The sequence below is a fragment of the Dromiciops gliroides genome, chromosome 1 (assembly GCF_019393635.1).
Source record: "Dromiciops gliroides isolate mDroGli1 chromosome 1, mDroGli1.pri, whole genome shotgun sequence".
NCBI lineage: Eukaryota > Metazoa > Chordata > Mammalia > Microbiotheria > Microbiotheriidae > Dromiciops > Dromiciops gliroides.
The window spans coordinates 760841277-760980870 of record NC_057861.1 but is presented as its reverse complement, the minus strand read 5'-3'; the positions used below and the strand labels follow the sequence as shown (position 1 = coordinate 760980870).

The following is a 139594-nucleotide window of genomic DNA, read 5'->3' as shown; positions in this document are numbered from 1 at the left end:
CTTCAGTGTCCCGTTGCACCGAGCCTCTCATGTGGGGTGGTTTGGACTGATGGCTCATCCATCCTTTATGGAGAGTGTGTGGACGTTGATGGCCCGGTATGGCTCTTCTAAGATACAGGCCTCCGCCCTCATCCGGCAGCCGCACCCATACGGAAATCATCCCTCATGGCATCTTCACCCTGTGAACTGAGAAGGTGGTGAGAGGCTCTGAGGAGAGAAAGTGGAGGTTGCCAGGTTGGCCCCTGTGACAGACCCTCAGGCCTCTGTTTTGTTAGCGTGGGCAAAGCCATTCTTAGAGGAGTGAGTCAGCCCGGCTCTGAGTCTCAGGCCCGCCTGTTTGGCTGGGTGGGGCCGGGCAAGTCACATCCCTTCTGGGAGTTGGCATCCCCACGTGTAAGGCGGGCACTCCTAAGATCGGGAGGCTCCAGGGAAATGGTGTTTGTAGCCAGCTCCACAGACGTCAGCCGCCGTGAGCCATCTGTCGGGAGTATGCTCAGGAGCTCCTTTCCACAGGCTGGCGTTGTGAAAACCAGGCAGGGACAAGTGGTCAAGGAGCCCAGATGCCTGCCGGAGATGCCCATGTTAATTATGGGACATCAGGAGAGTGGCGGCAGCCTTTGTTTCCTGAGGCAGGGAGGAGTATGATAAATTTCATAATGTTTTGTTATGAAACATTTAAAAGAAAACAACTTTAATTTTTTGGAAGAGCATTTTCCCCGAGGACCACAGATTCCTGGAGCATTATTCCTGACGTCATTCTGTGTACTTGGCCATCACGCTAAGTATTTTCTGTGCTCGTTTGGAAAAAAATCCAGTAAAAAAGAGAGCGCTGAGTTTGCAGTCCTTTTCCAGGGGGTCTCTCCCTTTTGTTTCTTCATTTCAGGATGTCCAGGATCCCTCGGTCTTTGTCACTTTCCCTTTGGAGGACGATGAAGCTGTGTCTTTGGTTGCGTGGACCACCACGCCCTGGACTCTGCCCAGTAACTTGGCCCTCTGCGTGAATCCGGATCTGCAGTACGTGAAGATTCAAGGCAAGTGCAGCCGAGATGAGAGGGGGCCTCTGGGTACAGGGCCGCAGCTTCGCCTGACGACGAGTGGGCCGCCTCTCGGGCCCTGCTCCTGGTAGAGGCTGGGCCTCGAAGGCCAGTGCCAGTGGGCTGGCCAGATGAGCTCGTGGTCAGTAAGAACCGTGGGTCGTTATCAGGGCTTTGCCAAACTCTTTGCCCAAAGCACTTCTGGCCTTGGTCCGGTGTGTGTTGTAATTGTTTAGGGAAGAGGAGGCTGGGTTCAGACGGGGGGCTTGCTCTCTGTCCTAAGGTTTATGATTGGGAAAGCTGCCCTCGGGGTCATTGGAGCAATCCATCCACTAGCGTTTATTATGCACCTTCTGTGTGCTAGAGAGTGAGAAGGATGCAGTCCCTAGTGGCCAGAGCTTCCCCTCTGGGGTGAGCCCCCAACCCAGGCCTCCCCAGGGGCCGTGTTCTGTGATTCAGATGGCTGGTGAACGTGAGAAGAACACAAAGGGAATAGAGATGCCCGTGGCTCTGGTCACTCCCACCTGAGCCAGCTGGCCTACCCCGGTGTGTTCTCTGTCTCCTGCTCTGTGGCAGCACGGTCCCCCTGGGCCCAGGCTGGAGCCAAGCCTGCCACCTCCCCTGGGCCCATTTGTGTGTCCCTGGGATGCGCTTTTTTCCATTCACCCTTCGGACTCTTCCCCCCGGTGACCTCTGCTGGCTGCCTGGCCACTCTGGGTCGCTGAAGCAGCCCTCCTGCCCCCATCCCCGGTTTTTGAGGCCAGCACCAGCCAACGCCTCTTTTTTTCCTGAGGCATTGACCCCTGGTGAAGGAAGGGATGGGGCCCCTGCAGGCAGGCCCTTGCTCAGAGCTGGTCGCATAGATCTGTGTGTGTGCAGGTGTGTGTCTGTGTGCGTGTGTGGAGACCCGAGTGCCTTTGGGCCCGACCGACTCGGGCCTTTTGTCCTCTGATGACACAGGCTAGAAGGCAGCAGCCTTCTGATGACTCCAATTGTCTTCTGGGGGTGACCCTGGGTTTTGATGGTTCCTCTTTGGGACCTGCCTGGCTGGCACCTGTGCCAGTAACTGACCCCTGCTTCCCGTGCCTGGTTTCCCAGATGCCGCTACAGGAAAGATCCTGATCTTGATGGAAGCCAGGTTGGTGGCCCTGTACAAGTCAGAGAGCGACTATGTGATCCTCGAGAGGTGAGTGCGGATCTGCCAGCCACGTCCGTCAGGGGTTAGCGGCACCAGTGGGTACGGGAGAGTCGCGATGCCTGCCGCCTCTCAGTGTCACCATCAGAAACCTCAAAGGAGGACTGCGCCTGTTCTCATTTTCATCGAAAACCCCCCTTCTCTCCTAGGTTTCCTGGTGTTTCTCTGAAAGGCAAGCGCTACAAGCCCATGTTTGAGTATTTCGTGAAGGTGAGGTGGTATCTGGTTTCTCTTCTCTTCCCCCCCAGCCCCCAAGTCCACCCCATCTCACAGGCAGGAGGGGGAGGAAGAGCCAGCCTGGCCTGAGCCACCGGTCCTGTTGCTAGCCCAAGGAAACTTGGACCGAGATCATAAAGCTCTTAGCACGCTGCCTGGCACATAGCAGGGACCTCCTCCCTTTCCTTCCTCTTCCTCCCCTCCCCCCCCCATCTCCCTCCTGCTTTGAGGACATTCATCTTGAAGCCAAGAAGAGCAGGGTCCAGTGCCACCTGTGACCCCCTGACTCTGCGGCCGTGACAGGTGTTCTCTGGGCCACTCTCTGAGGTCCAGGTGCGTGTCGCTCACATCCCAGGTCTGGGCGCCATCCCCGAGCCTTGTCTCATTGGAGCCTCGGGCCGGCCCGACAGAGGAGCAGAGCCTCCTTCCTAGAGTGGGGCCGGTCCCCCTCCCTCGGGGCATGGTTCTGCACAGGCTGGTCGATGCCGCTGACACTGGACTCGGGGTCTCGGCTGACTGGGGGACAGTGCTGCTTATTTGATCGGGCCTCACAAGGCTGCTTGATGCCCTGACCGTGGCCGCCTCGTCTTCCCCACAGTGTAAAGAAAATGGTGCCTTCACCGTGCTTGTGGATCACTACGTGAAGGAGGAGGAGGGCACTGGCGTTGTGCACCAGGCGCCATACTTCGGGGCTGTGAGTATGAGGTGGGAGGGGAGGGGCGAAGGGTGACCCTGAGACCCTGAGGAGGCGTCACGGGTGGGGGAGGAAGGAGTGGGAGATGCCCTCCCCTTTGTCCTGCACGTCTCCTCTGTGCTCCCCTGTGAGACTGTGAGCTCCTTGAGGTCAGGGACTGTACCCCCGGAGCTTAGTCCAGCTGAGGTCCCCGATCAGGCTTGTTGACTGACTGACTGACTGACTGACTGACTGACTGACTGACACCAGAGACTGTAGAGGAGGAGATGAAGGCTGAGATCCAAGGCCCCCCAACATCTGGGTGCAGAGTGCCCAGCAGTGGGCAGCTAGCAGGGCCCCTTGCCCCCGGGGGTTCTGCTGAGACCCACTGCTGGTCGTGGGGTCTCCGAGGGTATCCTTCACTCCATGGGCTCAGACACTGAGAAAGGCAGGAGCCTAGGAGTAAGGGAAGGGGCGGCATTCTAGCGCCCAGGACCCTCATCTCAGGACAGATGCTGGGGTGTTGGCAGGAGTGAGTTGGGAACACACAGAGAAGCTATTTCAGGGGAAAGGAAAGGGCTGACGTGTCCCAAGACACCTGGACAGGCTTCAGAAGGCAGAAAACCAGGGCAGGTGGCCAAGCCCGCTGACCAGGGGTTGTAGGGAAAAGGTCAGGACAGCCTCGTGAGGCAGGGTATTGCAGGGGGTGTGCTGAAGATGGCGAGAGGGGACTGGGAGCATCGCTGGCCCAGGCTGCAGGGCTGCTGCCCAGGAACCTGGGAGGGGTCCTGTGACTGCCCTTGGGGCCCAGGGGCCTTCCTGCACCTCGGAGCCCACCCCCTGCGGACAAACCCCTCTCCCAAAAAGCTGAAAGCCCACCCCTCAGTGTGGGAGAAGCCAAGTCGGCTTCCTCCCAGGCTGGTGGGAGCCAGCCTTCCCAAGGGGGGGCCATCCCACAGCGTGACTGGCCATCTGTGAGGGGGGTGGGCCGTGCAGGGTGAGCGCCAGGCTGAAGCCCCTGTGTGCGCACCTCACCGGGCCCCCTCTCCTCCTTCCCACTTGATGGAGTCAACACCTTTTTCAGGATGATTACCGGGTCTGCATGGACTCCAACATCATCCGGAAAGATTCTGTCCCCGTGTGTCCTGTTGATGCCTCTGGCTGCTTCACGTCCGAGGTCACCGCCTTTGCCGGGCAGTACGTGAAGGTATGGCTTCCAGGAAAACCTGGCGGCTGTAGGGCTAGGGCTGATGACTTTGCCTTCAAGCATCTGCGCTTATTTCTCTTTTTTTTTTTTTTTTTTTTTTTGGTGAGGCAATTGGGGTTAAGTGACTTGCCCAGGGTCACACAGCTAGTAAGTGTCAAGTGTCTGAGGCTGGATTTGAACTCAGGTCCTCCTGAATCCAAGACCAGTGCTTTATCCACTGTGCCACCTAGCTGCCCCCGCTTATTTCTTTCTTAATCGGGAGGAGGGTGAGCCTGTCATGTCCCAGGCTGGGGGGCTGTGCTCCCCTTGACGCCACTTGCCTCTGAGGTGGGGCACAAGCCTGCAGTGGAAGCCGGGGCTCCCCTGAACAGCCAGCCATCTCCCCATGTGCCCCAGCGACAAGTGCCCCATCTGGTCAGAGATGGTCAGGGCAAGAGCCCCAGGTGTGGGCTAGGAGCCATCCCTGGCACCCCGTCCCTCTGTCGGTGTCCCTGGGCCCTGCCCAAACTCCCTCCTCCCCACAGCCTGCGGGCACACCAGCCTTACATCTCCCCAAACAGACATCCAGGGTGCAGACACTTGGGCTTAGCTGCAAAGAGCCAGGTGTGATTAAGAGTACCGCTGTTGAGATCAAACACTGTCTGGGCCCAAGGTGCCACGGGCATGTTGGGGGTAAGAGTGGGGCTCAGGCCTGGGGGCAGTGGCCGGCCCCTCACAAGGCCATGCAGGCTGGCTCTGCCTACGGGAGGGATGGAGGTGGTGCGAGGTGGCGGGCAGCTGGACTGGCTGTGCCCCCCCATGCCGGGCGGCGAGATGGGCACAAGGGATGGAGAGACGTGGGGCCCTGGGGAGGAAGGCGGGGCACAGCAGGGCGGGGCCAGCGGCTCAGGCAGGAGCAGCAGGCAGACAACCTCCCAGCCCACCATCTCACGCCCCGCCCCTGCCTCCCTGTCTTTTCCAGTCCTGTGACCAGACCCCCCACCTTACCTTGACCACCTCTCTGGTCGTTAATCACCTCCTCGTCCTGGCTGTGGCTCATCGGACTGGGAGCCCCTCGGGGCAGGCACTGCCCTTTGCCCTTCTGCCTCCCCAGCTCTTAGCCCAGTGCCTGGCACACAGGAGGGGCCTAATCAGTGTTTGTTGACTGGCTGGCTGGTGTGGGATGAGCATTCAAGTGAGAACCGCGCCATTCCCTCCGTGTGAGGTGAGCGCTGGGCACATGGACACCGTGTCCCTCTGCCCCTTCCCTCCTCGGGGCTGGCTCTGTTTCCCAGGATCCCTCTTGGGTCTTGTCTTTTCACCCAGGACGCTGACAAGAACATCATCCGGGCCATCAAGGAGCAAGGCCGACTGCTCCTCGTGGGCACTTTCAGTCATAACTACCCCTTCTGCTGGAGGTGAGCTGGGCGGGGTTGGGGGGTTCCTCCCCCAGGCTCCTGGCTCTTAGCATACGGGGCATTTGGGGACTTGGACTGAGAACCCAGGGTCGTCCGTCCGTTCCCCACCCCGTGACCAACACAGCCCAGGCACGTTGTCAGTGCAGGTGTCATTAGACAGGGGACTTTGGGAGGCGCAGGGGGACCGTGGTCCTGGGGCTCTGCCAGGGCGGGTCAGCTCCTCTGTCTTAGCCCCAAGAGCCGCCCTGACCAGGCAGAATTGGCAGAAAGTTGAGCTGGGCATCTCTGACCTCGCTCTGTCCTGCCTTGCACACAGTAAGCACCTAATAAATCGGCCGGTTGGGAGTCTTGACTTAGGGATTGCTGCGTCCTAGAGGAAGGGTCACGACGGGGGACAGTATGAGCTGATTGTGCCCCCTTCAGGCAGCGGCAGGAGCCATTTGGACCCTTTTCCTTGGTCCAGGCCTCGGGATCCCTGGTGCCCCTCCCTGCTGGAGCTGAGACCTTGGGAAGCGGAGGGCTCCCTGGACCCCCTGCCCCAGCAGGCGCCTGTAACATCTCCTCTGCTCCTTGGCACTCGTTAGCAGCCCTGCCTTCCCCAAGGCAGAGAGGGCAGGGGTGCTCTGGCCAAGCACCTGAGGAAGACCTCCCAGAACCAGAAAGAGCCGCGCCCCCCCCCCCCCCCCATTTCCAGGCCAAGGCGGATCCTGACTGTTGGCCGCCCCCTTGTGCCCTCAGGTCTGACACGCCACTGATTTACAAAGCCGTTCCGAGCTGGTTTGTCAGAGTGGAGCACATGGTGGACGGGCTTCTGAAGAACAATGACCAGTGTTATTGGTGAGCCTCGACCCTGCCTCCCCTGGGCCCCCCAAGGAAGGCAGCAGATAGAGGGGGAAGCCAGGCAGATGGGAAAGCTGGGCGGAGTGGGGAGCCAGGCGGAGGGGTCTGGCCAAGTGTGCTGGAGAAGGTGGGCCAGGGGTGTCCGTGCCCTCACAGCCTGGTTTTCCCACAGGGTTCCTGAGTTTGTGAGGGAAAAGCGCTTTGGCAATTGGCTCAGGGATGCCCGGGACTGGGCCGTCTCCAGGAACAGATACTGGGGCACCCCGATCCCGCTGTGGGTCAGTGACGACTTTGAAGAGGTGAGGGTGTGGCGAGGAGCCTCCCATCCGGGGCCGCAGGGAGGAAAGTGGGAGCAGCCATGGCCAGGGCCAGGGCCGGGGCCGGGGCTGGCCCTTGTCTTGCCTGATGGAGGGGAGAAGCTTTGCCTACTCACAGGGATGAAGTGCCTTGCTGGCATCCTTTGGCCTTGGGCACTCTTGAGGCTGGCTCTAGCCACTGGGCGCACTGCCCGGCACTGAGGAACATGCCACGGCCCGGCCGACTCCCAGCGGGGCTGTGGGTCACGATCCTTTGTACAAGTATCTGCTTCCTTCATGAGAACTTGTGGTTGGTGTTGGGATTTGCCGGCCATGTCCCACTCGTGATTTCTGACCCAGCTCCTCACGGTCTTGGGCAGGTGGTCTGCGTTGGGTCTGTGGCAGAGCTGGAAGAGTTGACGGGAGTGAAGGTCTCAGATCTGCACAGGGAGAGGTCAGTTTGGGGCCTGGGTGGGCTCTGAGTTGGGACAGGTGGGCAGTCTCTCCTCTCAATCTTGGCTGTGAGCCCACTGACGGTACACACTTGCGCCCTCTCTTCCACAGCATCGATCACCTGACGATCCCTTCCCGCCTGGGGAAGGGTGCCTTGCGCCGTGTGCCCGAGGTCTTCGACTGCTGGTTCGAGAGTGGGAGCATGCCCTATGCTCAGGTCCACTACCCCTTTGAGAACAGGAGGGAGTTTGAGGAAGCCTTCCCCGCAGACTTCATTGCGGAGGGCATCGATCAGACGCGCGGATGGTGAGTAAGAGGCGAGGTGGGGGCCGGCACCTTCCCCGACCCCCCACGGCGGGGAGTGCACGCTGATGTGCCCAAGTGGGCATCCAGCTGGGCTGGAGACTTTCATCAGCCCCACACCTGCCAAAGGCTCACTTAAGGGAGACCCTGAGCCTGCCTGCGGAGCCCCCCCGAGGGTAGGGCCCAATTCAGGTCTGTCCTCGGCATCCCCCGAGGCTGATCAGGGCCTGGCACGTGGGGGAACGCTCTCATCGGCCAGTTTTGGACACGTCTTGGCTAGGGAGTGGTGGTGGATGAGAAGGAAGAACATGAGACATGTGTAGGCTGGGCACGTGTAGGGAAGGGCGCAGGGAAGGTGGCTGCCCGCGGGAGCTGATGCCACTGTCCCTTCTCAGGTTTTACACTCTGCTGGTGCTGGCCACTGCACTCTTTGGGAAGCCGCCCTTCAAGAACGTGATCGTAAACGGGCTGATCCTGGCCAGGTACAGAGCCCTTCCTGTCGGAAGGACGGGGGCCAGACATAGAGGTGGGGCTGGTCCTGTGCCGAGGGACCGGGGAACAAGGGGGAGGCTGCCTGCCCATCTGCACGGGAGCTCGTGGGCTCCCATCACAGGACGGGCCCACACGGCTGAGCTGCCATCTGCCCCCCTCAGAGGGGGTGCCGACTCCCTGCTTCAGTCTGCACTTAGTGAATTCTGGTTGGGCCTCCCTGCTTTTGTCCCCCCACTGTGCTCTGACTGCTCTGGACGGATGGACGGACGGACGGATGGATGGATGAACGGACGGATGGATGGATGGACAGACGGATGGATGGATGGACGGACGGACGCCTGAACGGATGGATGGATGGATTGGATGGATGGATGGGTGGACGGATAGATGGACGGATGGATGGACAGATGGATGGATGGATGGACGGATGGATGGATGGATGGACGGATGGACTGGATGGACGGATGGATGGACGGATGGACTGGATGGACGGATGGACTGGATGGATGGATGGATTGGATGGATGGACTGGATGGACGGATGGACTGGATGGATGGACGGACAGATGGATGGACGGACGGATGGATGGACGGATTGGATGGATGGATGGATGGATGGACGGATGGACTGGATGGACGGATGGACTGGATGGATGGATGGACGGATGGGTGGACAGATGGATGGGTAGACAGACAGACGGGCCTATCATGGACAAATGAACAACCCCTGAGGTGTTTGAGCAGTATTCCCTCCACTGGGCCGGGCCCTGGGCTCATTGCGGGGTGGGGGGAGCCGCGCTAAGCGGGGCAGAGAAGGGTTCTGACTGTTTTCACGGTCGGGGTTCTCTGGGGTCCTTGCTTGACTCCACATGGGTCTGTGGGCAGCTCCCCATGATTGTTGCAGGGCCTGTGCCCAGTCACTGGGCATCCCTGGGGCTGAGGACCTCTAGACCTTCCTGCAGTCTCTGAGCACGGGAGGGTCAGAGAGGGGCCGGCCTCCTAGGGGACATTTAGGAGCTTGTAAGATAACCCTCGGTCGCCCTTTGACCGGGTTACAAGCAGACGTTTGAGCCCGTTTGACCCCTTGGAGATGGGCTTGGGCCAGCTCCAGCCCCATGGGGAGGAGGCCCAGTTTGCCCTTGGGCTGTGACCGGCCTTTGCTTTTCAGCGATGGTCAGAAAATGAGCAAGCGGAAGAAGAACTACCCTGACCCAACGTCCATCATCGACAAATATGGAGCCGACGCCCTGCGGTGAGAGGGCTGGGGAGGGGTCTGAGCTCACAGAGTAGAGGGAAGGTGGTTTGGCCTCTGGGCCTCCCAGAGGCTGGGGTGAGAGTGGAGGATTCCAGGCTGGGGCAGGGCCAGGACAAAAGTGCCGGGGTGGGGGATGTCCTGTAAGACGTGGGGGGCAGAGCGTGAGGGGTCCCACTGCACGCAGATGGCTCAGAGGATGGTCCTGGAAGCAATAGAAATGACCCGATGTGTCTGCTCATTAAAGAGTGGGGCAGTGAGTGTGAGCCACTGAGGGTGTGGACCCAGATGCCTGGGAGGAAGGGAGGGCCCCGGAACAGAGGTTGGGGGCAGAGATGCTCGCGGTGCCCACAGGTGAGCGCTCGGGGAGTGCTTGGCAATTAGCCGGTGGTGCAGCTCTGGTGCGAGGGACCGGCATCAGGGTGCTCTGATGAGGTCACCCAGCGAGAGGAGAGGGGAAGAGAAGAGGCCATAGGACAGACCCACAATCACGGGCCTGGGGCAGGTGGGCCGGGTGGGAGAGAAGCAGGACAGCAGGACCGGGAAAGTATAGGGAGGAGAGGGTGACCAGGGGCGTCCGGGGCTGCTGAGAGGTGACCGGGCCCTCTGCAGAGGGTGGTCTCTGTTGAATGAGGTTGGGAGGGTCTTTTAAGGTGGGGAGCAGCGGCAGAGGCGAGGGCCCCACGAGGGGCCTGTCCCACCAAAGTGAAGGGTCTGTGGTCCTCCTCCATTCTATAAAACTACATGGCTGAGCGATGGCGGGGGCACAGGGGGACGAGGGAACGGATCCGGGCGTAGACTTGGCTGGTTCACAGGAGGCCGACAGAGGACAGAGAGAGGGTTAGGGGGAGCGGAGTGATCCAAGGTGGGGGTCCTCCTCTGGTGCCGCCAAGCTGACGGCAAGCTCCGTGTCCGCTCTGCCTCATGCTGGACAGCTCTCCTCGACTCTATTTACCCATCAGTATCTGAATGTTTGAGCCCATCCGTCTTTTGGAGCCTGGCGCCATCTGGTACCCCCAGGCCCAGCGCAGGTCCTGGGGCACAGCCCTGGAGGCCAGCTGTTCTCACACTATTAGTGATGACTCTGGGTCCCCGTCCTCCGTCAGAAGCAGAAGTGAGGTGGGTCCAGGATGGCCGTCCCTCCGTGGAAAGTCCTTCTGCTGATGCTGATGGAAGCCCTTCCAAACCCGGTCTTGGGTCCATAGCCGAGCTTGCCTAATGACTGCATGCAGGGGCGTTCTAGGGTGGGTGGGGGCTCCTGCAGACCCCTGACCAGCCTGTCCGGGTGGTGACAACTTTGTTCCATCGTTGCAGGCTGTACCTCATTAACTCCCCGGTGGTCCGAGCAGAGAACCTGCGATTTAAAGAGGAAGGGGTCCGAGACGTCCTCAAAGACGTCCTCCTCCCGTGGTATAACGCCTACCGCTTCCTCGTTCAGAACATCCTTCGTCTGCACAAGGTACGGGCTGGGTGGGCCCTGAGGGCCGGAGCAGCCGCCACCGGCCAGGGCCGCCGAGGGTGGGGCCGGAACCAGGCAGTGGCAGCCCAGGGCTCTGAGCACCCCCAACAGGGTTTCTAGCCCCGCTCCTGAATCTGGGCGACGGAGGGCAGGTCACCAGCCCCTCCCCCTTGGCCTTTCACCCCAGCAGGAGCTTGGGGGACCGGGAAGGCCTTGCTAGGGCGAGTCTCGGAGGAAGTGGCATTCTGCTGGGCGGGGGGAGGGGGAAGATAGAGCGTGTCCGCACCTGAGTGGACGCCCGTGACCGGAGGAAGATGAGAACACCTGCGGTGGGAGGAGGTGGCCCAGGCCCTGAACCACCTTGAGGGAAGCTCAGAACCCATGAGGCGGGGGTGGGCAGGCACTCCAGGTCAGGGCTTCCCCCTGTGCAGAGGCCCAGAGGGGGGGTGGCGAAGTGCTTCCGGCCTTCCCGAAGCCCCCACTGGCCTTGTCCAGGCTGACAGGACAGCCCCGCCCGAGTCCTGTCCCCTGCCTGCAGCTGGGCTCCTGAAGGTCCTTTCTCTTAGAGCCTCCCTCGGAGGCTGGTGCCCTCGGGGGCTCCTTCCAGGGCTCACTCATGCCCACCTCCCTAGCTCTGCTGTGGTCAGCAGGCCTGCCAGGGAGGCCCAGCTCCCTTCCATAGGCTGCTGCTGGACACAGTTACCGTGGGAGGTGGGGGGCGGATTTCTCCCTATGGTCTGGGGGCCTGCTTGGCCTCTCCCTCTGCAGGCTTCAGCCAGGCCTGGAGGCCAGGTACTGTTCTTTCAGCGCCTGTTTCTTGCTCAGGGCACGGCTAGCAGCCACCTCGGCTGCATGTCCCCTCCTCAGGCTGCTCTGGGGAGTGTGCCCTCTGCCCTGGGGCACAGGCCTGGCCCCGCCTTGGTCCTTGGGTGGTGGGGTGCTCCGTGCTCTTGCAGTCAGACGCCGTCGTTGGATCCTGCTCTGTCTCTCCCATGTTCTCTTGTCTCTTGCTGTGTCTCCTTGGTCCCTGAACGAGCTGCTCCCCCTCCTCTGACACTGCAGCCCTGCTCGTGGTTATCAGCTATCGCGGCTCCTTCCCAGGGGCCCTGCAGACCCCAGTGGCCCTGCGTCCCAGGGAGGCTGCTTGTTTAGCCAGCTCCCCCTTCCCTTCTCTCATCATTAGCGTGACCTTGACCCGCAGCGAGGCCTTAGGAAGTGCTGGCAGTCCAGCCCCTGCCCTCGGGCACCTTATACTCCAAGGGGGGGGGATGAACCCAGGAAAGGTCTGCCTGGTGGTGGAAGGAAGCGTGGGGCCTGCCTGGAGGGCCCGGGCGTCTTCCACATGGACCTTCTGCCAGGTCCCCAAGGGCAGCTTGTTGGATATTATGGAGGTGGGCTCGGCCTCTAGTCTAGGGCCAGCACTGCCCTGGAATCCGGTATGGGCCCTGTCTTCAGGACCCTCAGAGCCAGAGTTTATGGAGGGTTACTGACCTTCCACAATCGCCTACTGTGCGCCATGCATTGGGCTAAGTGTTGTACCCGTCTGACCCTGTCACTTTCCTGCTCAAATATTCAGTGCTTCCGGTGCCTCTAGGAACCATCTTGCCTGGCATTCGAGGCCCTGCCCAGGCTGCCTCCAGCCTCCCTCTCTAGACCTCTTCCTTGCCTGAGCCCCGTGGACTGCAGCCTGTCTTCATTCCGTGGCTCTGCCATCCCTTTCTCTTTCAGAGCCTGCTTCCGTGCCTCATTGCCCCCACGCAAGCTCAGTGTCGTTGCCACCCCCTGAAGTGCCATCCCTTTGACCTAGTGTCGTGCTACTTTGTGTGTTTCCTTGAGATCCTCAGAGATGGCTTTATTTCATCCCTGGGTTCTGTTGCCTAGCACAGTCTCACTTGAATAGATGTGGCCCTATTTGGATTTTTGAGGTCCGGTTAGAAGAATATGGAGGATGGAGGTAGGAGAGGTCAGGCACAGGGAAGAGATCAGGGACCTTCTGCAACAAGGGGCTGGCAGAGCTTGACCTGAAGGAAGAGACTGGAGGGCAGGGTTGGAGCCAGGTTCAGGAAGGCCTCGAATGCCGTGTTGGGAGAATGAGGCAGTAGCCTGTGTGGATGAGCCCTGGGAGACCAGGAGGGATGGCGGCAAAGCTACCATTTGGGAAGGTGAGCTGGGCTGGCGTGCAGAGGCGCTGAAGGGCCGGGCCCCCGGCTCGGGGCTGGCGTGCAGAGGCGCTGAAGGGCCGGGCCCCCGGCTCGGGGCTGGCGTGCAGAGGCGCTGAAGGGCCGGGCCCCCGGCTCGGGGCTGGCGTGCAGAGGCGCTGAAGGGCCGGGCCCCCGGCTCGGGGCTGGCGTGCAGAGGCGCTGAAGGGCCGGCCCCCGGCTCGGGGCTGGTGTGCAGAGGCGCTGAAGGGCCGGGCCCCCGGCTCGGGGCTGGCGTGCAGAGGCGCTGAAGGGCCGGGCCCCCGGCTCGGGGCTGGCGTGCAGAGGCGCTGAAGGGCCGGGCCCCCGGCTCGGGGCTGGCGTGCAGAGGCGCTGAAGGGCCGGGCCCCCGGCTCGGGGCTGGCGTGCAGAGGCGCTGAAGGGCCGGCCCCCGGCTCGGGGCCGGCCCCGGGGCCCCTCGCTAAGGCCTCCTTCCTGTGACTGTTTCTGTGGTGGGAGTCTTGGCTGGGTCGAGTGTAACGATCCCCTCCCCCTTTCCTGGCCAGGAATCGGAGGTAGAATTCCTCTATAATGAGAACGCCGTGAAGGAGAGTGCCAACATCACTGACCGTTGGGTCCTGTCCTTCATGCAGTCCCTCATCGCCTTCTTTGAGGTCGAGATGGCCGGTGAGGATGCGGGGCGGGCAAACAAAGAGAAGGAAGTGCAGGGCCTTCCCTCCAGGGGTGAGCACAGACATGCAGGGATGGAGAGAAGACCCCCAGTAGAGCCAGGTCACTGGGCGCAGCTGGTGCTTGATGGGTGTGCCCTTGACCCTCAGATCACGGCTGGCCCCCAGGAAGGCAGAGCCATCAGGAGAAAGCCTGAGGCCTGGGGAAGCAGGGAGGCCCGGGGGCAGATCTCCCCTCCCCCTCGGCGCCAATGTCTGTAAGCAGGGAGCGATGATAGTGCCTGCACCCCAGGATAAGGGGGAGTCCGGTGAGCTCCCGTGGGGGCTGGCACTGTGCAGACGAGCCAGTGGTAGTTGTTGACCTGATTCTTCCCTCCTGGGCTGTGTCAGCTTACCGACTATATACAGTGGTGCCCCGACTGGTCAAGTTTGTGGATGTGCTGACCAACTGGTATGTCCGAATGAACCGCCGGCGGCTCAAGGTGAGTATCCCCTGACGTGGCTCGAGGGCTGGGCCTGACCCCAGGCGCTGGGAGGCCGGAGCAGGGGCACAGGCGCCATCGCCTCGCCTCAGGACGCTGCAGGGTCTGTGGTCAGCTGTGGCGTCAGGGTGGTGGAGGAGGATGCTGTCTCCTCAGCAACAGGACACGAGCCTCAGCAGCCCCGGCAGCTCAGGCTAAAACGGCATGTGTCCCCAGGAACTCAGCAGGCCTGGGGTCCGAGACCCCCCACAGAGGCCTGTGGCCTTCCATTCTAAGGGCTGCTCTGTGGTGTCTTCTTACCTTTCATTTCCTAATGCCCCCCCACCACAGACCCCCCCCCCCAGAACCCTTTAGGACACAGAGGAGGGTCAAGCCAGCCAGGACATCAGGGTTGGGCACTGCCCACACCCCCAGGGAGCAGGGGAGGGACCCATATGTCCCAGGGTCCAGAGAGGTTAACTTGGAGTCAGCTCTGAGAGGGGGTCTTGCTGGCGTTTGCACTTCCCTCCAGGAGGGGGGTCAGCACCCAGATGTTTGCACACAGAGAAGGAAGGACTCTGGGGGAGGTGGCTCTGGCTTCAGCCCTGATCTGGCTCCCCCATCCCAGGACCCCTAGATTTTAAGGACAAACTTCACCATTCAGTGTTTTCGCTGGATAGAAGTAAGGTGGTCTCTTCTGGTCTTTGTTCTTTAGGGTGAAAATGGGACTAACGATTGTGTCACCGCCCTAGAGACCTTATTTAGCATTCTCTTCTCCCTGTGCAAGCTCATGGTAAGTGCCCCCCGTCCCCACGAAGCCCCTGGGTTCTCCAGGCGTGATGAAAGGGCCTGCACACCAGGTGCAGGCATTGGCGTTGGCTCAGTGGCGGCCGGTCCTCTAAAGGGAAGCCCACGTGCCTGACCCGCGGGATGTGAGTGGCTGTCGCTAAGGGCATCCTCTTTAATAACTTGGCCGATGCCAGGGCAGGATGGGGCGGGGCAAGGCCTTCAGACAGTTGCTGGGCACACTCCGCCAAGTCATGTCCAATCTCCCCCTCCCCACCGGCCTGGCCATTCCAGGTCTTAGCTCTAAGTGGGGATATTAGGTGCTAGGAGCCACACGCACACATCATGTCCACCTGGTTTTTGTACAGCGGAAAGCCTCAGGGTCCCCATAAACTGTCTCCTGCCCCCCCCCCCGAGGCTCATATGCCCCAGCTCAGGGTACAGTGCAGCCGCTTCTGTAGCCCTGCCCCAACTGAGTGGGCATCTCAGGGCAGGGTCGTTAGTCCCTTGAGTGTGCGTGACCTGCTGTTGGAACGCGCTGCCCCATGGCATCAGTGGGTGTACCAGGAGGGCGCCTTCTCTCCTTTACACAGGCTCCCTACACGCCTTTCCTCACTGAGCTGATTTACCAGAATCTGAAGACCCTCATTGACCCGGCCTCGGTCCGGGAGAAGGACACACTGAGCATTCACTACCTCATGCTTCCTCATGTCCGGTAAGCACCGGCACGTGCCCCTTGGGTCTTCCCTGCGAATCCCAGCTGCTCTCTTTTGGTGGCCTGTCCGTTGTAGGGATGGGCAACTAAGGCCCCTCCCCATTTCCCTTCCATACCAGGCCCCATCCTCATGCTCTCTCGCTATGGGGGTGCTGCTTGGCTGGGAGGAAAGATGCTCTTTGACCTCAGGACTTTGGAAAGGAAGAGCCCTGAGGCCCTCCCTGGGGAGGCCCACCCCGTATGTGAAACACATTCGAGGTGTGACTCCCCTGCTCCCAGCAGAGCAGATAGTGGAGAGGCGGGGAGTGGCACAGGGCAGGACCCACTGTTCGACTTTCAGATGGGCTCCTGCCCTGGTGGGCGGCTTTGAGTGGGCACATGCGGGCTCCCCAAGAGGCTCGAGGGGGTGGGAAGCACCGTCAGCCACTTAGGGGCTTTCCTCCCACCCCAGAGAGGATCTGATTGACAAGAAGACCGAGAACGCCGTTTCCAGGATGCAGTCGGTCATCGAGCTGGGCCGAGTCATCCGGGACAGGAAGACGATTCCAATCAAGGTGAGACGGGGTGGAGCCCTCAGCAGCGCCCCCTCCTCGTGGGGTCCCCAGGGCGGGGAATTGGTCCTCCTTGCTCTCTGGTCCCTGGAGAGATTCACTGAAGCGGGGTGAGTGTGGGTGTCAGTGATGGGGGGATGCACACTGTGCCCTTTCTTTTTCCTCAGTATCCTCTGAAGGAGATTGTGGTCATCCATCAGGACCCTGAAGCCCTAGATGCCATCAGGTCTTTGGAGAAGTATATCCTTGAGGTGAGGCCTGTGTGGACCTCTTGGGGGTGGGGGCGGGGGCCTCGGACACCCCATCAAAGGGGAGTTTTCTCTGCAGGGACCGCCACTTAGGAGGCTCTTGGAGCAGTGCTAATGAAATGTTTCCCAGGGACAGGTGGGCCAGTGCGGCAGCCCGGTGCCTGCTGCCGTCTGGCAAACAGCGCGCGGTTTCCTCCTACGTGGGCAGCTTTGGGCCTGCCCCAGCCCACAGGGCACCCCCAGTGTCCCAGCACCACTGACCGATGTTTGTTCATTTCTTTAAAATAACATAGGAGCTGAATGTCCGGCAGGTGACCTTGTCCACAGATAAAAAAAAGTACGGCATCCGGCTAAGAGCAGAGCCCGACCACATGGTTCTGGGCAAGCGCCTGAAAGGGGCTTTCAAGGCTGTGATGGCGTCCATCAAGGAGCTGCCCAGTGAGCAGCTGGAGCACCTACAGCAGACAGGTACATGGCGGCCTCCCCCTTCTCCCCTCCACCCCAGCTGGCGCATTCTGCTTACGCCCACCCTCTCAAGCGACAGCAGCATGCTGGCCGTGACTCTTTAGGGCTCAGCTTTGCATCTGGTGATGGGCCGTAGGAGACTCCAGAAACCGGAGACTGAGAGGAGTGATAGACGGCTCCTGGGAAAAAGGACCAGCGGGCCCGAGCTGGACATGTCCTCCACGCAGGAGGATAGAAAAGTGGCCCAGCTGCCCAAAGGCACCTGCAGCCCCAGGAAGCAGCCTGCTGCCAGCCAGGCCCGCCAGGCCCGCGGGGTGGTTAGCAGCTTTGTCCAGATGACTCCCAGAATGGAGTCTGGACGTGGGAGGCCAGGTCAGGGCTGGTCAGACGCACCACCGTCCCCCAGGGAAGAGACCAAAAGGTGCCCATGTCGATGTTCTTTCACTTCCGCCCCCAAAATCTGCTTTCATGGGAACGTTCACTCTTTCCCTGCTCAAGCAATTTTACTCAGATTGGTGGTTTTGCCCCCAGAAAAAAGGACTGTTGCCAAAGAGAAACACGACGAGCTATCGGGAGGCAGTGGGAACTGGGCGAGCCTCATGGGTGGTCCCTGGGCAGGGCCACAGGATAATAGCAAGGACAGGGAGAGGCTGGAGCTGGGGCCCCTCACTTGGCTCCCTCCTGCCTGGCCTGGAAGTGGCATCACGGTGCTCGATGCCTTCCAGGGAGAGCCCTGCGCTCAGCCCTGTTGTGTCTCCAATAGGTTCCCTTGTCGTGGACGGGCACGAGCTTCACAGAGAAGACGTCCGCCTCCTGTACACCTTTGACCAGGCCAAGGGGAGCACGTCTCACTACGAAGCGCACTCAGATGCTCAGGTACTGCCCACGCTGCCCTGGGGTCTCAAGGGCAAGACTTCATGTTGGCACACGGGAGGTGGCGTTCTTTCATTTTCTCACTCGGTAACTCAGTTCTTTTTGTGGTCAGAGGGAGAAGGGGCTCTGCCTTCAAGGAGAGCAGCAAGGAATGAGCCTAGATTAAGCACCTACTGTGTGCCGGGCACTCTGCTGAGCATTTTTCAATTATTATCTCGGACCCCCCCACAGCCTTCTGGAGCGCTTTACTGTTGAAGAAACTGAGGCAGGCAGTGTTCATTACTCGGCTTGCCCAGGACAACCCAGCTAATGTCTGAGGTTGGATTTGAACCCGGGTCTTCTTGACTCCAGGCCCAGCACTGTGTGGCACCCCATCAGCCTCACTAGCTGACATTGTCCTGGGGAGGAAAGGTGCCATCCTCTGTCAGGAGGGAAACAATGGAGTCCAAGAAGAAGCTCGGATCCCGTACTCTAAGAGAAGTGTGGGGAGGGGAGAAGGGGTTCTGGTGAAGAGACGGGCAGGGGCAGGAACAGGAACAGGAACAGAGAGGAGGCCTCGCAGCCTTCCCTGCCCCGGCTGGGGGAAAGGGAGTGGGAGCCTCTGAAGGCTCTTGAGCAGATGGAGGCCAGGGGCCCTCGGAAGATGCTCCGGCTCCTGGAGGGAAGGTTGAAAGGGCAGGGAAGCCAGTTGGGATTGACCTGAGGGCGTCCCGGGTAGGGAAGAGGTTGCTTCTGTGGAGCAGGCACGGTCTGGGGATTCCCCCCAACAGCCTCTGCTCCTCGTGTGTGTGTGTGTGTGTGTGTGTGCAGGGCTGGACTGCCCTCTTTGTCGCTTGTTTGGGCCCAGTGACAGCTGCGGGGGGGGGGGTCCGCCTGCCTCCCCACCTTCCCTTCACCCACCCTCCCCCAAGGCAGCCCCGTGAGAGGTGAGGGGTCAGCCCCAACCCCCCAAGGGGTCCTTCTAGGAGCTGCTCCTTAGCTTGACGTTCCAGGCTTTCCACTGTCTTTGCCCGTGGACAATGACCCCTCGGTGTTCCCCCCTCCCCCCTGCCCTGATGGCTTGGGTGCTGCCGGCGCCTTCTGCCTTGTGTCATGGTACCATCTGGGTCTGGCCTCTTTTCCCAGCCAGATTGAGTGCTTGTGGACAGAGCCTTGTTAGCGCACGTGTGCTTGCATGCGTGTGTGTGCGGGGGGTATGTGCACATGTGTGTGTGTGTGTGTGCGTCCACACACACACACACACCCTGCACCCCTCACATGCACCTGCTGATGACCCACCTGGGCTGGGCCGGGCCAGGCCGGGCCACTTGGACTGCAGGGTTACCTTTGTCCGCCTGGTCCTCCTGCTGCCGGTGCCAGGCCTTGGCGTGACATGAGACTTTTTTTTGCACTGGCATCTGCACACGTACGTCCGTGTGTCGGAGTGCCCCTCACGCCCGTGCACGTCCCTTTGATTTTATACCCTAGGTTCTGGTGCTGCTCGATGTCACCCCTGATCAGAGCATGGTCGACGAAGGCGTGGCCCGGGAGGTCATCAACCGCATTCAGAAACTGCGCAAGAAGGTGAGGGAGCCTGGTGGAGAAGGAGGGGTGGGGGAGGAAGGGCAGGGGTGAGTGGCAAGGCGGGAGCCACCAGCTCGGTGGCCGTGTCCATGCACCTTCCGTTCCCGGCTGACGCCCCCGTTCTGGTTTTCGGTTTCTGGTTCAAAGTGCAATCTGGTCCCCACGGATGACATCACCGTGTACTACCAGTCGCCCTCGAAAGGAGACTACCTGGACACCGTCATTCAGAGTCACACGGACTTCATCTTGGCTACCATCAAGGCCCCCCTCCAGCCCTACCCGGTGCCCCCGGCGGGCAGAGTGCTCATTCGAGAAGTGACCCAGGTGAGCGAGTGGGTCTTCTCATCCCAGAGGCTGCCGACTGGCTGGTCTTTGGAGGGCCCCCATCAGGGATGACCGTCAGGCCAAGCATGACGGTCCCTCTGGACTGGGACAGCAGCCCCAAGGTCATGCGGGCCAACAAGGGAGCCCTGGCCAGGCCAGCCTGGGGGGACGTCTCTGTAGAGTTCCCTGTCCATCTCTCTTCTTGGCTCTTTGCTGCTTCATCTAAAAAGGGAAATGACCCCCAGTGGGTGGAGCGAGCCTGCTGGCCGGCAGCACCAGGACCCGCCACGGGGTCTGGGGAACGATACCAAGGCCTGACCTTGGACTCCGCCTCTGGGGAGGCCTGTCATCTGCCGATGCTGAGGCAGCTGGGGCCTGGGAGGCAGCAGCCAGAAGAGGCAGAAATCAGGAGGAGGCCAAGGGCCCCCGGGTGCCTCGGCCTTTTCCTTGGTGATCTGGTCCTGAGATGTGTGACCAGAAGAATGAGGAGGGGTTTGAGTGCAGCCCATTGGAAACAGGTTGAAGGAAGCTTAGGTTGGGGAGAGCCCGGCTCCAGACAGCCGTGTGTCCTTGAGAGGGACTGGACTTGGTCCGCTTGACCCGGGCACTGCAGGGCGGCCGGAAGGGCTAAAGAGGACAGGGAACATTGCATGTCAGCAGGAGCTTGCTGGCGGGCAGAGCTGGCCCAGGGTGGTAGTGGGCTGCTGACGTCTTTTGGCAGGTGCCCTGGCAGGGATCCCCATTAAGTCACGGTTCAAGCCAGTGAAGCCGTCGTGGCCTCTACTCTCTGCCCTCTAGTGTCTGTGCCGGGACACGAGGATTTATGATGTGCTTCCTTTGTGCTGGGCACCGTGCCAAGGGCTAGAGATCCAGAAAGACATTCCCTGCCCTCAGGAAGCTCCCAGTCTAATGGGGGAAGGGGGCCTGGTGGCCACGTTCTCCCCACAGGGGCAGCCCCATGAGAGCCCCACCAGTGGGAGAAGGGAGCAGCGGCAGGGGGATGCCCCAGAGGACCATTCAGGTGCCCACCACAGCCCCTGCAGACCCCCAAGGGCTCCCACGTAGGGGCCAAGACACTAAGCTCCCTGCTGTCTTCAGCTGAAGGGCTCTGACCTGGAAATCACCCTCACGAGAGGCTCATCGCCCCCTGCCCCGGCCTGCGCTTACGTCAACGTGAACGTCTGTGTCAACGGCAAAGAGCGAGGTAAGAGGGAGGGCCAGAGGGCGCAGAACCAAATGCTCGTATTGGGAGACACATGTACCTGTTTCCTTGGGCACTTCTCCTCAGCCCCGCTGCCCACCATGTCAGCCTAACAGGTAGAGCAAAGGAAGCAGCCCTATCTCATCGAGAGGGGGCTTGGGGCTGGGTCAGCCCAACCCCCCCCCGGGCCCTCCCACTCTGTCCTGCTCAGACCTGGCTCAGCGACCTTGGGCAAGCTTTGCTGTCCCCTTCCGTGAGATGAGGAGGGTGGCATCAGCCACCCTGGGCTCCTTCCACCCCAGAAGCCAGACTCTGTGATTTTCCCGAAAGACCCCTCGTCTCCCTTCCTTGCTCACAAGCTTTGTTCCCATCAGGGCTGGCCACGATCCCTGGTCCTCAGGACAGGGCCTCAGTTTGGGCCGACCTTCCCTCCTTGTCCAGCATGGCCCCCAAGTTCCCTCCCAGGGGGCAGCAGGCCCTTCTCTCAGATTTCTCTTTCCCCCGTTTTAGTGATTAGCGTGGTAGGCACTCAGACTGGCGCGTCTGTCTGCAGCCCTCCATCTGTGTCCCCTTTCAGCTGTCTGCCCCTCACGCCACGTGATGAGAAATTCAAGGGGGCGTGGTTCCAACCGTCCGGTTTGGTTTTCCCCTTAGGTGGAGTCCTGCTCCTGGAGAATCCAAAAGGAGATCACCGGCTAGACCTTGCCAAACTCAAGGGCGCCATAGGCAGCATCTTTGACCTTCGCGCCCCAGAGCTGGCCGTTTTCCATGGAAAAACAGGTTTGTGGCTGCAGGTGACGGAGCTCTTGCGGATATTCAGGGCTAACGGGTGGCAGCGAGTCTTTTTAGAGCAGCCCACGTGGCCTGTCTCTCACGGATCGGCTCCCGCGCATCCTGGCGGCCCCCAGACCTGTCCACCAAATGACCATCCGAGCTCCTCCCTCTCACGGTGGGTGCCCCAGAGGCCGGGGCCCTTCCTTTGGATGGAGACCCAGGTCCCCTGTGCCGGGGCCAGTGGCTTTTTAGTCAAGCCAGGCCGAGGCTCCTCTGTGGTTCTTCTCCCTGGGGCAGAGTGAGCCCCCGGGGGCAAGACAGGGAGGGCATTGAAGGAAGAGATGAGCTCCTGGAGAATCCGACTTCCTGATCACAGACAGCTGAATGTCCCAGGACTGGGCACACAGGGGACTGAAGGGGAGCTCCCTGTGCCCCGGTGGACCTTTGTCCCCCTGCTCTCTGGGCCTCAGAGGCCCGTGGCCATCTGAGCCCGGCTTGAAATCCCCACCAAAGCAGCGTGAGGGGAAGGCTCAGGTGGGGGCCTCTTTCTGCAGTCTCTGTTGGCCAGGACAGTCAGGTTCCATCACTGCCTTGGCTGCAGCGTGGAGTCGGGGGTTGCTTCTGAGCCCCCCGGCTCCACTCCCCTGCCAGGGCCCCCCCAGGCCCCCAGAGTGGAGCTGTGCCGTTGGCCGGGCCCGCACGGTGACCCTATGAGTGGGCTGGCTGGGAACCCTCGGAGGCTGAAGGCGACTTTGGGGGCAGATCACCGCGCCCTTCCTCGGTTCCTCAGAAGCTCATCCCCCTCATGCTCCCCTCCCGTGGCCGCAATCATAAAACCTCATCCCTCTTTCCCCTCATTCACTGCAGGCAGGCTGTGTCTTAGGGCACTCTAGTCTGTTGGCATTTACCCACCACCTAAGGGTTCTTGTAAAATGGGAGGATTGGGGGGCCGTCCTCGGCCCTCCGTATGAGGGAGTGGGGGGGGTCACGGGTGCTGTTTGCTCAGCCTACCGGGGCTTGTGCTTCTCAGCTCCTCCGCCCCGCCCTTGGGAGGCCTGCCTTGGCCTTGCCTCAGTCTGGGGCTCATTCGTGCCCTCCTTTGGTCTGTGGGTGTCACCGTGAGTCCTGAGTATCCTTTGCTTTCACCCCATGAAGTACATGTCTCTTACCACTGTGGGCCTGCACTTACTTCCTTTCCTTGGGCCCTGCTCGGGCAGAGCTAATGGGGCCGGGGCTGACCCGGGCCGCCCGCCTGGCTCAGGCCTCTCCCTTCCCCTTTCAGAAGTCGCCAACAAAACGGACTTGTTGAGCCTCAGTGGGAAGACCCTGTGTGTGACGGCGGGATCCCCGCCAGAGGCGGCCCAGAACGCGGCCGTTCTCTGCGGGTTCCTCAATCTGCAGCTCCTGAATGCCAAGCCACAAGGTGTGCGGGAGGGGCGGGGGAGAGGGGTGGTGATGAGCTCTTGCTGGGGGGAGGGAGTGGGCAGCAGTGGGGGGGGGGGGGGGCGGGTGCTGGGCTTGACACCAGGGCCCACAGAGACAGGAGGCAGGGAATGCGAGGGCAGGTCTGGCCCCTCCAGCGTGGCCGGGCTGACGGCGTGGCTTCTTCCCTAGAGTGTCTGGTGGGACAGGTGGGGACGCTGCTCTTGGAGAACCCACTGGGCCAGAAGCCCCTGACTTACCAGGGCCTGCTCCATGAGACGGCCAAGGTGTTTGGCCTGCGCAGCCGGCGGCTCCGGCTCTTTCTGAACGAGTCCCAGACCCAGGGTGAGGACACGCTTTCTCTGACCACCTCTGCTAGGCGGGGTGGGGGTGGGGGGGCACATTACGGGCCACATCGGGCAGCATCTCCTGTGTGGGGGAGAGTTGTCACCCTATTCAGCAGCATAGACGTGTACCCTCACTTGTGAGGGAGGGTCCCTGCTCATTATACTTGTGCCACTGACAAATCACCACGGGCTGTACACGAGCCGCCCCACGTTGGAGCTGGTCACTAGTGGCCCCCTGGCCTAGGAAGGTGGGGGGGCCTTGACCAGGGGTCGCCACTGAACACAGAGTCAGGAAGATCTGAGGTCCGATCCTGGCTCAGACACTCACTAGCTGTGTGACTCTGGGCAGGTCACGACCCCTGCCTCAGTTTCCAAAGCTGTAAGATGGGGGGCCCTCCCAGGGCTGTAAGGATCCCATATTCACAGAGCGCTTGGTAAATTCGTGCTGTCCCTCCCTCAAGATGGTTCCGGGCTGGCTGGCCTCCGAGAACAGAGGCCTTGGGTGGCAGGCCCACGGGTCAACGGGCCACACAAGAAGGGGCCTGTAGCCCAGGCCTGGCAAGGGAAGCTTGCGGCAGCCTAGAAGGACAGGGTTGGGGAGGCCTGAGGAGAGCCAGGAAATCCTGTCGCGGGGACCAGGAGGTGGGGAGACAGGCCTGGAGGAGAGAAGGGACGTCAGAAGTCCTGGGACAGCGAAGGACCCCCGAGCCTGGTTTTACAGAGCGCTGAACTGAGGCCCTTTGAACCCAGGTCTCCTGAGTCCAGAGCCGGTGCCATCTGCCATGCTGCACTCGCCTCTCTGTCTCTTCACTCCTGCAGCATCTGGGAAACACCTGCTGTTTGTGGCGTCGTCCAGGGCGCCGGCAGCCCTTCTGTAGGGAGGGGGCCAGCTGACTGTTCTCTCTCCCCCAGAAATCACGGAAGACATCTCTATGAAGTCGCTCAACATGCAGACGGTGTACGTGGACGTGTTACCTACCACCGCAGACTGCTGACCGCCCCCTTCTGGGTATGGCTCCTGCCCATGGTCACCGGCCAGCCTGAGTGCAAGGACTTGGGCCCCAAACACAGCCTTCCCTCCCCCTCCTGCCGAGCTCACCTCTGACACCTTACCTCCAGCCTCCTGTCGGGCGGTCTGGGGGTGGCCGTCAGCATCCCTGGGGCTGTCACAAGGCAGTTTGGCCAATAAATGTGAAAACCACCCCCGCCCCAAGAAGTCAACCTTGTGTCTTTGGTGATGCTGTGGTTCGGTCAGCCAGTGTGGGTGCTGGGAGAATGAGGGGCCCCAGGAAATGCGGGGCAGGGGCTCTGGAGCCTGCTATGGTACAGAGAGTGGTGGGGCCGGGTCACACCAGGAGGCTGTGGAGCAGGCTGCCCAGCAGGGGTGGGAGCCACCTTCCAAGGCCTTCGAGGCCTGACTGTTCATTGAGAATTGGGGGGGTGGCTGCCTGTCCCCCAAAGCCTTTGAGCTGATGTCCACTGGTTAGGGCAGCTGCAGGGGGGCAAGTGCCCATTCAGGCACAGGTTGGCCAGGGTGCCACCCCCTGTGCCACGCCTTCCGTCTGGCACCCCTGCGGAGCAGGCATCATGGGCCTTGCGCTCAGGTTGGGGATCCCAGTGCCTGCCTTCAGAGAGCTAGGCTAAGAGGAGAGGCCACCAACAGAAATGGGAGGGCTGGGATTCCTGAGGGGGCAGAGCCGGGCATGGTCTACCGCCTTCCCTGCCCCACCATGAAAGGAAGGCCCCAGAGGACCTCACCCAGGGTGAGGCAACAGCTCAAGTTTGGTTCTGAAGTCTGGGAAGGCGGGAGCATACCGAGAGGGAAGTTTCCATTTTACAGACAAGGAAACTGAGGCAAATAGGGTGGAGTGACTTGCCCAGGGTCACACAGCTAGGAAGTGTCTGAGGTGAGATTTGAGCTCACAAGAAGAGTCCTGACTCCAGGCCCTGCGCTCTGCTTTTTGGCACCATCTGGCACGCCAGCACTCCCACCCCGGCCACCTGGAGACTCTCGAACCTGCCCCCGCTTCAATAGGAAACCAATGGGGAATTCCAGTAGAAATCAGTCAGACTAGCTTTTGCGGAGCCTGGGGCGGGAACCTAAGAACAAAAACCTGCTTTTTTTTCACCAAGAAAACTTTATTTGGCCCCAGACTCCCCGGGTGAGGCCCTTGTGCCCCTCAGGGCTCCCGGCTCTAGGTGGGCTACTCTGAAAAGCCCGCAGAGCCCCGCGGCCCTCCTTTAGAGACCTTCCTGTCCCCTCCCCCTCTCCGGGCCTGTGTGCTTGTCTGTGACTCTGACATCCTGGCCAGAGGAGGGATGAGGAATGAGACAGACGGATGGCCAGACAGTGCTTCCTCACAGCCAGAGCCGTCCTGGAGAGTTGGTCTCAGGGGCTGGGGAGCCCCCAGCCCCTTGTCAGGGAGGCCACAGAGAGGATTCTTGGTCAGGCCTCTCCAGCCCCAACAGCCTGGGTGCTGTGGGATCCCCTCATCCTTAGACCCCACCCTGTGGGGGGCTTCAGGTGGGCCTGTAGAGTCCTAGTCTCCTGGCAGCCTCGGACACCCGGGGGGCTTTTCTCTTTGGGAAAGGGTAGTAGTCCCCGCCCCGGGGACCCACAGGGGCTGGGGTGACCGCGGGTCGAGAAGGCTCTTGGGGGTCCTGACTGGGCGGCACCTGCCCGTTGGTGCCTTCCTGCGTGGGCATTCGTGGGTCCGAGGCAGGCTGCCCAGCCTTTGGAAGAGACGGCGCCGCCCAGCAGGTGGAGTGGCGCAGACGGTGGATGGCCAGGTGGGTCCGCCAGGGGTCCTGGATGCTCTCCCTGCCCACCATGTCCAGCCTCACACTGGCCTCCAGGCCTCTCTGTGAGGGGGCTTGCCTTTCCTGCTGGTTACTGCCCCCAGCACGGGCCCCGGACTCCCCTGCGGCACAGCTGTTCTCATCTGGGGAAGGAACAAGAAACTGGGTTAATTTGGGGAGCCCCCTCACAGGACCTGAGCAAAAGGAACCTCACATCACATGGTCCAGCCTTCTTTACAGAGGAGGAAACAGGCTGAATCACTCACCTGATGTCACATGGGCACTAACCTTCCAAGGGAGATTTGAACCCAGGTCCCTCAGACCCCAGAGTCGGGACTCATCCCACTGGATTATCCGAGGGTCTTCCTTGGTATCTCAGGGGTGTGTGTTTTGGGGAGGGGTTCTGAGCTCGGGACCCCCATGTCAAGGTATCGCGCTGGGGCCGTTTCTTCTCACCCCGCCAGTGAGCCTTTCCCCAGAGCGCCCGGGGGCTCCAGGCCTTGGCCTCAGCCCCACTGGTCAGTTCCAGCCTCCCTGGGGCCCATTGTGGGCTCTAGGGCCCACGGGCTGAGGTGTCTGAGGTCTCTCTGGTGGCCTCTAAGAGCCTGCGATGATCCCCTGCCTCCCCGGGAGGAGGAATGCCTCTCACCTGGGGGCGGAGGGGGGGGGGGGGCTTCCCAGCTGCCTGGTCTGGCTAGAATTGACTTGGCCAGGTTTGGAGAGGCCGCCAGCCCCGAGCCTTGCCACACACGCAGGTGTCAGGTCGCGGAAAGAGCACTGGCTTCAGATCCCGGAGCTGAGTTAGAATCCTGCATGACACTTGTGGCTTTTATGGCTTTAGGTGAGGCAAGGGATCTCTCATCTGTAAAAGGAGAGGGCTGGGCTCAGTGCCCTCTGGGGTCCTTCCTGCTTCTTAGTCTGTGCTGCTCCGATTCATTTTCTGCTGGGAGGGGACAAGTCCCGGTGCACAGGGCCTGGGCATCTGCCGCTGCCAACTCTCCCCGTCATAATGCCCCTGGACATGCTGGGAGTGATCCAGTCCATGCACACTTAAGCACTGACTGCGTGTGCGAGGTGCTGGTGGGACAGGAGGGGAGTGGCCAGCAGGCCCCGCCCCTCTCAGGGCTTGCTCTCTGCTAGCCTCAGAGGCTCCTGGCCTGGGGAGAGCCCTGGACCCCTCCTCCTTCCTGAATTCCCAGACAAAAGAGCTGGTGGCTTCCTGCAGCCCCTTGGACCCTGGGAGGAGCCCTCCCCATGCCCAGCCCGGTTGGACCGGCTTAGCCTCCGTGGGCTAAGGGTCCACCCGCTCCTGCCGCCATCGGACCCAGAGATGCCTGGGTCAGAGGCCTCTCTCAGGCCAGGCTGGCCAGGGCGCTGACCGGAAGCCCATAGTTGTCTGCACTGCGCCAGGCTGTGAGTACCCTCCAGCCTCCTTTTCTCAGCGATGGAAACCACCTGGTGGATAAGCATTGATAGAGCACCTGCTGTATGCCAGGCACCAGGCTAAGCACCTTCCCAGCATCTCATTCGAGATACACAGAAGGTAAATGGGAGGTAACCTGGGAGGCGAGGGAGGTGTTAAGGGAATGAGGAACGACTCTGACTCTAAAGAGCTTCCACTGGACCATAAAAATGTAACTGTCGTGTCTTAAACTGCCTGTCCTGAAATCGTGGCTTATTGTCTGCCAGTGGAAGACAGGGCACGCCCTAAAATGATCATGAGAAGTGCTCAGGAGCCGATGAAAGATCTTTGTACAAAATGACCACGGAAGGGGAGCAGTTAGGTGGCGCAGTGGATAGAGCACCGGCCCTGGATTCAGGAGGACCTGAGTTCAAATCCAGCCTCAGACACTTGACATTTACTAGCTGTGTGACCCTGGGCAAGTCACTTAACCCTCATTGCCCTGCAAACCCCCGCCCAAAACAAAAAATAAAATAAAATGAGCCGGAAGGTTATTTTGGCAAACCTGTTTTCATTTACATGAAAGAGCACATTCCTGTCTTAGCAGCCCTCACCAGGCTGGCATCTGTGCATTCAGGTAGACGGGTATTTGGGGGTGTAGCTGGGAGGGCAGGCTATGCAGTCACACCAGTGATAGAGATGCTGGGAGTCAAAGGCAGCTCATGGGGCCCTCACTGCTGCTCTCAATCTCAGCATCCCTCATCGGCCCCCTCTTCTGCTTTTCCAAACTTCCCCCCTGCCCCCCACCTTCCTCATTACTGTCGAAGGTACCCCCAGCCTCCCAGGCCCTTGGGGTCACCACCTAGGGGTCACCCTGGGCTCTTCACTATTTCTCACTCCGTCTCTAAGGTTCCAAGGCCTGCAAATTTCTCCAGTGATATCTTCTGAACGCACCCCCCTCCTACCCTCTGACTGCCCCACCCTGCTGCAGGACCTCAGCCCCCCTTCTTGGGTCATAGCAGTTGGGGGTCTGCCTGCCTCCAGCTTTGCCCCACTCCAGCTTATCCTCCACTCACACTGAAGGCATTATCCTAAAGCTCAGGTTCAACCAGGTCACCCCCTCTACTCAGAACGGGGCTCCCCACCGCCTCCCTCAATAATAACGGGGCTCCCTAGTCCTCCAGGGTCACATGCAAAGCCCCCACCTCAGCCTTGCGCCTCTCTCCCCAGCAGATGCTCCTCCGTCCAGGGACGAGCGAGACAAGATGCCACCTCCTGACTGGGGGAATTTTCTCTGGCTTCCTACTGACCTCCCGGGCTTCCCGCAGGCCCCAAGAGAGTCCCGTCTTTTGCTGCTCAGTCATTGAAATAGAGTTCGGCTCTCTGTGGCCCCATTTGGGGTTTTCTCGGCAGAAATACCGGAGCGGTTTGGCCATTTCCTTCTCCAGCTCATTTTACAGATGAGGGAACTGAGGCAAACAGGGTCAAGTGACTTGCCCAGGGTCACCAGCTAGGAAGTGTCTAAGGCTAGATTTGCACTCAGGTCTTCTTGACTCCAGGCCCAGCGTTCTATCCAGCATCCCCAGCTGCCCCATGTAAATGCATGCTATAATAATAATTATCGTCATTATTATTCAGTATCTACTACCTCTGGCTGCTGGGTGCATCGTCCCCCTGGCTCAGGCCCTGAGGCCCCAGGTGCGGAGGTGCCAGTTGTCCAATTGTTTCTGGCCCGCCAGTGCCCCCGCATTGCCCACCGTCCCTGGCTGTGATCAGAGACAAGGCAGAAACACCCAGGGCACTGGGGATGGGGGTGGGGGAACCTTCTCCTTCTGGGTCCCAGGCCATCTTCAGGCCATGGCCCGGCCTGCCTGGGACGTGGCTAGCTTCTCATCCACGCTATGGTGCACGCCTCTTGTGCCCTAACCAAGAGCAGCCCAGTCCTGGAGGCAGCGTGCCCGTGCCTGACCGGCCTGGCCAGAGATGCCTGCTAGACCAAGCCAGCTCTCAGCAAGTCCTCCATGGGCCTGCCGTGGGCTCCAAGGTATGCAGCTGAACAGATGCCAGCCTGGAACTCCGGGGAGCAAACTCCCAACATCTGCTCTGCCCTAACAAAGCAGCGGATGCCAGGGGCGGAGGAGAGCCCGGATCTAGACTGGGGGGAGGGCAGTTCCCTCCGCGTGGCCCCCCTGCTGAGCCCGGCCCCTCTGCCACTTCAGATCTGACCTTGGACCCTGAGTGCCAACAAGGAGACCCCATCAACCAGCCCTGCGACCCCCTCTTCCCCCATGGGGGCCATGGCCTCCCCCAGGGAGCAGGGACTCTCCCCCTCTCCTGGCCGGGTTGTACCTGATGTGGAGAGGCTGGTGGAGGGGGACCGCAGCCTCTGCTTCTGTGCCAACCTCTGGTGCCCCTGAAGAAAGCCCCTGCTCATGCTCCCTGAGGGCCGAGGGAGCAGCCACTTCCAGGTGCAGCGGGAGGGGGGGGGGCGGAGCCTGGGTGTGTCCCTTCATTGTTTGCCAAGAGAAAAACAAACCCAGGTGGGGCCAGGGAGCCTGGTAGTCCTACCTGGGGGGCGGGGGCGCCATTCACAAGCCGCTCCCCAGGGGCCCTGGATGGGGCCTGTACTGCAGGCTCACGTCCTGGAAAAGGGGCCAAGAGAGCAATAGCCCTGCCAGGTGAGACCCAGGGGCTGGGGGCTGGTCCTCCCAGGTGTTTTCAAGGGACAGAACACCGAACAGGGAGCCCTGGGATGAGCCCTTTCCTTATTACAGAGGACAGCTCTTGGGGGTTGGAGATGAGAGCTGCCGGGTTTGCAGCTAATAGGTTAGGGTGTGTGTCCGGGCAGAGCCCCAAGCAAGGAGGCCACAGACCTGTGCTGGACGTCTGATTCCAGCCCAACGTCTGTCCTTGCTCCCTCCCTCCCACCCTCCCTCCCTCCTCCCTCCTTCCTTCCTTCCTTCCTTCCTTCCTTCCTTCCTTCCTTCCTTCCTTCCTTCCTTCCTTCCTTCCTTCCTTCCTTCCTTCCTTCCTTCCTTCCTCCTTCCTTCCTCCCTCCTTTCCTTCCTCCCTCCCTCCCTCCCTCCCTTCCTCCCTCCCTTCCTTCCTCCTTCCTTCCTTCCTTCCTTCCTTCCTTCCTTCCTTCCTTCCTTCCTTCCTTCCTTCCTTCCTTCCTTCCTTCCTTCCTTCCTTCCTTCCTTCCTTCCTTCCTTCCTTCCTTCCTTCCTTCCTTCCTTCCTTCCCTCCCTCCCTCCCTCCCTCCTCCCTCCCTGTCTCCCTCCTCCCTCCCTCTCTCCCCTCTGGACTTCAGTGTCCTCAGGTGTACAATGAGCAGGTTGGACTAGGTGGCCTGGAGCAGGGGTGGGAGTCATTCCCTTCCAGCCTTAGACCCTTTGTCCTTGGTGGGGGATGGGTCACTTGAGCTGTCCATCCCCTTTCTGAAGAAGAAGAAGGTTCTGGAAGCTCTAGGCCTTTTTTTTGGGGGGGGGTTGTTGTTGTTTTGTTTTTCTGAGGGGCAATGAGGGTTAAGTGACTTGCCCAGGGTCACACAGCTAGTAAGTGTCAAGTGTCTGAGGTCAAATTTGAACTCAGGTCCTGAATCCAGGGCCGGGGCTTTATCCACTGCGCCACCTAGCTGTCCCCCTTTAGGCCTCTTTGCACATGTGTGCAGTGGAGATCTCTCAGCTCTGGAATTTTCTCAGGCTCACTGTTTGTGCTAGACCCCAGCTGGGGAGAGCTTGGTGGAGAGTGAGCACCAGAGCCCCCCCTTCCCCCCGCCCCAGGAATCCTGCCTGGGTCCTGCATAAGCCTGGGCACCAAGAATCCCAGGGCCCAGCTGGAAGGGCCTGAGGGAGGAGGGAGGAAGGGGAGGAGGCAGGGAAAGAGCCCATTGAGATGTCGGGGACCGTGGGAGGAGGAGGAGGCCCAGACCAAGGTAGAGGAACTTCTGCCCCAGTCCCCCGAACCCCAACCCCATCCAGCCCTTCTGAGGGCCTCGGGGAGGTTCTCACACTACAGTCTCAGGGCCCAGATCGGCTTCCTCGGGGGCACAAGCAGGACTTCCCGCTCCTCCAAGTAGACACCTAGTGAGTGGAATGCTGTCGAGCCCCACCTGCTCCCACCTCTGCCGGCCACACCCTTCCCCATAGTTGGGCCAGGCCAGAGAAGCCTCCTGTTTTCTGCTCCTGGTGAGGGGAAGAGTGAGCCCCTTTGGCTTTCTCCTCCAGCCCTGCTCCGAGAGGCAGAAAGCACAGGAGAATGGCCAGTGGTCTCCCAGCTCCTTCCAGAGGTTCCTGGAGCCTCAGTCATCCTCAGGCTAAGCCCCTGCCAGCGGACACAGATGGATGCGCCAGTCCATGCCCTTCATCAGTGTCTCCACCGCGCTGTTGGGGACGGGCTTGCCTACACTGGTCAGAGCCTCCCTTGCTCAATTCCCGGGTGGAAAACCTTTGCTGAATTGTCTGTGCCCCCGGGGAGGAGGTTCTTTGTTTCTCTCCCCCTTCCCAGCCCATACTTGACCCTGCTACATTAATTCAGGCCCCCATCAATGCTTGTAATCAGCCCCTTCCTCTGGGCCCGTGCTCTAGGCTGGCCAGCTCATGAGAGCAGACCCCAAAGGATGGGGGTCAGGGTCACAGCTTGATCCCAGCCCAGGGACACACCCACCCCACACCCTTAAGAACCCCTCGCCCAGGAGGCTAGGAGGGACTCAGCAGAGAGGAAGGGGGGTGAGCCACCAGAATCCTTTTCTGGCTCACACCAGAATTGTCCCAGTCACCCCCACTGGGCTGACCCAGATGCAGGGGTGCTGCCGAGTAGGCACACTGCAGTGAATGCTTAGTAACAAGAGTCAGGAGAAGATGAGAGCCTGCTGCATGGGGCACCTGCCTAGAGCTGACCCTGCATTCCTGGGGGCTAAGGGGTTAACTGGGCTAGGAAGACTGGCTGGGAATCAGGGCCATCAGCCTTGGCCAGGAAGAGCTGCCAGTCTTGTCCTCTGGGACAAGGAGTGAGCACCAGCAGGACCGGGGCCCAGCCCTCCTGGGGCAGCTGCCCTATGGTCAGTAGCCACGGGAGCTGGCCAAGGTGGCTCACTTGCCCATCTGAAGGTGGCCCTCTCTTGTGGGCAGCAGCCCCAGATCCTGGGATCAAAGAGGCTTTTGGCCTCTCCCTCTCCATCACCATCATGCCTGTGGTCCTGGCTCTTCTACTCTCTTCCTTATTGGAATTACAACCTCAGGAATGGATTGGGGGTCCCATACGGTTCCCTCCAGCACCCAACAAAACACCCTCTGACAGAGGATTCCCCTTCCACTCCCAGCCTGACCCTGTCTTTCTACAGTCTTTTGTGCACTTTGGGAGGTCAATCTCTAGCTACGTAAATATGTTTAGTTATTTGGAATGAGATTTTTTTTTGGTCCCTTGGATTCCATTATTATTATAAAGAAATGAAGTTGATTTTTGAAGTTTGTTTTGTAGCCTGTAATTTAGCTGAAGCCACTGTCTTGATTAGTGTTTTTCCTGATTCCCTCAGATTTTCCAAGGGTCAGAAAATAGGGATATTTGATCTCCACTTTACCTAATTTCTTTTTTCTTGTCTTATTGCTGTTGCCAGCATTTCCAGAACTATATCAAATAATAGCAGGGAGAGTAGACACCCTTGCTTTCCTCCTGTATTTATGGAAAAGGTTATAATGTGTTTCCATTGTGTATGATGCTTGCTTTTGTCTTTGGGCAGGTGCTTTTTTATGATATTGAAAAGGGTTCCCTTCGTGCCTACATTTTGTAACCTAGATTTTTAGCATAAATGGATGCTGTACTTTGTTCAAGGCCTTTTCTGCATCTGTTCAGACAATTGTGTGTTTGGGGATATTTTTGTTTTTAAATATGATTAATTATGCTGCTTGTTTACCTCATGTTGAACAACCCTTGTATCTCTGGTATAAATCCTATTTGATCATAATGAATGATTCCTTGGATAAATCACTCAAGGCTGTTTGACAGAATTTTATTTAAATTTTTTGAATTGATATTCATTAGTGATATCAGTCTATAATTCTCCCATTTTTAGAAATCTTTCCCTCATTCAGGTAGCAGGTCTATATTTGTCTCATAAAAGGATTTTGGTGCCTTTCCCCCTCATTTTCTAAAGATAATCTAGTTCTTTCAAACTAGGATAGATTCTCTGAGGAATCCATCAAGACCAGAAGTTCTTCCACCAGCACATTTAGTATTTCCTTTACATCTGGATCTATTTCCTTTTCTGTGATGAGATAAATAAAATAAAAAGATCTCTGTTTGGTCTTCCCTTGGTTTGACTATTTTGCATTTTTGGAGGTATTATCCCATTTCTTCTATGTTCTCAGTTTTGTTAGCACAAACTGTGTAGACTAGGTTCTGAATATGCTTTTTGCTTCTGGTTTTGTTGTGATTTTGCCTTTGCTAGTTTATTGATTTGATATCCTGACCTTCTTTTTAAACAGATTGGCTAAAGGCTTATTGATTTTATTAGTCTTTTCAAAGAACCAGCTTTTAATTTTATTTATTATTTTTACAGGGTTGGGTATTTTTTGTTTCCAGTTTATTTCTCCCCTAATTTTTTATTATCTTCTCTTTAGCTGCATCCTAGAAATGCTGGTGTTGTTTCATACCTACAATTTTCTTTTTCACATAATTATTCATTGTTTTTATGATTTATTCTTTGACCTATTCATTATTGAGGATTTTATCACTAAATCTCCATCTTTGGGTCTTTGTGTGCACTTCCTGAACCAATGTCTGTTTTTATTGTGTCGTGGTCTGTAATGAATCTATTTACTTGCTTATTTGTCCTTTTTGCATTTGTTTACATCATCTCTAAACCTAATATACGGTCAGTGTTTGTAAAAATTTTTGTGCTGAGAAATACACATCTTCTCTTGCAGTTCCGTTTAGAGATGCCCACAAGTAGTTCAGCTCTAGTTTCTCCACCAGTTTGTTCCCTCCTCTGCTCTGACCACTGATCTCCCAATTAAAATCCCACCTGCTACAGGAGCCTCCCCCCAACCCTTGCTAATCCCAGTGTCTTCCCTCTGCTAATCATTTCCTTCTCAGCCTGTCCATAAGTTGTTTTGTACAGATTTCTTTGCACATCGTCTGCCCCATTAGATTGTAAGCTCCTTGAAGGCAGGGACTGTCTTTTGCCACTTTTGGTATCCCCAGAACTTAGCATAATGCCTGGCATATACTAGGTGCCTAATATGAGTTTGTTGCCCAACTCAACAAACCGTCATGAGATTCCTCCTGTGTTTGAAAGGCTCCCTCAGCCCTCTCCCGAGGACCCCTAGATCTGCTGCAGGAGCCGGGAGCCGGGAGCCAGGTCAAAACAAGAAGACGTTTATTGAACCATCTACAGAAGCAGGACACCAGAGAGCCCCGCAACACTGCGGGTGAGCAGAGCTCATCCAGGACGTTGTAGCGGAACCCAAGACTTTGACATCAACACAGACAAGGGACCCCACCCCCACCCAGGCCCCCCAGCCAGGGGACCAAAGCTGGATCCCCAAAATGACCCTGACCCTCATGGAAATCCAAACACAGCAAGACAGATATCCACTGGACAGGACGGACAGACATTGCAGGAGCTCTGATACATGGGGGATGCAGGGGTAGGGAAAGAGAGTGAGGCAAGGGGTCCCCCCACAGGCCCTATGACATTCCCCAGAAGGTACCTTCTCACCCCGGCTATGGTCTGGGGTGACTGCAGGAGTGTCCTCATCCTTCCCCTGGGGGAGCCCCTCATGGGGGTGGGCTGTGGGAATGTCCTCCCCCTCCCCCAGATATAGAAGTAAGAAGTTATTCACAAAGATCAGCATGGAGAGCTTACCCCAAGAATCTCCACCCAGGCCCCCACACTCCTTCTGCCCTCCCAATTGCCTCTCCCCAGTCAGCCTGGGGTTCCATGGCTGAGGCACTTCCCCATGATAGATCCTTCCAGACCTCAGCCATGGATGGTGGGGGTGCGGAAGGCTGGTCCTGGGCTCTTAAAGATGCCACCCCGCCCCCAGGCCCAGCAAAAGACTAAAGTTAGGCTGGAGTGAGGAGCACAATGTTCTGGCCCCCGACTGCTCGGCATTTAGTTCCCTGGGTCCTCGAACAAGCCCGTGAGCTATCAGGGTGGGTTTTTCTCCAAGTCCATTTTACAGATAAGAAGACTGAAGCTCAGAGAGCTTGGTTAAGTGACTCATTCAAAGTCCAGCTGGTTGGTTAGTGGTGGAGGCAGATCCAGACAGCCCACGGCCTCTTGTTCATCATGGCTAAGGCCGAGGAGCTGGGGCTCCGAGGAACCAGGTTCCATTCTGAGGATGAGCACAAGCTGGTGGGTGGCAGCGGGGCAGGGCCCCCAGAAGAAGGGAGCTGATGCTCCAGTCCTGGCTGGTCCTACTGTGTGCTGGACCACTCTCTTCCCAGCCCCCTCCAGCTCCTTTCTCATCCTCAAGATCAAGCCTGCTGGTGCCCATGGGAGTCATACAGGGTCCTGAGGTGATCCCCTGCAAAAAATGGGGCCAGGCATTATCCTAGTGAGGAAACAGTCTGTGCCATCCAGGGGTTGGGATTCTCCTTGGCAATGCAGGTCAGAGGCAGTGCTCTGAGGCTCAGAAAGGTTGGGTGACTTCTCCAGGACCACACAGCAGCCAAGGATCAGAGGTGAGATCTGAACATGAATTTTCTTTTTTTGTTTTGTTTTTCTGGGGGGCAATGAGGGTTAAGTGACTTGCCCAGGGTCACACAACAGTTAGTCAGTGTCAAGTGTCTGAGGCCGGATTTGAACTCAGGTCCTCCTGAATCCAGGGTGGGTGCTTTATCCACTATGCCACCTAGCTGCCCCCATGAATTTTCTTGACTGCAGGCCCAGTGCTTTCTCTGCATGCTAGACTTCTAGGTATCACTACCTGTTTTGTAGGGCCCCAGAGTTAGGGATAGGGTCCTGTCCCCTGCTCAGGCTGCCTCCCATCAGCTTGTGGGGGCGATGGAGTGAGGTCCTCAACAGACTAGGAGGGGCTTCAGGAGCACCTACACACACCAACCTGAGTCCCCCGGCAGACAAAGCCCCCAGAGATGGGAGACATCTGTGGCTTTATGTTTGGGGAGCCACTGCTGACTCCAGGTTTCAGGGGTCTGGAGCTAGGGCTGGGTTTTTCTGCCATGTTTCCCACCAATGTAGATTCTCCACTGGGACTTTGAGGCAGTTGTCCAGAAGTGGTTCATTGGACCTGCTCCAAAGGGCATTTCCACAGTGATATGGACCCCTCGGTGACAGCCCCAGCACCCGGGGATCAGGCCACAGCCAGGTCTCCTGCCTTTGGGGTCCCAGTGCTTCGGATGGGGGGTGCTGCTCCAACACCTTTCCCTGGGAGGCAGGGGCTTCAGGACCGTGGCCAGGGGTGGGGTCTGGGATGGCAGCCCCCGTTGTCCTTGGAGTCCGGGCCGATTTCCCTGAACAGAAGGCTCCTATGATCTCCCTCCTACAACATACGACGTCCAGTCATAGATGCTGCCTAAGAGAGCCCAGCATGTTGGAAGGAGGAGCAGGAGCCAGAGGCACAATGGAGTGCCCCCCTCTCACTGTACAGAGAGGAGGACCCAGAGGCCCGGCAGCCAGGGGCAGAGCATGGCTGTGGACCAGTCCTCTTGACTCTCCTATTTGCCCCCAACCCTTCCCCTCCACTCCTCCCCACTAGGCTTGTGTTGCCTGTAGGGTCTGAGAAGGGAAGGGGAAGGTAGATTAGAATGGTGGGAGAAGGCTGGGGAGAGGCAAATCCCTGGGCTCAGTGGTCCTGTCCTGGGGCTGGCCCTGCCCACAGGGGATCGCCTCTTGGCTAGGCTGCCTGCCAAGCTCAGCAAGAAGACTGGGGGCCCTCCCACGTGGGTCCTCGCAGCCTGAGGGCTAGGCCCATCTGAACAGCCAGCCTGGCCTTGGGTACCTCCAGGGAGCTTTCTCTTTGACAAACGGGGCAGCCGAGCCCAGAGGGCACATGACTTGCCCAGGATCCTACAGGTGAGAGGTGTCAGAGGAATTCCACCTCAGGCTTTTATCTCTATGGGCTGTCCTCTGTTCACGACCTCATGATGTTGGACTCCCATCCTCCTCCTTCTCTCTCTTGGTTCTGTCCAAGAACTTTTGTTCTGGGCACCTCAGAAAAGCTGGCAGAGGGGCACCAGGTGGGGCTGGGAGCCCTTCTAAGCCAAAGTCTTGGGGTGGCTTTCCTGGCTGTTGGTATGTCTTGCTCCCCCTCCAGATCCTAGATGGGCTCCCAAAGTGTCCCTGCAGTTCCTGGTTCCATGAGAAGCCCTCCCCTTTTCAAGGCAGAAAGATGCCTCTGGACCCTGAAGAAAACCATCAGATAATGACCACCAAGCCTTCTTTCCGCTGGTCCCCAAGGACAGTATGCAGACCCAACCTGGCACCTTTCAGTTCCTGCCCAGAGCTGGGAGGGACCCGGCTGGACTGGGAAGAGCTGAGGGTGGTGTGGGGGTCCCGGCCGCTCTGTTCTCTGAATGGGCACAACGAGATGTGGCTCCATTTCCAGGCAGGAGGAGGGGGGAGGGTCCTTGGGAAAGGCCTGCTCCAGGTCACCCATTCACATGGGGGCTGGGCACCAGCTCCAGAGTCTCCTGTCATTCCTATCCAGAGGCCAGGGCTTCAGAGAACTGTCCATGGTAGCCAGGGCTCCCCTGTAGGGGCCCAGGGCTCTCCCTCAGGTTCAGCTGCTGCTGGCCAGAGAAGGTCCCCGGGGGATGGCTGGACACCATGAAAAAGGGGGCAGGCCAACTGGCCACACCGTAGACTAACAGGGCAGGGGCTCCTTTGCAGGGCATTGGGCATGGCTCAGAAACGGGAATAGATGGCAACTTTGTACTAATGAGTCCAAGAATAGCCGGGGGGGGGCGAGATCCATGTGGACGCTCCAGGGCGCCCCCACATTCCCTCATGCTCAGGATTTGGCTGGGGTAGAGTTGGGAGTTGGGGCATGGACTCTTGGAGGCTCCCCCTAGAACTGCCTCTGCCCCCAGGGGGCGCACAAAGCCCTCCCCTCACCTCCCTTGCTGGCTTCCCAGTGCACCCTACCCCCAACAGGAAACAAGGATCGGCCACCACTCTCCCCAGCCTAAGAGCCCATTCATGGCAAAGTTTGAAGAGGGGTCGAGTTCAACTCAGGAATCTGAGCACTTGGCCCGAGAGGTGGGGGTTAGGTTGAGGTCGGCTGGAGGAAGCCCTGCCCAGCCTGTGGGTCCTCTCAGCTCTCGCCCTGGTCCAGGGACCCATGATGAGGCAGAGAGGATGGGTGAGTGTTTCCTGGCCCCAGGATGCTGCATGGAATGAGGGAGGCCATGGTTACAATGGGCAGGGATGCTCTCAGAGTTGGGAGGGGGGCACCTGCCTTCCCAACTTTGCAATTCTATCTACAAGGTATTAGGGAAAGGAACGATGGAAAAACCAAAAAGCTTTAAAAATGACAACCGCTGCACCCTCCTCTTTGAAGACTCGGGGCTCCCAGGTCCATGCTTCCAGACACACAATATTCATTCAAGAAAAAAAAAAAGACACACGCTCGAGCACACACACACACACACACACACACACACACACACACACACACACCCACCCCTGCCACACACACACACACACACACACAGACACCCCCACCCCTGCCACACACCCCCCACACCCCCCCCCACACACAGACACCCCCACCCCTGCCACACACCCACACACACACTCACAAACACACTCATGCACCCTGCACACACACTCAAACATCTGTAGGAGCCCCGGCCTCTCCTACCAACTCCCCTCCCAGTCCCAATCCCACAAAACAACTCCTTTTTATAAAGGGACAGGAGGGTGGCCGTGGCCATGGCCGCCGTCTTGACTGCTGCTCATGTGGCCAGGTTCTCAGCATTGATGCTGGACATCCGGATCTGTGAGCTGCTCTTGCTCAGGATGGACAGCTGCGTGCCCCCGTTCACTCCACTGCTGGCCAGTGATGGATGCCGGTGCTTGAAATCCACAGCAAAGTACCGGTTGACTTTCCAGCTCCGCCATTTTCTCTTTATTTCTGACTGCACCTTTAGGGAGAAACTTCACAAGGTCATTTCTTTATGGACCTTGTTGCTCACCGCCATGCCGAAAGCCAAGCCTGGAGACACCTGGCTCAGCTCCAAGAGCAGAAAGGAGGCCCCGGAGCAGGAGGAGAGCAAACGGCTTCCTTCCTGTCCCTTGGAAACCAGGACTTCAGGCACTAGCAAAAGTTTTCACAGCACAGACCTCCCCTTGAACCCCTCTGATAGCTCCTCTGTGTTTTCAAGGCTCTCTGCCTAGCATCTGAAGCTCAGGTGGAAGAGAAAGGGCAGAGCCTGTCTAGAAACCCTCCTGCTCCTTCCAGTTTCCTTCTTTAGCGTTATTCAACAGCCTTTCCTTGGAATATCATGCCATCTGACTGAACCACCCTCTCCCAGATGACCTTGTCACTATTATTTGTCCACCTCTTGACCATCCCCACTTTTCTCCATGACTATGGTCCTTGGATCAAGGTCCTCTCCACATCTCAGCCTTGGAAAAGTCAGTGTCCAATTTGGTGCCCCTCCTAAAGCTTAAAACCTCAGGATTCCTTGAACTTCCATATCTCCCATGACCAACACTTCCCATGACCTGTATCTTACTTTAATGAGTTAAATGAAAATTCAATGAAATGTTTATAGGATAGAAAATAAATTTACATGAATCATTCTTGTACATTGCCAACAAAACCCAAGAGGAAGAGGATGGGCAATTCCATTCAAAATCATGGAAAAGGTTTAAAATACTTAGGAATCTGTCTGCCAAGACACTGCCAGGAGTTATGTGAATGGCCCATGTGTTCATTCTCTCCACCCTGCTCCAGGAGATTCGTATTCCAGACCTCACCAGCTCTTGGAATTGCTTTTCTTTCTAAGACCTTGAATTCTCAGGATCTGCCATCCTGCCAACTCTCCTCCACTCTCATTCCTACCATCCTCGTACCATCAGGAACCTTGGTGCCTCCTTCCTCCCGTACTAAGGAGTCTGTTCTGGATCCCTTTTCTTCCTCCCATCTTGACCCCATGACACTCTTTAAGCCCTGGCCTCTGACCTTACTCGACCCTGGGCCACGCCACACGCCTTCTCTGTCCCTCCTGCCGGCTGACCGGCTGAAGACTGCTTGGAGGGACTCAGGAACTTGTGCTGGAGAAGCCCATGGGGGAGGCTGTTCTGCTTCTCTCCCACAGTGCCAGGCCAGGCCCAGCCATGCTAGGAGATTCAGAAAAAGTTTGGTGGGTGAGTGATCAAGCAGAGAATGAGTCACTGCTTTTCTGGTTTAGATGCTGACTTTGTGTGGTGGGGTGGGGGGGAGGGCACTCAACCTGGAGCCTTGCCCACCCCCACCTTCCTGTTCCCCTCTGCAGTTTCTTGAGGCACTCAGCCCTTCTATCTCGTACTTCTTTCCCAGAAAGTAGGAAACTGAGGCCAAAGAAAAAGGAGACCTGGGGCTTGACCCTGCGGCAGGGAGCCCTGGCTGGCCTTGTGCCCAGGGCTGAGGAGAGGCCATGGATGGTGCCTCTAACTGAGGGCCCCATAGGCCACTCCTGTTCCTCATTTCACCTAATCCACAGGCCCCTCCCACCAGTGGGGCTGCTTGCTGGGAAGTTTCCTTGGGCACTGGGTTAATGGGCTTCTCATGAGCTGCAGGGTCCACTTCTCCACGTGTAGTTTTGTTGGCACAAGTTTTAGTCCCATTCTCCTCTTAATTTGTTTCCACTTAACTAGCTTTCTGCTTTCTTCCTCTCAGGGACCAAACACACTTGCTGGAGCAGAGGATAAGGTTCAGGCCCAAAGAAAGAGCATCTAAGGGCAGCACTTCAGCAAGTGCAGCTGCTTTAGTGGGCGAGAAAGCTGCCTTAGGAGTAGGGTCAGCTGCAGGGACCCTGCCCCCCCCCAACCGTGGCAAGACCAATGAGGGGTCAGAAAGCCAGAACTCACCTCCCCATTCAGGAAGCAGTAGAGGACAGCCACCACGAACCCCTGGGCAGAGAGAAGAGACAGAGAGGAGAGGGAGTGGGAAGGCAGGAGAGAGGAAGAAAGGGAAGAGGATAAGGAAAGAGGGAGGGGAAGGAGGGAGGGAAGGAGGGAAAGAGGAAAGTAGAGAGGGAAAGGAAGGAGGAAATGAAGAAGGGAAGGAAGGAAGGAAAGGGAGGCGAGTGAAGAGAAGAGAGGAGAGAAGAGAAACATCACTCAAATACGGTGTGAGTAGAAACAGACCCTTCCCCAGACATCAGACACAGGAGGGTTCAGAAGGCCCAGAAATGCTTGCTCCCTATGATATGACTCTCCTGTGTCTAATCTGTGAATGTTTCCATCATTTCCTTGTTTCTCATTCCCATTTTTCACGCTAGCCCTTACCCTTCTGCTCTGCTCTCCATGTATAGATCTCAGCTTTGCAGAGAGATTGATTCTGACTCCTCTTTCCCCATGGACTGGTTCTCATCATCACAACAGGATCCAGCCTTCTTTCTGGAAAGATGGCTCTGTCCTCTTCTCTTGAGCCCCTTGCCCCCTTCCTGCATTCTTGATTGTATCCCATCACGCTGCCATCTTGGATCCCTCCCACCACCCTCTGCCTTGACCCAGTGCAGCTGACTGAGGTTAGAGAAGACCATCCTGGTTGTCTCTTCTACAAATTTGTATTATAGAACCTCAGTTGGGCCAATCCTTGCACAGCTTCTTCCTAATGATTCCCTTTCCCAGTCTCCACTGAGGCTCTTCCAAACCTTTCCATCTCTCATCAAACTTCCCATGACTCTTCTTTCCCTTCTCCTCTCAGTGGAGAACCTTGCCTCATATTCACTGAAAAAAAGGAGACCTGGAGCAGCTAGGTGGCACAGCGGATAGAGCACCAGCCCTGGATTCAGTAGGACCTGAGTTCAAATCTGGCCTCAGACACTTACCACTTACTAGCTGTGTGACCCTGGGCAAGTCACTTAACCCCAATTGCCCAGCAAAAAAAAAAGAAAGAAAGAAAAAAAGAGAAAAAGGAGACCATTTACCAAGGGATCCTGTTTCTCCTAATCTCACTTCACCTCAATGCCTTCTGCCATTATCTTCTCCTTTACTTCTTTCTCTGACAAAGAAGAGGCCAAGACCTGCATTTAAATCCAGCCTCAGACACTTACTATCTGTGTGACCCTGGGTAAGTCACTTAACCTCTGTTTGCTTCAATTTCCACATCTGTGAAACGGGGATCATAACAGCACCTACCTCAAAGGGTGACTGTGAGGATCAAATGAGGTAATAATTGTAAGGGTCTTAGCACAGTGTCTGGCACATAGTAGGTGATATAGAAATGTTAGCTTGTCATAATTATTATTAATTAGGCCAATTCCTCTCTATGTTGACCCCATTCGACCCTGTCTTTTCTAGCAGAAGGCCCCCTCCTATTATCCCAACTCTCTAACTTATCTTCAATCTCTCCTTCTATACTGGCTGCTTCCCTCCTGCTTACAAACACTGCCACGTTTCTCTCAGCCTCAAAACCCTCCATTTGACCCATCCATCCCCACTAGTTCTGTTCTCATCTCTCTCTCCTCTTGTGGCTGTGCTTTGGAAGTGTCGCCACACCCTTTCTTCTCACTCTCCTACTTCCACAATCACTTCCGACTTTATCGCTGAACTGAAATGCTCGCAGCTCCCACTGATTCCTTAGCGTCCAAATCCAATGGCTTCACACAGTCACCCTTTTCCTTGACCTCTCTGCAGCCTGAGCCACCGCACATCTTCTCCTCAATAACTCTTCTCTCTAGGTTTCCTTAACACTGCCTCACCTGGGCCTCCTCCAGACCATGCCCTCTAACCATGGGGGTCCCTCAGGGCCCTGGCCTGGGTCCCCTTCTCTGTCCTACCTCACTGGTGATCTCATCAACAGCCATGGATTCAGTGACCAGCTCTATGCTTAGGATTCCCAGTTGCTATTGTCTACCTCTAACTTGTTTGTTTATATCTAATCTTGCATCTCCAACTGGACATCCCATAGACATCTTACATGCAGTGTATCCCTAAACCCTCCCCACCTTCTACCTTCCCTATTACTGTCAAGGGCACCACCATCCTCTGAGTCCCTGAGACTCCCAACCTAGGGGACATCCTGGACTCCTCACTTTCTCTTATCCCCCATATCCAATATGGTGCCCGAGGCTTGTCTATTTCACTTCAGTAGCATCTCTGGTTGATTTCACCTCTGCAGCCTCTCATGTTGATTTCACCTCTGGTCAATTTCACCTCTGCAGCATCATCTCTCCAAGATGCCCTCCCCTCTCCTCATCCCCTCCTGTCTGGACCATGGCAGTAGCTGCTTGCTGGGTCAGCCTGCCTCCAGGCTCTCTCTGCTTCTGGGCATAATGCAGGAGACTTCTCGGAAGATGCTGCTGCTTCCAAGCCACACATACATACAGAGCTCAACAAGGAACTCCAAACCCAAAGTCCCTACTGCTATTCTGCAGATGTGGGCAGAGGAGGAGAGGCTGGAGACCATGGTCCAGCACCAAAGGTGGAAGTGTCCAGAGGTTTGCAGAGCACCGCCACACACACACACACACAAGGAGGGGAAGATACTGTCAGAAAAGCGATGGCTAAGAAGATGGGAGCTTCCCCTTTGGGGGCAATCTCCGTCCTCCTTCTCTGATGGCAGGAGAGACCATCTGTTTGATGCTCAGGATCTCCGCCTAAGGATCTCTTCTCTAAGATCAGAACTCTAAAGCTGCTGGCCTCCCTGGCCAATCTGGTTCATGAACAAGACCCTCCATCTCTCGGCTCCAGGCCCTCTCTCTGGCATCCCCAAGGGCTGGAATGCTCCCTCCTCTGCTCTCACCACTGTCCTTCCTGGCCTCCTTTAAACCACAGCTCCTAGAGGAAGCCTCTTGCGGGGATCCCCCTTAAGGCGAGTGGCCCCCTCTGCTGGTTATCTCCATTTATCTCATCTATGTCTTGTTTGTAAACAGTTGACTGTTTGTCTCTCCCGCTTGAGGACAGGAACTGTCTTTTGCCTTTCTTTGTATCCGTAGTCCCTGGCAACAGTAGGCACATAATCAGTGCTTCCTGACCACTGCCTGCCTGCCCAAGGTCACACAGCAGGTGGGCAGCATGTGGAAGTAGAACCCGCTCTTCTGATTCCCCTCCCATACCTGGAAGGAGCCCAATCCCAGCTCAAACACGAGTCTTTCCCTCTTCCTGACGTTATCTGGTGAGAAGGCGAACACCGTGTAGTGGATTCCAAAGAGTGGGATGAGTAGCAGCGTGGATCGGGCCAGCCTCCTGCCAAGAGAAAGCAGACCCAGCTGGTGTGGGCTCCTTGGATGGGGGAGGAGCAGGATGGGGACTTTCCAGGGGGTCCCCTCAGACACACAAGTGCAGGCACACACAGAGGCATCTTCTGCCTTCCCCTTAAGCCCATCTGAGGCAGAGACGCCCTGCTGGTCCATACCACCCTTAGCCCTTGGTGCAGAAGGGAGAGGAAGTTCCCAGTGGGGCCTCTGGGGTGGCCCGATTCTCCCAGGAAGCTCCAGAGAAGTGGAGAAGGCAGCCTTGTGCCCATGTCTCTCTCTTCTCTTCATTACCATGAGCTTGAGATGGTGGGAAATGTAAATGCATGAGTAGAACCCACTATCCCTGGGAAAGCTGTGGGGAACCCTCTGCAAGAGGGAGATCCTTGGGTACAGTGGAGAAGGGGAAGGGCCTTCTGGAAGGCAAAGACCATCTGCTATGTAAACAATCCCCTGTCAGATGAGGGATAGTCCTTGGTTCTGTGACCTCTGTGGGCCCTCTGGCCCTCACCCCAGGACCCTCTGAACATCCTGGCCTTATCCCTTTCCTGTATCTGGCTATCGGGAAGTGTATGCTCAGTGAAGGCCCATGGGGACTTCCTGGAGGTTCTGAGGGGGAGCAGAGAAGATGGTGAAGAAAATCAGAGGGAATCAGGATTTCTTCACTTGGGGAGGAGAAGGCTGTGGGTAGAAAGAGGTAAATAAATAGGAGTGCTTTGGAGCTTAAAGAAGGTCTTATGGGGTGGGGGGCACAGAAGTTCTAAACTTTCACTGGAGATAGAATGAGAAGCAATGATTTTATAATGAAGCATGAAGGGTTTAGGGGAGACCTTAGGGAGAAATTCCTGACCAGAGCCTTAAGACACAGGAACCTGCCTCCAAGGGGAAGTTGGACATCACAAGTGAAAGCATAGAGGCCACAGGCTTAGAGCTGGTAGGGACTGAAGAGAACAGGGGATCCAGTCTCTTCATTTAATGGGGAATTGAGGCTCAGACAGGGGAAAAGACTTGCCCGTGGTCCTAAGTTAGTAAGTATCAGAACTGGGATTCAAACCCAGGACCCAGGGCTCTTTCCCATGGACCGCACCACCTCTCAGAATAGCAACTTGGGTCGAGAGAGTACAACTCGGGTCCCTTGGGATCTCAAGAACCTGGAGGTAGTGCTGGGGCCTGATCTTCCTAAAAGTCAGTGACTGCCTTGGCATAGAGCAGAAACTGTAGTTGGTGAAAGCCAAACATTTTTCAGGGCTTGTTGTGCTATGCAGATGAGTTACAATAATAATGTTGATGGCAACAATGATGACGAAGGCAACGATGGTGATGATACCGATGATGGTGACGCCAATGCTGATGACCACGGGGATGACGTTGTGATGGTGAAAATGATGATACTGATGGTGACTGTAATGATGACCGCAATGATGGTGATGGTGACCAGTGGTGATGGCCATGAAGGAGGTGGTGATGATGATTGGCGAGATGATATTATAATGGCATCGATGATGGTGATATTGGTGGTGGTGATGGTTGAGATGATGGAAATGATGATGATTGTTAGGGTGATAATGGGATGGTGGTGATGATGGTGATGGAATATATTTAGGCCAGCCCATGCCTGAGGAGGTGTCCCCTCTGAAGCAACCCTGACAAGGGGCTGTCCAGTCTCTTCTTGAAGACCTCCAATGGTGAAGATCTTACCTCCCAAAGATCCTACTTCCTCGGGGACATCACTCAAGGTTGAGAAGCTTCTCTGTCTTCTCTTTCCCCTGCCTGCTTCTGGCCCTGCTCTCTGGAGCCCAGCAGAACAAGGCTTATCCTTCCTTCAGAGTCCCAGGACATCCCAACCCGCTGATACTTGACCACAGCTGTCAGTCCCATCCCCTTACTCTTGCCCTCTTCCCAGCCTGCCATACTTCTCCAGAAGTTCCTTTTACCAGCTCTCGAATGCCATGGACACTAGGCCTTTCCCACTCCTGATTTCCCCCTCTGGAAGCCCTGTGGCTCTCACTGTCCTCTCTAACCACCCAAAGTTGAACACCAGACTACACTTATCATCTTGACCAGGGCAGAGGGGCTCTCTCTTCCCTGTCCCCAGAAACTCATAGTCTCCTAATGCAGGTGGACATGGTGATGACTGAGTAGGTGTGGATCAACAAGTCCTTTCCAAAGCTTTTGGCTTCCAGTCAGGAAGGAGGGAGTCTCAGAACTAGGCAAAAGCCTTTAATTGGAAGGGAAATGAGCCTCAGCCTTTCCTGAGAGCCCCTGCTGGCTGTGAGGCTGGGATCCTGCCCTCTCTTTCCAGTACCTCTTATGCCCCTGACTGCTTGCTCTTCCTCCCAGATCCCAGCCTCAGGACACTCAGTGGCCCCGGGAGTATCTGTCTCAGACTCCAGGGCTGCCTGGCTAAAATGATGGACTTTGTCACCCAACTTCCCTTTCTGTGCCCTTCTCTACATTCCCCCCCCCCAACCCCGCCGTGTCTCCTTCCCCACTGACTGGCTTGTGCATAGACTCCTCTGAGCATCAGATCTTCAAAGAATCGTGGGCTGGAGAAGATAATGCTTAAGACAAAGGAATGAAGCTCAAATGCTAGAGTTAGGCTAGGCAGCAGGAGAGGCCACCTGTCCTAACGACACAGATGCCTGCTTGGCTAACAAGACTTAATCACTTCCCACCATCAAAAATTAGGGACGTACACACACACACACACACACATGTTTTCACATGTACATCCCATGTCAGCATAAAAAGCTTCCCAGAAACAAACAGGTAGACAGTCACCCTCTGACCCCAGCATCAGAGGACTAAGAAAAGGGAACCTTCTGCCTTTTAAGAGTGGTGAGCTTGGGCAAATAGGTGGCGTAGTGGATAAAGTACCAGTCCTGGATCCAGGAGGACCTGAGTTCAAATCTGGCCTCAGACATTTGAGACTTACTAGCTGTGTGACCTTGGGCAAGTCACTTAACCTTCATTGCCCCGACCAAAAAAAAAAAAAAGAGTGGTGAGCAAAGGCTCCCATCAAGCCACAGGTTTCCCTGGCCCAGAGACTGACTGAGTATATGGGACCCCAGGCTTCCTCCTCCTCTTCCTCCTCCAGAGCCCCTCCACTTACCCATCATAGGGCTGGGCACATGGTAGTTCTTTAGTAAATGTTTGTTGATTGAGTCATCCCTGTGAGCTCTCTTTCATACCTAGCCTGGGAAGAACCTAAGCAGTCCCCAAGGAACTTGTGAAGTGCAAAGGACAAAGGGAACATCCTTGGGGAGCCCCCCCCCTCCCCAGGCACTTTGGCTCAAGGGAGAACAGGGAGGCCTGGGATTTGACCTTGTCTCTGTCCTGAAGTTCAGACACATGAGAGCTGGAAGGAATGCTGAGCCTGTAAATGAGGGATCATTATCTAGAGATGTTGGAGGGAGGGATCACCAAATCACTTCCCTTAAGTGTAGACCTCACCATGGGACTCCCCTACTCCATCAACTCCAGTGGCTCCCTATTGCCTCCGGGATAGAACAAATTCCTCTGGCTTTTAAAGCCCTTTACAACCAGACCTTCACCTAGCTTTCCAACGGCTTATCCATTACGCTACCTTCTGCACTCTTCAGTCCACATCCCATTCCTCACATTTAGGGCACATTTATGGGCACATCCCATTCCTCACATTTAGCATTCTGTTTCTCGGAATCCCCACCCTCCCCCACCCCCTAAGAATCACTGCTCCGTGAAGCTGCTTCTGCCCATCCCCTCCCCATCCTCCCTCCCAGTGCTAGTGCCCCCCGCCTGGCCTCTGTGCTATAGACACTTACAGATGTACAGTTTTCTGCCAGCTCCCTGAGGACATGCACGCCACCCCAGCTCCCAGTATAAGGAGTGGATGGCAGCAACTAGACTTGTTCTGTGACACTGGAGACAACTAAGGCTGACTGACAGGGGAGAGGGGGCAGGGAGAGACAAGGAAGGACTTTGTGACAATGAGGCTGGAGCCCTGGCCTTGGAGTTCCAAGGTCTGAGCTGAAATCTTGGCTCTCTTGTTTGCTCTGGGGTCTCAGTTTCCTCATGATCCCAGGATCAGAACTGCCCAGCCAACGTACTAGGACTTGGACCCTTCTCAATTGTGGTGAGCTCCCTATCCCTGGATAGCCCCCAATGGCTGCTGGGGAAGCGGTTCTTTCATAGGGAGGAAGTTAGAATAGTCAGACCCAAAGATTCCCCTCTAACACCTCATTTGTAACCTCAGAAGATTACAAATGGGGAAACTGAGACCTTCCCAACGTCCTCTAGCTGGTTAGCAGCAAAGCTGGGATTTCTGATTTCTGATCCATCCAGGGCTGACTCTGGGGGTGTGGTCACTCCCCTTTCCCCTCCATTCTGCCCCCCTTTCCTTTCTTCTCACTCATTCCCTCCCTTCCTGACCCAACCAGCATGGTATTCCAGCAGGTGCACAGACCCCAGAACATGGATGTGCAATGGGTGGGGGGAGGGTGTAGTAGGCGCATGCTCTGGGGCCCAGCAGGTGTGAAGCAAGCACTGGGTTGGCAGCAGGAGCATGCGCCTCCACCTCCCTCCTCCTCCTTCCCACTGCCACCCGCCAGCCAGTCATGCACACTTACAGAGTAATGGTGGACAGTTCTGACATCTTGCAAGAGTGCTGCTGAGCCCGCTTTGGCCTGCAGTAACATTTCTGCACGCAGTTGCTGAGTGCGACAAGATTAGCGCTTCTGTCAGCTGAGGGAAACTGAGGCACATTCAGTTCAACACTTTTCATGGATGTAGCATCCAAATGCCACTTGCTGGTCAAGCCATGGATGGGAATGAGGAAGCAAAGGCCCCATGCAGGAAGAGTGGCCGCACCCAAGCACGTACACGTAACAACACAGATGTCGCCGGCAGGCAAGCGCGCAGACTGGGAAGGTGCATTTATCACCCCACATGTTAAGAAGGCAAGGTATCAACGGCATCTCATGCAGATGTTTAGGGCCCCAAGGGGGGTTTGTGGGGCACCTCCAAGGAGAGCCACAACCCTGGGCTCTGGCATCAGGCTGGAATATCTAGTCTACCTTGGGGCACACACACAATGGGGTTGGGGTCGGGCAGGAAACAGTAGGGGAATCCTCACTTGGGTAGGACAGAAAGGTCTCTTGCCCCCTTCCAAATTTCCCTCTTGAGATACTCACATCCTCACCATTTGGATACATTGAGGGAAAGGTCTAGAAAGCATTGCTGGGAAATTTGAAATTCTTAATCAAAATCCAAGGAAGAAAAAAAAAAATCCAAGGAAGGCCATGGGATTATGAGAAATGCAGGAGGCAAAAGTCAAGGGAATCACAGCTTCTAAGAACGGGAGTGCAGTTCTAAGAGTAAACCCTTGTCTTGAGGAGGAATCGGAAGAGAGGTCACAGTGGTGCTCTCTCCCTATTTTCTCTACCTCTCCCCAAGGGCTAGACAGCATCAGACAAAGAAAGAATCCTCCCTCTCCTTGTAATACTCTCTTGCTGAATTCTACTTCCACTCAGCCCTTTAGAGTTAGACTGATTGCTGATCATTCCTGCTCCTCTCTTCTTTCCGTGGGTAAAGAGGTAGGATTAATTCTTGAAATAGGTTCTGATCTTGTATCTGTATCTCTTTCTATCTATATGTGTCTGTGGATCCTGTTCTTAATCATTAAAGTAACAGTCATTGGCTCTTTAGGGATCCATTCTATTGTCCCCACATTGATCACTGTCCTTCATCTCATCTAGGACTGGGAGTTCATCCAGTCCAACTCCCACCTGAACAAGACTGCGAGCTCCAACATCTCCAGCAAGGGCTTATCTGGCCTCTGCCCAAAGATTTCTGGGGAGAGGGAATCAACCGTCCCTCAAAGCAGTCAATTCCACTTTGAGATCTCTCTCATTGTCGCAGAGTTTTTCTTTACATCGAGACCACATTTTCATCTTTGCAGCCTCTACCCATTGCTTCTAGGTTGCTTTTCTGGGACCAGCAGAACCAGCCCAATCCCTCTGGCATGTGGCTCCTTTTGGATACCTTTATGTTGCTGCCATCTCACTCCTAAGTGCTCTCCAGGGGCCACATCCCCATTTCTTCAGCCAAACTTCCTATGGCATTCCATGGCTACCTCGCCCACCTAGTCACCCTGCACATTCTCTAGCTTATTTATGCCCTTCCCAGAATGCAACATGCAGAGCTGAGCCCAAGACTTCATATGGGGCTTGACCAATGTCTCTCCTCATGGAGCCTAGGGGAGTGCCTCGACATACTGTTGACTCAAATCGAGCTGATCAGCCACTAAAACCCCTTGTCTTATTCACAGGCACTATGGTGTAGCCATGCCTCCTTCATCCATCTTGGACTCGTGAGGTTTATTTTTAAAATGTGAACTTTAGATTTTATAGTTATGGTTAAACTTCATATTAGTAGATTCAATCCTCTTTCAAATCTATTGGCAGTTTTTTGGATCTCAACTCTGTCATGTACTGTGTCAACCATTCCTTCACAGAACCTTCAAATATGACAACTATGGCTTAATCTAAGTCATTCATGTTGAATTCAAACAATGGCCAAAGACATATGCCTGGGGCATTCTATTCAGTGATGCCTATGAAGTTGGCTTTGAACCATTCGTGCCTCTCTTTTACCAATCTTTGGAACTGGTCATTTAAAGAGTTCCAAATCCAGTTAACTGTCCTATCATCTAGTCATTTTGTCTACAAGGATAGCATGAGAAATTTTGTCAAGTGCTTTGTTGAAATCCGGTGTATCTTGTCTATGGCATTTTTCCGGATCTATTAGACCAGATCAAAAAGAGAATGAGTTCTTGATAAATCCACAATAGCCTTTTGTGATTGCTACTTCCCTTTCTAAATGTGCACAGACTATCCCTTTAATAATGTCTTAGAATTTTCCAAGGATGATAAGTAAAGTTTCATGTCCTTTAGATAACAAACTGTTTCTTCTTTCCTTCTTTGGGATATGCCAAAGATTGATAGGGACAGCAATCATATCAGCCAGATCTTTCAGTGCCCAAGGATGCAGTTGGTCTGGACCCAGTGACGTGTGTTCTCTTACCATCTCACTCATTTCCTGTTTTGACTCCACGTTAAAAATTCTTGTTATATCAGAGCCAGTCACTCCTTGGCAGAGAAATGCTTCCATATGTCAATGGATCCATGATTCCATCCCTGAGGTAGATTACAAGCTGCCCAGCTTTCTTGGCTCATTAGATTCTTGTGCCATTCTGCTGCCCTGGCCCTCTTCACAGGACAAGTGCCTTATGGAGGTGTTAAAAATATTTAACTTACTGGCCTAATCTGTGGACTTTTGACTGGCAGGCTATCTGACTGCTATTAATTTCCTAAGCCGGTCTGTTAGGGCTGTTTAAAAATTTTCCACATTACTCTTTCCAAAATTGATAAGCAAATGCCTTTAAATTAAATAACCAAAGCAGGGTTTATTTATAAAAATAAATGTAAGAGATAAGGGTAAAGAAATGCAAAGTTATATGACCTTCTGGTGTGTCTCTCTCTCCCCTGTGTCTCCTTAGTGTCCTCTGTACTGACAGACCATCTTCTAGCATTCCCCCTTACAGTTTAACTTCCCTTTCTGTTCATAGCCTCAGTCTCCTTAGTGAACCCCCTTTCTGTACTGTCGTAATGACCCCCAAGCCCGTCTTCTCTCACCAACCTCTCCTGAAAAGCCCCTAACTCCGTACTGTTGTGAACCCCCAGCGTCTCTAGTGTCTGTCTTGTCTCACCACCCCCTGCTGTGCACCTGGGACCTCCACACCGGCCCGCCTGGGATAGCCCGGGATCTCTGGGGTATATCCCCTCAGGGCGGAGGGAGCTGGGGCTTTCCCCAGCCCCCCACCTGGCTGGCATTCTCTAAGGCCCACAGGACTTCTCAGGTCAGCTGCTGAAGTGGAGGGGGAGGGGTAGCTCTGCTTACACAGAGAAAAATCCGGAGGGCTTTTTAATCTCAGCCCAAAGGCAGGGTCCCCAAATCACAATAAATTCCCACAGTGGCCATCCATCTGGGATGTCTCAGTGCCCCCATACACCTTTGGGGTGAACAGTGAGCAGAACCAGAACTGACACCTTCTCACTGTTATCAGCTGTCAGCATACCCACCCCTCAAACAGTGGTGCCATCCCTCCTGGGACTCCTCATATTTACAACATAGGCACCCTCACTATCACCACCAGCCTCGGCTCATTCTGGGATCTCATGCTTCCAATACGATCCCTAAAGGACCGGGCTCAGTTGCTGTCTGGACTCTTTAGTTGTTACTTGCACTTGTTTTCATCTCGTACGTCCTGTGCAGACAGTTCTCATCTTTTTCCTCTGTTTGTTTGGTCTCCAGAATTTGGTGCTGGAGGCTGTCCCACACCTCCTAGGCTGTCTCTCCCCACAGAGCTGTGGTCACAGGATCCTCCCCATCCCCTGCCCTGGAGCCTCCTGGGCCTGCAAGGTCACTCCAACGCGGTGACTTCTCCTTCTGAGAGGTCAATTCATCCCCAAACCTCCATTTTAAGGAAAGTGCATGGGCCAGTCATGTCTTCATCTCCCTGTGGGCTCTGCTACTCGCTCTCTGGGATTTTTTCTGCCATGGTCTGGCATAGATACTCTCTCCTGCCCTTCCCTTTATCTCCTTTTAGGTGCTGTTGTCACCTATTAGTAGGCTTCATGAAGGCAGGAATTGTCTCTTTTCACCACTTGTGTTATAATCCGGGCACTCAGTACAGGGCCAGGGACACAACAAGGGCTTAATAAATGCTTGTTGACTTCTCTCAATGAATCCCTTGAAATTCACTTTGACCAAATGCAGGATGCCTGCTCTTTCTGTTCAAGAATTCTGAGTGGGGGTGCTTGTCCTAAATGTTCTCCCCAATCCTGTGAATGACCAGGTTATCCTTGGTGGTCAGAATGAGGGCCAGAGCAGCAATTCCACTGGCCACTTCTTTGGTCCTTCTGAAGATGGAAATGATCATTAACCCACAAACGCATCAGCTGTTTGGCTCCAACCAATGTCCAATGTCCAGGACAGCTAGAGGGCGCCATAGTGCATAGAGTGTCGGGCTTGGACTCTGGAAGACTCATCTTCCTGAGTTCAAATCTGGCTTCAGACACTTACTAGCTGTGTGACCCTGGGCGAGTCACTTCACCCTGTTGGCCTCAGTTTCCTCATCGCCAACACTCCAGTATCTCTGCTAAGAAGACCCCAAATGGGGCCACAAGGCGTCATATACAGTTGAAGAGCCTGAGCAACAACAACAATGTTCAGATACTTGCAAACCCTCATGACCATGACTGCCTTTATCCGTTGCCTGGTCCATAATCTAGTTCCTGAACTCATCCAATTTCTCTCTTTGTCCAGTGTCTGTGGCATATCCCCACAACCGCGTCATTTCTTGTGTTTATTCTCACCTACAGACACATTCTCTGCCATGGCTTTTGCCCTCCCCACACTGGGTCTCTGATATTCCTGAACTGAGCATGTTCTACTCTAAAATGGCCTCCCCCTCCTAGGTTCTCTTTCTGGTGAATAGGCAAGCCCTTCCAGAACCAGAGTTTAAGCCTGAGCTCCGCGCTGTAGCCTCTCAGTGAGGTGGGAGGGGTCTCTGGGTTAAGAAATGTAGCTCCCTCTGTTCTCTGTGCTCACTTGCTACATTCCGTGTGGCTATCTGAGGATCTGCTCTCTTCTTGAGTGTTTATTGCCTTATCCTTGCACAGGGAAAAGTGCATTGCACTGGGAAAGGGGTCAGGAACCCTGGACCTCGCATCCCAGATGTTGACTTTTTGTTTTCCATCCCAGAACGCCAGGAACACTTTTTGTGCTGGGTCTGCCCTCTAAATGCCTCCTCCTCCAGTGCCTGATCTCGATGACTTGTGGTCTGTGTCCCAAAGTTCTGTCTTTCTTCTCCCCCTCCTTCTCTTCCTCCTCTTCCTTTCCTTGTCCTCTCCTCATCTTCTCCTCCTTCTCTCTTCTTCCTCCACCTCCTCTCCTCCTTCTCTCTTCTTCCTCCTCCTCCTCCCTTCCTCTCCTCAACATTCTATCAATAGTGTGCTCCCAGAAAGTTTGGAGTTAGAGGGAATGATTTTTTTGTTCCCTTATTTGTGGGTCTGTTTAATTAAATGTTTGTTTGTTTTTGCTTTGAAGTCCAACTTCTGGTTAATTAGTAAAATAAGTAGGCTGATAAGAGCTCATAAGCTATACTTCTGAGTGAACATCAAGCAGTGTGTGTGCGCGTGTCTGTGTATGTGTGTGTCTGTGCACACACAGTCAGATGCCACATGTAAAATGGAGACAATGAAGCTAGGACTACCTAACTCACAAGACTGGCATGAGTATCAAATGGCACAATGCTTATGAAGGTCTTTGAAAGCAGCAAACTATCCTTCCAGTATCAACTATAATGATCTCACAGGCTTGTTGGAAACATCAAATGAGATAATCTTTGTAAAATGCTTTACAAGTTATAAAGTGTCATAGAACAAATAATGCTGCTGCTGATTGTGATTTGAGTACCACAACGGTGGCACCAACTCCTCAGCCCCTGCTGCCTCCTTTCCTTTGCACTGCCTCCCTGCCTCCTCTTTGCCAAGTTGACCAGCTCCTCCTCCTGTCTTGTCCTGTCTCCTTGCAGACCCCAACTTTTCTCCCTATTACTTGCAGAGCCTCTCTTAGCCAAAGTATATGCTGGAGATGAAGCCAGCCTGCTGCAGTTTCAGCGCCTAAGTCTCAATTCCCAAAGCTTCTCTTCTCAATTCCAAATGACTGGGCTCCCTCTGTCCGGTACTAGCCTTGTCAGGAAATGGTAGCCAAGCCAGAGCAGTTTGGCATGTTCTCTCTGAGGGCAGAATAGCTTTGGGTTTGGGGCTTGTCACACTAGAAGTCTGTCCTCTAAGGGCAATAAGGCACATGCCAGGAGGGAAACCTGGGGGAGGGGAGTACAAAGGAGAGAACTTTCATGGAGACCTGACTGGGGGGGGGGAAGAAACCTTGGAGAAAAGTTGGGGAGAATCCTGATGGGAATCTGGAGAGTGGAGACCAGCAAGGACTTTGGACAGGAAACCCAGAAAGGGACCCAGAAGACTCAGGAGGTGGAACCTATGAGGAATCTTGCCCTTCCTCAAATTCCCATTTCTGGTCCTTCTCGTTGTATATGAGGTATATCCAGTGCATGGCTGATGGAAATAGGCAGCTATTATTAACGATCATGGACAATGGACCAAGAGATAACTGGCAGGAGGGAGGGCACTCATGCGGCAGATAAATTGGTGCTGGGAGGTGGGATAGAGGGAGGCGGAAAAGACAGGGACAGATGGGGGAGGAGAAAAGAAGTGAAGAAAGGGCAGTATATCATTAGAGAAATCATTGACCTCAGAGAGAGCTCCAGAGAGCAGCTTGGAGGAATTGAGGAGGCCTATGGATGCCTATGAAGGGAGATGTGTTGGAGAGACTCTTAACATGGAGGTCAAAAGGAATACAGAAGCTCCACTGTGCTAATGGGAGCAGGGGTGGATGGTGGGAAGAGAGGGATTGAACTAAAGGAAAATTAGCCCACTGCACAGTTCAATGAGAGAATCTTGAAGAAGGAGTCCTAAGCGCTATGGTTTAGCCCTAATTCTGTCACCATTTTCTGTGTGACTTTAGGAAGTATATCGAACCTCTCTGAGTCTCAGTTTCCCCATCTGAAAAGGTGCTCACCTTCTTGGGCCAGGCTGGATATGTTCAGGTGAGGATCATCCCCACCAATGACAGGTTTCTAGAGTCGGGCGACAATGAAGAGAGCCTTGCGTCAGGGTCCCTCAATGCTTTGTTCTAATTTCCATAAAGAGATGTCAGAAAGCAGTAAGAAAGGGTCAGAGCTAGGGAAATTCCTCCAAAGATTCTCAGCAGGTCATGGATCCTCTCCAGCTTCCTGGCCAAGTGTTTAAGGATCAGTGTGGTGCAGAAATCCATCACCTGGTGGCTTAGTTCATGGTGAGCCCCTCTGGACTCAGCTGGGCTGCTGCCCCCCCCCAAAAGACCATTGTGAAGCACAGCTTTGTAGGATGTGCCAAAGCTTGTGTCTGACTGGCACCATCTCTGACAACCGGGGTCATCTCCATGCCGAAATGAGCCAGGACAAAGTTCAAACCAGATCACAGGTGGGAAAGCACTTTGGGAAAGCTGACAAAGTTTTCTGTGCCCACGTTAGGGCTCGTTGCAGAGGGCTGCCACCGCGTTCTGTTCACTCGGTATAACTCGCCTCGAACTTGTGTGCGTGCAGCCACGGACCAGGCCGTGATGGCAGTGCAAAGATGGTGATTCTATTTCTGGCTCCTTTGAGAGAAGGTTGTGAGAGAAGGAGAAAGAGAAGAGATAAAGCCTTGATCTGAATAAGAAGGGCTGGTGCAGGGCGGAGACTGAAAAAACTGAAAAAAACCCAGAACAATCTCCAAGTCATTGAAGTAGCATCCAGGATTCTACTCGGCTCCTGTGAGAAAAGCTGAAGGAGCAGGTTCGAGGACAGTCAGAAAGATGGATGCGTAAAGCCCTCAAAGGGGAGGAAAAGGAGGAGGAAGAAAAGAAGAGTGCTGGTGTACATTTAGACGGAAGGCTCTTCCTCCTCCTCTGAGGAGGCAGCCATTTGTCTTCAAAAAGGCAATCTAGTAGAACCACAGGAGCTTCCTATCTAGTGAGGATCTGAGGAAAAGGTAAAAAGTGACTCTTTGCTGAGAGGGACCAAGGCAACCACAGAAAGGTCAGTCACCTTCCCTGAGCATTATGTATCCAAGGTAGCACGAGAACCTCCCAAGATGAGCCTCTTCTGGTAATCCATGCGGGCACAAATACTGCCTGAAGGAACCGAAAAACATTACCCAAAATAAGGAAGTCTCGGGCAAGAAAATCAAGACCAGAGTTGTTGAGGCTTTGTTTTTCCCACTGTTGTTCCTTGAAGATAAGTAGTGCAGAGGAGAAATAATCATTTGGGAAGCAAATAGTTTGATGAGAAGGTGGCATTTTGGACTTCTGAACTATGGATTGAAATGTAGTAATGACAGAGTATGGGCCAGGGATGGAGTGTAGTTAAGAAAGACTATTAAGAATGAATTTGCTTGCTGTCTTGAAAATCTAAACAAAAGAGCTTTTCAATAAAGTAGGACAGAAGAGGGGAAAAACAGCCTTGTATCATAGAGAATAAGTGCAATGAAGGAAGAGAATGAGATACCCATGAGCTCATAAGGGATAAAATCCAGGAAAGGAGAGATTGTAATGCCCTTGGCTTCAAAGATCTATAAGCAAACATCAAATGTTTATGCAACAAGTGAGAGGAACTACAAGTCCTAGTTAGTGCAAAGGAGAAAAAACAGGCCCTCACATGTATTACTGAGACCTGGTAGCATGGCAACCATGATTGGTTCTGGCTCTAGATGGGCGGATCTTCTTCCAGAGAGACAGGATGGGTAAAAGTAGGGGTGGGATAGAATTTTCCTATAACCAAGGAGATACAGGAACCAAGGAATGAAAACATGTTGGAGAACATTTGGAGGAAGGTCAAGAGGGGGGAAACAGAAATGATTTTGTCAACTGCAGACCACTGGGGCAAAAAGAGGGAAGAGGTGAAGACTATGGTAAACAACAAACCAGACTCTTGAGTCAGAGGCAGGATAGAGTAGTGATGGGGGGCGGCGATTATTCAGACATCTAAAGGAGTACATTCTCCCTGTGAGAAGCAGAAGAGCTAGTAACTTTTTTTTAAAGTGAGGCAATTGGGGTTAAGTGACTTGCCCAGGGTCACACAGCTAGTAAGTGTTAAGTGTCTGGGTCCGGATTTGAACTCAGGTACTCCTGACTCCAGGGCTGGTGCTCTATCCACTGTGCCACCTAGCTGCCCCTAGTAACTTCTTTTTAACAAAATTTTTTTTGAGCTAGTAACTTCTTGATTTTCCTTAATGATAATTTATTTTTTCAAAAGATGGAACAAATAACAAGGGAAAATTATATATTGGATCTGATTCTCACTAATAGGGAAGGATGGGTTGCTATGATGGGAAGCTTAGGGGGAAGTGACTACTCTTTCCTAGAATCTATGAAAGAGAAAGAAAGGAAATCTGGGCATAGTTAGATGACTGCCCCAGCTTTAGGGAAAATAGATTTCAAAGGGTTCAGAGGAAGGATCGCTAGGTGGGGTGCCATGGAATAAAATTCTGGGAGAGATGTCATCCCAGAAGGGATGGGAAATACTCACGAAGGGAGACAATCCCGAGAGGATCTCTGAGATCTCTGAAGAGACTGGCGTGGACGCACTGGGCACTCTCCAACCCAGAGCCCTAAAAGCTATGCAAAGACTATGGAAGAAAGGATAGGTAACAAAGGATAAATATAAGAGCATGACACGGTCCTATAAAATAGTGTCAGGAAGGCTAAAGCTCAAGATGAGCTTAGGCGTATGAGGGTAGCTGAGGATGATAAAAGGGTTGGATTTGTTAATGCTGGATTGGGAGAAAAAGGAGAAGCAGAATCACTTCTTGGGGTGGACAGGATGATGAGAACTGACAAGAGGGAGAAGCCAGAGTTGCTCAGTTCTTACCTTGCTTTGCTTTGCCAAGGAGCATGACCTTTGCACTAGAATGGCCAGAATAAAGATGGTGGAGCTAATGCCCAAGATAAGTAAGGAGACAGCAATGGGGCACCTTGTGGCTCTGGGTCTTGCCCCAATGCACTCTAGCCTCAGGTGCTGAAAGACCTGTTCACTGGGACTTCTGAGTCACTGATGTCAGTGACATCAACTGATCAAAAAGCACTTAGCAAGCATTTACTAGAGCCATGCAACTGGAGAAGTGCCAATATATCAGTTTTGCCTTTCTTTATCTTCCCTGTGCTTAGCACAATGCCTGGTACCAAATCAGAGCTTCGGAAATCAAATAGAGAACATACTGAAAGCATTTTGTACACCTTAAAGCTCTATGCAAATGTAGCTATTAATAAATATTTGTTGCTTAACTTGCCAAAAGAGGGGGTGAGGTGGGGGAGGAGAATGGAATTCACTAGTTATTGACTTCAATTCCTGGGGAAATTCTAGAATGTTCACTAAAAAGATGCTCAATGAGCATCTAGAAAAGGAAGCCACACAAAGAATGCAAGGAATCACATGATATCATCCAGAAGAGGCCACAGTGTCAGAGAAACCCTGTATGAACTGATGCAGAATGAAGTGAGCAGAACCTAGAGAACAACTGATACAGTAACAACAGCATCATAAAGAGAACATCTTTGGAAGACTTGGGAGTCTGGTCAACACCATGACCAAACACTATTCAGGAAGATTCATTGCTATCCTGATGACAGAGGGTGATGGGCTCAAAATGAAGAATGAGACACACATTTTGGGTACATGGTCAATGCAGGAATTTGCTTTGCTTGTCTGCATATTTGTTACAAGGATTTCGTTTTTCTTTCTTTTTCAAGCTGGGCTGTGGGAAGGAGATAAGATGGAGTTTTCATTAATTGAAAAAAATACATTTAGTTTTAAAAAAAGAATTAAAAAAAGAGAACAGATCATTCCAGATTAACCTTGTTTCCTCTTTTGATGGGGTCGCCAGACTATTAGAAAGGCAATTCAGTGCTTATTTTTTATCTAAAGTTTAGCAAAGCCTTTGATGAAAGAAGGGTCTCAGACCATTCTTGTAGAAAAGATGTGGATGAGAAGATGATATAATTAGATGGGCTTGGAACCCATTGAATGATGGGTTAAAAGAGGCGTCACTTAGTGGCTGGTCTCCAGGAAAGTACCCCAGAGATCCATTTAACTTTTTAATCAATGGCTGAGATAAAGGTATCTGAGAGTTCACCCATTTTGCAGATGATGTGGTGCTGGGTGGGAGAGCTAACATGCTGCATGATAGAATCAGGACATTTAGCCAAATCTTGTAAGATAAAATTCAATAAGGATAAATGCATTGTTACAATGGAATTAAAAAAAAACCACCAAATTCACAAATACAGGATGTTTGAGATAAGAATTTGTCTGGGAAAAAATGGTGGGTTAGTGGGCTGTGAGCTCATTGAATCAGCAGTGTCATAGAGATGACAGAAAAGCTCATTTGCCCCTTGGCTGCCCTGAGAGGCATGGAAAGCTCCTGGAAGGAATCCGGAAGGGAGAGAGGCCTTCCATCTCTGCCTTGTCCTCCCATACTGGGCGGATGTACTTGGGTCTGCACAGCACCATTTACAAAACGATGTTCATCACTGCCGAGCAAGCCAGAGGAAGGCAGCTGGGATGCTGAGGGGCCTGGATTCCAGCTTATATGAGGATCAGTTAAAAGAAGTGGGCATGTATAACATGGAGAAGAGATGGGGTGGGGTGGGGGGACATGAGAGCTATTTTCCAGTGTCTGAAGAGATAGAAGGGATGAGCCTTGTTTGCCCCCAGAGGACTGAACCAGGAACAAGAGGAGGGGTGTCCAGAAAGGCAGACTTGGCCTGGGTTCACATGGATCTTCTTGGCGCCAAGCCCAGTGCTCCAGCACCTGATCATTCTATTGTTAAGCGGCTGACATGCCATGTCTTTACAGCCTTCTACTATTCAGAAATCTCAATGGTTAGAGCATGGCACTAACCAGTCCAAGGTCCTAGGCTCCATCCCTATCTGAGGCCACAAACACCTGGCTGGCCCCATCTCTGGGCCCCATTCACCAGATCCACACAGGCAGAATGAGGCATTGCTGAGGACCGTCAGTGATATCTGAAAGAAAATGGTGAATGGGAGGGATGCCATGGGGTTAGGGAAGCATGGACATTGGACTGCTTTTCAAGAAAGGCCAGAGAAGAGAGTCTACAAACTAATGGTCAATGGCTTAGACTCGGATTCTTGGCAAAATCCTTGACCGTACTATGGATAGAACAGCGGAGAAAGAGTTCAGAAAGGGAGCTGGGGTCCCGAAGAACAAACCACTCAGGATATCCTTGAGAGTCAGATGGGGAAATGGGCCAACAGTGGCTACAATGCAGGCAGGTGGGTGAGAAGCTGGCCAAAGAACCAGTCCCCAAAGTGGTCATGAGTGAGGTAAGGGTTACTCAGAGGGATGTCTCTTGGGGGGTGTCCCGGGAATCTTTCAGCAACCTGAGGATTTCAATTAGGAATTTGAATGAAGACATAGATGGCATGCTTATCTATGTTTCGTGCACAAAGCTGGGGGTGGGGGGGTCAGAGAGGGGTCAGGGATAGACCGGAAGGATGGGCTGAATTGAACTAGATAAAATGCCACGTAAAGTACTGTGTCTAGGTTAAAAAAATCAACTTCTCAAGCACCAAATGGAGGCAGCATGGCCAGATAAGAGTCCCAGTGAAAAAGAGCTGTGGATTTTAGTGGATTTCAAGCCTGATATGTGTGAACTGTGTGAACAGTTACCAAGAAAATGCATCCTTTGGAGCCACTGAGTATGGAGAACAAGAGAGAGAAGTAATACCTGCCCCCACCTCCACCCCACCCCTGCACTCTGCCACTTCCAACCACATCTGAACTCTGAGTTCACTTCTGGACACTATGCCTCAGGAAAGACATTGGGAATCGGGAGATGAGGCAGAAAAGGGCAGTTAGAATGAATGATGAGAGACTTGGAAGATATGCTGGATAAGGATCATTTGAAGGAACTGGGGGTGCTTAGTCTGAAAGGAGAAAGCTGAATGGGCCCAAGAGGGCTGTCTTCAAATATCTGTGGAAGAGGGGCAGCTAGGGGGTGCAGTGGACAAAGCACCAGCCCTGGATTCAGGAGGACCTGAGTTCAAATCCAGCCTCAAACACTTGACACTTACTAGCTTTGTGACCCTGGGCAAGTCACTTAACCCACATTACCAAGCCTCCCAAAGTATCTGTGGAAGAAGAGCATGTGTGGAAGTATGTGTGTTCAAGTGTATGAGGAAGAAGAATAATTAGCCTCATTCTCCTTGGCCTCAGAAAGCCAAACAGGAGCCAAGGGCAGAAGCTTGATGAGGTGGAAGGATTTCCTAATAGTGAGGGCTATTCTAAAGCGAAGCAGGCTGCCCCACATCTTCAAGTAGAGGCTCAGGGAGTCCTCACTGGGAGAGTTTGGGGTGAACGTCTTGGGCAGGCACAAGCTGCATTAGATGGCTTCTGAAGTCCTCTCCAGCTCTGAGTCTAGGGGTCAGAGAGAGTGTAGATGCCTCAATGGAGACCCACCCGCACTGGTGGAGACACAGCTCCCCAGGTGGGTCCATCTTCATGTAGGGAGGACAATCCATTACCAATCTGAGCAGCCGAAACCAACCTACAGCAAAGGGAGTGAATGTTGGTCTGAGGGCAGAGGCAGAGGGTCCTCTTGGAATTTCTCAAGGAAGGCAGGATTTAAATTTGTTCTGGAAACAAATGAAAAAACCAGAGAGCTATTGTGGGCAGGTCTGAAGGGAGAGGCTTCCCCGCCCCCATCACTTTAGCCCTTTGGACATGGCTCAGCCTAGTGTAGCCCCCAGATTCCCCTCCCACCTCTCACCAAGGTCACTGATCTGGGCTATGAGTCACTTCTCCCCAGCCTAGACAGGCCAAGTCCCAATCAGGAAAAGCTTATGCTGACCCAGCTATTGCCTTGTCTCCTTCACAGCCCAGCTCACCTTCCACCTTCTCAGCAAAGCTCACCCTCTCCCCCAGTTCCTCCTTCAGCGGAAAATCTCTGCTCAATTTACAGAAGAACTGCCTAACCACTTGGAGCTGTCCAGCATCAGAATAAGCTGCCTCTTCATCCCTGGAGTATTCAAGCTGACCACTAAGGTAAAGAAGCTTCCAACACTTGGTTGGACTGATCTTCCCAATCTTTCAGGTCCTTTTTCAGTCTAGATTCCAATTTGACTTTGGAGGGAGCTGAGGGGGTGGGAGGAGCAGTTGGGCAGACAGCTGGTGTTAATAGCATGGCCAGAACTGAACATCTTTCCAGAAGAGGCTGGAAATTCCTCCTTCCTTCTAGGGAACTCCCCAATTCCAGGCTTACAATGGGACAACCTAAAGTTACTTCTGCTGTCTCACCATACTCCCTCCTTAGCTCTCCTCCTCCTCTTCTTCCTCCCCTTCTCTGTCTTCTCTTCCTCAATTCATTAGCCATGCATGTTCCATTCAGAGATAGAGTCACAAGGACACAGAAAGGACACACTTGGGTGGCTTGTTGGTCTGCCAGAAACCTCATTCCTCATCTTCCTCTCAGGAGAGGAGGCTCTTGCATCCATACCCCCACTCATTGAAGATCTGGGACCTCCCCAGTGGAGTAGCTTAGCAACCTGCCTTTCTAGGAACACAGTGTTTACTGATCACATTAGAAGTGGCTGCCAAGGCTGGCAAGGAGATGGACTGTTGGCCACACTTGGAGCATCACTGAAGCAGCTTTGTTGCCAAGCCCCCTTCCTGTCCCCACACAAATAATAGATGAATTCTAACGACTCTTATCTAGTCACTCAGGAAGGTCTGAGCTCATGTTGGCGCCAGCTCCACCAGCTCAGGGGGCTCTTAAGGAACATTTCCACAGCCCTCAAAGGCTTGCAAAAGGTTTGAGATGGATTATCTCATTTGATGCTCAGAGCCACCTTATGAGTTAGGGTTGCCTTCATTTTCCAGATAGGAGACTGAGACTCAGAAAGGAGAAGCGATTTGTCCCAGAATTCCCTGACTCTGGACTCATTCCATCACCTGCCTCTTAGGGTCAATCCCACACATTCTTAAACACATCAACCTCCTTTCTAGAGCAGGGCCTTTTGTGAATTCTGAAAGGAGCTGCTGCCCTGAGCAGATGAAGTCTGAAGACCCTCAGGATTAGATATCCATGGGGTGGGGGGTCAGATAGGGAGGAGACCAGGCTGAGGCCCCCAGACAGTAGCAAACCTGCTTGGCCTGGCCTAGCCTGGAGCAGAGAAGGATCCCTAAGCTGGCCTCATGTAAGTGCTCATGGAGACCCAGGGCAGCTGCTCTCTTTGGCCCCAGGGGGCCAGACCAGATGAGATAGACCAGCATCAATGAAGGGGCCTAATCAGAAGTAAGGAAGAACTATATGACTCTGGGGAGGGGACAGGCTCAAACCTAGGAAGGGACAGCTGAGGTAAGGAGTGGTCTCTCTCCTTAGAGACCCTGGGTGCTTTCAACTGCCCAGAGGCCGGGGATTGCCTCCAAGGCCCTGTGAACTCCCCCCACCTCGAGAGCCTCCCTGAGCCCAGGGAGAGGATGCCTTGATTCATAACATGTACATAAATGCTGAGCAGGTTTGGGGTGAGTTGGCTCAAACACCACCACCACATGGGGAAGAAAATGGCAATGAGTGCAGCAACTCTCTCTCTCTCTCTCTCTCTCTCTCTCTCTCTCTCTCTTTCTCTCTCTCTCTCTCTCTCTCTCTCTCTCTCTCTCTCTCTCTCTCTCTCTCTCTCTTTCTTTCTCTCTCTCTCTGTCTGTCTGTCTCTCTCTCTCTCTCTCTGTCTGTCTGTCTGTCTGTCTCTCTTTCTCTCTCTGTCTCCCTCTCCCTCTCTCTCTCTCTCTCTCTCTCTCTCTCTCTCTCTCTCTCTCTCTCTCTGTCTCTGTGTGTGTCTCTCTCTCCCCCCTCTCTCCCTTTCTCTCCCCTCTCCCCCCCCTCACACACACACACACATTCTCTCTCATTATACACATAGGAAAAACAGCTGTGAGCAAACTGAGTTTTTGTTCTGTGCCCTTCCCCAGTGGTGTAGCATCCCAGACCCACTATGCCAAGGGTGAGGAGGGGGGTGGACAGTGTGCTTTGTTTTGTAAGCAAGGGGAGGCAGAAGGCTTCCAGAAGGAAGAGCTCCTAGGCAGACCATCTCAATGTATATAGTTTACCAGGTGGGGCAGAGCTGCTGGTCCTGCTGCCTCCCCAAGACCCTAAGAACTGGGAGCAAGCCAGGTTTGTCTTCTGAGTTCTTGAGTTCTCCCTTTCTCCATGAATGGGCAAGAACGTAAGATTCTCATGGGAGAGTGTAAGCCCCTTGAGGGCAGGGACTGCTTTATTTTTGTCTTTGGATCTCCAGGGTTTAGCTATGAGTAGGGGCTTAATCCAAGCTTGTTGAGTTGGAAGTAGAACTTGGTCTGAAGTCTGAGGGACCCTCTGAGACAACCCTCTTCAGGCTACTGGAGCCAAATGTCTGAAGAAGCCACACCTCTCTCTTCTGACCTGTTGCCCTTCCTGGGCACAGGTGCAGAGAGTGGGACTTTCTGCAAGTCTTAAAGTTCAGGGAGGGGTCATTGGCCAAAAGCATGTCTTTCTACACGGAATGAAGGGGCTTGTTATTTATTGAGTTCCCAACATTCTGTGGATCCCTCCTGCAGCCTCTCTAGGCTCCCTGGACTGGGAAGTTTGGCCAGCCCCAGATCCTTCAAGAAGACAAGGCAGGAGAGACCATTTCTTGAATTTTCTGAGCTGGCGAGGGGAGAGATGAAAGCTGTGTCACATCATGATCAGGAGGATTCCCAAGAGGAGGGAGGTCTGGATGGAGGAGAGATAAGAAGAAGCAGGAGACTCTGGCTATGGGTGAGGGGCCCAAAGAGCTGCTCAGGGTTCTATGGAGAGGTTATTCATCTGTCCACTGGGTGAGATCCATGCCACCCCAGGCCATCTGTACCACAGAGGACAAAGCAGAGGGAAGGGGACCTCACCACAGAAGGATCCCTGGCAGCAGTACCTTGGGGATTGGTGATGCACATGAATGTGCCACCATGATCAATAATGAAGATGAAGAAATGAGAGAAACTTGGGAAGACTTCGATGGGCTGATACAGGGTGAAGTGATCTGGGCCAGAAGAACAGTGTGCAAAGGCCACAGCCACATGAGGAAAACAGCATTTAAAGACATCAAGACACCCATAGAGGTAACCATGACTGGTCTTGACTCCAGCAGGAGGACTGGGGGTCTCCGGTGGAGGCTTTCAGGGGTCTATGTTTGGTTTTGTGCTGGTTAACATTTTTATCCCCAACTTGGACAAAGGAATATATGGCATTCAAGTCTAAAGATGACCCAAAGTCAGGGGCAAGAGCCAACAGGACAAATGACAGAATTGGGATCCAGAAATATCTCAACAGGATGGAAGAATAGAATGAATCTAATAAAATGAAAGTTAATAGGAATAAATGCAAAGTCTCACACTTGGGTTCAAAAAATCAACTGGACAAACATAGGACAGGGAAGTGTGGTACAGTGGGAAAAAGCAATGACTGGAGCCTGACAACCTGGGTTCAAATTTTTTCCTCTCTCTGTCTCTGCCCTTTCTCTCTTCGTCTCTCTCTGTCCATATCTGTTTTTCTCTCTATCTCTCCTCTGTCTCTCTATCTGTTTCCCCTTCTCTATCTTTGTCTCTCTATCCCATCTCTCTCTTCACCTCTCTAACTCTGAATTTCTCTCCCCTTCTTTATCTTTGTCTGTCTGCCTCTTCTTCTCCCTACCCATCTCTCTCCATCCCTCTCTATCCCTGTCTTTCTATCTTTCCTCTATCTCTGTCTTTCTCTCTCCCCTTCTCTATCTTTGTCCATTTCTGTCTCTCTTTACTCCATCTCCCTTCATCTCTCTGTTTTCTCTCTATCTCTCCTCTATCTGTCTCTCTATCTCTCTCCCCTTCTCTTTGTCTCTCTTTCTACCCCATTTCTCTCTCCATCTCTCTCTCTCTGTCTTTCTATCTTTCCTCTATCTCTGTCTTTCTCTCTCCCCTTCTGTATCTTTGTCTATGTCTCATTCTTTCTATACCCCATCTTTCTTCATTTCTCTATCTCTGTCTTTCTATCTTTCTCTCCCTTCTCTATCTTTGTCCATCTCTGTCTCTCTTTACTCCATCTCTCTGTTTTTCTCTCTATCTCTCCTCTATCTGTCTCTCTATCTCTCTCCCCTTCTCTTTGTCTCTCTACCCCATTTCTCTCTCTCCATCTCTCTCTCTCTGTCTTTCTATCTTTCCTCTATCTATGTCTTTCTATCTCTTTTTCTTCATCTCTCTCTGTCTCTCTGCCTTTTTCCTACCTTTGTGACCTTGGACAATTAATTCCCTTAGCTCCCTGGGCCTCAGTTTTCTCATCTGTAAGATGAAGAGGCTATTTGATGACCTTTGGAGTCCCTTCCAGTTCCAGATCTGTGACCTGAATTATTACTAGGATCACTCAGTTATCAATACTGCCATCCAAGGAGGTGGCGTTTTACTTCATCGGCCACAGGGAGTGCGCACTCACACACATGCACACCAGCATTTATTTCTTGCCAGAGACTGTGTAAGCCCTGGGGAAGACCAGACAGAGAGACCAATTAGGAGGCCACAGCAACAGTCTGGGGGAGACATGACATGCATCTGGATGAAGGCAGAGGCCTTAGTATGACTGCAAATAAGGGGGAGCATAGGAGAGGGGGTGGGGAGGTAGGAGGCGAGAGCCCTGCAGGCTGATTAGGTGTGGGGGCAGAGGGAGAAGGAAGAGTCAGAGGTGAGGATGAGCCTGCTGGGAACGTGGGGGAGGGAGGGGCCACAAGATGATGGGATCAACCTGGATTAGTCTTCTGAGGTCAAAGCCCCACTTCTTGGATAAGAAAACTGAGTCCCAAAGCGAGGTCACACAAGTAAAGAAGCATGAGAGGCAGGATTCGAACTCGGGACTTCTGATTTCTGGGTCAGTCCTAGATGATAGGCTGGCCAGAAAATGGGGAAGTTTGGAGGAATGACAGGGGAGTATGTGTGAGTGTGTGTGTGTGTGTGTGTGCATGTGCATGCATGTGCATGAGTGCACGTGTGTGCATTGTGCCTCTGTGTGGGTGTGCATGTGTGTGAGTGAGTGTGTGATATGCACTGTGCATGTGCATGTGTGTGAGTGCACATGTGTGCATGTGTGCCTATGTGTGTGTGCATGCATGTGTGTACGTGTAACAGTGAGCTCAGCTGAGATGGTCATCTTCAAGAAGCCAGTGGGCCATCCAGGTGGTGCTTGATGATGCTGGCCTGGAGCTCAGGGGACTGGCTGGAGCAACAAGAGAAGCCTCATGCTCAGGGATCCCAAGGGAGCCTGTCAGAAGGACTGGGGTCTTTCCTGGAAGGATGAGAGGATCCGGAGGAAGGCAGCCAAGAAGGGAGGGGACAGGGAGAACAGGGCATTCTGAGATCTTTGGAAAGGACTGGGGATGGTTGGCAGGGAGAGGAGAGCTGATGTGGGCACTCTTGAACCTCATGGAATTGTCAAGGGTGGCAGAATGTTTTCCCTTAGCCTCAGAAGGCAGAACAAGGAACAAGGGGAGTCCAGTCCTCGAACATTGGAGAGAGATGCCTTTGGCTTCTTCTTGACAACCAGAGCCGTCCAAAGTGGACCAGGCTATTTTGCAAGGAGATGAAAACCCTGTCACTTTGCTCTGAGACTAGAGACCCCACGCCTGCTGGCGAGCAATGTTCTGGAGAGGATTCTCGTTCAAGGACAGGTCAGATGAGATGGCTGCTGAGGTCCCTCCCAATCCTGAGATGGGTGACCTTAAGAACGAGACTCCAGAGGAAAAGAACCCTTGCAATATGCCATCCATGAGCTTGGCCACGAATGGGGAGGGGCTGTTGCCCAGAGATGAAGGCAAACCCCAAGTTGGGGCAGGGCTGGGGCAACGCTGTATCCCTGGGGTCAGGGGAGGACTCCCTCTTCCTAAAGGTGAAGCTGTCAGAGAGCCTGGAGGCAGCTGCAGGGAGCGGGGCATCTCAGGGGATCAGAGGGGGCAGGAGCTTTCCCCGGGACCCAGGAGTAGGGGCATCCACCAGTCTTCCCCCACACAGATGAAGCCGAGCAAACCTTGCCCTCCTCACCCCGGGGGAATGGCAGAAGAACATCCCCTACCTACCATGAGCCTCTTTGCCGGAGAGGCTGCGGATTGGCTCTCTTGGGTTCTGCACCCCGGTGCCTGGCAGCGCCAAGGGCAGCCCGTCCCCGTTCCCCTCACTGTGTGCCCCTTTTTCCTATGTGTACACTTCAGAGTGGCCGGGGCAGAGGGGTGCAGGGCCTGGCACAGGCCTGCTACTCACAGGTAGATGCTTGATTCGTTGCCTCCGATGTCCGGGGACTGGAGCTTCTGCACCAGGATGACAATGATGCCAATGAAGAGGATGAAGTTTATCTGAGAAGAGAGAATGGCAGAAGCCGCGGGCCGCTCAGCCTCTTGAAGTGCATTTGTTTTAATGTTGGGTCCCCAAGGCTGTCTGGGGCCCTCCCTACACTCTCTTTCCTATAGAAATGGATCTAAAATGGATCTGTTTTCTCCCAGTCACCATCTCTGTGCAAATGATTCCCAGACCAGACCTCTCTCATGGCCTCTGGTCCTACACCCCCAACATCTGTCGAGCAGTCCAGACAGGACCCAAACAGCATGTTCTCCCCTCTTCTGAATATCCATTATTGTCAAGGGCCCCACCCCCCGCCTAGTCACCCCAGGACCATCCCTCTCCAGTGGCCTGACACCATGCTTACAGACGGCCCCCCACTATCCACCATGGGTGCACCTGCTCTCCTCCTCTCTCCTCTGCTCTCTTCACTCCACACTCTCCACCCCAGTCGTCCTCATCATCTCTGCTCTGCTTCTCACTCCAGCTCATTTGTCCCCCAAAGGGCAGGCCTGCTCAGTCAGCTCCAGTGGTTCCCTCTGAACCAAATGCTCTGGCCCTGGCCCCCGTCCCAGCCCTTTACACAACCTACAATTGCTCACTAATGATGCCCCATCTCCTACTTCCATATCTTTTCTCAGGCTGACCCTCCCTTCCCCCCCCTCCAGCTAGCTTGTATTCGTACACATTTATGTACGGGCTGCCGTCTCCCCAGTAGAATTTAAGCTCTCTGAGGGAGGGCCTGTTTCCCTTTTACTTTTGTATCCTCAGCATCTAGCACAGGAGGCCTGACACACAGCCGACTCTCAATAGATGTGGATTAACTGTCATTCTCCCTTGGGGAGGGCTTCCCTCCCAAGGAGGTCCCACTCAGCATATAGAAAAGCAGGGTTAGAAGTCAGCTTTGTTGGAGGAGGGAGGCCTCATTTTACAGAAAGATGCACCAAGGTCTAGCGGCACCAGATCTCAAACTGTATGACAAAGCGGTAACATTAAAACAATCTGGTACTGGCTAAGAAATAGAGTGGTGGCCAGTGGAATGGGTTAGGTGCACAAGACACAGCAGTCAATGCCCACAGTAATCTAGTGTTTGATAAACCCCAAACCCAAACTTTTGGGACAAGAACTCACTATTTGACAAAAACTGCTGGGAAAACAGTATGGCAGAAACTAGGCATGGACCAACATCTCACACCATGTATCAAGATAAGGTCAAAATGGGTATGTGATTTAGTCATAAAGGGAGACGCCGTAAGCACAAAGGACAGCAAGGAATAATTTACCTGTCAGATCTATGCAGAAGAGAAGTAAGGGCTTCATTTCTCAAATACATAGAGAACTGAGTCAACTTTGTGCTTTTGCTCAAAGGGCTCCCGATGCCTAGAAAGTGCTCCCCCCTCCAATGAGAGCCCTTGGCTTCCTTCCCAGCCCATCACTGGAGCTCCCTCCTCCGGGGGGGCCTGTGCTCGTCCTTCCACTTGTGCTCCCCCTCACTGGGGCACCTGTTGTATCTGTCTGCTCCCTGAGGGCAGGGCCTCCTTCCTTCCAGTCACTGGGCCCCCAGCACACAGCAGGAGCTGAACAACAAGCTAGAGTGGGAAGGAGCCTCAGAGGCCGCCCAGTCTCACCCTCCAGGAGAGACGTCAGTGGCCAAGGGAAGAGACCAGCCCCAGAGGGAGCACTGCTTTGTCCCTGTCTGCTCTCGGGGTCCCACTGAGCCTGGTCTCTGTTAGGAGGAAGAGGGAAGAGAAGAGGGAACTCCAGCCTCAATCCTTGGTACCTGGGGATGCTGTTGGGACCCTGACTGTGCATCCTCTGCCAAACCCCAGGCCTCCCACCCCCTGCCCCCCGGCCTCTCCAAGCCCTATCCACCTCCTCCTCTGGGAGGCCTGCCTTGGATGTTGTAGTCTGCCACAGTGGGCTCATTTGGTCACTTATTCACTCACATATTCATCCACTCACTCATATTTATTCATTCACATATTTATGCATTCACTCACTTATTCACTCACTTATTCACTCACATATTCATTTATTCATTAATCTGCTCACTTATTCACTCATTCATTTGTTCATTCATTCATTAACTCATACATTTATTCACTCACTTATTCATTCACTTGACCTTGATAAAATTCCTGATAGGTGAGACCCTGTTCTAAGCTCCAAGTCTCTGAAGCACTGTTCAGCACCAATGACTTAGCTGAATAATGGTGTCTGTGGGTTTTGTCTGCTGGCTCAGATGGAAAGGGCAGACACGCCTTGCTTGATCCCCAAACTCAGCACTGCATCTCTCGGGTCTCCACGCCTTGCTCAGACTGTTGGGGTGCTCTCCCTTCTCCTCCCTACCTCCCTTCAAGGATTGGTTCAAGGGTCCTTCCTACAAAAGGCCTTCCCTGATCCCTCCATTCGACCCCCTCCCTGAGGTTCCTTGGGAAAGGCCTCCAGGGGGCGCCACTGTGCACCAAATCCTGGAGCTAGAGTCCTCAGTTCAAATGCAGCCCCAGACATTCACTAGCTGTGTCATCCTGGCCAAGTCACATAACCTTTTCCTGTCTCTGTTTCCTCAACTGTAAAAAGGGGGTAATCACAGGACCTACCTCCTAGAGTCGTTGTGATGATCAAATGGGAGAACCTTTGGGAAGCCCTACACAAATGCTCACTCTGGCCACTGGCTTAGGTGTGCCCCCGCTGACCCCCTCCCCAGTCTTTCCAGCATGAGCACTGGTGCCTGGTACCTGGCAGGTGCTTCATCAGTGCCCAGGGGACCAAATGAAGTGTTTCCTACTGCACAGCCAGACGCAGGGCAACGTCTAGGGGACTTTCCCCCAATGGGGAGAGAATCTAGTCCGTGGTGGGGCAGCCACTGGACAAAGAGCAGGGCACGATAGGGCTCACTGTCTGGCCAGGACGGGCATGTGCTCTTCCCCTGGCCCTGCCACTCCCTATCCCACCCCCCAGCTCCCAGCCTGCTCTCCTTTGAAATCACTCACCATTATGGAGCCCACCACTGGGCCTTTGATGACCCACCACAGGGCGGTGTTGTTATTTGTGTCCCAGCAGCTAGAGACAGACAGACAGACAGACAGACAGGCAGACAGGCAGGCAGACAGAGACAGTGACACGGAGAGACAGAAACAGAGAGAGACAGAGACACGGTGACGGAAAGACTAAGACAGAGCCCAGTAGTTATGATGAGCTACCACCCTGGGAGGGGCAGGAGGAAGGATTGTCCCTCTCTGGGAGGCTCTCTCCCTGGGCCCTTATGCACCCCTCCACCCTCGGGGTGCTCAGCGGCTCCCCTGAAGTAGCTTCAAAGAGGAAACAGGGGCAGACAAGTCTCTTCAGAGGCCCAGAGAGAGGAAGCTTCAGGTCCCCAGTTCTAGGCTAGCCTCCAGTCCTTGTGGCCTCCCTCTGTCCGGACCTAACATCTGCCACTCTCTCCCAAGGTCCATGGGCTTAGCGGCTCAAACTCTCCAGGACGTTCCCCGTGTTTCTTGGCTCCTTCTGGATCCGAGTTTATTATTATTAATAAGGCTGGGGGGGGTGGGGGGCTCGAGCTGGTGGGAAGCAGGTCTAGGTGGGAGAGAGGCCCAGGCTGCAGAGGCCAAGCTGTTTCTGAGGCCTGTTGACAGCCCCACACTGCGGCCTGGAGGTTGGGGCACTGGGGCTAGTGAGTGACCAGGGGAGGGCTCAGGCTATGGCCAAGGGCGATGCCTTCTACCTGCTATTGGGATAGAGGCACACCTACCCACTGTCATCGAAGTGAATCCTCAGCACGGCCCAGCTCGTCACACAGATGGTTGGTGTGCCTGTGGGGACAGAGCCAAGGACAGAGAAGGGCTTGTGAGCTCCGGACCCCACGCAGGGCCCACTCTCTTTATGGCCTGCAGTCCCTCCTAGGCCCCTCCTCCTGTTCCTTCTCTGTCCCTCCCCTCTCCCCCTCTCCCCCTCCCCTCTCTCCCTCCCTCCCCTTCCTCTTCCCATTCCCCTCCCTCCCTCCCTCCCTTATCCTCTCCCTCTCCTCCTCCTTCCTTCCCCTCTCATCTCTTCTTCTCTCCCTCCCTCCTTCTTCCCTTCTTCCTTCTCTCCCTTCTCCCCCTCCCCTCTCCCTCCCCTCCCCTCTCCCTCCCCTCTCCCCCCTCCCCTCCCCTCCCCCCTCTCTCTCCCCCCCCTCCCCTCTCCCTCCCCATGCCCCTACCTACCCCAGCCGATGATGCTATACCAGTAGAAGTACCTCCGCTCTGGGAAGAAGGTCTCCACCAGGAGGGTGAAGAGGTAGAGCCCTTCGATGAAGAGCCAGAAGTAGTTGGCCATGACGCAGTAGTGGAAGAAGACCATCACTGCTTTGCACTCCACCTGGGGGGGGGGGTAGAGGCACTTCCTCTCAGGCCACCTGGGCCTGAACCGCACTGCGGGAGGCGAGGGGCTGCACTTGCTGGGCCCCAGGCCTCGCCCAGCCCCCTCGGTCTCTGCGGGGTCTCCCTTTGGAAGGAGCCCCAGCTCCTTCTCTTCCCCCGGCAGGCTCCTGGCTGGCTGGGCCTGGGCTGGACCCGGAACTTCCCTCCCCTAGGCCCCGGCCCCCACTCACTGTGGAGAGGAAGCAGTGATTGTTGTCTTGCTCCGGGTACAGGATCCAGTCCTTGATGAAGACTGATATTGCCCGCAAGATGAAGGAGACGAAGAGATTCATGTGGATGAAATTCCGGGTACAGTGCAGCTTCCTGGGTGGGGGAGAAGGGGGCACAGCGCATCATGGAGTCTGGGAGCCCCCTGTGCTCACACTGTGCCCCTGCCTGAGCATCCTGCCTCACCATCCCCTGTGGACGTGTCCTTGGGGACCCCCTGCCTCATCTCCACACTCCGAGCTCCTCTTGGAAGTGCCTCTCTCCTTGGAACCCACCCACCACACGAGAGACACTGTGGACCCTGGGGTCCTTCTGGAGCCATGGAGACCCTAGGAAGAGCCCGGGACCCTGAGCCTCCAAGGGCCCCTAAGCCTGCCCTGACTCAGTTGTAGGCGAGTCTCTGCCGAATCTGTCTTAGGCTCCACCACACCCAGAGGCGACTTTGTGATGTCTGTGACCTCGGCCACAGGCGACCTCTGAAGCCCCTTGCGCCAGGCGCCAGAGCCCGGTCTGGCTCTCCTGACCCCGGGCCCTCCAGGTGTGAGGCCTCAGGCTTTCCTGATATGACTGTGGCAGTTGTCATTTCCCCACGTCTGGACTCATCGCCTGCCAGGTGGGGTTCACCTCTCTTCAGCCCCCGTCTTCAGGGCTATGTCTCTCACACTCAGTGAAGGAGTGGCCCCTGCCCCCCAATCCAGTGAAGTCTCTGTGATTCTGCCGTATACCACCTCGGTGGACGCTGCTCGTGTTTCTGGTCACCGAGGGGGGCCTGGGTGGCAGGCAGTTTGAGAGAGGGTCCCGGGAAGACCAAGCGGGCTTCTCATGTCATAGAAGTACCGAGGGCCGCCCGTGGCCCCAGGGGGCAGAGCCAGGAGCAGGGCTGAAGGGAATGGAGGCAAATTCAGAGCAGTGGGAAGCTCTGCCTTCCCTGGAGGGCTCTGCTGGCCCAAAGGCTGGACGCCCTTGGTCAGAGGGTGGCAGAGAAGACTCTTGCTCAGGCATAGGCTAGACTCAGGGGCCCCTGAAGCCCCTCCTACTCTCAAACCTCTGTGATCCTGGACCCCAGTCATGATTATCAGGAAGTAAGTGGTGCGGTGCTGGTATTGGAGTCAGGAAGACCTGAATTCAAAACCTGCCTCAGACATATTCCAGTTGGATGACTCTGGGCAAGTTGCTTACCCTCAGTTGGCATCAATTTTCTCATCTGTAAAGTGGGGGTGACAATGGACTCTCTCTATGGTAAAGATCAAATACAATAATACCTGAACAGCGCTTCACAAACCTCAAAGGCTCATTTAAATGTGAGCTCCTGTTAATTGGACAGAGCCGATGTCCTGGGGTGCCTCTGTGGAGGTCGGGGCACATATGCCCACCCCCCTGGGTCTGGGGTCTTGGCGCCAGGAGCAGCTTCTGGGTGTTTCCCTCCGACTCTAGGTCCCCATCTGGGCTGCCGCTCAGCCTCCGGCTGGGTTTGAAGATGCATCTCTCAGCTGGTCAAGACAGGACTCGGACCTTCCCGTCCCAGATGGACTTAACTAGCCCCAGCCGCCCCAGCGCCCCAGCCTCAGGGACTGGGACACACCAGGCCCAAAGACTGGAAGAAATCCATTCTTGATCGGCCCCATTTTGTCCTTCATTCACAGGCGCTGCCTGGTCAGAGACAGCTCTGCCCAGCGTGGGTCAGAGCGCCCCCATTGGCCGTCCACAGCCTGGGTGACCTGGACTGTCCTTTCTCCTCCTTGGGTGGGTCTCAGTTTCCTCATCTGTAAAATGGGCTGACCGAGGTTACGTCCAGCTCTGGATCTGAGTCTCGTTCCACTACACCGAGTGACAAAGACCACTGGACGCATGTGAAATACCCATCCTTTCAGCCCCAGAAACTGGTGTCTGCTCCCATTGGGTGGTAGGCTCAGGCCCCTCAGTGCCGTCCCGGATGGACGCAGGCAGAGGGGTGGAGAAGGGCGCTTGTCCACTCACTGTCGGTCACTCTGGGAGCCCCACAGCAGGCTCCCTGGCTTTGTTCCAACCTCTTCAGGGTAACTGGATAAAGGTTACGGTCTAGGTCCAGTCGGATGGGACCAGGGGGAGGGGATGCTACAGATGCTGGGGGCAGCTGGACGTGGAGACTGATTCCCGGCCCAGTCTGCCGCTGTCTGCTGGCCTCCATTCCTTCACTAGGCGACCCAAGGTAGGCGAGACCTGGCTGCTCCCCGGGAAAGTCCACAGAACCGGGAGCCCCTTCTCAGGCATCCTCTGGCCATGGCAGGTCACAGGGAGCCTTGGAGCCCAGAGACTTTACATCCCAGGACAACCGGGAGGCACCGGGGGCTCCTTTGGGCCAGAGATGGCTTGTCCCTGCACAACAGGGCACTGGCCAGTCTAGACATGCCCATAATGTTGTGCTTTGGTCCTCTCCCGCTTCCAGAGATTTCACCACACCCTTGTGCAGGGACAAGCCATTGTCAGGATGCCCCCTCCCCCTCCCCGGGAGGCCCTTGTGCAGGTCCCTCCTCCACCCCGCTCCCCAGGTCTGTGGCCCCTGAGCCCTAGGAGGGGTTTCCCCGACTCTGGGTGCAGAGGGGGCTTTGGGCCCCAGGCTTGGAGGCTTGGAGCTGTCCCAGTGTGGGGTCAGACCAGTCTAGAGCAACATTTGCAGTGGGAACAGGAAGCTGGCAGCTCCCTGTGAGAATGCCTGCTCTCAGCCCTTGGGGTCAGCTGCTCTGGAGAATCTCCCCCTACCTTGAGCACAGAGGGGAAAGGAACAGGAAGTCCCTGGAGGCCCAGGGAAGGGTGGCTGGTTGCTCAATCTTACAGAGATCACGGGTGCAGATACCCTGGGGGTGGGAGGGGGCATCTGGAACCTTGGGAGTGGCATGTGGCCTGGCACAAGAGGCATCGGGGGCACTTGGGATCAAGATGTCCTGAGTTTGAATCCTGCCCCCAACACTTCCTAAGGAGCCCAGTTCCTGGCACAGTCATTAATAAACAGGCGCGGTGATTGCTAACCCTTGTCTGCTCTGTGACACTGGGCAAGTCATTTCCTGTCTCTCAACCTCAACTCCCTCATTTGTAAAACTGGGATGCTAGCAGTCCTTCCTCCCATGGTGAGAGAGGATCAAATGCGCACAGCGGAAGGCTAAGGTGTGTCTGGGGCCCAACCCATCCTGAAGGAGGCCAAGGGCACTCACCGGAAGCGGCACAGGATGACCATGGCAGTGGTGAGAGAGACCAAGGAGGTGCTGTAGCCCACCGTGTAGAGCGCCTTCACCGACAGGTAGTAGTAATCCTGCACACGCACACGCACACACACACAGACACACACATACAGACACACAGACACACGCACACACACACACACACACACGCGTGCGCACACACACACACACACACACACACACACAGAAGCTCAGCCCCAGGCAAGGCCAGGGAACACCCGCCGCCTTCCTGCTCCGTTGGCATGCACCTTCCTTTCTGGGGTAGCAGGAAGGGCATGCTATGTATTCAGTCCTGAGCTCCCCTTCACCCTCCTCCCAAAGAGGACCCCATGCAGGCAGCGCCCAGGGCACAGGGGGCATGGATGGTGCCCAGGACACAGAGGGGATGCCATCTCTCTGACAGCTTTCTACCACATAGCCCTCTGGGCCAGGTGCGATGATGCTCCTGATACTCTGAGTTGGGCTTGTGAGTTCTCTAGTGGGAGGGGGGCTTCAGACCAATTCTTTGTCAATGGCCATTCATTCAAGCATGGTTCATTAGCCCAGAAGATAGGAAGGTCTATTAGCCACTAGCTGAGGCCATTCAGTGATTGGGCAGTTGTGTATGTGTGCAAGGGAGGGAAAGACAGAGACAAAGTGACAGAGAAACGAGAGGGGTGGGAGAGGGAGAGGGAGGGAGGAAGGGAGAGGGAGGGAGGGAGGGAGGGAGAGAGAGAGAGAGAGAGAGAGAGAGAGAGAGAGAGAGAGAGAGAGAGAGAGAGAGAGGGAGGGAGGGAGGGAGGAAGAGAGGGAGAGAGGGAGAGAGAAGGAGGGAGGAAGGGGGAGGGAGCGAGAGGGAAAGGGAAAGGGAAAGGGAGGGAGAGGGGGGAAGACAGGGGAGAGAGGGAGGAAGGGGGCGAAAGGAGAGACAGACAGAGAAAAGGAGGGAAGAAGAGAGAAAGGGGAGGGAAAGAAAGGAAGAGAGAGAGGAAAGACAGGGGGGAGGGAGGGAGGAAGAGAGGGAGAGAACTGGTCTGTCCTTCATGATTGGTGGCAAGAAAGGCACTTCCTTTTTCCCCCAGGGGACCACTGGGACCTGGGGTTCTCCACCTACCTGGTTCCCGCCCCCCTCAAGATAGTCATCATCGAATCCACAGGCATCAAAGTAGTGGGGGAAGGGCTCAGACCAGCCGTCCTCAGTGCAGTTCCTGCTCACTATGCCGGTATCTGAAGGCAAGAAGACAATAACAAGGATTGACGAGGTTGGGCTCTTCGGGAGTGGCATGGCAGAAATTCTGGGGTGCAGCTCTGCCCAGCTTTGACCATCACCTCCCGGGTGACCGTGGGCCCCGAGGGTCACTGCCCATCTCTTGGCCTGGGTGATCTTTGACATCCCCACCTTTCCTACAATGCTGGGTTTGCTTGAATGGAAGGCCTGGAAGCCCAGAGGGAAAGAATCCATCTCCATTCCTAGAGTGGAGCCAGTGGGGGAGTCTCGAGGGGAGCCGAGAGCCAGAGACAGACCTTGGTCTCCACCTTTCTCCTCCAGGGTCTGGGAGGAGCTGGTTGGGCAAGGTCCCCTCTTTCTGGGAGCCCCCCAGGCTCAGCCCGCATCAAGCCGCCATCCTGGGACTGCTCTAAGACAGGCCTTTCGACGGCTTCATTCCCTGCGCTCTTCTGGCTTGTTCTGGGGGGTTAGACATTCTTGTACTTTTGAGGACCCATTTCTGATCTGGGTGTGGGTGTCAGATGCACTGTGCTCTTTGTCCCTGATGGGGGATCCATTGGGGACCCTCCCTCCCTGCACCCAAGGGGACGCTCATGCCTGTGTGCGCACATGTCTCATCCTTGCCTTTTAGCTCTTCTGAGGGTACCTCAAGAACATCTGTGATTTGTCCCAACCACAGATCTGATGGTTCCTCAGTTTCCCCCCATGTAGAATTGTTCTACACGACACGGCCTGAGCTGACACATAACCCCCTTCCTCCAGGTTTTGCCTCAGCGGCTCATGCGGGCTCTTGGCTGGTAAAAATGGGCAATTCTCTAGACTTATTCTTAACCCAAAGTGCCAGTCCTGGGAGACTTAAAGCTTTGGGGTCCAAACATCAGACACAATTTCTAGCAACAGGGAGCTCGAGATTCTTTGGAGGCTCAGACTTCAGCCCCTGGGAATGTGGAGCCTGGAGTGGGAGAGGGGAGGTGGGGGACGGACCTCTTTCTCCTGTCATGCGCCCCTCCCCCAATCCCAGAGACCCACTGTAAGCAGCTCTTCCCTTCCCTCAAGGAGGCTTCATCCTGACAGGTGAGTCTCACTTTCAGAAAACCCCGTAGGAAATCTGAGCCTTATAAACCAGATAGTGGATGGGGCAGGGGCACCTTACTGAGGCGTTTACCCCAGAGTCGCCCTAACACAGCACTGTCTGGCACACTCCTTCCGGCACCAAAGCTCTTGTCTGCGGGCAGCAAGCACTTGACCCAGAAGCTTGGGGAAAGCGTCCAGAGAAGATGGAGTGGGGGAAGCGGGCCGTGGAAGGAGGAGGTAGGGCAGGAGGAAGCCAAGCTCAGTGCCAGGTGGCTGCAGGAGATACCAGAAATGAAGCAGGCCCCTACCCTCAGGGAGCCTACAGACATGGTCTCTAATTCCACTCAGGGCTCCTAGAGAAATTCTAGCCCAGGATGTTTGTGACTCTTAATATGTCCGTTCAATCGAATGATATCATTATAAAAAGCCGATCCTAAGGTGGTTGGAAGGGCAAATGGTTGGAGGAGTTTCTTGTTGCTGTTGTTGTTGGGTTTTTTTGTGGTGCAGTGAGTGCCCAGGGTCACACAGCTAGTAAGTGTCACGTGTCTGAGTCAGGATTTGAACTCAGGTCCTCCTGACTCCAGGGCTGGTACTTTATCCACTGCGCCACCCAGCTGCCCCTTGGTTGGAGGAGTTTCATGAGGAAGATGGTGCCTCATCTGGAACTTGAAGCAGATGGCACACAGTGGGTGCTTCAGAAATGCTTGCTGGCCGACTGATCAATGGAAAGATGAATTGGAGAGGGGAGGGAAGTCAAATAAGAGGTAATTGCCAAGTTCGGTGAGAGGGGACAATGGCGAGGAGTGGATCAATTACTCAGACTTGTAACTGAGGAGAAGAAATCACCAAGGAGGATGTGGGTGCCTGGGGGGAGGTGAGGAGGGTGGTGAGAAGTCTGGCAGAGGGGATTTGGGGAGAAAGAAGGCCCCTTTCTGGATGCGCTGAGCTCAGCATGGCCAAGGGACATTCAGGAAATCCTAGATTGGGGCGACAAGAACCTCAGAACCCACCTGGACCAAATTCCCTCATTTAATCAAGTGTCTGGCCAGGATTCACACCCAGGTCCTCCGAGTCCACTTCAGTGGTCTTCCTGGGCTCCAGTACAGCAAGTCAAATCCCATGAATACTAAGTGATTCAGCCCTTCCCATGTGCCCAGCACTGGGCTCAGCCCTGGCATACAAAGAGGCAAAAGCCAGTCCCTGCCGCTGAGGAGCTTATGGGCCCATGTGGGAGACAACAGACAGACACTCGGTGCAAGCGAGCTGTGGGCAGGGCACATCGGAGAGCATCTATGGAGGGAGGGCGCCAAGATGAGGAGGATGAGCAAAGGCTTCCTGTGGGAGGTCTGGGGTCCGAGGGAAGCTGGGAGGATGGAGTCTGAGGGGTGGATCAGATGAACAAGGCACAGGAGAGAGCTGTGACAGGCCGTTCTGAGGGCCCCGGGCTCATTCCGACACTCAAACTCGAGGATTCTGTGACCTTGTCTGTAAAGCAGGAAGCCAGCTCGGCTTCTGAGAGAGGGCTGGGATGGGAGGGGATTCGCAAGAGCAGCTGTACGCAGTGACCCAGGCAGTCCAGTGGGGAAGAGTGGAGAGATTGCTTTGAGCGCCTCTCTGAGGTGAGGTTATGTGGGCTTGTCACACACAGTCAGCAGGAGGGGCTGGGGCGAGGGGAGGAGGAGGACTGGCCGGCTGTGGATGGGGGCAAGACCCGTGGACCAGGGATTCTTGGCTAAAGGACGGTAAAGTTCACCTGGCAGCCAACCACAGGGTCCAGAGAGAGAAGGAGAAAATGGGACCAGAGCAGAGGTGATGGGTCAGAACAGGAAGGGAAGACCTGGGAGTGTGGCGAGGTCCGAGAGTAGGTGCAGGAGAGGAGAGGCAGAGGGAACGATGAGGTGCTGAGTCACCAGGGTCCTACGTCAGTGTCCCAGTTATGGGGGACAGGGAGGTCTGATGCGACCCACCTTGGCAGGAGGCCATGTGGAAGGAAGATGTGGGTCACAGGACACAGAGAGCTGGAAGGAGGGGACTAGAGGGGTCCCCTGGGGAGGACGACTGACCAAGACAGGGACTGATAGGACAAGAGCCCCTGCTGACTTCTCTCCATTGTGGGACCTTTGGTCAGAAACCAGCACCTGTGTAACTGAGCGGCCCCAGGGCCGCCCCTCCAGGCCTCCGGGGGAAGGCTGAGCTGCCAGGCAGGCAGGAGCTTGTCTACTCACCCGAAGGGTTCAGAGCTTCACTGTCCTCAAAGTCAAATCCTCCTGTAAAACGGACAAGACATGAGGTGAAAGCCAAGCAGCTCCTTCCCTCCCCCCTGTCCCTTTGAGAGTCTTTGCCATTCCCTGCTCGATCCAGCTGGTCTATTCTGATCTCCCATGGACCGTTCCCAGCTTCCTCCAACCTGTCCTGGGAGGTGGTGGGCTCCCCCACCCCTTCTCCTAGGTCGTCCAGCAGAGGCCGCATGGCCTTGGTTGGACAGGAAGGCACAGAGCAGCCCCTGGGCTCTCGTCAGGCTCTGAGATTTTGTGGCTAATCTCATTGGGTGCCCAGGCAGAGCCTTGAACTTGGGAGTGGATACCCACGTGGATGCTGGATGATGGGATGCACAGAGAGGTTGTGGACAGTTGGGCCCAGTAAGAGGCCATTCCCTTCCCCTGGATATCCCCAGCTGTCGGCTGCTCCAAATGCTCTCCTTTGGCAGAGGCACAGAGCGCTGAGCCTGGAGTCAGGAAACCCCTGGGTTTCATCCGGCATTTACTACCAGAGGAGCCGTTTATGAGCCTCAGTTTCTCCATCCTTCACATGGGAATAACTCCATTTTCTGGCCCTATCTCAGAGGAATGTATGTGAAGTGTTTGCAGACCTGGAAGTGTTCACAAGTGCCAGCTGCTGGGGTTGTCATTCAAGGCCCCAGTCAAGCCCTCCCCCCTCCTCTAGGAAGCCTCTGACCCTCTTCTCCCTTCCATCCTGGTGACCATCTGAGCCATGTCTGCTGGGATCTCATGGTCCTCCCAGATGTGAGCCTTTACTGTCTTGGCACACGAATGTGTGACCTCTAAGACTTGGAAGGCTGCCTCGCCCTGCACCATTTCACCTCTGGGGCTCTCTTCTCCCCAGTCAGACTGAGCACCTCAGTAGACTGTGGCTTTTCCTGGGCACTTCTCAAATGGGCCAATGATAACGCCTCTGCTGGGAGGCCAAGACCCAGCCTCCACCCGGGCAGAGAAATGGTAGCCATAAAACCTCTCCAATGTCCAGCCAGGGTCACCCGAATCAGCGAGAGGTCTCACTGTTGTCAAAGGGGCCGTCTCTTTTTTTTTTTTTTTTTTTTTTTTTTTTTTTTTTTTTTTTAGTGAGGCAATTGGGGTTAAGTGACTTGCCCAGGGTCACACAGCTAGTAAGTGTTAAGTGTCTGAGGCCGGATTTGAACTCAGGTACTCCTGACTCCAGGGCCGGTGCTCTATCCACTGTGCCATCTAGCTGCCCCTAAAGGGGCCGTCTCTTTCTTTCAGATATGTACCGGGGCTCATGCCCGGAATTGTTGCCAAGGAGCCAGACTATGGGGACCTTCTTGAACAAAGCAACAGGAACCCCATGTCATTAGCACAGTAGTGACTTCTGGCCAACAGGGCAGAGAAAGTTGGCAGAAGCATTCCGCCCTAGTAAGTGCAGTCTGATCACAGTGTCTGTGACTAAGTTCCTCCTTGGGTCATGCACAGAACAGATGTTTGTCACATTAATTAAAAGACCACACAAAGAAAGCTTTACGAAAGCTATTGATCTTCTCAGTCAATTTGTGTATGATTCTCTGGGGTCTGCCCTTTCAAGTCTTTCTCTTGCCTTAGTAATAATGTTCGTGTTTCTAGAACCATGTTGGATCCTAGTGGGGAGAAGCTCAGGACAGCTTTAGCCAACCCACTTAGGGTGACTTGGGATGATGGCAGATCATGAAAGGGTGCCACCTGAATGGATGAGATGCTCCTGGGTTTGACCACTGCAAAGAGGTCTGGGGTTACTCAAGATGGGAGCTGGGGGACAGCTAGGGGGTGCAGTGGATAAAGCACCGGCCCTGGATTCAGGAGGACCTGAGTTCAAATCCAGCCTCACACACTCGACATTTACTAGCTTTGTGACCCTGGGCAAGTCACCTAACCCTCATTGCCCCGCAAAAAAAAGATGGGAACCGGGATTCACCCAGGCTACTTGGGTGGCATCCCATGCCCTGTGAGCCCCTCGCTGCTGGATGGCTCAGATCTGTGCTGGGAAGGGAATGTCCCTGAGCTAGGACAGGAATGATCACAAGGGGGCAGCATCAGACTGGGCAGTAAGGGCGTCCTGGGCCTGCGGGACATCCTCCGATGTCCTCACTGAGGAGTCCCTCCTGACCTCAGACCGGCTTAGGTCTCTGGCAACTCTCCAGATAGTATTTCTATTCTATTCCTCACAAGCCTGGCCCTGGCTCTCATCTGGGGAGCCCTGGAGGGCAGAGATGTACCTAACACTCGCTGAGCTGTGGTGGGGGGCTGCCTCCTCCCCGTAGTGGTGACACTGTCCTTGCTCCTTGTGCCTCAGGTCCTCCCCCCAAAAGGATGAGGCTGCAGTCTCACTCTCCGCGAGGCCGTCCCCGCAGTCAGACTGTCCACTGGGCTGCCTCCCCCTCAAATGTTTTTGCCCCCTATGACCCCACCCATGCTCCAGCCCCGGGGGAGGGGAGCCCTGGGAAGGATCAGCCCTGGGTCCTCTTTGGCTCTCTCCCTTCTTCAGCACTCACAGCGATGGGCTCAGACAAAGGGGGACAGGCAGGCGTCCGTACCTTCATTGGCAATCTGGAAGAGCTCGGGGCAGGCGACCTCCACCACTTGTCCCACGATGGCCGGCCGCCAGCATGTGATGTTGTCCCACATCCCAGGGCAGTCTGTATAGAGAGGGGGATGGGAGGACAGAGGGCCCGATGTGAGCAGGAGGGGCCATTGCCAGCCATCCCTGCTCCAGCCCCAAAGGCCCCTGGGGACCAGCACGGCTGGCACTGGCCATTCTGGTCTGCACCAAAGAGGCAGGGCAGGAAGACATGGTGGCTATTGGCCCACGATGAGGGCCACCAGCCCCCAGTCCAAACGCACTCCTTCCTTGCCTCTGCAACTCAGAACCCCGATTTCCTTCCAAGCGTGTCCCAAAGGTCACTTCCACTCTGGCCAGACCTCAGCTGGAATTCCCAGAGTGCTTCCAAATGCACCACACACCCCTTTATCTCCTCCAGCCTCCCAGCTCTTTATCCGCATCACTGCCCTCTGTTTGTCAATGGGGAAACCAAGGTTCAGAGACCAGAAGGGATTTGTCCAGATCCAAGTGGTGACCGACGGTCGGTCAGTCAGCAAACAAGAATTGATGAAGCACCTACTATGTGCCAGGCTCCCTGTGCCTGGTGCTGGGGGTCAGCAGAGCCCACTCTACAGGAGCTCATGGTCTAGCGGAAGAGCCAACCCAAGCAGAAATGGGTGGTGGAAGATGCTTCCATCAGGCGCAGAGATGAGGGATGGCTTGGGGAGCCTTTGGGGAGCAGTCACAAGATAGGGGAGGGATGAAGGGCTTCAAATGATAAAGTGCAGACATGGAGGGTTCCGCTCCACACCCTCCTGTGCCATCTCTCGGCGGGGGGGGGGGGCGGGTTCCGAGGGAGCAGAACCCGGGTACCCCTAGAGTGAGTGGGGGTGACCTGGAGCAGCCAGACGGGTAGGAGGGGACCCAGGCAGAACCACACCCTGCAGACCTATGGCCAGGCCCCAGGTGGATCTCAGCGGCCAGAAGAAGATGGTCGAGCCGGTGTCTACCCACAACGGCACAGACAGAAGGGCTTGGCTTCAGCTGGTGGGGAGCAAGGCCTGGGGGTGCAGAGCAGTATCGGACCAGGCCAGCTGTGTGACCTTGGCTCAGTCCTTTCCCCTTGTGTTCTTCTGAAACATGAATGTGAGATCCAGCACATCCTAAGGCCTCTTGCTGTGCTCTCAGTGACAACAGTAGTCAGGCTATTCTCATAGAGTTTTCGGGGAGAGTGTAAGCTCCGGGGGCAGACACTGACTGCCTCTCACGTAATGGAGGGTGGCTGGATCGACACAGGGGCGGGCAGGCACGTGGGCCTGTCTCCACGGTAACCCTGCCCTCACTGAGTGTATGGTCTAGTGTGGCCTCACCAAGGAGCAGCCTTCCCTGCTGTCTTTGCCTCCTGCCTAAGGTTTCTGTTCATTTGATCTTTCCTATCCAATTCAGCTCACCTGTGAACACAAGATGGTGCTTGGGGATGCAAAACACCCTAGGTTAGGAGAGATGGAACTCTGGGGCTCTGGGCCTGCTCATCACAAGTGGGCTGTACATGGCACTGGGCAGGCCTCAGGCCTCTGCAAAGGGCTGAACCAGAGACTGCCAGGATCTTTGCTGCCCCTCCAGCTCTCTGAGTCCCATCAGCAATAACCACCCCCTGCCTCGGTGGGCCCCTGGGCCTCTCACCATCCTAGGTGGGCCAGGAAGGCCTGGGACCACTCTGGCCCCACAGGACAGCTGTGGGCAGAGGCCGATTTTGTGCTGACTGTGAGGAAAATGTGCCCCCTGGGACAGTTGTTTCAATTGAGCTGAAGACTGATCAATTATTTAAACAGATGATGCTGAAGGAGTTCACAGGCAGCTCAAGGATAATGATGGATGAACAAGGGAGCCTGGCCTTCCAGCTGCCCCAGCCCCTGGAGCTCTGCAGATCATCCCGGGGCTGGAGACCTGGGCCTGGCCTTGGCACCTCCAGCCCCTAGGATCGGCCCGGGGCCATGTTAAGAAGTCAGCAAGGTGGGGCCCCCAGTCCTGTGCCCCTCTCGTTGGCCTCTCAGCAGTCTCTGCCTGGGGTTTTCTCCCCATTTCCAGGCGCCTGAGCCCCTGTGTGCAGGAGGAGAGCATCCCCACATGGGGATCCTTGTGTCCAGAGAGACTCCTAGAGGAGGCCCGGGGTTGAGGGCAGCAAGGGGCCTGTTAGCTCTTCTATGCCCCGGCCTCCTCTGCCCACTAGGAAAGCCCAGGTAAGCCACTTCAGAAGAGGGGGCTCCTCTAGAAGGTGGAGGCCAAGGGTGCCCCGCAGGGCCGCCAGGCTGCCTCGGAGCAATACTGTCTTTAGGGCTTTAACTTCACAGACCCAGGCATCCAGTCTGATGCTTTTGTTTGAGGAAATGCAAGCCCAGAGAAGTTCAGGTGACTTTCCCAAGACCACACGCGCAGTAAGCAGCAGAGCCCTGTCTGAGGCAGGCCTTCTGAAACGACTTTGGAGCCATGTTTAGCAGAGGGGCAGAAGCTCAGATGGTGGCATGTCAGACAGGGTGAGGATGTTTGGGGGTGGGGGCCTTCCCTGAAGCCCTTTGATGTGGGTGGCCACCTAGTCTGTCATGGGCACTGTGAGCCTTGCTTCCATCATTCCTCCCCCTCATTCCTCTAAGAAGGAAAGCAGGCCTAGCACACAAGTTTTACTTAGCAACAATATTGTCCTAAGGATGAAGACAGAGCGCTGTCCTGGGTTCTAGTCTCACCCCTGCCCCGTGTGACCTTGGTTGAGTCACCTTTTCCTCTCTGGATCCCCAAGTTCGCCCCCCCCCAACCTTCTAGGCCTTTAGGCCTGGCTACCTCTGCAGTAACCGGGCCTTGTGGGCCAGGCCTCTCCTTGACACGAGAAGCCCACCCAGCCCTGCCCACTCCTGGGGGCCTGCCTGCTGTGCAGAGAGGTGACATCCTGGAATTCTTCAGAGGGCCCGGTGGGCTGGCCACCCGGGGGGTGCTTCCTGCTGCTCACTCGGGCTGCCTTTAGGCCCTTCTGCCCCCCCCAAGGTAGAGCAGAGGCCAGCCTGGCCCAGGCCTCTCTGCCTTCTCTGTGGCAGCTGTATCCCTGCTGCTGCGTGGAACAAGGTAACAGGCTAATGAGGCCGTGGACATCTGCTGCCCTCGGGAGACAGCCGGCCTGCAGGCTAACAAGGCCCTAATGCAGTCTGAGCCAGCAGGGGACAGGCAGCCTTCCCTTGTGCATGACTCTGAGTCAGCTTCCCCATTCCATGGCCTGAGGGGCCCACGCCCCTCCAAGAGTCCCTGGTCTAGGTATCCATAACTGGAGTTTGGGAGAATGGGTGATGGGGCCCCTCCTATGGAAAGATGACTTGATGGGAGGGCATGGGGGGTTCAGGACTGCTTGAGCAGGGGGGGCAGAGGTCGCTGATGAGCCTTGTGCCCTTAGCCTCACCAGGGTTACCCTTTTTACCAGTGATTTGGGTGAAAACAGAGAGGGCATCGTTCTAAAATAGGTAGATGAGAGGGGAAGGGGGAGGGGGAGATGGGGTGGGGGCGGGACATGCGGGATGACAGGCTTTAGATCTCTCGAGGTGAGGCCAAATCCGGGAGAGAGAGAAGTCACTCCCCTATGGGGGCTTACAGTGAAAACAACACGGAGGGGAGATGGGGCTGGGGTGCCACCTGCGCCTTCTCCTGCCTTCAGACATGGCCATGTCTCCTCCACCCACTCTGCCCGGCCCAGGAGCTGCCGACCTATAGCCTTCCCCAGCCAAACTCTCAGGAAGAGCGCTGACCCTCATGGTCCCCACCCACTTCCCCATGTGGTTCCCATGCCCCTCTTCACTCCCAGCTGCTCTCTCAATGTCTGATGCCTGTTGCCTTCTCAGCTCTCCTGTGTGACCTGCCACTGCTGGCTGCTCTCTCCTCCCACTTCTCCTCCCCATCTCATGACTTCTTCCCCATCCCTATGAACTCATGGAGCCCAACACCAGCTGTCCCCTTAGCCTGCTCTTTCCCATTCACATCCTTTGCTAAGCTCCGGTGATGTTTGGGGCTCTGTGCAGGATTCTGGAAAGATCAAAACGACAATGAGCTTACCTTCTCCTGGGGCATATTCCCTGTGTACAAATAAAGAAATACAAAACTCATGCCCTCCCCGGCCTCCTACCCACCATCACTAATAGACTCTCTGCCTGCGATCCCGTCTCTACCCACTGGTGTCTTTCTCTACCTCCAAGATACAATTTGGGTGCTGCCTCTTCCATCAAGTCTTCCCTGATTCTCCCAGACAGAAATGACCCCACCCCTGTGCTGCTCCGTCCATTTCTCAGGCCCTTCTGTCTGGCTTTCAGAACACCCTAAGCTCTTTCACGTTTGCATTTTAGTTTGTGGGGTCATCATCTCGATAGGAGACACTGGTTCCACAACTGAGTTCTGTCTGCTCTGGGAGGGGCAGAACCCCTCCCTGTGAAAATCAGACAATCACACCCAAAATGCTTTGCAAACCTGAAGGGGGTGGTTCTGTTCACCTTCCCACTGTTAGTGAAAACAGAGAATGGAAGTCCCATCCGCATGGAAGGGTGGTGCCTCAGAGAGTCAGACAAAGGAGGTACCTGCATGGTTTGAGTGCCTGCACAAAGGGCCAAGAGCATCCACTTTATGGGCCTCTCGATCACCTCACCTGGCCAGGCTCGGGGGCAGTCGGCCAAAAGGGCCACCAGGAAGAAAATGGCAGCTTTGCCCGACTCTGAGGAAGAATGAGGAGCCAAGGACTTGTTGGCTTCTCGGTGAAACTGGACATGGGGCAGGGCATCGGAGCACTGACAGGCAAATGGGGAGTGGAGAAAAGAAAGGAGAGAGACCAAAGGCTGAATCTTTATAGAGGACTCAAACCCTAGGCAGCTGAATGTGGAGTCAGGAAGGCCTGAGTTCATATTCAGCTCAGATGCCTGTTGTCTGGGTGACCCTGGGTAAGTCACTTAACCTCTGTTTGCCTCTACTGTAAAATGGAGATCATAAGAGCACCTCCCTCCCAGAGGTTTTGTGAGGATTAAGTGAGATCATATGTATGAAGTGCTCAGCACATAGTAGGTGCTCTATAAATGCTTATTCCCTTCCCATTTCCTAGCTCTGCCTCTCTTTCTCAAGAAGAGTCAGGACTAGGGAAGCACTAAATGACATCCCCCAAATGAGACTGATGCCATCTCACCTGGTTATCTCCATGGGGGTCACTCAGGATCAGCCCCTCTGTGAACAGCCCAACTAGTCCGAGCCCAGTTCAAAACCAGCCTCAAGTGATCAGAAAAGACAAGGGTGGGAAGACATCATAACTCCACCTCTCCTCAGACAGGCCACTGGGACCACAGAATAGGAACTAGAGAAAGGACATTCCTTAACTCATGCTATCACTATTTACTTCTCAATGGTTACCTAAAGTAAATTGATTCATTTATTTAATTAATTAATCACCACTCTCAGGAACTCAAAAGAGATAGAACTGGCTTCAGCAAGCAGAGGATTACTCTTTTTGCCAAGAGGAAAGATGTATTGGTTAAGAACAATGCTGGTGCATAATAGAAATTCATTTGTAAAATCTTAAGGATTGGTAGACAGACCATATCCTCTCAATAAAATAGCCACGTCTGGGGGAGATCAGTGGTGTCTGATGCAATAGAAACAAGACCTTTACACAGTACGTGAGGGGTTCTGCAGGCCACATGTTGAATTAGAAAACCACATACTAACATCATCTATGTTCTGTGGTATTGTTATCTATTTTGTTAAATATTTCCAGACTACATTTGAATCTGTTGCACTTGAGAGGTTGCAGATGTTTGTGGAAAGCTTGGTTTACGAATCAATTAAATAAACTTATTCTAAGAACATTTAGAGACAAGACAGAAGGAGGAAAACCAGTCCATGAAATGCAACAGATTTGCCAGTATTTCTATAAGCAATCTGTTCTCATCACCAAGGACTGTGGAAATTCAACACCTTTGTCCATGATGTGTTAAATAAGAAAATGGAAAGGGGACAGAAGAGGATAAAGGCAGGAAGACCATCTGGACTGGACCAAATCCACATGGAAGAAATTTCTGCTAGAGGCAACAATCTTGAAAGCTTCAAGGGATCAATTATCAGGGCACCTATGAGAGGGAAAGATGCCCAAAGATTGGAAAAATAACAGATGACATTATTGACAAAAGAAGATACCTAATGAGGATAAAAGAAATGAGAATAGTCAGTGTTGTAATTGGCATCGTGGAAAGATGCATTATTAGTGTAGCTGTGGATTGGCACAGCCCTTCTGCAAAGCAATTTGCATTTGTGCAAAGAAAGGGATTAAAATGCCTAAATTCTCTGACCCAGAGATTGCACTGCCAGGCATATCCTTCAAGGAGGTCAATACCCCCTCCCCCAAGCCACATACACAACACACCTACCAAAATATTTATAGCAACATCACTTGTGGTAGTAAGAAACTGGAAACAAAATGAATGCCCATCATTTGGGGAATGGTTAAAACAAATTGTAGTATGTCATTGTAAAAGGATAGTACCCAGAGAAACATGGGTAGACATCTGAACTGATGCAAAGTGAAGTAAGAAAAGAAGGAAAACACTACAAATCACTACAACAACATAAAGGAAAAGAACAAAAACCAAGTGATCAAAACTTCTTTGCAGGTATCTACTAATATCTCACACCATATACCAAGATCTTATTGTTTGTCCTTCATTTTTGAAGACCAATGACATCACAGGTGATGTCTTGACTTACATGTGTATTAGATTTAAGCGAGGTAGAGTTACACAAGGTCATTAGCCTCACTTTCCCTTCAAAAGATATCGAAGTCCAGTGGTAAGAAAAAAGTCAGGACAGCTGGCAATAGCCTGGGGTGCAGTGTATGGCCTTGGCATCTTCCATGTCTGACCAAGCTCTAAGCACTCCACAGCACCTGCTTCAGCTACCTTCATGGCCATTGGAACAAATTGTTCTCATCAACCCATTTTGCTGGTGGAAATGTAGACATCCCCCTAATTCAGGGTGTCTACCCCAGGCATACCAAAATAAGATCAAAATGCATACATTATTTAGACAAAAAGGGTAATACCATAAGCAAATTAGGGGATCATGGAATAGTTTACCTGTCAGATCTATGTATAAAGGAAGGATTTATGATTAAATAAATGAGAGATAGAGGACACTACAGGTTGTAAAACAGATAATTTTGATTACATCAAATTAAAGCATTTTTGCACAAACAAAACCAATACATTCAAGATTAGAAAGGAAGCAGAAAACTGGAGAAAAAAATTTTACAGCAAGTTGCACTGATTAAAGCCTTGAGAACTGAGTCAAATTTGTAAGAACACAAGTCATTCCTCAATTGATAGTGGGCAAAGGATACAAACAGGCAGTTTTCAGAAAAAAATAAAAGCTATCTATAGTCATATGAAAAAATTCTCTAAATCACTATTGATTAGAGAAAGGCAAATGAAAATAACTTTGAGGTATTACCAGGACAAAGACTAATAAAGTTTTGTCAAGATAACTTACTGGTCATAGCAAATATTCATTTTCAACAACTCCGAAAATGACTCCACACATGAATATCATCCGATGATCAATATAGAAGTAGGATTGATTATATATTTTGCAACCAAAGGTAGAGAAGTCTTTGCAGCCAATTAGAACAAGACCTGGAGCTGACTGTGGCTCAGATCATGTGCTTCTTATTGCACAGACTTAAACTGAAAAAGGCAGGGAAAACCCATAGGAATTACCTAAATAACAACCCTTGTGAATATAAAGTGGAAATGATGAATAGACTGAAGGGATTAGGTCTGGTAGATAGAGTGCCTGAAGAACATAGACAGCGGTTAATGTTGTATAGGAGACAGCAACAAAAAACATTCCAAAGAAAAAGAAGATCAAGAAAGCAGAATGGATATCTGAGGAGGCTTTACAAATAGTCTGGGAAAGAAGGAAAGCAAAAGGGAAAGGAGAAAGGGAAAATTTCACCCAAATGAATGCAGAATTCCAGAGAATAACAAGGAGAGATAAGAAGGTTTTCCTAAATGAGCAAAGAAATAGAAGAAAGCAAGAGAATGGGAAAGACAAGAAAATTAGAGATATCAAGGGGAAGGTTTCATGCAAAAATGGCCATAAGAAAAGGCCAAAAAAATGGTAAGGAATTTAGAGAAGTAGAAAAGATTAAGAAAAGGCAGTGCCGATATACAGAAGAACTATATGAGAAAGATCTTAAGATCATGGATAACCAAGATGGTGTCGTTACTGATCTTGAGCCAGACATACTGGAGAATGAAGTTGTGTGGGCCTTAGGAAGCATTGCTAACAAAAAGGATAGCAGAGGTGATGGAATTCCAGCTAAACTATTTAAATCCTAAAAGATGACGCTATTCAAGTACTGTACTCAATACGCCAGCAAATTTGGAAAACTCAACAGTGGCCAATGGATTGGAAAAGATCAATTTATGTCCCAATCCTAAAGAAGAGTAAGACCAAGGAATGTTCAAATTACTGAACAATTGCATTCATTTCATATGCCAGAAAGCTTATGCTTAAGATTCTGAAAGCTGGGGCAGCTAGGTGGCGCAGTGGTAAAGCACCAGCCCCGGATTCAGGAGGACCTGAGTTCAAATCTGGCCTCAGACACTTGACACTAGCTGTGTGACCCTGGACAAGTCGCTTAACCCTCATTGCCCCTCAACCCTCCCGCCTTAAAAAAAAAGGAAAAAAAAGATTCTGAAAGCTGGACTTCAGTAATACAGGAACCAAGAATTACCAGAAGAGCAGAGTGGTTTTTGAAGAGGCAGAGGAACTAGAGACCAAATTGCCAACATTTGCTGGAATATGGAGAAAGCAAGGGAGTTCATAAAAACACCTAGTTCAGCTTCATTGACTACCCTAAAGCCTTTGTGTGGATCTCAATAGAATATGGCAAGTCTTTAAACAGATTGGAGTACCAGATAATCTTAATTGTCTGCTGAGGAACCTGTATACCAGCCAAGAAGCAACAGTTAGAACTCAACATGAAACAAATGATTGGCTTAAGATTGGGAAAGAAGTATAACAACACTGTGCACCGTCACCTTATTTATTTAATGTATATGCAGAATACATCATGCAAAATTCCAGGCTGAACAAATCAAAAGCTGGAATGAAGGTTGCTGGGAGAAATATCCACAATCTCAGATATGCAGATGATTCCAGTCTGAAGGCAGAAAGTGAAGAGGAATGAAGAAGCCTCTTGATGAGGGAGAAAGAGGAGAGTATAAAAGCTGACTTGAAGCTTAACACAAAACAAACTAACTAACTAAGAACATAGCAACTGGTCCCTTCACTTCCTGGCAAAGAGAGGGACAAGAAATGAAAGCAGTGTCAGATTTTCTGTTCTTGGGCTCAATGATCACTGTAGGCAGTGACTGCAGCCATGAAATGAATGTATGCCTGTGAGAGTTAGACTATAAGGAAAGCTGAGAGCTGCAGAATAGATGCTTTTGAATTGTGCTGCTGGAGAAGACTTTTGAGAGTCCCTTGGACAGAGAGGAGATCAAATCAGTTAATACTGAAAGAAATTCATTCTGTAAGGTCAAATACTGAAATGGAAGCTTAAATACTTTGGCCCCATAATGAGAAGATGGAAAAGACCCTGATGTCGGGAGAGATTGAAGACAAGATGGGGAGACAACAGAACAAATGTTTAAAAATGGGGTTTTTACATGTAATTTGAAAAAGGCAAAATATAATAATTTAATCATTGAAAAGCAATAAAAAGAACTGAGGGACCATGCACATGAAATATTGCATATTTATAATATTTTATGTAGGCTTCATGGAACTTTTCCTCTTTTTTTTGGTAAAAATTCATCATTATAAAAGATTGCTCTCTGGGAGTGGGGAGAAGTACAGTGGGAAATATAAAGGATGTAAAAACAAGATATATCAATAAAATTTTATTTTTTTGACAGAAGGTGCCCAAGAGAACATTAATAAGTACTTTCTCATCTGTAGAAAATCTTTATGTGAGATCTACAAGTGTATAGAGAATATTCCAATTGAAAATGTGGGAACAGGCAGTTTTGGAAAACATTTGGTTGGGTTTGTTAATAGCAGCCATCAATGATTATCTCCCACAAATATGTTCAGATGATATTTCTTGATGGACGCCACCACAGAGACGGTGACTGTTCAACAAGTCTGTGATTATGACCATCAAGCAGGGAACCATTTGCTCTCCTGCTCTGTTCCCTTCTGCCATGATGCATGTCCTGTATGGAGCCTACATGGGGAAGGGATTCCCTGTGGATGGGGGGATAGGAGCCCCTCCGTGAGCATCATGGTCACTCAGGAGAGATCCGCCCACAGGACAAAGTCAGTAGCTGAAGAATGCCTCTTATCCATATTCTCCCATGGGCAAATGGGCCCCCAGAGCTGCTCCCTCAGGATGCACATAGGGTACAAGTGGTGGACGACGGTGGACGATGCCACCTTGTGGACAAAAAGCAGCGATACAGCGATACAGGTGGGATGGTGGCCCATTCTGAGAATCAGAATTGCGGATGATGGGATTCATTTCAGCCTGGGGGGAAGGTCTTTTATAAACACTCCAGCTCTCTACCCTTGGCCCTGGGCTGCTCAAATCCCCTTTCCCCTTAGCTTAGAGAGCTTAGCTTTGGGGGACACAAGCCTCTCACCAGAGGGGAAGAATGGGCTGAATTCAATGAGACTTCTTCCTGCTCAGCAGCTCAGAGAAGCTGAGGCCAGGCAGGTGCCGGATGTGGGGCTCGGGCTGCTGGAACCCCTGACCCCCCGGGGAAGGCAGAGCTCAGGAGGGAGAGCACGGGGAGCCGCCGTAAGGGTGTACAGTGGAGAGACGAGGGACAGCCCAGAGGCCAGGGCAGCTGGACCACAGAGGGGGCAGAGGGGAAGAAGTGTCTACAGACTGGAGGGGGACGAGGGGACCAGCCTAGGAAGGGCTTGGAATGCCCAACAGAGGATGTTGTGTCGCATTGCAGAGGTGACAGGGAGATGCTGGAGTTTCTCCAATGGAGGTGGGGCGGGTTGGGACTCACAGGGACAGACCTGAACCTGGGAAACAAGAGTAAATGAGGGATCCCAAAGGAGCAGCTAGGTGGTACAGAGGGTGGAATACTGGATGGGGAGTCAGGAAGGCCTGAGTTCAAATCCTGACTCGGGTGCTTATTTGCCGTGTGACTGGCCAGTTCTGCTCATCTGTACAATGCAGTTTCCTCATCTGTACAATGCAGGTAAAGTAGCCCCCACTTCCCCAGGTTGTAAAAGACAAATGGCACACACATGCATCTCTTCTGAGGAGCGTTGTCCCTGCTATCCTAATGCATGGGGCTTGTGGAGGCCCAACGCAGCACCCCTTCTGCTCCTCACCTGGGGAGGACTGGTTCAGCCCCATCATCTCGCTGACCCGCTCAATCTTCTCCAGGCACATGGCTTCTTCCTTCTTCAGGAAGCAGTCAGGGTGCATGGCAGCAGCCTGTAAAAGAGAGGGGGAGGACAGATGACTCAATTAGCCAGCAAACCCTGGGGGGGGGGTGGCACGGAGGTAGAGAGCCTGCCCAAAATGAGCCAATGCCCCTCTGGGAAGCCTTACGGCTGGCAGCAGCAGGAGGGAGGGAGGCAGAGCAAGATGGGAAGGGCTAGTGGGCTGGGAATGGTGTGGCCTCTGCTCCCATCCTCAAAATAGGCGCTACTACCATTTTCTCAGAGCCTGGTGCCAGCAGCTTGGGGCACATAGACCTGTCTTTGCCCTGGCTCTGCTGCTGCGCTTGCTCTCAGCCCCAGGATGATGAGCTGGCCTGGATTCCAGCTCCCCACAAGGAGCTGCGCTGGGGGCTTGGCACTCCCCCCCACTCTGTTTTCACACATTGCCAACCTCAGTCGTTGCACAGGAATTGGCCCGGAATCGTGGTCCACATCAGTGGGGGAGGGTCTGCCAGGCTAGTTCTAGTGAGGGGGTATGGGGGTGCTGCTTGGGAGGGCAGCCTCAGGGACCCAACTTAGGTGCTTTCTCCTATATGAAGTCTTCCCAGATTGCTGAGTGTGAGTGAGCCCACAGGGCATTGTGTGGTCGGCTTTAGAGCCCAAGAATACCCACACCCACATGTCTTTGCTTCTGCTGGCCCACCTCAGGTTCTATTTCATCCAGTGTTTGAGTGAAGCAATGAGGGCATGGATGGATGGTGCCCACTCTTGGGTAGAGAGGAAGGTGCCTTTGGGCACTCTGCCTTTAAAAGCCACAGAAGTGGCAGATCTGGTTCACTGTGAGACCTGGCACAAGTCGATTAGTCTGGGTAGACCTTGGTTTGCCCATCTGCAAAATGTACCACAAGAATGGGTGTGGGGCAGGATGGAGCTGGGATGCCTCCCATTCATGGGTCCAAGCTCTAGGGCCAAAGGGACCCTTGAGATCATCCAGCATCATTCTTGACTCAATAGAGAGGTTGAGCAGTCGCCCAGTGTCCCTCAGGTGGTAAGAGCCCAGGCTCTCTGATGTCAGCACCAAGCCTCCCCTCTGACCCCACCCCCGGTATCTCTGGTTCCAACACAGCGTGGGAAAGTCCCTGGATATGCCTCAGTGTCCACAAAGGACCTCTCATTTACTGCTCAGCCTCTCTACCAGGCAGCCATTTCCTCCAAGGGGAGGGATTCTCACAGAAACCCACCTGGTGGGCTCAAGGACCAGGCTCCACGTTCCCTGTTTCCTTTCCCTCCATCCTTAGTGTGGTGCCCAGGCAGGGAGTGACTGCTGGGGTGGCTTGGGCCAGGGTGGGCAGGGCTAAACGGCTGCCGCTCTGGGCACAACTCCCATGGCCTGATCTGCCTTCCTAATGAGGACTATTCAGGTCCTCGCAGAGGCTGATCACCTCACCAGGGCTGGGGACTTTCCCAGGGACCAAGAGACGCCAGGCCCTGGGGGGTTCCCATGGTGGCTGGGAAGTTGCACTGTCCCCAACTCTCAGCCTTCTCTGGGGACAGAGGCAGCTTCCTGCTGGAATTCTGTAGTGGAGGAGGGGAGAAAAGGGAGATGGTAAGGAGAGAGAGATTGGGAGGAGGGGAAGATGGAAAAAGAGAGAAATGAGGAGGGGGGAGATATTGGGAGGAGGGAGAGACATGAGGAGGGGGAGAGATTGGGAGGAGGGGAAGATGGAAAAAGAGAGACATGAGGAGGGTGAGAGATTGGGAGGAGGGGAAGAGGGGAAAATGGGGAAAGAGGGAGAGAATGAAGGTCCTCTGAGGGGCTCTAGGGTGGGTGAATGGATGGAGCCTCAGGCAAAGGAGTGAGCGTAAGGCCAACTTCCTGCTCCCATTTGGCTGTGAATGTATTCCCATGTGTGGTGATCTGGTGGGGGGTATCTCCATCAGGAACTGAGACTATCAAAGATAAGGTCAGAGAGGTTCAGAACTTGGAGGGCTCCTGGCTGGGCTCCAAAGGTCAGTCTGAAGAGGAAGGGGGAGAAGCCACTAGTATCTCGGGGGCCAGGGAATCTGCCCCTGAGGCGTCCACTGAGCAGAGCACAGAGGGCAGGGGAGGCCTCAGAAAGGCAGTGTCTCTCCTCAAAGTCTGGAAGAATTCAGAAGCTGAAGTACCCCTAAGGGCCAGGGGCTGGGGCTCTGTCACTGAGGGCTGTGGAGCGGGGGAGGGGGTGGTGGTGGTGGTCTATGGGCAAGGGAGGCAGGTTCCATGTGCCAGTCTGTGGAGTCCAGTTCGGAAGGAGGAGCCAGGGAGGACCAGTTCCCAGCCAAACTGGTCCATCCCTCAGAACTCAAGCCACCTGTGTGTGGTGCTCTGCACACGGAGGCATTTCATCCATTCAGACCCCACTTGTTCTGTTTGTCATCACTCTAAATCACCCTAACACTGTCCTGGGATCCTCCCCTCCCTGATTCCATGTGGTTCTCGCAATTAGGCAAGAGAAAGAATGGAAGAGTTGGGTGAAAACCCCAGAGAAGTAGCAAAGACATCCCGGAGTGCTTACCATGGGCAGCAGCAGGAGGGTGAACACCAGGGCCTCCATGACGCCTGCCTCTCGTCTTCTTGAAGCAGGACCACTGAGAGTGTGGAACCCCAGATCTAGGCACAGGGAAACGTCTAGGCCAGGACCACCAGCAGATCTGAGCTCTGCAGAGAAAGGGAAGGACCGTCACCCCTTGGGCAGTGGGAGCATGAAGAGAGTGTAGTCATGCCTCTTTTGAGAGCAAGCTTCTGCCTTTCGGCCCAACCTTCAAGGCTGCCCACCCCCAGTCTGTCTCTAGCCTCATCTTCTGTGGCCCCCCAGTATACACCCTCAGATCTGCTCTGGGATGGGGGGAAAGCAGGGAGGAAGGAGGTTCCTAGCCACCTTCGGCCCCATGGCTCATTTTCTTTTGCTGATACTCTATTTATTTTTTCATTTATAATAAACATTTTTATTTAAAGTTTTGAGTTCCAAATTTTATTCCTTCCTTCCTTTCTCCCCTCCCTCCTCCCTGAGGCAGTAAGCAATCAGATGTAGGTTATACATGTGCAATTATGTAAAACAGTACCAGGTTAGTCATTTTGCACAAGAAAGCTTGAATAAAAGAAAAAAAAGAAAGAGAGAGAGAGAGAGAGAGAGAGAGAAGCATCAGGCTTCAGTCTGTGTTCCATCAATATCAGGCCTTTCTCCCAAGGCGGATAGTAGGTTTCATCCTTAGTCCTTTGGGATCATCTTGGATCATCGTATTGCTGAGAATAGTTAAACCATTCCCAATTCTTCATCCAACAACACTGCTGTCTCTGTGCACAAGGTTCTCCTGGTCCTGCTCACTTCACTCTACATCAGTTCATACAAGTCTTCCCAGGCCTTTCTGAAATCACCCTGCTTGTCATTTCTTAGAGCACAGAAATATTCCATCACCATCATGTACCACAGTTGGTTTAGCCATTCCCCCTTGACTGGCATCCCTCTCATTTCCAGTTCTTCGTCACCATGAAAAGCTGCAGTACATATGTTTGTACAAATGGGTCTTTTTCTCTTTGCCCCCACTGCTCCTTCCTGTGCCTCTCCCCAAGCACTGTTCTCATTCATCCGGCACAGTTTGGGTGCCTTGAGAGACCCCCTTTGGAGAGTGATCGGGGGCAGTTGATGAAGCTCCCTCATTTTGGGGCCTACAGCCACTCTGCCAAGGTGGGTGGGCAGCACAACCCGGCCCGATCCAACAGACATTTCCTGAACATCTCCTGGGTGCCAGGCACTGGGCTACACTACAGAGGCAAGGAAAAGGAGTGAGGGACAGTCTCTGCCCTCTGGGTGCTTCTACTTGATCTGGCGGCAGCTCAGAGTCCTACACACACTGGATCTCATCCTTCACAGAGCCCTTTCTTCCCATCAGTCCCATGGTAAATGATGTATCACAATGACATGCTTCTCCCCCTAAGTCAGGTGAGATGAGCCGGTTCCTTAAGAAAGTTTTTGTACCAAGAAATAGCCTGTGTAGAGAGCCCTGGCTTGGGGTGGGGGAAGGCTGGGTTCAAATCCTACCCCCAAGCTTGCTACCTGTGAAGCCTGGGACCAATCACTTCATGTCAATGAGCTTCAGTTTTGATATCTATATAATGGGAGCAGTACCTCACAGAGTTATTAGGAGGCTCACAGAGGACAATGTGTGCAGGCAAAGCCTTATCAGAACATCCAGTCTTGTTACAGGGACAACTTGGAGCGTCTAAACCTTTGGTTTAGACTTTGGTTCTGGCCAGTTGCCTGGATGGAGCCTGGCTGGTTTAGACTGGTGGAGAGAAGGTGGCATAGTGGGGTTGGGGAGGTGGGAGAGGGAGGAGAGTGGTCTGTCCTGGCTGGCGTGTAAGGGGCACTGCAAAAGGGGGAGAGCAGAGGGAGGAGGTGGGTGAGGAGCCAGGCTGGGGGTGGGGGCTTTCTGGCTGAGCTGGAGGGCAGCAGCAGCCCGAGGAGCTGTCCGAGTTCTGCCTCCCACCATCCTTCAGCTGCTGGACAGGGACCAGGAGCCAGGAGGAGGCAACTTAGGGAGAGCCTGCTTTGTCCCCTGGGAAGTCCAGCCTCGGTCAGTGTTGGTCCTTAGGGCCTGGCTGGGGAATGTAATTATGAGACTGTGGCTGGCTGGGATTTTATTAAATTACCAGAGGGATAGAGATGGAAGAGGAGATGGAGACGCATACAGAGGGAGAGAAAGCAAATGAGAGGGAAATACAAAAAAAGGCAAAGGCAGAGGTGCAGAAAGACTCCAAAAGACAGAGAGACAGGCTTACAGAGAAGAGAAAGAGAGACACACAGAGAGGGAAAGACAGAGACAGACAGAGACAGGCTTACAGAGGAGAGAAAAAGAGACACAGAGAGAGACAGAGAGGGAAAGACAGAGACAGAGGGAAAGACAGAGTCAGACAGAGACAGACAGAGAGGAAAGACAGAGAGAGACACACCCAGAGTGAGACAGAGAGGGAAAGACAGAGACAGACAGAGAGGAGAGACAGAGACACAGAGAGTGAGAGAGAAAGAGAGGGAAAGACAGACAGAGACAGGCTTACAGAGGAGAGAAAAAGAGACACAGAGAGAGACAGAGAGGGAAAGACAGAGACAGAGGGAAAGACAGAGTCAGACAGAGAGGAGAGATAGAGAGAGACACACACACCCAGAGTGAGACAGAGAGGGAAAGACAGAGACAGAGGAGAGACAGAGACAACACACACAGAGTGAGAGACAGATAGGAAAAGAGACAGAGTGAGAGACACAGAGAGAGAAAGAGACAGACAGAAAGAGGAGAGACAGAGAGGAGACAAAGAAAGAAGGAAAGGAGGAGATAGAGAAAGAGAGAGAGACAGAGGGATGCAGGGAGAGAGGAGAGAGAAAGAGACAGAAACACAAAGAGAGAGACACAGAGAAAGAGATGGAGAGAGCAGAATGAGAGAAACAGGAAGAGGAGAGAGAAAGGCAGAGACAGGCAGAGCCGGTGGTCTGTCCCAAGGAAAGCGTGGGGAATGCTGTAAGGACAGAATGCCAACAATGGAACCCTCCATCCCCTCCTCTTCCTTTGGTGAGTGAGCAGGGACCCTGAGGGCAGCCAGCCACGGCCATGACCCTGAGCTCCCCCCGCCCCCTACAGGCTCTCAGTTCCTCACCTCCTGCACCCCCCGCCTCTCCTGCCTGGCTTTACTTGGCGCAGTGGCATCTGGCTTCAGTTGCTTCCTCCCCACCACTTCAATAGTCGATGATGCCGATCCTAGGAGCTAGGCGGGTTCCCACCCTGACTGGAATAACATTTCCCTCTGTGCTCCCAGAGAGGTATTGCAGCCTTCTAGACAGACAGCTGGCCTGAGGTCGGGTATCATTGATCTGCACTGGGAGAGGGCATATTCTCCCCTGGGAATTTCCCATATAGAAGAATTCACAGGACCAGATCCCCACCCCCAAAGCTCCATAATTCTTAAGGAAGAAAAGGTTTGCAGAGCCAAACACCCTAAAGAAGCTCACACTTGGGGATCCCTGGTCAGCACCAGTGTTTGCCAAAATCAAATTGGTCTTTTCCATTCATTAAAGCAGGCTCTTGGAGCACCTTCCTTGAGCACACCTTCCTTATTCCTTAGCTCAAATGATCACCACAAGTTATAGTTGATGCCCCCTCTACATGCGGCAGAGAGCAGGGGTGCCACCAGGTCGGGGTGTGGAGGTAGAGTGTCCTGGCTCAGGGATGCTGTGGGAATGTGCACAGGTGGCTTGCAGCCCAGCTTGGATGGAGAGAGACAGAAGGGGAGGGGTGCTAGGATGGCCCCTCATAGAGAACGAGGGAGAGGATGGCTGATAGTTCAAAGGCTTCTGGCCTGAGTGAGTAGATCAGAGGAAATCCGGACTGCTGGGGACGGCTAGTTAGGGGGAAATGAGATAGGTGCAGGATGGGGTGAGTTGAAATGCCATGAGACACCCAGCCTGAGAGGTATGGCCATAGAGTGGACAGGCCAGATGACAACTCAGGAGAGCCCTTGCCAAGGGCTGGAGACACAGGTTCCAGAGGCTTTCGTGGAGGCGCTCACCCCCGGGGAGAACTGAAGAGTCCTCAAGAGAATGAAGAGAGAGCAAAGGGCTTATGTGGGGAGGCCTCTCCCCAGGGAGCAGGAGAAGGGGGAATAAGCAGCAGAGCAGATGGAGAAACAGCAGCAGATCAGAAGCAGGAGAACACGGAGAGAGCATCAGCAGGGGCAGCCGGGGAAGCAGCATCCGTGGGCAGGACCAGCGCAGGCAGCTGGTGCCTTCAGTGCCTCATTTCTTCTGGAAGAGCCTGTCAGCCAGCAGATGGGGAGAGCAGAGGAAGGGGGTCACTGAGGTCAGGAAGGCAGCTGGTCCTCTGCACAGAGGGACAAGCACCTGGAGATGGGACACTGACCCTGTGCAGTCTCGGACACAATGTGACAGCTTCATGGTTAGAGCATGGAGCCAAGGTCACCGATTAGCCTATGGTTAACTCGGTTACCTTCATGCAGAGAAAAGTCTGTTTTGAGCCACAGACTAACAACCTAATCTCAGCTACAGCCTGCAGCCTTAACCCCAGAGACCCATTCACTCACTGTCCATTCATCCATCCACCTATCCACTTGCCCACCTATCATCATCTATCCACCTAGCCACCCATAATCCACCTCTCCATCCATTGTCCACTTATCTATCCCTCCACCCACCCACCCATCTCTCCACGATCTATCCCATCCACCCACACATCTCTCCATGATCTATCCCATCCACCCACACATCTACCTCTCCATCCATTGCCCACTTATCCATCCATTCACCCACGTACCCACTTTTCCATGATCCATCTACCCACCTATTCATCATTATTCTCCCACTCACCCACCCACCCAGCTACCCACCTATCTATCATCTGTTCACCCACGGCTAGGTGGTGCAATGGATAGAGCACTGACTCTAGAGTCAGGAGGACCTGAGTTCAAATCTCACCTCAGACACTTACTAGCTGTGTGAGTCTGGGCGAGTCACTTAACTCCAATTGCCTCAAACATCCAGGGCCATCTCCAGTCATCCTGACCTATATCTTGCCACTCATCCCAGATGGCTCTGGGAGAGTGAGGCTGCTGACCTCGCACAGCCCTCCCTCACTTAAATCCAATTTAGTGCAAGTCATGACATCATCCCGATGGAGAGGACAAACAACAACATGTATCTATCCACCCATCGATCCACTCACTCACCCATCCAAAAAGTGTTTGTTGAGTTACTCTGTGCCAGGCCTGGATAGGAGCCACACCAGGGACAGAGGAGCGTGGTGAAGAGAACCCGAGTTCAAGCCCACCCACCAACTCATCTTGTGACCCTGGGCAAGTGAGCCTTGGCTTCCTCGCTTGTAAAATGGGGGTACTGGGTGCAGCAGCCGCTCTAAATTGATGATACTGCAATGCTGTGTGTGACTGTCCCACACTCCTGATGCTGGGGCCCTGCGGCTGTGGGCCAAGTGTGTTCATCCTGAGACAGGGTTCAGGATGGCAGCTCCCTGGGGCCTTCTGGGAAAAGACCCCCTTCAGGGCTTGCTTAGCCCCTTCTTCCTCCCTCCAAGTCCCCAAGCCTGACACTGTCATTATGGGTGGACCTTCACTGCCATCCCTGGTCTCTTACCTTAGAGAGGGGGTGGGGGCGGAGATGTGATCTCCACCTCACCAGGTGACATGGGAGAAGCTCTGTACATGATGGGTAGAGACTGTCTTTTGTCTTTGTATTCCCAGCACTTGGTACAGCACCGGGCACACAGTAGGTGCTTAATCGATGCCTATTAGTCCAGAGGCAGAGCACTGTCCAGTGCTTGATCTCCATGGCTAGGCTGCCTCTCCCTCTGTGACTGATCCTAGGTCACTCTATCTGGCAGAGTAGTCCCTCTGCAGTCTGCCAGTGAGTCATGACCAGCAGCTCCTCTGACCTGCTGGGCTTCCTACAAGATGGCACAGATCATGCCCAGGCTCCAGATCCACACACAGCCAGAGCTGAGCTCCCATGCCCCACTTGGCACCACCATTCTGGGTGGAAGGATGGACTTCCCAGGGCACATTAGAGACAGGCAGACCCCAGTGTGGAACCTCCACCTCCCCTCTGTTGTTCCTCTTGGTCAACCATTGTCAACTGTCTGCTGAGCTTCTCCCGGCAGGGCCCGTCTTCCTCTGGCTCAGTGCACCCAAAGTGGCACCTGGCCTGTGTCCCTAACACTATCCTCAACCTTTTCCTCATTTCTATTTCCATAACTCCTCTCACATCCCCTCCTCTTTAGTTCAGGCCCTTGCCAGCCATGACCAGGATAGGTGTCATCACTTCCACACAGTTGCCAAAGAATTTTCCATGAAACAGATCTGAGCTTGCTGGTCCCCAGCTCAAGATGCTACCATGGCTCCCTAGTATCTCCTTAGTAGCCTTGAAGGCCATTCACAGTCCGGTCCTGGACTACTGCCACAGGACTCTCTCTCAGGCACACTTCTGGTTTCCCTGGGTTTTATTTTCTTTTTGAGGGAGTGATTTTAACATGATCTCCCCTTAATCTGTACTCTATCTCCACCACTGTTATCTGCATCACATCCAATCTTTATCTAGTTGAATACTTTCCTGAGTTTGCTTTCCTGCTTTTTCTCTTGCTATTCTGTCCTATTGCAAAATGTCTCCTTGCCAGGAAACAAAACCCAAAATTCAGGCTCTGTGGCTGTGTGATCATGGACAAGTTATTTAACCTCTCTGAGACTCAGTTTCCTCATCTTAAAGTGTGTGGGGGGATCCAATGAGAAACATTTCCAGTTCCATCAGTCAACCCTCATGTGACATGGGTGAAGAAGGAAAAGTGAGAGAATGCCACAGGGGGCCCCACCTTCCAAAACTAGAAATGACCCAAAGAAGAAAAACTTCAAGCAATTCTCAAGAGAAAAAATTTTAAATTACTCAAGGAAATGAACAAAGCAAAGAAGAGTTCTGACCCAACAAGAAATATGGTGGGTTTAAAAAGCAGAGGCCAAGGTCCCCAAAAAAACCAGGCCAACAGAGTCACAGTAGCATCCACCTGTTATGGGCCCATAGCACTCCAGAAGTTCTCTGGGGCACATCAAAGAACCTTCTCCTTGAGAAACTAAACCAGAGGACAGACATTCCTAGAGAGATAAGTGGAACCAGATCGGGCTGAGCTAGCTCTGGGACCCCTACCCTTCATTCTAGTCTCCCTCAACCTTGGGGCAATAAGATTAGGTGTGGCTGCTTCCTTTGTGTCCTGAGGAGATGGATTGAGAGATTTGCAGCCACCCCTCACCCAATTCCTCCAGCCACCACCAGTGGGGAATGGTCCTCCCTCACTAAAGTAACTTTCCACAGTCAGATGGTCACCCCCATCAGTCCTCTATAAAAGTACCTGCCTGTCTCCTGCTTGAGGAGATTGGTATCTCAGAGCCACACTCTGCCATGCCTTTCTCCCATGAGAAGTCCAAGGATTTCTTTCATGGTTTCCCTTCCCTTCCCCTGCCACTAAATAAGTTACTATCTTATTCTAACTGCTTTTGTGTGCAAGAGGGTGTAATTCTTTTTTTTTTTTAAGTGAGGCAATGGAGTTAAGTGACTTGCCCAGGGTCACACAGCTAGTAAGAGTTAAGTGTCTGAGACCAGATTTGAACTCAGGTACTCCTGACTCCAGGGTCAGTGCTCTATCCACTGGGCCACCTAGCTGCCCCCACTGGGCCACCTAGCTGCCCGGTGTAATTCTTTAAAGAGGAATTCTTAAGGACCCAAACCCCTACCCTTACCCCAAACACCTATCCCTTTCCCAAACCTCCTACCCCATTTTCCCCATGACACACCCAAAGCTAGAATTTCTCAAGACATGACAGGATGGTGATAAATTAAAGGAAGGGATACAACAGCACCAACATGCTGAGAAGAAATAACAAATTAACTGAATGTGACTCAGAAATGATGAGCTTGAAACTCTAGGGCTTAGAAACGTGCATGAATAGCATGAGCCAAGACCATAGAGTCAACTCCAAGGAGAACCAATCTGGAAACAATGCAGACAATGGTGGTGGAGATGGAAGATAGGTTGAGGGAGATGCTGAAATCATTCCCTTCCCCCCAAGGCTAAAGAAGAAAAGGACACAGCTAAATTCCAGGAAATCATGCATGAGCCTTTCATAGAACTATTGAAAACAAGGAAGTGATTGCAAAGGTAAGTCATGAGATGCCAGTAGTTATCAATACCAAGTGTAGCTCCCTTAAACATTGGGGGATAGAAAGGGAATAAGTACTTATATGGTGCCTACTGTGTGCTGGGTACTTTATGAATCTTGTTTCTTTGGATCCTACCCTGGGAAGTAGGTTACAGTTGAGAAAACTGAGGCAGGAGTCTCCATCAGTGGTTCACATGTACTGCACAGTCCAGAGACTCAGTTATAACTTGGCAATATTTCTAGCATCATACTCATCACTGTAGAATCTCATTACAGATGGGAATCAACAGATGAACATTCACAAGCAATTCTGAGCTAAGGAATACTAACTTGGAACCCAAATCAAGTGAAATGCTATCTGCCTAAAAAGAACTCTATTCTTCTCATTAGTAGACCTCTATTTTAAAAGTTGTGCTCATTTGTTATTATTGTTATTATATATTTAGTTTTGCCAATAACAATTTTGTGGAAATTTGGTTTTTCTCTTATGAGCACTGACATCATAGCCTCATTTTTCTCCTCTTGGCCCAGAAGGGCTATAATATTTACTATCTGTCCCTTGGCAGGCACTTTTGCCAACCCCCGACGATCTAACATGAACCAAGAAGAAAGCATCACATTTTTTTGTTTTTGTTTTTGTTTGTTTTTTTTCGGGGCAATGAGGGTTAAGTGACTTGCCCAGGGTCACACAGCTAGTAAGTGTCAAGTGTCTGAGACCAGATTTGAACTTAGGTCCTCCTGAATCCAGGGCCTGTGCTTTATCCACTGTGCCACCTAGCTGCCCCCCACATATTTTTTTAAAAGGCAAATTTCACAAGATTTTCTGCAAAAATTAGAAGCGATAGAAGAAACAGAAAGTTATGATATGTAGAATTTCACTCCAAAATCACCTTTCCAAAAAAGATAAGCATTATTTTGGAACACAAAAGATGATTTAAAAAGCAAGTGACTTTGATCCACAAATGGAGAAATGACTCAATTTCAGAGCAGCTTATTTTGGTGAAACTAACAAGAGTAATGTACCTGATGATTGAAAGGTTTTAATAGACAGATATTTGATAAATGCAGGTTTCAATATAGTCACCACATCAGGACCAAACTGGACTGCAATGTTTCATCTAAGCATGGAATTCCGTGGTCAGTCTTGAGGGGAGAAGAGGGAGAAATAAGGCCATGAAGAAGTGAATTGGTTCTGAGTGAACCAATGGATTCACAGACTCAGAGCCTATGGCAATCCCTCTATGGATGGCTAAAGAGAGAGAAACAATAGGGCAGAAAATGAAGGGAGGGAGCTGAAGACTATGGCATTCCTCAGCAGGAAACCTGGCCTTCAAGCAGAGATAAATGGTTCGAAAGTTTACAGATTGTAGTACGAAATACAGGGCTTTGTGTAGTTGTGCACGTGTGTGTGCAGGGCTGGGGAATAATTAGGATCTGGGATGTGCTGAAGTCTGTTTTTCCTTCTAACACAAGGAATAATTTAACAAAGAATAGTGGAAAAATTAGCCAGAATTAACCTGAACTTCTCTCTAACAAGAAAAACAACAACCCCATAGCAACAATCTGCTCAGTTCAACTCACCAAACATTTATTAAGCCTTTCTCTGTATCAGGCCCTGCAGCTCAAAGGACCAAAATAAAACAATATCTGCCTTCAAAAATCTTCCATCCATTGGAGGGGTAAATCACTGGCCTGTTGACTCAACATAGGCAGTATTAGGGAAACTGAGGAATGAGGAAACACTTACAGGAAAGGCTGCCTGAAGCAGATGGCACCTGAACAGAAGCTTGAAGGAGGAAGACCCACATTCGAGAGGCAGAAAGGAGGGGGGCATGCTTGGTGAGGGGATTGTTGTAGAGTTGGTGCAGGGGACTGGGGTGGAGTGGGGCTGAGGGTGGGGCCATCAATACCAGGCTATTTTTCCTCTGGGCATTGAGAAACTTTGTGAACAAGGGCCTGACAGGGCTTTAGAAAGTCAATTTGGTGGCAGAGCCAGGATGGATTAGAGGAGGGGGAGCTATAGGCAGGGAGACCAGGTGTGAGGTGGTGAGGGTCTGCTCTAATTATGGGTTATGGGAAGAAAGAGAGAGGAAGGGCAGGCCTAGGGAAGCAGGATTTTTGTTTGTGACAGGTTGAATTTGAGATGCCCATAGAATTCCAGGAGGTGGGGGACGGGGCGGGGGACAGAGGAGTGTAGGGGGAGATCAAGACATTGCCCAAGAAAACACCTAGATTATTAAGGGACAGGTGAGTGGGATTTAGCATTCTCCACCTAGTCATAGAACTGAGCAGTTGGAAGAGAAGATGGGCTGGAGTGTATTTGGTAAATCCAACAAGAGATGACATGAATAGATGTTGAAGAAATTAGATTTGATCATGGATATTTAGTGAACTGGAGGGAAAAGTAATGAAGATAGATTAGATAGAGTCAAAATATGTATGTATGCGTTTTTAGACATACTTTCGTAAACATACAAAAGATTGATTTTGTGAATACTTTGTGCATATTTCCAAATATATGTATATAGACATTATTTCCAAATATGAACATGTATACATTATGTATATTTGTATTTCCATACATGTATATACATTATGTGTATATATTTGGAAATACACATAGAGTATTCACAAAACCAGTCACATTCTGGAGCACAAACATTTGTGATAAATTCAGAAGGGCAGAAATTTTAAACACTACCTTTACCAATGATAATGCTACTAAAATAGCAATTGAGAATGAAAATATGATCAAATGATTCAAGATTACATGTAAACCAAAAAAATTATTAAATAATGGTCAGGTTAAATAATAAATTACAGAAACAATAGTAGATTATGTTAAAGATAGCAACAATATAAATAGAATATATAAAAACTTATGGGATACAGCCAAAGCAATATTCAGAGGCCAATTTATGCTCCTAAACACATATTAAGAACAGAGAAAAATGAAGAAATTAATATATTTAAGAATAAAGGAGGAAATTGTTTTTAAAAATAAAAGGAAAAATCAATAAAACAGATAAAAACTAAATTGATAAATAAAACAAGGAAATGTTTGTAAAAAAGACCCATAAATCAGAAACAATTGCTAGCAGGATTAACAAGAGAGAAAATGAACAAATTCTCAATGGTAGAAATATGGAAGGGCAGATCACAATGAATACAAAAGAAACAAAGAAAATGATCAGAAGTGGATGACTATTTAAAAAAACATGAAATACCTGAATTGATAAAAATCGTCAGTCATTACTCTAAATAAACAACTCTTAGGAGGATAAATCAATTAAGTCATCGAGGGGCTATCATATAAAAAGACACTAAGACCAAGTAATTCACACATAAATTCTACTAAATGTTCAAAGATCAAATGATTCTTATAACGTGAATTGTTTTCAAAAATAGAGAACTATGATTGTCTATCTTTATTAGAAAAATACGGTTCTGATCCTCAAATGTGACAAAGATAAGTCAGAAACAGAAAATTACAGATCACTATCAGTGATTAATATAATTTATAACAATATAAGTTCACAAACAAAAAAGTGTGCATTATAATCAAATAAAATTTATAATAGGAATATAAGTATGATTTAGCATTATGAAAATAAATATTGCAAGTCATATCAATAAGAAAAACCATAAATGTTGATATTTGTATTGTATATTCATTCTCAAAGAAGACCATGATATTTTGGGAGGTGATGTCGTGACTTGCACTGAATTGGATTTAAGTGAAGGAGGGCTGTGCAAAGTCACCAGCCTCACTCTCTCCTCCAGAGTCATTTGGGTCCAGTGGCAAGATATAGATCAGGACAACTGGAGATGGCCCAGGATGTTTGAGGCAAATGGGGTTAAGTGACTTGCCCATGGTCACACAGTTAGTGAGTGTCAAGTGTCTGAGGCCGGATTTGAACTCATATCCTCTTGACTCCAGGGCCAGTCCTCTATCTACTGTGCCACCTAGCTGTTCCAAGAAAAACAGTAATAACCTGTAAATACATAAAAATTCTATGATTATAATGCCAATTTGTGTTAAGATATCAAAAAGTTAAAAGTAGAGTCAGTGAGTCGATAAGCATTGATTAAACATATATTATGTGCTAGGCACTGTGCTAAGTTTCAGGGGTACAAAGAAAGGCAAAAAATAATCCATGCTTTCAAGGAACTCACAGCCAAATGGTGGGGGCAGCTTGCATGCAGACAATTATGTACAAGCAAGCTATGTGCAGGATAAATCAGAGATAGTTAATAGAGGCAAGTGCTGGGATTCAAAGGAAAAGGATTCTTGTAGAAAGTAGCATTTTAGCTGGGACTTGGAGGAAACCACACATTCCTACTGGAAGAACCATAGCCTTGACTATATAGACCTTTGTTGGCAGGGTGATACCTCTGCTTCTTTGTCTGCCATCCAGATGTGCCAGAGCTTTCCTCCCCAGGAGCGAGCTTCTTTTCATTTCATGGCATAATCACTGTCTGCAGGGATCTCTGAGCCCAAGAATATAAAATCTGATGCCCCTTCCATCTCATCTCCCTCTATTTGCTAGCAAGGGATGGGACCAGTTTCCAAAATCTTAGGGTTTTTGCTGTTAAGCTTCAGGCTGGCTTTTGCTCTCTCCTCTCTCACCCTCATCAAGAGGCCTCTTGATTTTTTTTTCAATTTTGGTCTTCAGAGTAGGATCATCTGCATATCTGAGATTGTGGACATTTCTCCCAAAATCTGCATTCCAACTTTGGATTCATCCAGCATGGCATTTAGCATGATGTTCTCTGCATATGAGTTAGATGATGTCTCAGCTCTGGGTTTGATCGTGGTTTTCAGGTAGTCCAATGATTTTCAAATGATCTCTCCTGGATCTATTTTCCAGGTCAGCAGTTTTTCCAAGGAGATATTTCACATCACCCTCTATTTTTTATTCACTTGTATTTGCTTTATTGTGTCTTGGTTTCTCACAAAGTCACTAGCTTCCATTGGTTCAATCCTAATTCTTAGGCATTATTTTCTTCAGAGAGCTTTTCCATTTGGCTTTTCAAACTGTTGACTTTTTTTCATGACTTTCCTGCATCGCTTTCATTTTTTCCTCTATCTCTCTTACTTTATCTTCAAAGCCCTTTTTGAATGCCTCCAAGGCCTGAGACCAATTTATATTTTTTCTTGGAAGATTTGGATGTAGGAGCTCTGATGTTGCTATCCTCTTCTGAGGGTGTACCTTGATCTTCCTTGTCACCAAAGAAACTTTCTACGGTCCACACCTTTTTTTGCCCGCTCATCTTGCCGGCCTATTTCTTGACTTTTGACTCCTTCTTAAAGTGGAGCACTGCTTCCTGGATGCACTGTCCCAGCTTCAGGGGGTCCCAGGTAGTAAGATTTAAGGAGAGACATGTTCTCAGCTCACCTGGCCTGTGTTCTGGTCTGTAAGTAACCACAGACCACTTGCTCTTTAACCCAGAACAAATCTAGTTCACTTTGGTTGCAAGCTTGGGTGTTCCTGCACCCCTCCCCCACCTGGAACCACCACCCAAGACTGTGTCCCATATATGAGCCTGGGCAAAGCATCAGAATTCCACGTTGGTGCCAGCAGAGACCCCTACAATCCCCGTCCCTGCCAACCACTCAACCCCCTCACCAGACTGTGAGCTGAGTTAGCCACAGCTGCAGCCTGTTCAGAGGCTCCAGAAGTCTCTTTCTCCAGCATGGCCTGGGGCTGGATCTGTGTCAGCACAGCCACAGGGTCAGGCTCCACTCCCACCCTGTTACAGCAGACTCCTGCTGCCAGACTTCTAAGCCATCTTTTCTGCATATAAGTTAAATAAATAAGGGATGGTGTACAGTCTTGTACTCCTTTTCCAGTCTTAAACCAATCAGTTCTTCCATGTTTGGTTCTAATTGCCTGTTGACCTGAATACAGGCTCCTCTAGAGCAAGATGATCTGGAACTCCCATCTCTTTGAGAATCTGCCACATTTTGTTATGATCCACACAAAGACTTTAGTGTAGTCAATGAAGCAGAAGTAGACGTTTTGTTTGTTCCCCCCCCCCAGGATTCCCTTGCTTTCTCCATAATGTGGTAAATATTGTCAATTTGGTCTCTACTTCCTCTGCCTCTTCAAAAACCCATCTGATCTTCTGATAATTCTCATTCAGGAGATCCTGAGATCCAATCAGAGGTCCCACCAGTGTGCACTGGAAATGGTAATAGTAGCCATAGGAGTCAGGAGGTGAATTATCAGCAGCTTTGGGAGGGGTGCCCCAGGCAGTATCCTGGTAAGCACTGAACCATCTGGAGAGATTGTAGGATGACAATTCATGTCATTTCTTCCCCTGATAATTGAGCATAAGTGGGAGAGAGTACCAGCAGTAGTAGAGAGGCAACCCAACTCAGCAGAGGAGCAAATGAGCCTGACTGCAGATAAATCTATCTAGCAGAGATGTCTCACCCTGCAAAGAACCATCTCAGTACAGACATTCACCCATCACTGACACCACACCATGTATGCAGTGGACTTCATGAGACTCTATGAAGAGGGCAAAGGACAGCCAGGGTCGGGAGTTGGGAAGTACCTCTTTGCCAAATGTACTCTATAGGTGTACCTAACTACAATTGTATTTTAAATTGAGTTCACTCTCCTCAGGGACCTTGTGTGTGCAAGAGGAGAGTGTGCCTCCACTTTTAGAGGGAATGCTACTATTCTTACCATAACATTTAAATAAATAAATACCTTTTATAAAACCTAGTTGAAGTCTGATGGACTTATTGATAGAAAGGAGGACAATAGGCCCATAAGTGACAATATTAGAAGCTAAACCCCTCAGGGTTACCTTAGAATCCTGAGGTGTGAAGTAGCAGCCATCTTCTGGGAATTCAGTCTACCAATATGAGTGGAAATTGAGAAAATAGCCCAGGAGAGGATGCAACATAACATTAAAAATGTATCAAACACTTGATCAATTATTTGCATACACTCACACACAATAACTTATAAAAGAAGACTTAGAGAGATATCCAATATGCGTGACTGGTAAATTGTTTTATAGATTAAATGTACACCTCTCTGGGCTCACTCCCTTGACCTACACTAGCAGTGGCAGATTGGGTCCCCAGAGAAGCAGCTTCTACTTTCTGGGTTCTAAGGAAAACCCTGTGGGTAATTCTCTTTCTAACACCAGGTCAGTTTCCCCTTAACAATCAGCCAGTAGACTCAGTTCTTTAACAAAGACATTTACTCAAATGGCAGAGCAAGAACAGTAGTTACAAGGCATATTCCCCTAAACAAAGGGAATATTTTCCTACAAATACTCATAGGGTCTTTGTTGGGTAGAGTGGACATAAGCTTAAAGTGAAAATGGACACGAAGAAGAAAGAGGAGGATGGTTAGCAGAGCTGAGATGGTGGAATATTGGTCCAATCACATTAACAAGCATTTATTAGGTGCCTACTATGTGAAAGGAACTGTACTAAACACTGGAGCAGGAAGAAGTACAGCTGAACTCCCTACCTCAACTCCTTTACAAAGATCTAAAAAAATACACTGGATCAAGTCCTTATGGTGAAATCCAAGGAAAAATAAATCAAAATCTGTCATTTTTTTCATCCCAGGTTGGCATATGGATACAAACAGAAAAGTCTGTGGACACTGGGGATGTTCCAGCACAGGGGGAGTATATTTGCCAGGGCAAGAATTTCCTTAGATCAGATTGGGAGGGCAGAAATCAGGCTTTGCCCTGGATCAGACAACTTTGGGAGCACTGAAGGTCTGCAGTTTATGAGAATGAGCTGTCCCTGAGATCCCATAATAATACAAAACTGTACCCCAAGAAAGCATCAGCAGGATCAGCCCAGATATACTTTCCAGAAGTGTGGAAAATTTGGCCCTAACATAAAGTCCATAGTCAGGAAGTGGTCTGGTATAGTGAGCAAACAAAAATTAATCTCACCATAAAAAAACAAAAACAAAAACAAAAACAAAAACCTGTTATGATGACAGGGATTCTCAAGACACAAATCCAGAAGAAAAGACTAGTTCCCAAACATCTACAAACAAAGCCCCAAAGTAAAACACATCCCGGGCACAAGTTTGAGTAGAATTCCTAGAAGAGATGTAGCAAGAATTAAATATGTTTAAAATGTTTTTATCAATGAAATGAGAGAGTTAGGGAAATTTCTTTTTTTTTTTTTTAAAAAAGGAGAGCTATGGAAGAAAGAATTGGAGGGAAAATTTACAACTTGGCACAAGAAGTAAAAACATTGCCCAAGCAACATACTCCCTGAAAATGAAAATGGACCAAGTAGAAGCTAATGAGTCCATAAGATAGTAAAAATATTAAAAACAAAGTCAAAAGACTGAAAACAGAAGCAAAGTAAGACATCTCATAGCAAAAATAACTGACATGGAAAAGAGGTTGAGGAGAGATAATTTAAGAATCACTGGGCTACCTGAAAGTCATATCTCCTTAAAAAGGTTAGACATCATATGTCAAAAAAATAATTAAAAACCTGCTCAGATCTCTTATAACCAGAAGACAAAGTGGAAAAAGAAAGAATCCAGTGGTCACCTCCTGGAAGAAATCCCCAAATGAAAACCACCAGCAACATTATAACCAAAATACAGACTTTCTAGTTCAAATAAAAAATATTTCCAGCAGCCGAAAAGAAAGAATTCAAATGCTATGAAGCCACATTTAGGATCACATCTGATTTAGCAGCCATCATTATATATGAACAGAGATCTTGGAATATAATATTTCAGAAGGAAAAAAATATAGGCTTATAGCCAAGAATAATTTATATAGCAAAGCCAATTATATGATGCCACAGGGGGAAAATGGATTTTTAATGAAATAGAGCACTTTTAAGCATTCCTGATGAAAAGACCAGAGCTACACAGAAACATCAAAGTCCAAACACAGGAATCAAAAGAAACATTAAAACGTAAATATGATCCAAGATAGTTCCAAAGGACTCGTGATGGAAAATGCTCTCCAAATCCAGAAAAAAAAAGAACTGTGGAATCTAGATGCAGATTGAACCATACAATTTCTATTGTTTTTTGTTCTTGTTGTTTTTTTTCTTTTTTGAGGTTTTTCCTTTTTGCTCTGACTCTTCTCTCATAACATGACTAATGCAGAAATATGTTTAATGTGATTGTACATATATAACCTATATCAGATTACTTGCTGTCTTGGGGGGGGGAGGGAGAAAAACAAATGTTGAAAACTATCTCTAAATGTAAATGGGAAATAATAAAATATTTATATAGAAAAAAGGGTAAATATGAGTGGACAACCATAAAGGACTGAAGGATAAACTGTTTACATTCTAATATGGGCAGACATACATGTATTTCTCTGAACCTGATTAACACTAGGGGTCGAAGAGGGAGTCTAATTAAACTTTGAGCCTGGGAGTGGTTCTATTATGATTTGGTGACCTTAAAAGAAGAATGGAAGGGAAGGGAAAGAGTAATACACTGTGCTGGGTGAGGGGAGGGAGAGGAAGGTTATCTCATATAATTACAGTGTACGAATAGAAATCTATACAAACAAGGAGGAAGAGGATGGGGGAGGGGAGTGGCTGATGTTTGAACCTCGTTATCATCTGGAGGAAAGAAGAACATACACACAGCTGGGTACAGAAAAATGTTTCATTCAACAGGAAAACCAAAGGAAAAGGGGAAAAGGGATAGAAGAGATTAAGAAGGAGGAGAGATTAAGGGAGGGATTAGCCCTAAGAAAAACAAATTCTAACTGGGGATGTACAAAAATATTTATAGCTTTTTTTGAGGTAGAAAAGAATTGGAAACTGAGGGGGAGCCCTTCAGTTGGGGAATGACTGAAGAGTTTTTGGTATATACACATAATGGAATATTTTTTTAGTTTTTAGTGTTTTTTTTTTCGGTGAGGCAATTGGGGTTAAGTGACTTGCCCAGGGTCACACAGCTAGTAAGTATTAAGTGTCTGAAGCCAGATTTGAACTCAGGTACTCCTGACTCCAGGGCCGGTGCTCTATCCACTGTGCCACCTAGCTGCCCCACACATGATGGAATATTAATGGACTATAAGAAATGATTAAGAGGATGCTTTGAGAGAAACCTAGGGAGACTTACATGAACTGATGCAGAACGGAGTGAGCAGAACCAGCAGAACCATTTGTATATTCACATTTTTGTAAAGACAACTCTGAAACACTTAGGAAGTCTGATCGGCACAATGTCTAACCATGATTCCAGGGGACTCATGATGCCCACGTCCTGATAGAAGGTGAAGGACTCAGAGTGCAAAGGGAGACACACACATTTATAAATGAATATGTGTGTATGGACGTGGCTGGTGTTGGAATTTGTTTTGCCTGAGTATACATGTTTGTAATAGGGATTTCATCTTTCTTTCTAAAATGGTGAGAGAGAGGAGGAGAGAGGTGCAAGGGAGAGAAGGTGAGTTTGGGTTGATATTCAATGATTCATTTTTTAAAAACACAATGGAATATCATGGTAGTGAGGCCCATGGGCAGGGAATATGCATGGCCAAGGCAACTCAGAGCTACAGACCTGTAAGACCTCAATGTCCAGAAAGGTTTCTTTCAGACAGTGCTGTTTTAATCTGGGACTTGAAAGAATCCAGAGGAGCCCGGAGTCAGAGATGGGGAGGGAGAGCACTCCAGGTATGGGGCAGCCTGAACAAGGTGTAGAACATCCAGGAGACCATGTTCCTGGATCACAGGGCCCAGGGTGGGATGAGAGGCATAAGACTAGAAAGGTGGGGCTCATGGAGGGCTCTGTTAAAAGCCAGAGGACTTTATCTTTGGTCTAGTGATGACAGGGAGCCAGAGTCTTTTGAGCGAGGGGAGATTTACCTCCCAAAGAGTTATTTCTTCTGTGCCCTTCTCACACTCGCAGTCAGTCACCATTGCCAGGACAGCTGGCTTGCATTAAGGAAAGCCAAAATCTCTTCATCAGTTGGCCATCTCTTCCTCTCCAGCTGTCAAATGGATCTTGTCACTTCCCTGGTCAAGAAACTTTGGGGGCCCCTGTTCCCTTTGGGATAGAAGATAAACCCCACCGTGACATGCCAAGCTTTCCACCTGCTCCTCCAGACTCATTCTAGCCGACTACCCTCAAAGCCAAATGCCCAACGTCTCCTGCCTCCTTTCCTGGCTCTCTTTCAGTGACTCCCCTTTCTCTTGTCTCTCAGAATCCCAGCTTGAGGGCCACTCCTTATATAAAAGACTGTTGATGGCATCTCTCCCTGGTCCTTTCTCCCCTCTCCAGAAGTTCCTTGGCATATACTCAGTTTAAATTTGCTTCTCTACAAGTTATACAAATTATTCCCAGGAGAATGTCAGCCCCTGGAAGGTAGGCCCTGTTTCATTTCTCTCTGTATATTCCGGGCACCCAACACAGGGACTGGCACACCGTTGGCTCTTAATAAATACTTGGGAATATTAAATGTTGAATAAAAAAAGCAGAAATAAAACGTAGATGAAGAAACAAGGAGCCATGAACGTCAATGGGTATTATAGAAAAAAACCACCACTGGAAGGGTGACTTCAGCTGCAGGTCTGTAATTATATTACAATGAAGCAATTATCAAAATTATCTTGTTCTGGATAAAAAGAAAAACAATAGCTCAGTGGAACAGAAGCCAGCATCATAACGAAAGGCCTCTAGCAGATGAGTGTTTGATGACTCCAAGCTCACAAAGCATCAGGGAATGGAATCATCCGTGGATAGAACTATTGGGAAAATTGGCTCAACTGCATGGCAGTAAATGGGGTGCAATCCCCTTCCTCACACCCTACACCACCACACCAGACTTCAAATGACTGATGACCTAAAGATAAAAGAAATCATCAGAAAAAAATGGGAGTAAGTAGAATGATAGATCTATTTCACATTGTGAAGAGGAGGAAAACACTTAATAAATAGAATAAATCATAGAAGACAAGTTAAATGGATTTGATTGTATAAAAATAAAGAGTTTTGCATAACAAAAGCAGCATATCCAGAGTAAGAAGGAAAGAAAGAAAAGGTTGGGGAAAATATCTTTGTTATTAATGTTTCAGACAGAAATCTATGAAGCATTTTTACCCATTTGTAAGAGTAGAATAGTTAGGTCAAAGGGCACAAATGGGTCATTCTGAAAAGAAGAAATGCCAACCGTAAATAATCCACAATACCTCTAGGACCTACGACTTTGTGAGTCTGAGAGTTCCCCCCCCCCCGCAGCACAGAGTCCAACCCTTCTACAACTGAACACAGCTGCTGCTCCTGCTAAAAATCCATCCCTCGTGGCCACCCTGGTGCTAATTCTCTTTGAGCTCACCCAGAGGGGTTCTCAGAAGACATGCTGTTCTGTCCTGGGCCCAGACTCAAAGCCCTGTTAGCTGGGCAGTCAGGCCCAGCCTATCTTGTGCTCAGCTGTGTGAGCCTCTGAGAGAGACCCTGCACACACACACCTCAATACCAAAATGAGGCAAAGGAGGAGGAGGTAAATGGAAGAAGTGACCGATGACCAATGATGCCCCCAAATCTCTAAGAAGCAGAGAAATGTCAACCATACCCACCTGGAATGGGCAAAGAGAGCTAAAAGTGAAAATGCTGCTTTCGGAGCTGGGGAGAGAGGCACACTAATGGTTCAGCCCTTGTGGGAGGCAGTGTGGCTGGCCCCGTACCCTAATGCCAAGTCACTTAATAGGACTCTGTACCGATGAAATCTCAGGTCCAGGCCCTGGTCAACTTCCCCTGCTATTAAAAGCAACCCTGTCCTTCCTGTAACCCATTCTACAACCGCGGGGTTCCCCACAACCCTGAGGGTCATCCCCCACATCCACCCTGTCATCTAGTCTGGTCACTTAGCAAAGTGCTCTTTCTCCCTCCATTTCCCTCTTCTCTCTCTCTATTCCCTCTATTTCTCTCCTCCCTCCATTTCTCTCTTTTCTCATTCTCTATTCCCCCTATTTCTATTTCCCCCTCCATTTCTCTTTTTTTACTCTCTATTCCCTCTATTTTATCTCTCTCCTCCCTCCATTTCTCTCTTTTTTCTTTCTCTATTCCCTCTATCTCTCTCCTCCATCCCTTTCTCTCTGACTCCCCCTTTCTCCAATTCTCCCTCTCTCTCCCTTCATTTATTCCCCTCTTTCTTCCTCCACCCCACTCTGTTTCTTTCTCTGCAGCTCTCCCTGCAGGCTGACATTGAGGCACTGAGTCCACACTATTTGGAAACAGCTGGTCAATTGATCATGGATTTACCCAGCAGCCCAGTCATCTAGTTCTTCTCTCTCCAGATATCTCTATAGTACCATGAACATCTTTGTTACATTATTGGGAATTAGTTAAAACCACAGATCATTACATTTTGGGTATTAAGGAGCATCTCATCCAACCCTCCTGTTTTGCAGATGAGAGACCTGGGGTACAGAGTGATTCATTTGGCATCATAAAGCTGGTATGGTAGTATTCTGGAAAATACAACCCCAGAGGGCAGGCAGGTAGGTGGTCACTACAGGCCTGGCATGGGGGCAGCTGTGGAAAGATCAGGTCCTTCCCAAAGAGGGTTATCTGAAGTCTGAGCAGACATGGGGAATCCATGTAACTCCACAAGGGGGTGTTTTTGGAAGATGACACTCACTGGATGCTTGAGTTCTGGAATTTTAACCAAGCAGTCTCGTTATTGTCTGGGTACAGCCTGTACACAGGAAATGAGCAAGTCCCCCTGCTGGACGTCATCACCAAGTCCCCCAAAAGTTGTTTTCAAACTACCTTTGTGCAGACTGAACGCTGTTCTGAATGCCAAGGGGAGGTTGTTGCTTAAGTGAGCCAGGAGTCATCCATTCACTGGATCTTTCAACAAGAGCACTGCCCCCAAGGCACCAACCCTTCGCCTTCCCATCCTGCACAATCTTGACTGTGCCTTTCCATGAACCTCCCACAGGGCATGACTTTCTCTGGTTCTCTGAACACTACATGGGCCATGGGGCAGTCTCCACTTGTGATTTCTCAGTCTTGTGACCTGACTGGCCACCTCCTGTTCTGGGCATCCAAATGCTAAAGCGATGATATCTGAGACCAAGTCATTGCTGGTGATACCCTGAAGCCACAACTAACAAACTGTGCCCAGGACAAGTGGTACGAAATGCACTTTCAAATCAGGATGGTGGTGGTGAAGGGGCTTCTTATTTTAGCCTGTTCTTGCTAGCTAGGTGGGATTGTTTCTAGCTCCTGAAGGACTGAAAGCATTTATACACCCTCTCGATTTGTTCACCTGGGTACAAGGTCTCAGTGATCCCATCCCAGTTATAACTCTTATGGGTCCTAGGTGTTTTCCATTGCTGTTTGGATCACCTGCTGTTCTAATCCTTGAGAATTTGTAATGGTCCATGATTCACAGTCATATAGCATTGCCAGCAGAGCATTTTCACTAACCAGAGAGCCTTTCAACAAAGAAAACATGAGTCCCAAACCTGGCTCTAATCACTTGAGGCACTTGAGTGGTGCAATTAATGGTTAGAGATCTGAACTTAGAGTTAGGAAGACCTGAATTCTGTATCTAACAGGACTACTAGCTGTGTAACCTTGGACAAGTCATTTTACCTGTTCCCTAATCTTTAAAATGTCCCCATTTTAAAGAGTTGTCATAAGGATAAAATGAGACAAAATATCTAAGGTGTTTTATCACCGAAGTGCCCCAGAATGAGGGTTAGAAGTTGCTGATGTGTGGGGCACTGGGCTAGAAACTTTCTACTAAGAGAGTAAAAAACCCTTTTAGAAAGTGAATAATCCCACTTCTCAGTTAATTTAATAATAATTATAATGCAACACAAGGAGGTACAAAACCAATCTCCACTGTGTACCGGGATGACAAAGACAAGGAATAGAAAGGGAGTTGGAGTGGGGGGAGGGGGAGACAGACAGATTAACGGAATGCCAGCGATCCCCCTTCTCCCCCCTCCTCTCTCTCTCTCTCTCTCTCTCTCTCTCTCTCTCTCTCTCTCTCTCTCTCTCTCTCTCTCTCTCTCTCTCTCTCTCTCTCTCTCCTGCCTATTCTTTGTCTTTCTCTCATCTCAGCACACACTGGAGATTGCTCTTGTACCTCCTTGCGTTGCAAATTAGTTTATCTTCAACCAGACTACAAGCTTCTGGGGACAGAGTAAGCTAATTATTCTTGGTATTTAAGGCTGGAAAAAACCTTATATGTCATCTTTCCTCCAAAATTATGTGAGGATCCTCAGTCCTAAAGAGAGTGAGGGACGCCCCCCCCAGCTGGCAGGGGTGGGGCAGACTCTCCTCTCCCTCCTTTTCCCCTTGTACCTCAGCTTGGGCTTCCAGCAGGGGTTCAATGATAGGAAGTTTCTCTTGCGTGCTTGTCAGCCCAAATGCCTTTCCTGGGGATCCTGGGAAGCCCAAGAAGCATCCCTGGAGTTGGGGTACAAACCTGCACTGTTTCCTGCAGTGCGCCATTGCCAGAGGGAGGAAGGGAGGGCGGCAGCACCAAGGGCTGCAGGCAGACTCCAGCCTGCAGCGACGATATTGGTAACATCACATCAAGCCCTGGCTTTGCTCAGGAGGGCTTGGGGGTAGGTGAGCACCAGGTGGCCTAGGGAATGCATTCACTTGTCCTCAGGGCATCCCAGCCTCTTCATTCCCTGAGTAGCCTCCTGCTCTGCCAGGCCCCTCCCCTCACTGCTCACATAACTGAGTTTTTCTGGAAAATGGCAAAGATCCATCTTAAGGGGCGTGGGTCAGTGCCCAGGCCCACATCCTCTCTATTATAGCCTGGCTGTAGCTACCACTTGAATTCCTCCCTGACTCCCAAGACCAGGACCCTGGGCTGGGCAGTGGAGTATGTATGTGTGTGTGTGTGTGGGGGGGCTTTGTGCATGCACATGTATGTGTGCGTGTGTTTGGGGAATGGTCCCTGTGTGTACACATGTGTCACTGTGTGCTTTTGACCTCATGGCCAAACCAAGATGAACCCTTTCCAGTGAAGTCATTCCCAGGTCTGCCAGCCCAACAGAGCAGCAATGGCGCTCCTTCAGTGTCCCACCCCCCCAGCTGAGCCCTCCGGCTCCAGCCCATCCCCCAAGCCCAGGGCACTATATTTCTGCCTCCCAACCTTTAATCCCCAGCTCCTGGTGGCCCCAGTTCCCTCCCTCCTCATGGGTCTGCCCACGAGCCAGCTGGATCGCAGACTTTCTTGACTGCGCCCTCAGACCTCTCTAGGTTCCTACATTCTCACTTAAGGATTGGGCTCCGAAAGCACTGGACAGACTCACCTGGAGCAATGGCTGACACTTCTGCGCCCTCCCCCAACCTTGGTTTCACCAGCTCCCTCTGGGGTGGGCGCTACTGACACAACGATGCCTCTTTACAAACGAGGAAATCGAGGTTCTGGGAGCTCTGAGACTAGTTTGATTGTCCCAGGGGCAAGATTTGAACCTAGGTTTCTAGGCACTCCAGGCTCACTCTACTCTCTCCACTGCCACCAAGCAACCGATTAGTTTCTACTTTTGTTTCTCTGCTGGTTTGATGTGAACCTTATCCCTGATGTGGTCAAGCTGTATATGCAATTGTGTGTGTATGTGTTGGGGGGGGGGCTCAGATTCTGGCTCTGCTAGTTGCTAGCTGTGCAATCATGAAATTAAGATCACAGCTTCTCTGCCCTCAGTTTCCTCCTCTGTCAAATGGCCTCAAAGGAATCTTTGAGTTCCAAATTCATGACTGAACTATTTGGCAGGGGCAGGAAACCTGGGCCTTGTGGTGGATGTGAGGGGCACCTCTTGCCACCCTCTTGAAAAAGACAACCTCACCACAGTGCTACAGGCTAGCAGGGAGTCACTATTATGCTCATTTTGCAAATGGAGAAACTGAGGCACAGGGAGGACACATGGCAGGGTCACTTTGGGCTGTGACGCCCCCTGGGGATTTTCTTGGCTGGGTCCAGAGGCACCACCAGATTTTGTTCCCTTCTTGGAGGAGGCCACAGGCAGTTTTCTGGTTGTTTTTTTTTTTTTTTTAGTGAGGCAATGGGGGTTAAGTGACTTGCCCAGGGTCACACAGCTAGTAAGTGTTGTCTGAGGCCGGATTTGAACTCAGGTCCTCCTGACTCCAGGGCCGGTGCTCTATCCACTGTGCCACCTAGCTGCCCCTCAGGCAAAGTTTTCTGATGCTGGAGCTTCAAATACCCCGGTCCCCAGCCTCTGTTGATCTCTGAGGCACTGAGTGTGCGGGAGCCTCAGTCAGGAGCCCTAGCATCCAGTGCTGTCTCCGACATCCCCAAGATGTGTGACCCTCTGGAAGTAAGTCATTTCCCTTCCTGGAGCCTTAGTTTCTTCATCTGCAAAAGGGGGTTAGTAACACTCCTACTAACCAATCACAGGCCCACTTGGCCAGGCTCCATTTCTGCAGCAATTTCAATCACTAAGCAATTATTAAGCACCTACTATGTGTTAGGAACTGTGCTAATAGGAGTTATTCTTTTTTAGCCACCTGACATGGACTGCCGCGTGTTAGGAGAACTGCCCATTTAGCCAGGGACTGGCTGTGTTCTGGAAGAGCTCATTGAATGATGCCACATCTGGATGGGTCCTGGCCTAGGGGGCCTGAGAAAACAGCCAGTCCAGCCCTCTGGCTGGACAGAAACAATGAGGCCCAGCAAGGGGCAGAGACTTGCTCAAGGTCACCTAGCAAGTTTGTGGATGACTTGGACCTAGAAGCCAGACCAGAGAGCTCCTGCCCTTTTTCTTCTCTCCCTCCACCCCCTCAGTGTGCTGTCTCTGGCTTGTAAGTTCAGAGTCTCTACCTATGACTCATTTCCCCAAGGCCGGGGATGACCTGAGAATCACAAATGTAGATTTCAGTCCCCTGCAGTCCTTCCGGCAGCCCCTTCAAGCCTTTCCTTTCTGTAGTCACCCAATGCTAGCCTCCTGAGCTGGACTCCAGGGCCCACGGGGAATGATAAGCCCCACTCCAGAATTTAAGGAGAGTCCCTTCCCTCTTTCCATCTTTCCCTTATGGCCATCAGGAAGAGGAGCTGGACAGTCCTGGCTGCTGATGGAAAGAGCTGGTGGCCACTGCCCACATTCTCTGGAGACTGGTCAGTGGTCTAGCCTGTGAAGGTGCTAACGGTCAGACATGGTTGGTTAGGGCTGAGATATTAGAGATGCCAGGACACCTTGCCTCCCAGAGTATTTCCAAAGCACTAGTGTATGCTCGCTCTTTGGAACCGGGCTAAGAAACCCCTAACAGCTTCCATGAGGAAAGATGGGGACCAAGGCACCTGGGTTCTCTGCTTGGATCCTTCCCTCTGCATTCCTCTGGTTTCCTAGCTAAGGCCGGACAAGGGTCCAGCTTGTTAGCCCCTTCCATAGCTCATTCATACATTCACTCATTCATTACTTCCTTCCTGTACAAGGACAGTTCGGACCGACTGAGGAACAACTTCACTACTGCTCCAACCCCCATCTGCCCGGGCCCCTGCGGAGGTGTTTACAATTCTCAGGAGACCGTCCTCCTGGCTGCGTTTTCCGTGGCTGCAAGCCTCCCACCGTGGGAAACCGAGAGCCACTCTGATTGGGAAAGGCCCATGTTTGGGTCCCTTGTCCTCCTCAGGAGGCGCCCCGAAGGCAAGGGGGAAACGCATCTCACCAACTACGCCCCGATGCCTCCAGCCCACTGCCCCAGCAGAGACGCAGACAGCAGAGAGACACACACTTCGGCTTAACCAGGCTCAGAAGCCACAGCCTCGCGTCCCAGTCGCCCTTGATGGTTATCTAGAAACATCCACTGGGGACCTTTCTGACCAGGGAGGGGTGGGGGAAGGGGTACACGACCCAGACAGCACGAAGGCGGGCTTGGCTCTGTTCCCTCCCCCCACCGGACCCCCGCTGCCTCAAGGCTCGGCCTGCACCAAGGCGGGCCGGGAGGGGGACTGGAGGGGGGTGCTGGAGGGGGTGAGGGACCAGGATGCAAAGGGGAGGAAAAGGGGGGAGGACAGAGATGGAGAGAGGGTGAGCGAAGGGGGGAAGGAAAAGGGGGAAGAAAAGGCAGGAAGGAAAGAAAAGGAAGGGAAAGGAAGGAGGAGAAAAAGAGGAGAAAGGAAATGGAGAGAGGAAGAAAAAGGGGAAAAGGCGAAGGGGAGGGGGGTACTCCCCGGGCATTTCCTCTTGCTCCCCACCCCCGGGAAATGTCACCGGCTCCCCAACAGGTGTCCGAGGGGAATCCTCCCCCCCCTTCATCCCAGTGCCGGCCTCCCAGCCTGGGCCTAGCTTCCCCCCGCCCCCCCCCCTCCATCCACCTCCTTTCGCGGCATCCCGCAGACTCTGCGCTAGCCCCTAGCTCACCCCACGCCACCCCAGGTGCCTCTGCGCAGTCATTCATTCATCCTTTCTGCTTTCTATCTCTCCATCCCCGGGCGGGCGGCCCTAGGAGGGAGGATCGACAGGCTGTCCCAGGGTTGGGGGTGGGGGTAAGAAATGGCCCTGACTGCGAATATTTCCCTGGGCTGGGGGTGGGGGGTCAGACACCCCCCCCAGTCCTGGAACCCGAATGTAACCGCCCCAGATGCGGAGGCCCGGGGCCACGCTGGGCCCGGGTCCAAGGAGCCCTGATGCGGGGGCGCGGAGCTGCAGGGATGTGAGGGGGATGGGTGAATGGATGGGGGGGCTTCTCGTCCTTGACCGAAAGCCCGAGACGGACTGCGGAGGTCGGGCGGGGGCCGACCCGAGGGAGGGGGCGTCTAGGCTGTAGCAGTCTTGGCTCCCGCTGGGAGCAGGGGACCCCCCCCCCCCTCATTTGACTGCAGCCCTGGCCCGGGCTCTCTCCCTCTCCATTTCCTTATCTCCCCATCTCCTTTTCGCCCTCTCTCCTTCGCCCTCCTCGGCTCCCTCCTTCTCTCGCGCCGAACCAACGCTCCCTACTCGCCTCTCCTTGCTTTGAGCTCTCGCCTCCCGCCGCTGCCTCCGCCCGTCCGTCGGTCAGCCAGCCAGTCCGTCAGTCCTGCTGCCCTGGCGCGCGAGTCCTGCGAAAGAGCCCAGAGCCTGGAGCCTCCGCAGCCCGGCCCGGCCTGGGGGTTTGGGGGTGGGGGACGAAGTGGAGAGGGGGCGGGGCAGGGGAGGGGGCACCCAAGGGGTGGGGTGGAGGGGGAGCCGGTTTGGCCCAATCGCGGCCTTCCGCACCAGCCAAAGCGGGGGAAGGGGGCGAGGCGGAAGGCGGAGTCATGCAAATCAGGCGGCTGCGGCTGGAGGCGGGGGGCAGGGGGAGGGGGAATATATTCCTAGTTGCTGCGCACCCCCCTTTCGCGATCTCATTCTGTTAGTCTGGGTGCCGGACCTAAGGAGGGGGCTCTCCCTCCGGACAGTCTCAGCTGCGTTGAGAGGCTCCCGGAGCCTCCAGCCCCCCTGTCCCCCACCATCCCCATTCACCACTGCGGGCTCCAGCCTATCATCGGGGGTTCCTGGGTGGCTTGCCACTGCCAAGGGGCTCATCACCTCCCCTTCACCCCTCAGCTCCCGCAGTCTCCCGTCCTACCCTCCGCTCCACGCCCCTTGGATCCCATGCTCACCTTCCCAGGGAAGGCTGCCTTCTCCGACCCAGGGATGGTCTACTCTCTCCCCTGACCGTTTCTCAAGCTCTTCCTCACAGTATGCACCCAGGACTAGCCTCCCCCCGTGTCACACACACACACACACACACACACACACACACACACACACACGAAGGAGCAGGAGCAAGCACACTACCCCCACTCCCTGCGAGTATGTATACACACACACACACACTCGCTCACTCATTCACTGCAGGCTGGTTCTCTGTTCTCTTCCACTGTTCTCTAAATAGACTGGGAGCTTCTCCAGGCCCAGAAGCAGCTGAGCCCGAGAAAAGTGGCTCTGGATGGGAAGGTCTGGGTTCGAAATCTGATGCTGCGACATCCTTCGGCTGAGACCTTGGGGGAGTCACTTGCCCTCTTGGGCCTCAGTTTCCTCCTCTATAAAAAGAAGGGATTGGAGAAAGGCCCTGTGTGCTCAGACTCCTGTTGCTTTTCTGCCCATAGTCAGCACCAGTAAGCATGAAATTGAGAGCCCATCTCTCACGCAGCTGCCTTTTTAGCAATGAGCCCCATCGTTTGACAACCAGGCAGAACACCCAAGGCATGAGGCTGCCATCTGCAGCCTTGATGCTGTCCCCCACCCCCACCCTCAGGCATCCTCCAGCAGCTTGAAGGCCATCCCTGCTTCCCAAGAAAGGAGGGCCTGAAGCTAAGGCCTAAAGGCTGCATGACCAAATGCATGGGCATTATTTGGCGTGGCTATGCCGTGCATATTTGTTATCAGGGAGAATTCTGTTTGGGGAGGGGGCAGTGAGTAAGTGATGAGTCACAGAGATCCAAAAAAGGGAAAGGATCAATAAAAGCTTTTTAAATACATGGAAAAGAAAACCAAAATGATGTTCCAAAGGGGGACACAAAGAGCGGTTTTGTTACTACCTAGTTAAAATATTAAAGAGGCAGCCAGGTGGTGCAGTGGTTAGAGTCAGGAAGGTCTGAGATCAAATCCAGCCTCAGACACTTACTAGCTGTGTAACCTTGGGCAAGTCACTGATCTCTTCTTTCCCCAGTTTCATCATCTGTCAAATTGAGATAATAATAATCGCCCCTACCTCTCAGGGCTGTTGTGAGCATCAAATGAGAACACATTCATGAAGCACTTTGCAAACCTTAAAACTCTATGGAGGGGGCAGCTAGGTGGTGCCATGGACAAAGGCCCTGGATTCAGGAGGATTTGAGTTCAAATCTGGCCTCAGACACTTGACACTAGCTGTGTGACCCTGGGCAAGTCACTTACCCCTCATTGCCCCCACCAAAAAAAAAAAAAGAAAGAAAGGAAAAAAAAGGAAAAAAAAACTATGGAAATGCTGGCTGGTTTTATTAACTTGAACACACACACTTTACAAAGAGCAGGTTGGTGGTGCTGCAGAGGATAGAGCACTGGGTTTTACAGGACCTGAGTTGAAATCAGGCCTCAGACACTTATTGCAGTGTGACTCTGGGCAAGTCACCTCACTCTGTTTGCTTCTATTTCCTCATCTGTAAAATGAGCTGGAGAAGGAAATGCAAACCACTGCGGTATCTGCCAAACAGCAGCAGCAGCAGCAGAATGTTTAAGTGGGCTCATGAAGAACAGGACGCAAACATGGCTGAACAACAAATGCACCTTCAAACACCCCAAAGGGAAATCCGCAGCCTTTTAGAGTCTCGGTGTGCCTGGGTGCTCTAAGTTCAGGATAACAAATAGAAGTGTCTGGTGGAATTTGGGCGGTCGGGGGCAGCACGAGCCCAGCTACCAGGTGCTCCAGGCCCCCACCGTGGGCAATGTCGCACTCGCCGCTGCACGGTCCAATCAGTCTGGGGGCCGTTGTTAAGTGTCTGCTATGCGCCACACACAAGTTGGGTGATGAGGAAAGGGAAGCTTGCTCGGTCGGACCGGGCGGCTGGGCCCAGGCTGCTCAGCTCACTAGGGGAGGTGGAGGTGGGTGGATCTAGAGTCTGGTCACCACTCCCAGGCCCCAGGGCTCCCCCTCGTCCTCATCTCTGGGCCCATGGGAGAGAGGGGTGGATGAATGTCAGCCTTGGATGTGGAGAGGAAGGGTGAGAGGGATAACATCGGTGGCCCATATCAATCAATGGTCAATAAGTACCCACTCTTTGCTAAGCAACAAAGGTAGGAATACAAAGACATAAATAACTCTAAGAGTTTCCTTCCAACAGAGGAACGACATATGCACCTATAAGCATGTATCAATGAACATTCATTAAGCACCTAGTGTGTGCCATTTCAGAGGGGAGCACTGGGTAGGGGCAGGAGAGGCTTCATGAAGAAGTTGGTCCCTGGTCTGCATCCTAAAGGAAGGACAGGAAGACATAGTGCAGTCTACGCATGTGAAGTGCAAAGACTTGACACAGGAGAGTCACATGTAAGAGGAACAGACTGAGGGCCAGTTTGGATGGATCATAGTCAGGGAAGGGAGTGATGAGGTTAGAAGCATTAGTCTGGGGGCGGCTAGGTGAGAAGAAGAAGAAGAAGAAGAAGAAGAAGAAGAAGAAGAAGAAGAAGAAGAAGAAGAAGAAGAAGAAGAAGAAGAAGAAGAAGAAGAAGAAGAAGAAGAAGAAGAAGAAGGTTGGGCAGAGCTTCAAAAGCTAAAGAGAGGAGTTTATCTCTGGCCCTAGCAATAGGGAGCCACCTGAGTTGGTGGAGGGAGAGAGTAATTTGTACTTAAAGGAGATTATTAAGCAACAATGTATGAGATGGACTGGAATAGGGGGAGAACAATTGAGTTTGTTGCAATCATCCAGGGGAGAGGTCACAGCACGAGTAATTGGACATGGGATGAAGGAGAGTGAGGAGTCTGAGTTAGCTCTAGGGTTATTAGGCTGGTACCTTGGACAGAAGCAGGGAAGCCTGAGAGAGGGGAGGGGCTGAGATAAGAAGAGCAGAAATTCAGTTTGGACCCCGTGGGTTTAAGTTGTCTCTGTGGCATTGTCTGGAATGTCCACTAGTCACTGGGGATGTGGGACCCACCCTGGGGGGGGGGCGGTAAGATCTAGGGATGGAGGAGCTGCCTGTATAGGGATGCTAATTAAGCCTGAGGAAGCTGGTGAGCTCCTGGACCGAGCATGGAAGGAGGGCAGAGAGTCCTTCAGAAACCTAGGGAACAGTTACGGCAGGGAAGCCCAGAGAAGACAGACCGCCCAGGAGGAAAGGGAGGCCTGCAGTGTCTAAGGCTGCAGAGAGCCGGGAGGATGAGAATGGAGAAAAGACCACCAGACTGAACAATCCTGAGATCACGGGTAACTTTGGAGAGAGAAGTATAAGCGGAGGGATGAAGCCAGAGGCCTCAGGGCTCAGCCTAAAAGGGGGACCCAGAGAAGAGGAAATGGAGGTGGGGAACGCATACAGCTCTTCCAAAGAATTTTGCTGAGAAGGGGAGGATAGAGGAAGATAGCCTGAGGGGATGGTTGGGTTTAGCAAAGGTTTGGAAACAAATTTAGGCTGGGGGAGGCTTGGTTATGCCTGAAGGAAGGAGGAAAGGAAGGAATCAATTGATGGGGAGAGTCTGAAGGGAGGATTGGCGATGCAGTCTGCTGGATAGGGTGGGAACAAGTATAGCGATAGAGGGCTTAGCCCGGGCAAGGAGAGAGGCCACCTCTGCATCAGAGACCAGGGAAACAGGGGACTGATTCCATAGCAGGCCATTCACCCAGAGTGAGGGAGGTTGGGATGTCTCTCCACACAGCCAGGAAGATTCTCCTGACAGTCACAGGCATGGGTGTCTTGGGCAGCTGGAGCAGGGAGCTGGGAAGGGAGACAGGTTGGGAAGGGCTTCCCCTCTCTTTTCCCTCTCTGACTTGCAGAGGGAGGTTAGAGGCCCCTAGCCCCGAAGGTTCTCCCTAACCCCAGTGTCTGCAGATTTTAAAAGGTGTCAAAGTAGGAATGTCCACAATCAATCAGCACCAATACCCACAAGTGTCTCAGCTGAGCTCCGTCCTGCTTTGTTCTCCTGACTCATGCAGGCCACAGGAGTGTCCAGAGAGCCAGAATGGAAGGCATTCAGGTTGAGGGAGCCCTGCAGCCCAGAGTCCCCAAAGGTGGCCTCCAGTGTCTAGTGTCAGAGGAGGCTTAGGCCCAGGCCTCCTTCCCTCCAGGCCTCTTTCCTTCTTCCAAGAGAGATGGGGACCGTGCTGCTACCACAGCGGCTGATATGCACAGCAGGCTCACAGCCTCTCATGGGTGCCCAGGGGCACACTTGTAGTCTATCTAGCCTGGCCACAGAAACATGGCCCCTTCCCCACCCCATGCCTGCCTAGCTAGCACATAGCTGCCACAGCACAGGACCCTTTCTCCCACTCTGCATAGTCTACTCACATGGCCCGACTCCCTGCTGTGCATCCTGAGCTTGTGGCTGGACTCCGTGGCCACTGCCCAGCTTCCTGCTGTCTTCCCTCACCCTTCATGGCTACTGTGGGTGCTACCTGGGCTGACTTTGATGCAGCAAGATTTGGAACCTTCCCGAGACTCGAAGTGGAAGTAAAAGGGAGTGTTTCCATCATGCCTTTTCCCCTCCCCTTTCCCTTTCGTTACATCTGTGAGTTACTTTAAGCTGTTTCTAAAGTGCTTTCATGTCTGTTTTCTCAATTCCTCCATGATTTTTCCTGGTCTGTCTCCTATTCTTGGGAAGCCTTCCTCTTCCCCTCTGCATAAGCAGCACCTTCTTCTCTAACTACCTCACATTTACTTCATATTGATTCTGGGTATCTTTATCTACATACAGTGACTTTGGAGCTCCAGCATGCACTTGGGTCTGCTCTTCCTGCCTCCTCCTAGCAGCAGGGCAGGTAGGGGAGGGTTGCCCAGTGATCTCGGGGCAGAGCAGTTCCTTTAACCTTGGTTTGGATTTCATATGTTCTAGACCATGGAGACAGCTGAGGCCGCTTTATCTTTGCTGTAGGAGTCCTGTTTGGGAGAGTTCTGACCATCTTCTTGCCCCTGGGGGAACTTTGACCCCTTACATGTCATAACTTGTGATTCCATTCAGTGAGGAGGCTCCCTCCCTTACCTTCTTCCTATGCGTGTATTTCCCCATCCCCAAGAATGAAAACTCCTTGAGGGCAGGGACATCTAGTGCTGGCCCTGGCTCCTGACAGGCATGGAATAAATACTTGTTGATAAATGTCAGTGAATGGGAGACAAAGGCGGGTTTGGAGGGGAAATGATGGTGCGGTTCTGATCCTGTGGAGTTTTGGTGCAGGTGTTATGTTGAGATGGAGCTCGCCATGACTGACAGGGCCAGCACTCTAGGGAGGGGTTTAAGATCTGGGAATGGTCTCCATAAAGGGGACCCCCATTGAAGCCATGGGAGTGAAGAACAACTAGTAAATCAACAAGCATCAAGAGGCTACCATGTTGCAGGCACTCTGCTCTCTCAAGTGGAAATGTAAAGGCAAAAATGAGATAAACTGTAGTGTGGCGGAAGGAAGACTGACTCTGGTCAGATGACCTGGATTCAAATCTTTCCTCTGACATTGATTCCCTATGGGTCCTTGAGCAAATCACTGGAGCTCCCGGGCCTCACTTTCCTTACTTGTAAGGGGCCAGGCTCCATGGCCGGTGGCGTCCTCTTCAGCTCTAGGGCTAGGATCCTTGCCTCACAGAGTTTCCATTCTACTCCTAATAGGTAAGCAGGGCAGATCTTTCTATCCCAATTTGGCCAATGGAGAAAATTAGGCTCAGAGAGTATCAGCAGCTTACTCAAGGACACACAGCAAGTCACACCAGGAATGGCACCAGACCTGTGGGGTGTGACTCGGTGCCTAAACCCCATGGCTATCTCGTGTGACCAGACAGCTACAGTTAGCAGGGATAGTCTGGGCTTCACTTCCTGTCCTCTATCTCTCTCCATTACTGGCTTGTATCCACCCTAGATCAGACTGTGCTGATCTGTGTCCCTGTGTCTGCCAGAAAGAGGCTGGCTCATGACATCCTGCAGAACCAGGCTCCTCTCTGCCCAGCTGAGCCCTGATTCCTGCAGGATGCCTCCCTGCTTGCCCCCAGGTTTTCCCTTCCTGCCCAGGGATGAGCACTTGTGGAGCTTGTCTCCCACAGGGTTACCTGCTGCCCTACTGAGTGTTTTCTCTTTCATGCCCCAGCACGAGCATTGTCTCTGGGGGTTCCTTCGTGGCCTTCTTTGGTATCTCTCTCCCACAGAGACTCTGAGAAGTGGGTGTTCACTGTCTTGCTGCTGCTACCGCTGTTCCCTGGGAACTCTCTGGTCACTGGATGCAGGGGTTCCTCCCTCTCCTCACTGCCAGTCTTTGGGGCAGGCAGGCAGATAGGAGGCAGGTCTGGGCCCTCAGCATGTGCTTTGCTTGGTGGTTAGAAGTGAGTTGGGGGGGGGGGCAGCTAGGTGGTGCCGTGGATAGAGCACCGGCCCTGGAGTCAGGAGTACCTGAGTTCAAATCCGGCCTCAGACACTTAACAATTACTAGCTGTGTGATCCTGGGCAAGTCACTTAATCCCAATTGCCTTACTAAAAAAAAAAAAAAAAGGAGTAATGTGTCTTTTGGGGGCAGCTAGGTGGCGCAGTGGATAGAGCACCGGCCCTGGAGTCAGGAGTACCTGAGTTCAAATCCGGCCTCAGACACTTAACACACACTTACTAGCTGTGTGACCCTGGGCAAGTCACTTAACCCCAATTGCCTCACTAAAAAAAAAAAATTAAAAAAAAAAAGAAGTGAGTTGGACTTAAATTCATAGGGTCACAGACTAAGAGCTCAAAAGGACGTGGGTTCATCTTGTCAGAGCCCCTCAATTAAAAAAAAAGGTGGCCATTGAGGCCCTATGAGGGGCAGTGATCTGCCCGAGGCTGGCCAGCTGGAGTGGGAGCCCAGCTGCTGTGACCCCTTTGCCATTATTCTAGGTTGGGTTTGTACATAGCCATGTCTCTTCGGGCTAGACTGTCAGCCCCTTGAGGACAGGGTCTCATCACAGGCTCACAAGATCACTTCTTTGTGGCTGGAAGAGACCTCAGAGGCCACTCACTCCAACCCTCTCATTTTATTCATGAGGAGACTGAGGTCCAGAGAGGCTGAGGCATTTACCCAAGGTCACGGATAGTAAATGACAGAGTCTAAATTTGAATGGAGACCTCTGGCTCTAAATTCTCTCCAGACTGCTGTGTTTGCCTTCCCAGTGTCCAGTGCCCGCCAAGTCACAGAAGACTCCTTCCAGGTGGCCAGCCTTCCCCCGATGGGGCTGGTGTCCTATGGTCTCCCCCACCATGGAGTCTCCCCTCCCCACAGCTGATGGGGGAGGGCATTTGGTGCTCTTGGTTGTAGGTGCCTGTGTGCCCATTCTGGGGTTCACTCTCACTGTTGGGACAATTCCCCTTCTGGACCAGATGTCTGCAAACTCCCAATAGCCCAGCACCAAGCCCACTCTCCCCAACACTTGTTCCTGCCGGATGCTGGTTCACTATGCTGTTACCTATTCTTCAACTGGGTCAGCATGGGTGGGAGGGGAGAGGAGAGCCTGTGCCTACACCACTTCAGAAGTTCTTCCTTCACTAAGCTTAGGCTCTGAGTCTGAGGGGGTGAGAAGATTGCCAGCAATTACTTTAAAACAAGCCCGCTTCTCACAGGAGGTGACAGTGCGCACCCAGAAACCCCACAGGAGCGTGTGTTGGGCTCAGAGGGCCCCGGTGACAGACAGACATGACAACATGGTGCCGCTCCTCACAGATGATGCCACTCATTGTGTTAGGAGCAAGGCAGACACAATTTTCTGCCGTTCAGCTCGAGAAACATGTTTGCACAAACCCCTTCCTGTCTTCATGCCATCACTCTCACTGCCACTGTCGTTATCCCTGTGGCATTGGCTCCCGGGCCTGGGCCAGGAGGAAGTGGCCCTCATTCACCGGAAGGATGGTCCAGGGTGCTGGCCGTCACCAAACTTCCTGCCAGAGAGGGCGCGGGCTTCTCCAAAGTCACACAGTCCGTCAATGGCCACACAAATATTTGTTCAGTGTCCAGGTGTACCTCGCTTGGTGCTTGGCTAGGCTTCGAGAGAGGCAGGAGAAGACAAGCAGATCCCTGCTCTCTGAGAACTCAACATCTTCTGGAGGAGAGATGAGCCAGGGAATGAGTCCCGAGTGCCTCTGGAGGTCTGGTAGGAGGCACAGAGGGCAGCAGCTGGCCTTGTTTTGTCCCTGTGTTATCTGGCACAGTGCTGAGTACGTGGAAGCCACCTGCTAAATGCTTGGTGACTGATGGATGGATTTGTGCCCAAGGAGGGCCGGAGGGCCCGCCAGGATCTCTGTAGATGCTCTAGGAAGGGAGAGAGCAGCAATAGTTCGCTGGGGCAGTCAGAGAAGGGCCCCCAGAGGGAGGAGAGGACTTTCCTGGGCTGGGGGAGCCAAGCCAGGGGAGTAGCACCCCAGATTGTTTGGGAGAAGTTTCTCCCCAGCTTTGGGGTCAGGAGCCAACATCACCATTCAGAGAAGCCAGACATGGGCAGAGCATGGGCTTCCCTGGAGTCAGGGAGCAGGATTCAAATCCTGCCTCTAACCCTTCCTTCCTGAGTGCCTTGTACAGATCACAACACTCTCTTGGACCTCCTCCTCCTCCTCCTCCTTCTTCTTCTTCTTCTTCTTCTTCTTCTTCTTCTTCTTCTTCTTCTTCTTCTTCTTCTTCTTCGAGGCAATTGGGGTTAAGCGACTTGCCCAGGGTCACACAGCTAGTAAGCGTAAAGTGTCTGAGGCTGGATTTGAACTCAGGTCCTCCTGACTCCAGGGCCGGTGCTCTATCCACTGCACCACCTAGCTGCCCCTTGGACTTCTTGACTGACCCCTGAATGGTGAGTTCCTCCCTGAATGTCCTTTTGAGGAAGTGACCATCCAACCAGACACTCTCTGAGTTGGATTAGCCGTGACCTCCTGGACTGCTTCTCCTTGCCCTCATCCTCATCTCCTGCTTCTCAGCTCTCCTTCGGGGTGGTCTTCCCCACTCGAGTGGAAGCTCCTTGAGGTAGGCACCATCTTCCTTCTCGATTGTATTTGTTTGTCTCCCCAGAGCTTAGCACATTGTCTGGCCCACAGGAGGGGCTTCATAAAGCTCTGTCTAGCTGTCTAGCTGTCTTCACATCTACCCTCCTCCACTTATCTCTCCACTCTCCATCATCAGCATCACCACCGTCAACATACTCATCTGCAGGTGTCCCCCCCAGCCCAGCCCAGGGTCTGGCACATTCCAGATCTTAGTCAATGAAAGGCAAGGGTGGGATTAGGGAGACGTTCTGGTGGCTTTGGTGGGAGGTGGAGATAGGACTGTTATCTGCAGGGAGCTGGGAACATCGGGCTGGGGAAGCTCGTCTGGGAATCACCTGAGAGCAGATGCTAAGGCCGGCTGAGGGCCAGGTATGGTGGGAAACAGTGGAGACAACAGGAGGAAGGGAGCCTGCCCCTCCCACCTTTCCCGTCTCCTTACACCTTGTTCCTCTGACTCAGTGCCCCAGCCTCCAGCCCTCAGCCCTGGGCATTCTCTCTTGCTGTCCACCATGCCTGGAGTGCTCTCCCTCTTCAGCTCTGCCTCCTGGCTCCCTTCAACTCCCAACTAAATTCTCATCTCCTTTTTTAAAAAAATAGTATTTTATTTTCCCCAATTACATGTAAAGATAGTTTTCAACATTTATTTTGTAAGATTTTGAATTCCAAATTTTCCTCCCTCCATCCTGAAGCCAGTAAACAGTCTGATATAGGTTATAGAGTACAATCATGTTTTTGTTTGTTTGTTTGTTTTTGCAGGGCAGTGGGGGTTAAGTGACTTGCCCAGGGTCACACAGCTAGTAAGTGTCAAGTGTTTGAGGCTGGATTTGAACTCAGGTACTCCTGAATCCAGGGCTGGTGCTTTATCCACTGTGCCACCTAGCTGCCCTAGAGTACAATCATGTTAAATTTATTTCCACATTAATCATATTGTGAGAGAAGAGTAAGAACAAAAGGGAAAACCACAAGAAAGAAGAAACAAAACAAAACAAAAACAACAAAAGTGAAAATGGTCTGCTCCCATCTGCATTCATACTCCATAGTTCTTTCTCTGGACGTGAAGAGCATTTTCCATCATAAGTCTTGGCATTGTCTTAGATCATTGTATTACTGAGAAGAGCCAAGCCTATCATAGTTGATCACACAATGTTGCTGTTACTGTGTACAATGTTCTCCTGGTTCTGCTCATCTCACTCAGCTTCAGTTCATGTGAGTCCTTCCAAGTTTCTCTGAAATCCACCTGCTCATCATTTCTTACAGCACAATAGTATTCCATTACATTCACATACCACAACTTGTTCAGCCATTCCCCAATTAATGGGCATCCCCTCAATTTCCAATTATTTTCCACTACAAAAATAACAGCTATAAATGTTTTTGTACATGCGGGTCCTTTTCCCTTTTTATGATCTCTTTGGAATATAGACCTAGCAGTGATATTGCTGGGTCAAAAGCTATTTACAGTTTTATAGCCTTTTGGGCACAGTTCCAAAGTGCTCTCCAGAATGGTTGGATCGGTCCACAATTCCACCAATAATGCATTAGTGTTCTAATTTTCCCACATCTTTTCCAATATTTATCATTTCTTTTTTTTTTTTTGTCACATTGGCCAATCTGCTAGGTGTCAGGTGGTACATCAGGGTAGTTTTAATTTGCATTTCTCTAATCAATAGTGATTGAGAATATTTTTATGTGACTATAGATAGCTTTAATTTCTTCATCTGAAAACTGTTCATATCCTTTGATCATTTGTCAATTGGAGAATGACTTGGATTCTTATAAATTTGACTCAGCTTTCTATATATTTGAGAAATGAGGCCTTTATCAGAAACACCAGATGTAAATAAAATTTCATCTTCTATAGGAAACCTTTCCCACCCACCCCCTTAATTCTTGTGCCTTCCCTGTTATTTATTTCCTATTTATCCTGTCCGTGACTTGTTTTCTTCATATTTGTTTGCTTGTTGTCTCTCCCATTAGACTCTAATCTCCTTGAGGGTAGGGACTGTATTTTACCTCTTTTTGTATCCCTGTAGCTTAGCACAGTGCCTGGAAGATAGTAGGTGCTGATTAGATGCTCATTGATTGCTATGGACTGATAAATGGTCCCTGTGCCCAAAGATTTTACAACTCTGCTAAAGGAACTCACAGTCCATCACCAAGACCATCCACACATCCTGAGGGACTCCTCAACCATCTGGAGGAGGATGAGGAATTAGCAAAAGAGATAGTAAACATTGGTTAGAGAGGTAGGGACTGGCCCATGTGAGTGCAGCATCTCCCAAGTCAAGGGATTTGAAAGTATCTGGAAGGAGGAGGTGTCACCATTGCTGAATGCTGCAGTGAGCTCGAGAAAAGGTCACTGGTTTAGTTTTAGGAAAGTCGTTACTGAGACAGCAGCTCCAGGGACAGAAACAGAAGCCAGATTGCAAGGGGTTGAGGGCTGGAGAATAGAACATGGAGGCAACCAGTGTAGACAACTCTTTTAAGACATTTGTAAGTGAAAAGGAGAGAAAGGAGACAGTGACTCAAGAGTGTAGCACGATTCAGGAAGGAGGTCCTTAGGATAAGGGTAACTATGTAAGAGCTGGAAGAGAGTGAGAGGATTAAGATACCCCCTTGGGCAGAATTGATAGGACTAATGCAGGGGCATTTGCCCCTTGAATCTGGGATCATGCAAAAAGACTGCATTGGGAATCAGAGACCTGGATATGAATCCTGCCTCTGCTGCTTTCCAGCTGTCACCTTTGGGGTCTTAGTTTCCTCATCTGTAAAATGGGGGGGGAGGCTGGACAATTGACCTCTAC

The 139594-nt window shown here is 52.4% G+C and overlaps 2 protein-coding genes across 7 annotated transcripts in view; one reads left to right on the top strand and one right to left on the bottom strand.

Moving 5' to 3' along the window:
- The window catches only part of IARS1 (isoleucyl-tRNA synthetase 1), a 30412-nt gene extending 5818 nt beyond the window's left edge, over positions 1 to 24594 (top strand). Inside the window, exons 7-34 of the mRNA XM_043975129.1 lie at positions 884 to 1031; positions 2133 to 2220; positions 2379 to 2439; positions 3044 to 3139; positions 4203 to 4325; positions 5631 to 5722; positions 6461 to 6559; positions 6735 to 6861; positions 7239 to 7312; positions 7423 to 7617; positions 8010 to 8096; positions 9274 to 9357; positions 10672 to 10816; positions 13521 to 13641; positions 14034 to 14125; positions 14820 to 14897; positions 15484 to 15605; positions 16057 to 16159; positions 16324 to 16407; positions 16698 to 16872; positions 17633 to 17745; positions 19210 to 19305; positions 19453 to 19629; positions 20728 to 20833; positions 21485 to 21610; positions 22887 to 23027; positions 23219 to 23371; positions 24286 to 24594. Of these exons, the coding sequence (XP_043831064.1) occupies positions 884 to 1031; positions 2133 to 2220; positions 2379 to 2439; positions 3044 to 3139; positions 4203 to 4325; positions 5631 to 5722; positions 6461 to 6559; positions 6735 to 6861; positions 7239 to 7312; positions 7423 to 7617; positions 8010 to 8096; positions 9274 to 9357; positions 10672 to 10816; positions 13521 to 13641; positions 14034 to 14125; positions 14820 to 14897; positions 15484 to 15605; positions 16057 to 16159; positions 16324 to 16407; positions 16698 to 16872; positions 17633 to 17745; positions 19210 to 19305; positions 19453 to 19629; positions 20728 to 20833; positions 21485 to 21610; positions 22887 to 23027; positions 23219 to 23371; positions 24286 to 24368 (3189 nt within the window). The 3' untranslated portion in view covers positions 24369 to 24594. The remainder of the gene's footprint in view (positions 1 to 883; positions 1032 to 2132; positions 2221 to 2378; positions 2440 to 3043; positions 3140 to 4202; positions 4326 to 5630; positions 5723 to 6460; positions 6560 to 6734; positions 6862 to 7238; positions 7313 to 7422; positions 7618 to 8009; positions 8097 to 9273; positions 9358 to 10671; positions 10817 to 13520; positions 13642 to 14033; positions 14126 to 14819; positions 14898 to 15483; positions 15606 to 16056; positions 16160 to 16323; positions 16408 to 16697; positions 16873 to 17632; positions 17746 to 19209; positions 19306 to 19452; positions 19630 to 20727; positions 20834 to 21484; positions 21611 to 22886; positions 23028 to 23218; positions 23372 to 24285) is intronic.
- A 14711-nt stretch (positions 24595 to 39305) lies between these two features.
- Positions 39306 to 127867, bottom strand: ADCYAP1R1 (ADCYAP receptor type I). 6 transcript variants are annotated; one of them, XM_043966465.1, is made up of 17 exons: positions 127759 to 127867; positions 127119 to 127215; positions 99002 to 99144; positions 96393 to 96498; positions 84967 to 85068; positions 82373 to 82414; positions 78960 to 79072; positions 77840 to 77937; positions 74615 to 74747; positions 74229 to 74382; positions 73775 to 73835; positions 73017 to 73086; positions 69949 to 70040; positions 49552 to 49635; positions 44807 to 44936; positions 41613 to 41654; positions 39306 to 39682 (listed from the first exon to the last, which is right to left on the bottom strand). In XM_043966465.1, exons 3-17 carry the CDS (start codon positions 99038 to 99040, stop codon positions 39494 to 39496), a joined length of 1455 nt encoding a protein of 484 aa, XP_043822400.1. In that variant the 5' UTR covers positions 99041 to 99144; positions 127119 to 127215; positions 127759 to 127867; the 3' UTR covers positions 39306 to 39493. The 6 variants fall into 6 exon arrangements, with proteins under 6 accessions (XP_043822400.1, XP_043822408.1, XP_043822392.1 ...); XM_043966473.1 differs by lacking the exon at positions 127119 to 127215 and having other exon boundaries at positions 127759 to 127842; XM_043966457.1 differs by lacking the exons at positions 49552 to 49635; positions 127759 to 127867 and adding an exon at positions 63216 to 63299 and having other exon boundaries at positions 127119 to 127273.
- Positions 127868 to 139594: the final 11727 nt, after the last annotated feature.

Excerpts from the sequence above, each read along its gene's own strand:
- ADCYAP1R1 (XM_043966465.1), bottom strand. The coding sequence starts at position 99,040 with ATGGAGGCCCTGGTGTTCACCCTCCTGCTGCTGCCCATG. Across the intron at positions 44,937-49,551 it reads GAACTGTCCACCATTACTCT|GAGGCTGGCCCGATCCACGC; the intron begins GTAAGTGTGCAT and ends TTCTCTTGGCAG. Across the intron at positions 39,683-41,612 it reads ACTGCTTCCTGAATGGGGAG|GTGCAGTCAGAAATAAAGAG; the intron begins GTGAGTTCTGGC and ends TTCTCCCTAAAG.